Source organism: Centruroides vittatus, unplaced genomic scaffold, assembly GCF_030686945.1.
Source record: "Centruroides vittatus isolate TY-2023 unplaced genomic scaffold, ASM3068694v2 contig_2787, whole genome shotgun sequence".
Taxonomy (NCBI): Eukaryota; Metazoa; Arthropoda; class Arachnida; order Scorpiones; family Buthidae; genus Centruroides; species Centruroides vittatus.
The window spans coordinates 42,420-186,598 of record NW_027121767.1 but is presented as its reverse complement, the minus strand read 5'-3'; the positions used below and the strand labels follow the sequence as shown (position 1 = coordinate 186,598).

The following is a 144,179-nucleotide window of genomic DNA, read 5'->3' as shown; positions in this document are numbered from 1 at the left end:
AACCCACTGAATATCACCACTGAGTCTATCATCAATTACGATCTGCCTGTATGGGCTTTGATTTCAGTCTCCAATTTAGACAAAATTCAATCTGCGCTTAATAAATCTTATTTTTTGTCAATAAACTTTGTAATCTTCCTATGTTCAGAATAGTAACGTTGCTCGCACATCTCTTCGGATCGACGCAGTCATTATTTTGATGCCATGTTTTATACTTATCTTAACGGTATTTTAAATTCAGGTTATATGTTTATTCATGTACCATCTTTCAACTCACGGAATCATTTATACACTCTCCGTTTTACTCCCCAACTCGTAAATCCTTTATTAATATTATTCGTTCTCTCTCCGTTAGGATTATAGATCATAAATTACTTCAGAACTTTTTTTACTTTTAAAAAAATCGTAAAATATCCAGCAACAAGTTGCATAATGCTATATGCCCGGCTGTCAGTGGCATAGCGTGAGTATCAGCCTCCCGGGGCGGAGGAAAAGTTCGCCCCCCTCTTAAAGTACGGGGAACCCCTACAAGTCAGTACAGACAGTGTTGTCAGTCGCTGCAATGAGCAAGATGTTGTCATTATACAGTATATTAATTTAAAGAAAGGGGATTCCCCAGTTTGTCACAGAATAAGTAATGAAAAATTCCGTGTTCATTTCAATCCGTCCGAATCGTAGGTGCGATAAAAATATGAAATGAAGTGGTTTAAATTTTTACAAGGTATTATTATTATTTATTGTGAAAAAATGCCGCCCCCACTACGCTACGCCACTGCCGGCTGTTATGATATTTTATTGTATAAAAAAACTTTTATAGTACTAATTATAATCAAAAGACAAAAGGTTTAATTGAGGGTGGAGATTATGGTTTCTCAAACGAGATTCCGGATCCCGGTTGTTTTTTTAACTCGGGAAATCCCGCAAATTTCTTAAAAATTCACTTTTTTCTTATTTTACGTTAAGGTTGAGGAAATTTTGCAAATAGAAAGTATAATTAACACATAAACTGTCAGAATACATTTGTATTTATTAATTTCAAACCTACTTATTAGTTTTTTTTTTAATTTTTGCTCGTTATGGCACGTCACAAATGGTCAATAATCAATACGTAGCTTATTTGTGGCAGGACTCTCAAAATTCTTTACCAGTAATATCTGGAATAATTGTGCTTACGCTGTCTTAATTTTTAACCATGCCCAGTAGCTTCAATGACTGCGTAACGCCAAGTTGTGCAAATTGGGCAAGGATACAAACGAGTACGAAGTCAGCGAGTATGAAGTTTTTTTTTTTCATAAACCTGATTATTAAAGACAAACGAACTGCCGAATTATTGGGCTATGATGTTTCTATTAAAGTAGTCGAGGTAGACAAATCAAGAATACTAGGGAACAAAAGAAGTACTACAATCTCAAAAACGAACTAGAAATCTTTCAGGATACAGGTGAAAAACACATAATATTTGTCTTCTCTTAAATGCATTAAACACGATTCCAATCGCATCAATTGAATCGGAAAAGGCATTCTCGGTAGCAAGGCTTTTCACTACTAAAATAAGAATTAGATTGAGTGATCGGAGTATTGACCATCTTTGCTTTTTAAAATCTTATAATACGAAATATTGTAAATTTTTATATTTTATTTAAAAAATCAAAAATTACCTTCTAAGTTAGAAGTTTGATCTAAATTCATTTTTCTTTAAATTTTCAACTCAATTCAAAGTCATTTTTTGTTGTTGTATGCAGTTTCCAGCAAACTTTAATAAATTTTTTCTATTTGTGAAAATTTTTACGTAATTCAAAGGTAATTTTTAATATATATCTTACACAGCATTATTAATATGATTTTGGAGGTTTTTTTTTTTTTTTTTTGTAACTCTTTCCGCCCAGCGGGCACTAAGAGGGCCTCTTATAGCAAGCCCATTATGGGTTCGGCCAGGCCCACAATGAGGCGGCCGGGTGGTGAGGGACGGGGACCGACATATCCGGACGGACCACCCCCCGAAAAATTCCTGGGGATTTCTCGACCCGTCCGGATTCGATCCCGGGTCCCCCAGGGCGGCAGGCTGCTAACCTTGACCGCTCGGCCATCCGGCCAATTCGATGCTGCTACTGCCCCTCAACCCTCAAAACATACAGAATGACATAGCAGCTAGAATTTGACGACTCTACGAGCATTTACAAGAAAATGATCATTTGACAATGGACGAAGAAATTGACTGCAATGAACTAAAGGATCTGAGTTCTTTTCTGAATGTGCCTATAAATGAGGGTAAATTGTATGAGGATTACTGTTTACTAAGAGAAATTCTTGAAGTTGTGGCAAGCAAAACAAAGAGAGTAGACTTGCATTGGGTCAATTTTTTGAAAAACGTGTGGGTGAATCTGTCAAAAAAATAAAAAAAAAATTTGTTGCATTCACTCTATCGATCCCTATCGCAAATGCCGCTGCGGAACGTGTTTTCAGCGTAATAAACGAACTTTGGTCAAAAAGTCGTAATCGAATGAATGGAACACATGTAAAATCTGAAATACAAGTGTGCACAAATTTCAAATATTCCTGTAAAAAATTTTATGATTTTATCGTCTCCAATCAAAAGGCATTGCAAGCTGCTGCAGTGTAAAAAATATTAGATTTTCATTGTTTTTTTATTTCACCTCCCGAACAGTGATCTCGAATGCAGCAGCCTACCTGGCGAAAAATTCAAAGTACGAAAACAATATACAGTAGAACCTCGATTATCCGGATTGTTCAAAATAAACAAAAATTGTACGAATTTGCTAATTTGCACTTTGCGAATTGCGACACTATTTATGTACTGTACATACGTGATGGAATGCATGGAACAAAATTTTGAAAAGACCATTAGTAAATTCCAGTAACAGTAGAAAGTGGTATAGGAGACAGTGCGGAAGCAATAGCACAAATTTCAATATGTGACGAAGATGTAACCGAGTGGTTAAATTGCGATGCGAACGATCCTGGATTCCAAATTTTGAATGATGAGGAAATAATTAAAGAAATATCTGCCTCAGATGAACAAGATCGAGAAGACGAAGAAGAGATTTGCGAAGTAAGAGATATTGGTCCTACACATTCTGAAGCTTTTCAGTGCTTAGATGTCGCCATGAAGTGGTTTGAGAGCTAAGAAGAGTGTAACTCAGGACATCTTAAAAGTATTCGCGATTTAGCAGCTTCAAAAAGAACAGCTAGCTTTAAACAAAATTCGTTAATTGAATTTCTTAATAAAAAATAATTTAATATTGAAGTTATATGTAAATCTAGACAAATAAAAATTATTCATACTATATGCATTGTCAATTATTACTTTTTCGATTATCCGGATTTTTCCGGACTATCTTCATCCCCAATTAGTCCGGATAATAGAGGTTCTACTGTATATTAAATCCAAGCTATTTTAAACCCCATAACCTAAATGTTCTAAACCCCACAGTTAATTAGTAGCAGTCGGATGGCCGAGCGGTCAAGGTTAACAGCCTGTCGTTCCGGGAGACCCGAGATCGAATCCGGACGGGTCGAAAAATCCCCAGGAATTTTTCGGGGGGTGATCCGTCCGGATATGTCGGTCCCCGTCCCTCACCACCCGGCCGCCCAATTGTGGGCCTGGCTGAATCCATAATGGGCTTGCTATAAGAGGCCCTCTCAGTGCCCACTGGGCGGAGAGAGTTACAAAAAAAAAAAAACCCCACAGTTAGTTTATTTATTTTGTAAAAATCGTTTTTATGGATTCCGAAAAGATATTTTGCAATTTATTTTACATAAACAATAAATTAATTTACATTATTAACTGTCCCCCGGATTATAGGTTTAAATAGATTGGGTTTGATACACATGGTTTTCGTACTTTTGAATTTCCCGCCAGGTTGGGTGCTGCATTCGAGAGTAGTACTGGATTTCTGACCCATTGAGTTGGCAACCTGATATGACACGACTCTCCCTCACTCCAACGATCTTTAGCTACCGAAATTTAATCCATGTATATGTTACAGTCAAAATCCGTTTTTAGTTAGAACGCGTTTTAACTAGTTGAAACTAGTTTATACTGGACGTCTTTGTTAAAACCCGTTTTGTCTAGTTAAAACTAGTTTTAACTCAAATTCATTTTTGACTAGCAGTAAATTCTAGTTTTAACTAGACAAAACGGGTTTTACCTAGTTAATTTACTGCTGTACATATTTTGATTTTAGATAAAACTAGTTTTAACTTTTAACATTAGTTAAAACTAATTTTAGCTACATAAATATGTTTGGGAGAAATAAATAAAGTTATGTGTAGTGATTTGGGGGAAGATGCCTAACATTTTGCTTATGAAGGAAATTACGAGGTCTGTTCAAAAAATACGCGGACTGACGTCATAAAACAAAATGTACGTACTTTATGTAGAAGTTACATGTCTGGGTTCCCTTCAAAGTACTCTCCTTCCCAACGCACACACTTATCCCAACGGTGTTTGCACTTGTTGAAACAGTCCTGGTACGCTTCTTTTGTAATGTTCTTCAACGCCTTCGTCGCATTTGCCTTAATCTCGGGAATCCTCTGAAATCTTCTTCCTTTCAAGGGCCTTTTGAGTTTGGGAACTAGAAAAAGTCACAAGGAGCACGATCAAGTGAGTGGGGATGGGGGAGAACAGTGATCGAGTGTTTGGCCAAAAACTCACGAGTTCTGAGGGCTGAATGGACTGGAGCATTGTCGTGATGGAGAAACCAGTTGCCCACTCCTTCACATTTCTGGCCTTTTGCGACGGATGGCGTCCCTCAAACATTTCAGAACATCAATGTAGTAAGTCTTGTTCACTGTGGAGCCTTGGGGAGGTACTCGTGATGAACAACACCCTTAACATCAAAGAAAACTGTCAACATCACCTTGACATTGGATCGAACTTGGCGAGCTTTTTTGAGTCTGGGGGACGTTTCACCCACCCACTTCGACGATTGGACCTTTGTTTCAATGTCACTAGGACGATTAGACCTTCGTTTCCAAGTTTAACACAAATTTCACAGCAAGTCGTTGCTCCTTTATGTCATTCATTCTGAAATCCGACAAACGAAAAAATCGCACTTCACTAAAAACCGCGTAGCAAATCAACAAATAACTGTAATCGGGAAACGGCTTTATTCACCAGATCTGTACAAACCTAGCGACACCAATCGGATTCCCCTGGAACCAACTGGAGCCGCGCAATTCAAACAGTCCGCATATTTTTTGAACAGACCTCGTATAGCGATAATTTGGGTTTTGGAGGCCTCTAACAAAAATATCATATTCTTGAGCATGTTTTTCAAATAAAACTTTGGAGTGTATGAAAAATAATTGTATATTGTGTTTGCAATGACGCCTTTTTTACTGTCTGGCATTTTAGGCATCTCACCCTAAGTATCCGGGTGAGATCCCAAATGACATTAGGGTAAGATAACAAATATAATTGCATAAAATTAATTTTCGAATATCTTAACCAAATTTAATTTATTGCATATGTAGCGCAAAGTACTTCATAGTAAGTATAACAGCGCAGTATAAGTATTGTTATGTTTCCGCCCGTTCTAACGTGCTCTATAGCTAGCTGAAAGCTCATTTCAGTCCAAAAACCTTTTTGAAAAGTCCTTATATAATTTCTATGCATATCCTGCAATAAAACGAGAAAACAAAAATTTATTTAAAATAGGCATATTGGAATTCAATTAACAAAAAATAGACATGTTACCCCAAGAAAAATGTGGCATCTTTTCCATTTGTCAGGGTAAGATGCCTAGTGGAGTCACGTGTTCTAGCATGTCTGATCGGGATCGGCGGTAACTCACGATGGAAACTTTAGAACCTTGACTATATCACACATTAACCGTTTTTCGCAATTTTTAATAAATTCTATTTTAACTTTTAGTTTTAAAATGATTCTAGAAACATTTCACAACAAAAACTTCGTTCTTATCTTGCTTTTATTCTTCTCAGATGTAGAAAATGAGGTAACGGTAACAAACTACAGCTTTCCGCACTCAATATTGGCCCAACGATTCATCATACAAACACATAACAAAATCTGATGTCACCATTTGAAAATATAAAAAAGTAGGCATCTTTTCCACTTACCATCTTACCCCGAATCACTCTATATGTTGCAGTCAAAACCAATTTTTAGTTAAGATGCGTTTTAACTACTTGAAACTAGTTTATACTGGGTGTCTTTGTTAAAACTAGAATTTACTGTTAGTCAAAAATGAATTTGAGTTAAAACTAGTTTTAACTAGACAAAATGGGTTTTAACAAAGACATCCAGTATAAACTAGTTTCAACTAGTTAAAACGCGTTCTAACTAAAAACGGGTTTTGACTGTAACATATATACAAGTTATGCCAAATTTCGTTTCTTAATCTTTACCCCATCCTGAGATATTAAACAAAACAGCGCCCACACAATCAGTTTTTTTGAGTTAAGTGGTGTCAAAAACATCATGATTCAAAAATCCTGGTTAAATGTAGCACACATTACAGCTGGGAATGTAACCCGTGTTACGTTATAACAGCCAGTAAAGTAACATGTAAAAATTTCAGTTGATTACAATACTTTGCTGTTTTATGTCATAACAGCCAGAAAAGTAAAATGTTTTTTACACCACAGTATTTTAGAGTAATTTTTCTTATTTCTTAATTATTTGTATCTATTGTTTTACATGTTTATCCATTGATCTTTTAATGGGTAATGGCACATTAATTGATTATTCTGCGGGCAGTGATCAAATGTTCTTGTGAACCTCTACTGCAAGGCAATTTAAATTTTAAAAAATTAAAAATTTATATAAAACTGATGTCAAATTATTGAAAATTATAATGAATGTTACAAGGGCTTATCATTTAATTCATGGAAACATTTCCACTTTTCTTTTGCAAATGAATATCCAAGAAAATAGGCAGCACGTTTTCTGAACACTTTGTGACTTTCCATACATGCTGATCAGTTCCTATTGGTCTCAATTTTGTTTTCTGTTTTGTATTACACATTGCATTTTGCATTGAAATACGTTTTGAAACAAGAGCCATGTTGAAAGACAAGGCACTTATTTCCATTCAAGGCAACAAAATGTATATTTGCGCATTTTGTGTTCTGAGCAACAATGAATAAGGAAGCATATTTTGATTTTACTATTCACGAAAAGTAAGTCAAAATATGCTTCTGTAGTGTTTTTCCATCACGATAATGCCAGACCTTACCGTATTGCCAATATTGTGCAGTATTATAACCAGAGGTCTTATCTCATCCTCATATTTGCAGAACTACAGATCCATGCGATTTCTTTCTGTTGCTGTGACTGAAAATTTTGAATGGTAAGTGCTTTGTATCTGACATGGAGTATACAGACCCATGGCAACTCTGACATCTGCCTAAAAAATAATTTCAGTAAGCATGTAATTTGTGGATATGATGATGTCAGAGATACCTACTAGTCAAGCATGATAAATCCTCAGATAACAATAGGAAAAAAGTAATATTATTGAAGAAATTAAATGATCAACTCTTGTAGATAAAGAGCAGCTAAATTACACACTTATATTTTTGAAACATCTAACATAATTTTTTTTTAAGAATATCTTTTTCCATGCTAATTGGAACATATAGGATGGCCCAAAACTCAGTTAATCATTGCAAAGACTAATTTGCAGCCTTCTTATATATTTTTGTTGTTTCCATCAGTTTTGTAAAAGAATAACTCACTGCTCTAAACTCTGTTTACAACTAGGATTCAAAAATGTATTTGGAACATACGAAACATGGTTAACTAACTTTTTGTTCATCCTGTACCTTAGAAATTACTGTTTCTGTTAGTATAAAATTTACTGTCTAGTAATAAAATTTACTTTAACCACAATTATGAAAGAAATGTTTTAAATTATCTCATTGTCAGAAATTATTTCTCTATGTAAATTATTAGTTTTTAGACATAGAAGCCTAAACATACTTTGTGTGAAATGCTGAATATAATATATTAATCAAAGTATTTTTGAAATTATGTACACTTATCATTAAAAAAACACCTCTCTCAGCATTTTATAATTGGATACTGAAAAATTGTAATTCAAGAGATTAACAGACATTTAATATTAAATAGTACTCATTTATTTTTTAAATTCTGTTTAGAAATTATTGGAAAAACAAATTCAGAGCAAAAATAAAAAACCTCCAAATTACATTTTAGAGGCAAGAAGAATATTTAACAATAAAATTTTTGAGTGTATTTAAACTTTAATTGTTAGTAATATATAAGTAAATACATTGTAAAATTTTAATTTATGAAGAAAGTTATCCTAGAATAACTATTTTAAGCCAGAAGTTCAAACATATCACTATATAAATATTATAAAATAATTACAAAATAGTATCATCACTTCACATTTTTCATATGAAAGTAGAACAAACTCTGTAGCATATATCTGCTCAAACAAAAAATAAAAATGGATGAAAATTTTATAGGCCAAGATGGATAGCCAAAAATTCAATGCATAAAGTGACCAAAAGTCAGTTAACAACTGCAAAAACTAAATTACAGTTAAATACTTAAATCACAACATGATTTTTAAAGTGATTTAAAAATCATGTTTCTACCAATTTTTATAAAAAAAAAGCTGTTCTAAATTCATTTTATGATTTTCATTGCTACAAGTATACTTGGGACAATACATAGTTAACTAATTTTTGGGTCACTCTATACATAAAATGGTCCCTAGAATTAACTTCTTGCTGCATTTAGTAAAATTGCTTAAGAATATCATTTAAAAATACTTAATATAATGCCAATCTTTGTCTTCTATATGCAGATTAATCAATCAATATTTCTATAAAAGCTTCATTCTTTGACATTACTTTAATATTATCAAATAAAAGGAATCAAAAGATATATCGACTTAATTGGGATTAATGTTAAATTCAAAATTTCAGAAATTTTTCAAATAACATTTCGTATAAGGGAAAACTTAATTTTTCGACAAAAACCAGACTGACCTTAACTAATATAAATAAAAATATTCAGTTATTATGATTTAAACTGCATTTACTATTTTTCTTGAATATGACAATATAAAAAGAAGGTATATATATTTACGTATATAATTATTAAAATGCAAAATAATTCTTTTCATGCAAAATTATAACTCCTTATTGAAAGACAAATGTAATAAGAATATTTAAAAATTTGATTATATACACATCAGTTTCACCTTCGTATTGAGACTCTGAACAATTGGTAAAGCTTCATCTAAAATTATCATTGAAGACCTTATCCTCATGGTTTCTAGCAAGGGACAGGATTTTAAAAGCCACTGTAAACCTTCGATTGTTAGATTGCAATCCACAATAGTTATATCTTGAAGTTTAGACAAATTATTCTTTGAAGTTATTTTAAATAAAACGCTATCGGTAAAATGCGGCACATATATCAGAAAAAGCATTTTTACATTAGGACAATTAGAAATTAACGCAATTAGTAGATTTGCAGACGGTCCCGTGTTTGTCATGCATTCGAGATGTAAAGTTTGTAAATCATATAAATTATTATTATATGGTGTAAATTTACAAATTTCCATCTCAAATATCACCTTTAAATTTACAAGATTATGACAAAGAGATATGATCATTCCAAAATCTACATTTTTAAAAAATATAATTCCTAATGACCTGAGTTGTCTTCCCAAAGTTTGAATTAAAAAATGATAGCCTTTCTGGAAATCTCCCGGTGGTATAACATCTGCCCATTGTATAATAATAGTATGGAGCTGTTTCATTTGAGAGATGGCCATAACCGCATCGTTATTATTAACTATAAGATCCATTTCAGCTACATCCGGACAAGTAAGTGCGGCTATCTTGATAGCACGGAGACTCGCCGGTGACCTATCCGGTTCGAGAAAAGAATTTCCGAGTATAATTCTACGAAGTTTATATTTGTGGCATAAAGTTCCGTTATCTAATTCCCGACCATGCAATAATTCCAATGCTTCGGCTATATTGTTTTCCAAGCATAATAACTGTGGAGTATATTGTAAAAGAGCTGCAATCATGTCTACTGGGATGGTATGTTGAGAACCTTCGAAAATCGAAACGTGTTGCAAGTTACTAACAGAAGACATCTGCAATTCTGAACATTGAGGAAACAAACTTTTCAAATCACCAACTCTAGGAAAAAAGCGTAATTCCAACCATTTTAAATGCACGGCAAACTTCAAAACGTCGATATCAATGGGTATATCCAAATACAAATGTTCGATATTTGGAGATAATCGCAACAAATTTTCGACCGCTTCGCTTCTCAGTAATTTTGCTCTCTCGGACTTAATGCATTGCACTCGACAAAATATTAATTTAATCAGTCGGTAACCGCAGGTACCAAGGCAATTTAGAATGGAAACGAATTCTTCTGTACGAATGCGCACGTCGCACAATTCAAAATTTTTAACCCGTCCACTTTTAAGCAAAGGGCAGAGTTCCTGGTGCATCAATTCCCCTCTGGACGTCACCTTCACCACGACAGATATCAATTCTTCGACGAGCTGACTAGGAAAACAAGAGAAGGGATTAATTTGGCTATAAAGCCTCGAATATAGCCAATTGTAGTTTATCAACAGATTTGCAACTCCGACGATGCATTTTTTCTTTAAGCTTTCGGTCGGCATGACTCAAGTAACTGAATTAAGTCCAAGAGACAAAATGGAAACAGTTCATCACAACTTGATTTGTATAGAATTGAGATGAATAATGAATATTCATTTAATGCACAGAAAATCTTTTCAATTTGCATTTTTCGGTTGTGGACGATAACCGATACGATCGTGAATGATTGCTTTTTTGCTTGCATTGCTAGGGGATGTACCAAAAGCTTCGGTATTTGGAGAATCGCATATTTTGGAGGAATTCTTTTTCTCTTCTAATTCTTTTTTGATGGCTTCGTATTCGTGCATGTCATCTAATTTTAAATCGATCCTCGTAGGATTACGTCGAAACATTTTGATACTTTCAACCAATTTAAAGTTAGAAAAATAAATTTAAATTTTACACTCAGCCGACCTTACCACATACACTTCCTCCGAAAATTAAAATTTCATCGTCACACCACGTAACACGATGCCCTCTAGTAATCAATAATATATCAATTAATTTATACTTTATCCAATTTATAAACTGGAATAATTAACTTATTTATATAGTTTTAATTATAAACTTTATTTTATAAATATTTAACTTAGAAGTAGCTTCCTTTCTAAATTTATTTATTAAGTTTTTTTTTTAATTTCAAAAAGCAAAATTTCTTACAAGGTGGCGCTTTAGTCTGGAGTAGCGACGTTTGTCTTGCGTATCGTGAAGACGGTTGTTTTTAACTAATTTTTTTTTTATTGAATATTAATTTTATATAAATAATGGATGACGAAGCCGAAACTTACAAGTTATGGAGAATTAGGAAAACTATCATGCAGGTAATTGAATATTTAAACTATTAAAATTCGAAACAATAATATGCACAGAGGTGATGGTAGCCGCTACACGTGGATGACGTATTTATTAAATACTCAATTTCAGTTTCTAAAGAAAATAAGTTAATCGTGTAGATTACCCCAAAGAGGATGTTTTCATCTTGCAAAAGGCTCGCAATTGTACAGGAATTATTCAAGATTCATTATATATTTCAGCATTTTTTGTCCTCATCAGATTATTTAAATAAGTGGAAATACAGTGATACATTATACTTAAATAACAAATAAATACACCACTATACAATTTCTGAATGATATAAAAATATTTTGACTAATAATTTCAATATTATTAATGCATATTAGTTTAGAAGTCAGATTATTTTTGCTTTTAGTCAGCACTTATTTATGTAGTAATAGTTGTGGCATTCTGTTCATCAAAAGGGGTGTCCCCACTCAGTTTGTTTTTTATGTCGATTCTAATTGGCTTGTGCATTCTTTGGGACCAATAGTGGCTCAGTCCATTTCATTTGCTCGCCAGACTTCTCACCTAATCATACATGAGTTTTTCTCACTGAGCAACTGCACGTTTAGTGTACCAGCATGTTTCAGCCAAAAGATAGCTTTATTGAAAATTATCATTATTGTTTTTATTATGGGAGAAGGTCAATCATTCTAATATATAAAACATTGATGTATACCAGTATTTGGAAGTTCAAAAATCAAATTTACGTTTCAATTGGTGTGATGACAGTTTTATGAATTTATTAATTATATTGTTAATATATATGTGAGGAAAATTATTGAGCAGTTAATCATTATGTTTTATTACAGGAATGAAATAAGATATGTTTTTCAGAAGCAATAAAACTGAATTGTGTATTTTCAATAAATTTGTGTAGATTCTCTGTTGATATTGTTGAAGAGCTTAGGATACATTCTACAATTTGTGAATAAGTCTTAAATTTGTGTTTTATACCATTTGTTTCTAAATATTGTAAACTGAGGATGGTGTGAAATGGTCAAAATGTTTATGAATAAAGTGTAATATTAATCAGCAGTACTTGCAGATTATAAAAAAAGAAGGGGCACAAGCCATAAAAAAGGACATTGTACATACATTATATACTGTATATTTTATGTAATGTATGTACAATGACCTTTTGTACTGTATATATATATATGCACACAAACATACACATACATACAGTTATCCATTGATTAATGCACTTAATTAATTCCTCCATGTTACCACATACAGTATATCAAAATTGAATTAATAAAATACAATGGTACCTCAGTACTCAACTGAACGATCACCACCCACCGGAACAAATTTTTGGTTAATAACAAACATTTTTATTATAATTTTTTGTCAGTAAAAAAGTCTTCTTTGATAAAAATAAGTAACTAATTTAAAAATAAAATGAAACCTTAGAGCTTTCTTAAGGATTAAGAAGAGGCAACCTGATGACAAAGTGGGAGAACATGTCCCAAATGCCCCAATGTACAGGCAAACCTAGTAGTAATCATTTTCTGAACTCAAAACTTTTTAACAAAATAAACCTGCTATTAGTTTTTGTTATTTAATTTAAATTTAGTTGAAAAGTATAACTTTACAGTGTACTGTACATTTTAAAATGAAAACAAATACTTCTCTTCACATGTTTTATTATCATTAAACTCATACAAAAAAAATCATATTTAAAAAAAAAAACTGGAAATGAAATCATTTTCAAGAGTTTAGGTTAAAACGGTTAGAAATTTATTTAGAAAATATTCATTTTCTTTTTAGTTATGCCATGACAGAGGTTACTTAGTTACTCAGGATGAATTGGATCAAACTTTGGATCAGTTTAAGCTACAGTTTGGTGATAAACCCAGGTATTTGATTAAAGTTATTTTTGCATTATTTTATAATTTAATGACATTAAATATTTTTACACACACATATATTGAGAAAAATAATCTATTTTGAAATATTATTATAATAATTTTGTTGCTTGTTTCATCATTTCATATCCAACTGTTGATCTTTAGTGATCAGAATTTAATTAGTTTCAAATTTAATTCAATTAATTAATTAATTAGAAGATTTCTATCGATGAATTCATATTATAAGAATGATGATTCTTATTGATTCTTATAAGAATTCTTATTGATGTCAATATGAATAAATTATTTGAGATGATGAACAAGGGGCATGATTATGTTGCAAAAGTAGAAAAAGTCTATAAATGAAATTTTTGTATACTGTATAAAATATGAATTATTTAAGGTTATCAGTTTTTGTTTTTATTTGTTTCATTTGTTTTGGTTTTTAATTTTTATGGAAGGCCATGCTAATCTTTATGAAATGAACACAAAATATGCATCTGATGTTTTCAAAGATTCAATATGTTATTTAAAAATTAATTATATTTTACATTATTTTTTTGTGTTTTACCATGTATACTTTTATTTTATTCACTGTTGTTAAATCATGTTTTACCCATTCATTAATAACTGTAAAAGATTAAACATGTGCAATAAAACTAACAATAATATAATAGGTCATAGTGAAATTCATCCTTTTTTACAGCAAGAATTTCATCTTTTTGCATTAGAGTCAACATCGAATGCCATCAAAGAAACACAGATTTTTATATTCCAGGTGTACTGGTTAATAATGCGGATTTTGTTCAATAGCTGGCATTCAGAGGTGTAGCTACTGTGGAGCAGTTGGAGCAAACTGCTTCAGGTGCATGAATTCCAAGAGCACCGAGTTAGAAAGGGCAAAATAAAAACTTTTAAAAACGGTTGTAAAAAAATTTTTGGATTTAATAATTAATCAATTAACTATTAGATTTGAATTCATTCAACAATTATGTACACTTCTTAAGTGCTTCTCATTCACATATTTTGTCACATCATCTGCATGGGCGTAGCCAAGAAGGGGCATGGGTGGGCACAGCCCCCCCAGTTACGCTGGTGCCTCTCCCCAGAAAATTACAGTGTGGCCCCCCCAGTTAATCTGGTGCTCCTCCCAGAAAATTACAGCCTCTACAGGCCCCTCCCATAAAAAAATCCTGGCTACACAAATGATCATCTGATAAAAATATTCTGGAAGGATCAGAATTGTTACATACTCTCACCTAAATGTCAAATTTCCAGTAAAACACCCAAATTCAACATTTGAACATTTTCGGCCACTCATTAATCTGCTTTCATCGGGGAAAGTCAAATGAAAATAACTGTTCTATTTATAGAATGTTGCCACGTTGTACATGTAATTTTTTAAAATCAGTTTCGAACATTGGCTGTGACATATACTAAGAAATGTATATTTCCTTTAAGAGTCTAAATAATACTTCCATGCAGTTGGTATGGGAATGTATCCTCCGTGTTGATGCATGCTCCTCTTATGTCAGTTCTGTAGATTTCTGTGGCCTCTAATGTTCTTATGTGTTGTCTGTCAAAGACCCTGTGTATTAGGATAGCCTCCTCCTATAAGGAGGAAATTCCCGGCTCAGTGGCATACTGGGCCAGGGCCGTGTTGATGTTTCCTTTTGCCATGTCATACCTGTGATCTCATAACTGGGTTTGTAATGATCTGTATGTGGAACCAATGTAGGTTAGTGTCCTGTTGAACCTGTTATCCTGTAGCGGAATGCAGTAAACTCCAGGTGCTCTATCGTCCTCAGTTTCATCCTTTGCATTAGATAAAAGGTGGAACATGGTGGATTTCCTTTTGTACGCTATGCGTATGTTTAAATCCTTGGCCATCCTCTTGTATATGTGATGGAGGGATGGTGATTCGTAACTTAGGACTACCTGTTTCTCTTCTCTGTTGTTAACGTTGCTATTGGTGTTGATTGACCTGGCCTGATATGTGGACGTTATATTGTTGATAAACATGAGTGGATGTATCCATGGTTGGATGCAATATGTTTCAATTGTTCTAGCTCATTGTTAGTATCTGAGAGCTGCGTACAATGTGAGTGGGCTCTAGCCACAAGTGCACAGAAAGCAGGTGCTTTATATGACCAAGGGTCAGCAGAGTTGGCCAGTATTCAATAATAACAAATATGGATTAACACTAAAATTGGATCAAGAAGCCACACAGACATTAATTTCTTGGATGTCAAGATTCATGTAACGGATAATAAGTTCAACACCACAGTGTACCGCAAACCCACTTACATCCCTCTGTTCATACTGGCCAACTCTGGCTGACCCTGCTGAAGACCCTGTGTATTAGGGTAGCCTCCCCCCTTATGGGAGGAGGCTACCCTAATACACAGGGTCTTTGACAGACAACACATAAGAACATTAGAGGCCACAGAAGTCTACAGGGCTGACATAAGAGGAGCGTGCATCAACACAGAGGATACATTCCTGTACCAACTGCATGGAAGTATTATTTAGACTCTTAAAAGAAATATACATTGCTTAATATGTGTTACAGCCAATGTTCAAAACTGATTTTAAAAATTTTTTAAAATTACGGGAACAACACAGCAACATTCTATAAATAGAACAGTTATTTTTGTTTGACTTTTTCTGATGAAGGATGATTAACGGGAGAGAGTATATATTGGGTTGTTTGGAAAGTAATTTTGTTTTTTCCATAGAAAAATAATCGCAATATTCTTATAATAAATATTTTATTGAATTATGTATTGATTGTTTTGGTCAAATACCTGTTGTCATTGTTTCTGATAATAGCATGATTTCACATTCATAAAAATTTTGATCGTCGTTTACAAAAAACTGATCCAAGTGATTTTTGACATTGTCATTTCAAGTAAATGTCTTACAGTTAAAAAAAATTTGTAAAGACTGGAACAAGTAATAATCTGAGTGTCCTGATCTGGCGAATATGGTTGGTGTGATAACACGTCAGAAACTGTTATAGCTTAGACCTATCTAAGTTATAACAGTTTCTGACGAATTACCAAACTTGTGTGAAATTTGGCATTATTATGGTAAAACACTACACTTTGTTTGTTGATCAATTCTGGCCTTTTTTGTTTGATGATATTACTCAATTTGTTTACTCGATGGCAGTACACTTTTGAATCAATTGTTAAATTGTCTGGTAAAAGCTCAAAAAAAAAAATTTTTTTTAAATCCAACCATAGAGAGCATCTCTCTTTAATAACATGTGGAACCCATATATTGAGCTTTGAAACAAAACCAATTTGTTTTAAGTAATAATAAACAGTCTAATTTAACAGATTTTACGTGTTGTTATATGGCAGATTGCTTCAATCAGTACCTTTATTTTGTTTTCATTGGCTTCAAATGGCCATCCAGAATGTGGTGTATCTTTGATATCAAAATTGCCAGAATGCAATTTTGTAAACCAGTTTTGGCACTGTCTTTCTCTCAACACATCTTCTCCAAACATGTACCACAATTTTTTCTTGTTTGAACAGCATTTTGATTTTTTAGTTATAAAAAAGCAAAATATGCTGAAAATGATGCTTTCGATTTTCCATATTTGATGGGTCACCAAAAAAAAAAACAATTCTACAGAATCAAACAAAATTTTTTACAAATAAGCTTTAAAATGTCAGCTGTCAAATTATATAATGAAAATGTGGTTTAAAATCAAATTGGCTGATAAAAATACATCTAGTAATAAAAAAACGATATTACTTTTCGAACAACCCAACATTTACAGTAGAGCATCGTTTATCTGAATCAATTAGGGACTGGGGTTTTTCAGATAACTGATTTTTTTGGATAACCAATTATGTACAAAAAAATATATTAACCTATCCGATGTTGACATTTTTCTTCACTGCGTCAATTTTAAGCCTAACGAAAATTTTTATAATAATAATCAAGACTATCGTATTGTTAAAAATTATTTCTTTATTTTGTACAAACAAAATATATATATATATATATATATTTATATATATATATATATATATATCTGTAGGGTTTAGAATCGTTTAGGCGAGCGATTTCCGCCCTGGTTCATTATAACAAACTTTCATAACGGAAAAGCCGTTAGGATCGGCCGTTAGAAACGACCGTTAGAAGAACCATTGAGTTTCAAGTCGACGACAGACGGACGATTGGCTGGCGGGAAATGACCGTTGGCGGCCGTTGTGGAAACATTCAAATTTGATTGGCGGACGATTCGAACGTTGGGACTATTTAAGCAGTAGTTTCGGCGGGAACGGGAGCTGGTATCATGAGTTCGTATCGGGATTGACTGAGTTAGGATCGGGAAGGTCGGAGAAGATCAGATCGGATCGGATTAGGATCGTTGTTACTGAGGTGCTAACTGTCTCTCTCGTTGGACGCTACGGAAATCTGGGGAAAGGAAGCTCTAGTGGTTTAGTACAAACTTGTTCCTGACTCGGAGGTTTTGTTAATTACAAGTCTGTTTGATCGTAAGGAGTTCTTTTGACGAATTTGTACGGGAATAGTCGGTTGTCGTTGGATTAGTGTTTGTGCACATTTAATTGTGACTCTAATTTGTATTATTTTGTACATTTATAGTGTAAATATAAACTTTGTGTTTCGTCAAACCGACTGAGTGGTTATTTTGAACCTTACTATTTCGTTCCAGTTTATTTTGTGGTTTTTACAATTGGCATATCCTTCTGACACTTTGCCTGGTTTTGGACCTCAACTGCTTTGATTTAAAATGTGTTTTTATACTTGGTAAAAGAAATTATTTCTATATGCAAAGTTGCTGAACTAGTTTTAATTCACATTGCAGCCTCAAGTAGCTTTTCTGACATTATTGCATGATGTTTCATCTTTTTTAACTTTACTGGCAACAACAATGACAGCAGAATGAAGTTCTTCAAAACTGATTTAAGAAACGGCATGTCACAACACCATCCTAGCTCTGGCTACTATATGAATGAAAAACAATAGCTTGTCAATTTGATCTGAAGAAAGTTATTGACTGATTTGCAAATGAAAAAGCGAGAAAACAATTTTGAACTTTTTTGTGTACTATTATGTATTTGTTATGAAACTAAACTTGCATACATTTTGTCAATACACTTTATGTAATATGTAGTAAATGTTATTAGGTACTTAAAGAATTACATTTTGTTTTATTATTTTTGTATTTATTAAATTCAATATGTTATTGATGAAATTCTTTGAATCTGAAATAAATTGTTGTTAACAAAGGTTTTAAATCAAAATAATTAGATATATATTTTTAAATTAAATTTTCAAAATAAATTTCACGAGACCTCTTCTGAGAAACAAGGGGGTGTACTGATTTACTTGCACCAGAGCACTGCTGGCATTACAGATATGTTGATTTGATGCCATTTTTTTGAATTGACAACAAGCTTTAAAACTTTATATGTCAAATTTTTTGAAGGTATTAACATTATAGATATTTTTATGATTAAATATGTCAAATTTAGTCCTGAAAAAAGAGCATTTGCAGGAAGTTTTAATTCATTTCTTTATTTTGAAGAAAAGTGCTGCTGAAAGTTATCGTATACTTTGGGAAGCTTATGATAAACATGCTCCATCTCAAGATACTGCAAGGTGAAATTGCTTCAGAAAAAAGACAGCTTGCATTTGGTGGGATCAGGAAAGTGTGGTGTATTATGAGCTTCTAAAACCAGGTGAAACCATTAATACTGATCATTACCAACAACCAATAATCAATTTGAACCATGCTTTGATCATGAAATAACCAGAATGGACCAGAACAGTGATTCTCAAAGTGGGGGTCATGAAAAATATTTAGGGGGTCGCTGGAAAATTGATGCCAGATCAATTTTTTCAAATATTTTATAAATTTACTATGGATTCATGTTTAGAAATAATAAAAATAAAAAATATATAAAATAAATTGCATATATAAATAATAAAAACAATACAGTGGTACCTTGTATAACGTACTTAATTCGTTCCAGGTGCACGTCCATTATACGAAACGCATTTTCCTGTAGAAATACATGTTAAAACATCTAATTCGTTCCACAGCATAAAATAACCGTACTGTATCATAAAAAAAATGAACATGGGGTGTGTTCTTTTATTCCTCCACGATTTTTTTTTCGTGGCTATTTTGAATGTTCTTTCAACAAATAATCCATTTTATGGTTAAATTTTACAATTGGGATTCTTCTTTTGCCTTTTAAAGCTCATATTTTAGAATTATAGATTCCTCCATCACGATACTATCGATAGCGCGGGCGCCACCATCTTTCTTTTTTTCACCGTTGTTCCTAAATGCCTACAAACAACAGCGCACTCTCATAGTAGCAGAGATGCAGAGCGACCGCTATTAAAGAATGCACCCATGGAGCAGTCACCAATTATGCCGGAAAGTCCATTGTTTGCAGCCAGTCCATTGCTCGAGTCGCGTAATGGCCAAACAGAAAGTCCGTTGTTCGCAGCGTACGTTATATGAGGTACCACTGTATAAGTATTTAAATACGAGCCTAAGTATAATATTCATAAATTTGTGTGCTATTGGGGAATCTTTGAGTTCCACTCTCTGTCTAAACTATGATAGAACAACGTTGGCATTTGGAACGGTGTTCGCTAGCAGCATTGCATCTGTAGGCAAGTCGAGTTAGAAATACAGTAGAGCGTTGATTATTCGAAAACCAGAAGTATTTCAGTCGGCAAATTCGAATTTCTGCAAGTGCTGTGGCGCTGCAATATTTGGCTATGTCTTGGGATACTCCGATATTATTTTAGTTGATATGCGTTTTTAGCTGGCAGCACTGGCGTGACCATGAGAGGGTAATTAAAGACGCGCCAATATTTGAACTAGACTTTTTTCCCATCATGAGCGGTAAGTTTTGCTTGTTTTTCTGAGGACTGTGTTATGCTGAATCGGAATGTTTTGAGACTAGATTAACTTCTGAAATATAATTTTTTTTATATATATATATTTTTCAATATATTTATTTTGTTTGTGAAAAATAAAAAAATAATTTAAAAAAAAAATTTGTTAGTCTTAACATTGACAAAAATTCAAAGCAAAGCGACACGCAATAGAGAGAAATTCAACATGGGATAGATTAATTAAAGAAAAGAAATTAACTCTTCGTGAATTTAAATTAACCCCTTCCCTCTGGGATGTTTTTCTAGACACTCATTCTTCGGGGGTCAAATTTTTAAGTTCAGAAGGGGGTCATGGACCAAAAAGTTTGAGAAACATTAGACCAGAAGACACAGCAAAGTAATTTTGCTTCATGATAATGCACCTTCACACACTGAAACCTGTTAAAGACACATTAAAAGATCTTGACTGGGAAGTATTAACCCACTTGCCATACTCACCAAACCTTGCTCCTGATTTCAACTTGTTCAGGTCGATGGCACGTACACTTTCTGAGCAGCAGTGTATGTTTCAAAACATACGAAGAAGTGGAAAAATGGGTTTCTGAATGGTGTGCCTCCAAACAAAAAAGTTCTGTTGTGATGGCATCCACAAATTACCTGAAAGATAAGGGAAATGTGTAGCTAGTGATGGACATTACTTTGAATAAAGCACTTTTAATGTTTCTTTTGAAATTATCATGTTTTCTTTGATTAAAAAATTCACATTATTAGCCAGCACACCTGGTGGAATTAAATTAGTTTATTCATGTCAAAGGCTCAAAAGGATTTAAATATAAAAAAAATTTATTGATAAAATATTTTGTGTTAAAATCTGTTATTATTACCAACTTAAATTCTGCAAATTAAATATATAATTGAATATGATTATGATTAATTATAATTAATTTTAGTGAAAGAAAACCTGCCCGAGCCGATTTGATTGTTTTGGTTGCTCACAATGATGATCCTACAGGTAAAAATTTTACAGCTTATAACAGAAAATAACACAGTTTTTCTAATATTAAATATACTTATTTTTTATTGCAGATCAGATGTTTGTATTTTTCCCAGAAGAGTCTAAAATTGGAATTAAAGTTATTAAGACTTACTGTCAAAGAATGCAAGAAGAAAATATATCTCGGGCTATTATTGTTGTGCAACAGGGAATGACACCATCTGCAAAACAGGTATTACATCTTACTGATATATTTCTACTATTGAGAGGCATCACCTTGAGTAGTAAATAGCAACTTGAGGCAATGTAAGCCAGAACCTATAGAGATTAGTACTAACCCTTACAAAAAGCAAGACAGAATTATTGAGAGTATTTGGAAATGACAAAACTTAACATTTTTTCAAAATATTTTATGAATTCTTTAAACTCTTTACAGACTGCTTTGCATAACAAATAATAAACTATACAAAGAACCTTTTTACTCTGCAGCCATTTTTATTGCTAATTCAAACGTTTTCGGTCATCTTTAATGACCTTTTTCAAGAAAAACAAAATCAAATGCTGCCTGATTTGCACTAACGATAAATTCATTATGGAATGCTTTTAAAATATTTTTAGTATGCAATATCATATCAATAGATTTAAAATAAAGTAAATACAAACGATAAATGATAACATAACATAACCACATAAATAATAAATTAACTAAATAACCATAAAATACATGTGTCTATTAACCACATTGCACATGTGAGGATACTTAGCCGGGGGTAGGAAGTTTGGAAGAAAATTTCCTATTACTTAATCAGCGACGCAGTCGGTAAGATTTGGTTGTCTAAAAAGGATGGCTTTAAATAAAAATGAGAGTGCGGAGATAAATGCTCATAAGATCACTTCTCTCCTGTCAGGACTGATACCAGGTTATCAAATTTGGAGTACGTGGATAACCACACGTCTAATTTTAACTCAACATTTGAGTGGTAACATCTACTTATCATAGGAGGGATTTACGTTGAGCAGGTGTGCATAGGAGTGATAAAAACATGAGATCGTTTTTCGAAACAATTAACAACAAATTTAATATAATCAAAATAAATGGGAATTACAATAAGCTGATATACAACTATGATTAATGTGAGCCTGCAGGTTTTGAGGGCATAAATTCGAGAGTTAAAGAGAGTTAAAGTTTCAGGACCCGCAAGTTCGATAGGAAGTCATTGCAATCAGATCAGAAAGAGAAAACAGAAGTCACAGTCATCACGAGTCAGCAAATTAGTCATCGAACATTGAATAATAGACTGGCTCAAGGCCAACAACGATGGTATAAAAACCTGATAGACTCTGGAAAGGGTGCGATCATCCAGGAAGGTCTGAATCCAGTGTCTTCAGTCCCGGACATAAGACTGATTCCAGCTTCCATAGTCCAGGAGGTCGTCGCATACGGTCATCGGACCACATATTGAGGTATATTGACTTTGTAAACTCTCTCCCACTAGAAGTTAGGCACGTGACCGCTTTATTGGTTAGAGCGCGATTAGCGATAGGGATATTTTATCTGCATTTTAGCAGTAATTATCTGTATACCTTTATTTTATGTGTATCTTATTGTATGTTCGCTTTTGCTAGTTAATAAACCTTTATTGTTATTTGTCAAACCCTGTCTCCTGTCAAAGTAAGGACACCTGTCGACTTACAAACGCCCCTCACCACTTGCTTTTTGCCCTCTTAGCCATCCAACGACAACGAGGTCGGGTTTTACCAACCCGTGCAGCTTAAGTGGTCAGCGAGGTTTTCCCCCGACCCTCTGCTTATCTCACACTAGTGTCAGGAATGGGGTGAAACCAACTTCCAGGCTTTCGACAGGTTTGGCTTAGACAGGTTTAGGCAGTCAAAGACAGGTTTTGGGACAATTTAGGAATCCCGTTCCCTACATATAATTCTAGGATAAGCTAAAGTAAAGGAAGATAGTATAGAAAAAGAATGGAAGGTGAAAATTCAAGAGCCATGCTTGGAGGACTAAGCAATTTGGTTCCTTTGCTGCCTGCATTCGCGGGACAGTCAGAGGGTCTTCGCATAAGTGAATTTTTCGAATCCTTAGAGGATATAGCCAAGTTAGCTGCTTGGACAAAAGCACAAATGCTGGCTGTAGCTAAGCTGAGACTGATAGGAATAGCTAGGGAGTTCGTTAGAAAGGATCGGCGTATTAAGGCAGTGGAAAACTATGATGAATTTAAGAAAATCCTAATTGAACGCTTTGACAAAGAACCTTTTCCGGTATGTCTGAGCAAATTTTACGCTTGTTTTCAGCGTCCAGATGAGGACGTTCAAACCTATGCAGTTAGATTACAAGCCCTCGCAGCTGAAATAGAAATAAAGCAAGAAGGCGTAGATACCGCTGAAACTGCTATTATCCAGCGCATACAGGCGAAGGAGTTGGATGAGCGATTAAAAGCGCAGTTTCTAAATGGGATAGATATCAGGATCCGGAAGTGTGTGATGAGCAGAGAAGCAAAAACATTCGACAAGGCCTTGAAGGCCGCCATAAGCGAAGAAACAATTGAAAGTCTAATGACACATCCTCGCGGGAGTATTTGAACTATTGGAGGGGAGCCAGAACCAGGGAAATCCTCCAAAGATAGAAGGAATGAGTTCACTGCCTCTTCGGAGGACTATCTAGAGAAGTTAGTGGAGGAGATTGACATTCTTTGAAGTAAAGTAGCAAATCTGCAGAGAAATTCGACTGCACAATGAGAAGAAGATCGAAACCAGCAAGAGAAAAGACGCTGGAAATTCCAAGCAAATCAGTGGATCCAACAGATTCGCCATGATGACAATTCAGATGACGAGGACAGGTGGAAAGGCGTCATTCGAACCGCAAAAACCCAAGCGAAGTGGGAACCTTCATTTTAGGGTATGTCAATAATGTACCAGTCAAATTTATCGTTAATTCTAACGTAAATGAGATGCTGTTATCTAAGGAAGTAGCCAATAGACTTATGACTAAAGTTCCAGTCCACTTCAGATCAAAAGGGAAGATAAAAGGGTTGAACGGAAAGGTAATCCAAACCATTGGTCTGGTAGTACCTACTTTCAAATTAAGGGGACACAAGTTCTCCATACCATGTAAGATCGTAAGACCCGAAATAGCATTACCATGTGAGGGTGTAATCGGAAAGGACCTCCTCCAGCAGGAAAATTTGATGCTCGACAGGGACAACGAACGAATTCTTTTGCCCAACGGAAAGGTAGTCCACTTTTGTTCATGGAAAAACTCCAAGAAGACAAGAGGTAGAACAAATTTGACCAACTGAGCAGACGAAACATCGGTACTCCGCTTCATGCAATCAGCACCTCAAAGCGGCCAGCACCAGTTAAATCACGCTCAAGTTACGGAAGCGAAAGTCAAGGAGCCAAAACAGATCCAAATAATACGTGCAACACCTCCTCCAGCGAATAGAAGACATGACCGAGGAAAGATAACTAAATCCGAAACCCGACGAATCAACATCGAGACCGGAGAAGTTGGGTCAGAAGATCTACAAAGCCACAATACTAAATCGGAACCAGAAACTTCTCCAGAGAGAGAATTTCAACCAAGTTTAGAAAAATTTATGCAAGTGCTTCAACTTTTAATGATTTACTTTGGTCTCCTCAGCGGACGAAGCCAGTCTGTGGAAGACAACACAGCACGAACAGCAAAAATAACTGAAAGGAACGCACAACGACGACAAAGTTATGTCCCACTTTTGATCCATCCCACGACGCCAATGCCGCAAGTTAAGCATCATTCTTTTGGGACTTGCCGCAAATCCAAAATTTGGGCAACGAAATTAGAAAAGCGCATGCTCTAGCATAGGCTTAGCTTCAGGATATTATCCACTTTTTATTTGTAAGAGAGAGTCATTATAACCAATTTTGTAACTTAGTTCTTTATTATTGTGTGATTATTCTGTGACTGGAAAACTCATGTGGAAGTGAATCTACACAAGGCAAGTCAACAATGCAAGTCCAGTATCCAACCCTGGGCAATTCAGCAGAAACCAGCCGTAGCGAGTTACCACCGAGTCAGTCCAAGTGATTGACGTAGGACATTTGAGGGATTGACATAGCAACCATCAACCCACAACAGACACCTCCGTCGCTACGAACTGTGACAGTAGATCAATGAACATTTCAAGAACACTCTGAGACGTGCTATCAGAAAAATTACAGATTTAGATGTTACGCGTTGAGTTGTTGAGATCGTCACGCGAAATGATGTCCATCCAAATTTTCATAATGTCATTGGGAATTTTTTTGTATTTTAGTTGTAAGAATAGGATATCTCTGTCGGTCTGGAGAGAGTGTAAAGCCAAATGTTAAAATTATACTGTCCAAAAGGACGTATAATTTTAAAGAAAACCGAGAGTAATGTGAGCCCGCAGGTTTTGAGGGCATAAATTTGAGAGTTAAAAGGGGGTTCAGGACCCGCAAGTTCGATAGGAAGTCATCGTAATCAGATCAGAAAGAGAAAACAGAAGTCACAGTCATCACGAGTCAGCAAATTAGTCATCGAACATTGAATAATAGACTGGCTCAATGCCAACAACAATGGTATAAAAACCTGATAGACTCTGGAAAGGGTGCGATCATCCAGGAAGGTCTGAATCCAGTGTCTCCAGTCCCAGACATAAGACTGATTCCAGCTTCCATAGTCCAGGAGGTCGTCGCATACGTGTCGCATACCACATATTGAGGTATATTGACTTTGTAAACTCTCTCCCACTAGAAGTTAGGCACGTGACCGCTTTATTGGTTAGAGCGCGATTAGCGATAGGGATATTTTATCTGCATTTTAGCAGTAATTATCTGTATACCTTTATTTTATGTGTATCTTATTGTATGTTCGCTTTTGCTAGTTAATAAACCTTTATTGTTATTTGTCAAACCCTGTCTCCTGTCAAAGTAAGGACGCCTGTCGACTTACTGACGCCCCTCACCACTCGCTTTTTGCCCTCTTAGCCATCCAACGACAACGAGGTCGAGTTTTACCAACCCGTGCAGCGTAAGTGGTCAGCGAGGTTTTACCCCTCTACATACTAGGCCGAGGTTTGTTTGGTGTATAACATATACACCAAACAAATCTAGGCCTAGTATGTAGAACTATCTTAGATTCTAAACCTAACTCGAGAATGAAGTTACTATGCGCATGAGAGAGGTTTACCTCGATCTACTTAAATTTATACTACCTCAGTAGTTCTAGTTCAAGGGTGGCAAACCTATGGCAAGCGTGCCCAAAGTGGCACGTAAGAGAAATCATCTGGCACGTAATGTATCATATGATTTCTGTCTTTTTCAGTCAGATTTTTTACATTTATTTGAATTAAAGCATATTCGTTTAATTTCTTTAAATATCATTAATTAACTTTTACAACAGACCTAGTTGTCGGACTTATTACTGCTTACATTATAAGGGCTAGCCCCTTTGTGTTTTACTCCAATCTGCCCCCGCTTATCAATCCTGTTTTTTAGTGGGCGGACATCTGTTTTTTACTGTACAACTGTTACTTTTCAGAGCATACTCTTCTCTGTCTACTACATGCTTATTTGTACTGCTCGCACCACTCTTTATTTTCAGGATTTCATCCAATTGGTCCCTGCGTATTGCTCTACTGTTCTCTGCTTTCCCCCCCTTTTTTCTCTTCCACCCCATTCCCTTCCCCCCATCCTTCTCTTACCCTCTCTATCACCCCCTTTCTTATTGGCAACACCCCTGGGTACGCCATTTCTTTCACACACTATCACTATTCGAAGTCTAAGACTTTGGCACGCATTAACATCTTTAAAGCTAAGTATGCTTACAATATGGCATGTGGACTGAAAAAGATTTGCCATCCCTGTTCTAGTTGATTACATATTCTTCATGTTGGGAGAGGATCTTGAGGAATCACACTTCACATGCACATAAAATCCTATTCCATTTCTATGTGGGCTGTTCTTCATATGATAAGCATGGTGAATTCAGGTCTAGTCATACCTCTGATAAATTGTGCTATGTGGCAAGTTCAGGTCATGGACAAACCTCCAATGAACTGCTAACTAGTATGGCACATTCCAGTGTCGACTTGATCTCCCAAGAACTGCTCATTTTAGGCAGGAAAATCCTTTCTTTTATAGAGATGGACAACTTTAGTAGACAGCCAAGTAACGTGTGCAAAAGCTGCATCTGAATCGGACCAGTCAGCCATCTAAGGGAGGTTCAACTTCCTTTTTCTTTCAAAAATGAAAGCATTATACATCTGTTGATAAAATTTTGTTGTAGTTAAAAATTATTATTCTAATTTTTACAATAAATTTGGCAATTTATTTCTGTTAATTATCGGCCCTAAATCTGCAATCTCACACACACATAACATGCTGCAAGTAGCGGCTATTATTATGTGGTTATGTTATGTTATAATTTATCGTTTGTATTTACTTTATTTTAAATCGATCAATATGAGATTGTGTACTAAAAATATTTTAAAAGCGTTCCATAACAAACTTATCATTAGTGCAAATCAGGCAGCATTTGATTTCGTTTTTCTTGAAAAAGGTCATTAAAGATGACTGAAAACATTTGAATTAGCAATAAAAATGGCTGCAGAGTAAAAAGGTTATTATATTTTATGAATATTTGAAAATAAGAGTACAAAAAATTATAAGCTATTTTATTACTTATCTGCAGTTATATGGAAGTGTTTAATTGTATTCATAAGCTTTGATATAGTATAAGGACTTTTTTAATCTCATTCCTTCACATTGTAATTATTTTAGTAGTACTGGCAACATGACTGCGTAGTATGCAGGAGTTGTGGTTCAAGTCCTGCTTTGGCCGATTTTTTTTTTCAGAACCTTCTAAGTTAATTATTAAATATATTAAGAGATGGCACCTAATACCCATTCTTAGGCCAAATTATTTGAAATTTAATTAGTAGTTAATAGCATTAATATAGTACAATTAATCCAGCAATTGTTTTGCTTTAATCCAAAAATTGGGCTTATAGATGTTTATAGTTGTATATATAGTTTTCCAATGTTTTAATGTACTGTACATTATAATGTTCTCTGTTAATAATTTAAGATAATTACAATAATTTAAAATGTTAGCATTCTTTTCATAAGATACTGAATTTTGATATAAATGTTAATTGAATATAATTATTTTTTAGGCATTATCTGATATGGCACCAAAATATATTCTTGAATACTTCTTGGAGTCAGAATTGTTAATAAATATTACGGAACACGAGGTAAATTTTTTATTTTTATTTACTTATTACATAAAATTGCAAGAAATTGGTTCCATTTTATAAACTATTTAAAGGAAACCTTTCTTTAGGAAGCCAAATTTATTTATTATAACAGAAGTTATTTTAACTTATTTTACACTGTCTTTAGGTTGAAATTGCAAATGTTTAAAATGTAACATTGGTTAGGAAGTTAATATAGATTGAATACTGATAGCAACAACTTTTGCAATTACAAGTTAAAGATGGTCTAAAATAGAACAAAAATGTTTCTATTATACAAGGTTCCTACCCAACTGGAAAGTCAGGGATTTTCATTAGTAGTCAGGAAATTTGTCAAAAATTATTCTTGCATTTATTCCTGCAATATTCATAATTACAAAAAACAGTTTTCTGCATGTTGTGTTTTTACAGGTCCTTTCTCTTCCAAATTTACTATAAACATTGATGATGTATTTATTAATGCAATCTATGTCTCATCTGTTATGTTCATAACCAAAACTTTGAAAAAAGCTTCAGTTTGTTATGAAATGTTTCTGACTTTACCCTTTGTACAGGAATATCTTCACAATATTCTTTTGTCTAGTTTTGGTCATTTTCAAATTTGGCTTTTTATTCCACTTTGTACTGTTGTCTCTACCTAAATACTACTGGCAATCATTGTACTCAATATCATTATTACGTTTCTGCTATCTGATAAACTTCTCTCAATGTCGTTGTAAAAGCCTTACTGTCCTTAAATTCTAATATTATTGTTAATTGTTTACTTGGACTTTACTTATTAATAGGAGTTTATACTAGTGTTTAAAGATTGGCACAGTAATGAGAGTTAGTTCAGGAAAGAACAAAATTTCTTTATTATATCACCTGTAGTAATAATTTCTGTACACATATTATACGTGTTTCGGGCTAGCATGCCCCTCATCAGCAGTATTAGTACCAAACACTAAAAAGTAACAATAACAAATAACAAACAAATAAGTTACTGTATAACTTGTTATTGTTACTTTTTAGTGTTTGATAGTAATGCTGCTGATGAGGGGCATGCTAGCCTGAAACACGTATAATATGTGTACAGAAATTATTACTACAGGTGATATAATAAAGAAATTTTGTTCTTTCCTGAACTAACTCTCATTACTGTGCCAATCTTTAAACACCAGTATAAAGTCCTATTAATAAGTAAAGCCCAAGTAGACAATTAACTAATTGAGTAATAATGAAAGTGACATTGAGAGAATATTAATGAATATTCTCTCAATGTCACTTTCATTATTACTCAATTCAACCTTTTCATCACTTCCAACCAACATCTTCACTTTTGAACATTCCATCATTGAAGATATCTATTTCATCATCATCTTTGTCAGATAATGCTTGTTTTAAAACTTCTGGTATTTCTTCTCCCCAAAGTTGCCTAGATATCGCTTATAATGTACTTATAGACCACACAAAAAAACCACAAAAAGTAGAACTAACTTGTAAAATAAAATTGCACATGAGCATGTCCACATTGTAAAAAGTACAACTGTCACCTAGGTTTGGCAATTGCACAATAGTAACAGGACTATGATAGGATGGTAAACATGACTTTGCATATACTTAGAAAAAGTATTGATGGAAGAATACTTAAAAGATGAAGAAGCATGAACCAACCTCTAAAAAGATAATAAAATAGTAAGAGTGTTGTACTTTTTTACAACAGCACAAGTGCCAAACGGTTAATTAAATCAAATAAGAGGATTGACGTGTCATTAATAAATATCATTTTATTTAATCAGGAAAGTATAATTATAGGGTTATCAGCAAGTCGTCATTTGATAGATTGTGATAGACATTATGAGAACAACTTCAGTTCAAATTTTTAAAATGTATAACCATTTGAAATTGACATTTTAATGTTCATTTTCTTCAAAAATACATAAAAATATGTTGTCTTTTGTTCTAATTTATCAGTTGGAAGATGGATTAGCAAAATGAACATTTTTATTTTTATTTAGAACTTATTTATTTTAAGAAAAGACAAAAACATAGTGCATACCTGTAAAAAGATGTGTGGTGTATAGTGAGGATGCTTTCAGAGAATGTGTGTGCCAGAAATAGTTTGCAAGATTTCATTCTAGAGACCTTTCTACCCAAGACACACCATGCTTGGACTATGATCATAAGAGATTGACATTGACAAAATGAAGGAGCACAAGAGATTGACACCAATCTACACTTCTTAACATAAGGATTGCAAGCAGTCTTCAAATATCAAAATAAATATGGGAAAACAATCTGTGTTAGCAGGTTGTTGTTGGCTGTGTTAGCAGGTTCAATGTTTGGGTTTTGTGCAGATTGATTGAAGCAACACTCTTAACTGCATTTCCATCTGCAATTCACTAAGAAAATGTGAGGAAAGAGATAATTTCCAATAATAGGCAATGAAAAATGGATCCTGTACAACAACACCAAGTGCAAACAACTGTGGGGTTAAATAGTGAACCACCAAAACCACTTCAAAGGCAGGACTTCACAAGACAGGATTGTTTTCAATTTGGTGGTACTGAAAGAGTGCTGTATTCTACAAGCTGCCTCCAATGAACAGAATGATTAATTTGGATGTGTATACTGACCAGCTGGACAAATTGAATACAACTGTTCGTGAAAAATGTCCAGAATTGGTAAACCACAAGGATATTGTCTTCCATCATCAGACCTCATTCATCTTTGTAAACATGACCAAACTTATTAGAGCTGCACTGGGAGAGATCAAATCCTCTATATTTGCCAGATATTGCATCCCTCTGATCATCATTTGTTTTTTTCTCATCAGAATTCATTAAATGGACAGTGCTTCTACTCATTATTGAATAAAGTTATTGCTTTCTCTGAAAAATTATCTTTCATTTACATGTTAAAAAAAACCACATGGACTAAATTGAATACAAAACTGATAAATATAGCAAATATGTTAAGATTTTATCATTGTTACTTTAGTATTCATTATACAAACTGAATAATAAATTTGAAATAATAATAATAATATAAAACTAAACATTATCACAATGCCAGGCTGCAATTGTTAATCATATTTTAATTTATTTAATTTAAAATATATGCTCTCCACCTCAAATTAGTAGTGTCTTGTCCCAGTACATCATATTTTTCCTTTAACAATAGAGTAGTGCCATTCATCTATCTAACACAATGTTTCCCAACCTTTTTTGTGCTATGCCCCACCTAAGCCTTTCTAAAATTTTTATGCCCCCAACATATATGTTGAATTCTTTTGGAAGGTCTGTCATAGTCGTATTCGTTGACATTTTTCTTGCACTTAATTGCCACACTGTTTTATTGTAACCACAATAAAACCCAATCCTTTCATCAAAGTCTTTTGCACTTTCCAGTCATTGCCAAACGTGACCTGGAACATCACAACTCGCATCTGCCTACCTCGAGGTCTGGGCAAAGAATGTCCTTTCTCCTCTTTCACCGGCCTCGGGGTCTTGTTCATCTCTTTGTTCTCAGTGGTTCCCAGAATTGTTAATCCCACCCCAAGGGAAAAGGATTATAAAGGGAACTTCTAGAAGGAAAGGAAACAAAGAACAAAGAAAATTAAAACTAACTTAAATCGATATTTATAATAAATATGGCGTACAGCGGCTATACGGTTAACTTAAACTCTGGACGAGTCCATTTTTGAATTGCCCCCTTAACAATCAAATTGCCCCTCTGTGGGGCGTTGGGAAACACTGATCTACCACTTTTCAGAGAGAAATTTTTAATTGAAATAATGTGACTTCAGTTTTAGAAAAGAAAAATATATTTCCTACTAGACTATACAATACATGAGTCCATTTCTATCGGTCCCTTCACATGCTTTCTTTGAGGTATTAACAAGTCTACAGGGGAACCGTCCTTTTATTTGAGGCTACTGTCCTCCAACAAATGTAAAAAAGTTAAAAGTTCTCTAGCGGTGGCTAGAATAGATAGCGGTAAGAAATATATTTTTCTTTTCTAAATATGTCTCGGCAATTTTTAATGTGACTTCAGGTTTGCATCAAAAGTTTGTATGTGGTTAATTGGGGTCTCCTGCCCCTAAGGTTTCCATATCTGGTCTCATCTTTCATGTATCTAACTTTGTTCTTAAGATTAAGGAAAGATGGATGGACCATAGTGGAAATTTATAACTTAGGTCTATGTTTTTTTCAAATTGCCCAATAAGAAATTTGTTAAATAAGCTCAAACACTTCAAAAAATAATGTTTACTTTTTTGGAGTAAAGTAGGAATTGATATCAATAGATAAAATATCTGAATGAAAAGTTTAAAATTTTATAATGAAATGATTTGATTAAGATTAAAATGAATTGTTCAAATCAGTACCTTTAATGATAACTAAAATATCTTTTCATTGTAAACCTATAAAAATAATTTTGATAAATAAACACATTAAGAATTAGATATTATTTTTGTTGTTTTTTAAACTATAAGGTTTGACTAAAATAAATTTAAGATGAACATTGCCAAGTGTCCGTGTATTTGAACCTTATAGAGTTTAAGAAACAACAAGAATTATTAGCATGGTTTCAAATACGTCCAATTAGATATTATTTTATATTCAAATTTGAAAATCTAAAATTTGACTTGTTTTTCTAGCTTGTTCCAGAGCATGTTGTAATGACACCTGAAGAAAAAGCAGAATTACTTGCCAGATAGTATCCTTTATAAATTATATGATAGAGGAATTCTAAAATTTTTAAAAACAATTTTACTGTAAATATATTTAGCAATAATCATAATGATGTAAAACAGAATTGTCAAATTGTATTTCACAGAATATTCATCGCAGATAATGTAGAAAAAATATACAGAACATTCTATATGTTGTTTGAATCCAAGTCACAAAATTCAAAATTTTTTCAAAAATAATATTTAATGTCACCAATTCCTTAACAATTTAAATTAACTTGAAATAAATTACCTTTAGATTTTGATAATTATATTGTAATTCATTAAATTCTGTTGCTAAAATAATCTAGTTTATTATAATTTAATTTTTTGAGTGTACATTTTGAGTTTCTTAACTTGATAGCAAATTAAAGGAAAACCAGTTGATGCGTATCCAAGATGGTGATCCAGTTGCGCGATACTTTGGACTAAAGAGAGGACAGGTATTGTCATATTTTATATATCTGAAAACTTTTAATATAATATAATATAATTAATGTATTTAATTTTTCATAGGTAGTAAAAATTATCAGACCTAGTGAAACTGCTGGAAGATACATATCCTATCGACTAGTAGTGTGAAATATAAGTAAATGCATGTAAAAAGTTTCATTCTATGTTACATAAATTCATAACATTAATATTCAAAATGTATTGTTTGAACTTGTAAAGGTCATTATTACAATAAATTAATTTTGTATTCATATAGATGTTTATTTTGTTTCTTTTACATTCATCCAATAATTTGAATGGCCTTACATATACAGTATATGTATGATTGAAATTTTCTCCATACATCAAATACATATATCCACATTCAGTAAAATATATTGAAACTCATCTTTCCTGTCCTTTTATTGTTTTAAAATTGCATGCAATTTGTTTATAACTGGATTTAGGTTATTTTGTATTGTTTATAATATATAAAACAAAATATAGAACATGGATGTAAACTAGCAACAAAAGGAGGTCATAGCCAAAATAGAATCTAATATAATCAACGGTTCTTCCAGTTGGTATTTATCATTAGCTAATTTTCATCATTAAGTAGTTGTAAAGTTTTCGGTTCATTGATTTTATATTGTCTCACCTAACCCAATCATGTGGCTGTGTCATTGTGTAGCTTCTATACTACAAGTTAATTTGCTTTTTAAAACTGTGTTACGCTTTTTGAACAGTGAACAAGGGTTTAAATATTTATAATGAGAGTTGCATAGTCAAGTACTGCTTTGAAGGCTGTAGTGAAAAGACCAATTCATCAAAATTTAGATTGTTATTTGGCTGTATAAAATACAAGTTTTGTATCTGTGATACACTTTTATATAAAATATCACCCAAAATTTCAGATTTTCTTAATAGTAAAAATTTATAAACATTTTAACAATAACGTTGCAAAGAAAAATTTTGAGTTTATATTTTAAAATGCTTCACATGAAGTCTTAACAACTTTATATAAATATAATAATGTTAATTGTACATAGAAGCCCAGGATTATTTCATTAATAATAACGTTAAATTTAGTCACGTTATACGGAAGAATGTTAAGTATGTATTTCAAATATAATTTGCACATTATATGAAATTTTCGCGAAGTTGCGTGACGAGTTCAATTCGAATTAGGTCGAGAGAAAGGATTTCCTATTATCTAGCTATAGTAGTGTTGAACTGCATAAATATCTAGTGGCCTAATGATACGTTTTATATGCATTATTCGAGTTGACTTTATAGAAATGCTGTAAATATATTAGAGATGATCTGTTTCGTGTCTAAAGTAAAAGCAGACGAAACGAAGAACAAGATAACGAAAACAATAGCCATTATAATTAACATAGTAGTATGCGTGACATGTTTACATTTAATTGTTAGAAAAAATTCTGTGATAAATAGCAATTTAGTAACACGTTCTATAAAGCAACTATCGTTTCGTTTTAATAAATATTCTATTTTTAAACGAATTTAATTGTTTGAGACTTGTTTTATTTTTGGTATTTTTGAACTTGTTTTTACAGATTAGGTCTGCATTTCGTAAAAATTGTTTTTGACTTTTGTAATAAGAAAATAACAGTTTTTAACTGTAATTTTCAAGTATATAATTTTATATATAAAATGATATTTTATTGGTTTTCTTTCACTCACAGAATACGAAATATTTCGAATTCTATGAGTCTAGTTCATTGTCTTATTTTGAAAACAATGTTGTTTCTGTTGAACTTCTTCAATAAAATTTTCTTATATTAAATGAATATTTCATATTTCACACTCTTCCACAAGAATAACTAAGCTCATTTATTATTCCATTATCCATATTGTTGAAAGGATAATTTATGATAAATTTACTTTACAGTATTGCTTCGAATTTTATAAAAATATTTTAAAGAAAATTAGATATGTGGAAGTAGGCCTATAGTTTAAAAGAATTTATTAAACTCAAATAATAATAGTAATAATGTACTGTACCAGATATTTAAAAAAGTATTAACAGGAAATATAAAATTTTCTTTACGTTTAGAATTTTTGAATAGTGACGAAGAATTCTCCGAATTTTAAGTTATAAATATATGATAGAATCGTACATTCAAAGAAATACAGTACTATATTTGTTATGTATAGTACAGTAAAAATATCTTTCATCCATTCATCATGGAGTTAACTGTCTTTTTAATCTACGACTCCGGGTTTAGTATGTTTTCTCTGGGTCAAGTGCTTTAATTATCAACAGAGCGAAATTTAAAATTCGTTTGAGTTTAGCATAACTCAACAGGCATTTGTGTTTCTTTGCCATTGGCGAATTACAAAATTACAATTTACGAGAAAACCATTTCGTAAATTTTTACAATTTTTCAAAAATTTTAAATTTATGCTAGATTTCTCCTTCAAATTTCCGTTTATTTTCCCAATATATAAATAAACGTTAAATAAATCAAATATATTTTGTTATATATTTATTTATTGATCTAATAAATAAACATTATGTTTATGTAGCTTATTTTATAAAGTGGAGAAATAAATCAAGTAAATAAATTATTTATATTATGAATAACACACAGGCTACTCCGGACAAGATTTAACCTTTTTTGGTAGACAGCTTCCGTTAATTTATTTCACCAACTGATTGTCAAGCTTAAGTGACCAATATTTTTTAACTTCGGAAAAATATTAATTACCTAAATATATTAATGACAGTTGAACCTGTAGACATCGATTATAAATATAAATTTTAAAAATCAGTAGATCTAACAGAATTTAGTTTCCACATTATAAAATTAGGAGGGAATCGACTTGGGATTCTCTAAAGCTTTATAGGCTACATCATTGTCAAAACTTCGATTTGAACTTCCATTAATGAACTTCATTGCCTTCTTGGTGCTCACAGTACGGAAAAAGTATCAAAAAGTCAAGCGATTGTCGATTGGATTTGAACATGAATACTTCAAACGATAGAAGAAATTCTCATTGTTATCAGATCGATTATCAAATTTCGATCTTAGGAACTAAAAGTTTGTAGTCTTTGGAAAGGATTGTTGGTGAGATTTATTTCTACAATTCATTCAATGCTATTATATAGTTAATACCGTATATAGCTTAATGTTAATTTTACTTTTCGTTTGTTTTTTCAATTTTTTATCGTGCAAAAGATAAAACCTGGTCTCGATTATCCTTTTAGACTTTTTTACTTTATAGATACAAACTATTGTTAGAACTTGTTAGCGATATACTGTTTAGTAAAGATAAGATGACAAGGTCAACTTTAAGTAGTCATTTGTGATAATAAAAGAACTTTGCTGTTGTTAAACCTTGATAGAGTTGATTAAATTATCTCAGAGACGGTGAAGACGTCAGCCTACTGTTCTGAAGATGACCAGGAATCTGGGCTAAAATTTTACAGGAAATTTTCCACGGCTGTCCATTCGGGATATGTCTGATGAGGTTCTTCACCACTAGTCACTTCCATTATGGATCTGGCCGAACCCAAAATGGTTAAGATTAAAAAAATCCTGTTAGTATCCGCAGGGCGGAAAGACTTAGATCTAATAGTCTATTCCTGAATTCACCAGACTTTCATATAGCCTAACTAAAAAATTGACTTTTGATATCAGTAAACATAGAAATTTATAGTTATTTTTATCTGTTTTTGTGTAATATGTTATCACATTTATCACCTAAATGATTGGTTTATAAGTAATTTTGCTTCTGTTTGTAGTCAAAACTTTAGATATCCAGTCCAAGAGATTAAAACTTAATATAAAAATTATATATACATATTATTTTTTATTTCTAATTTAACAAGCCTATATTATAAAGGTGAATCAATAAATAACCAGCCCGGACAGCCACCAGCCAAGCTGTTGCTTTTGGCTGGTTATTTATTGATCCACCTTTACACAAGAAGCGTAAGTCAGAACATGAAATCATGCAGATGAAAAAGGTATAAGTTGAGGGACAAAGTTCTATATGAAGGAAAAAATGGAAGAAAAATGCGTAAAAGGAAAGAAAATGAAATTTTTTATTAATAGAAATCAAATTCGGTTTTTCTTTTCGAACAAGTCTTTAATATACTTTTACGTTTTCATTATTTTTTATATATAAAAGAATAAGCATCAAAAAAAATGTTACACGTAACCAATCAGAGTCAGAATTTTATCTACGACACATGATCTATATTATGTAAGTCATATAATTCTAACAGAACTCTGGCAAACCGGAAGTGCCGCCATTATTTGAGTTTTTCTTCGTATATTTAATCGGGAGTTTCAGATACTGCACTTACAGCACATTTTTTATTTAAAAGTTTGTCGTAATCTGAATATGTTTTAACAATACATAAATACAGTAAAACTTTTCTAACTCGAAGCTCCAAGGGGCAGGAACAAGGTTAGCAGCCTGCCGCCCTGGGGGACCCGGGATCGAATCCGGACGGGTCGAAAAATCCCCAGGAATTTTTCGGGGGGGGTGGTCCGTCCGGATATGTCGGTCCCGTCCCTCACCACCCGGCCGCCCCATTGTGGGCCTGGCCGAACCCATAATGGGCTTGCTATAAGAGGCCCTCTTAGTGCCCACTGGGCGGAAAGAGTTACCAAAAAAAAAAAAAAGGGGGGGGGCAGGAAAAACACTTCGAGTTACAGATGATTCAAGTTAGAGAACAATAGAGTAAAAAATGCCGATTCTGAATAGATTTGTATTTTTATTTCTCTTGCATTACATAAAGAATCTTTGCAAGTTTGATAGTTTTTTCTTTTGTTTGTTTGTTTTAAATTGTCCGTGTATTGTCCTTTCAGCAAAATGTTCAACGTAACTAATGGAATTGAACAGTTTTGCAGGTACTCTACATCTTGTTGAGATAAGCGAGACCCCCTTGCTTTGGACAGGAACGTTATTTGAAAATTGGTGTTGAAGAGTAGATACAACTAACTGTATGAAAATTTCATGGAAATTCTACAATTAGGATCACTTTGTATAGAATAAATATTAAAATTCGAATCAGAGTAGTTGAAAGTAACATAAATCAGTGTCGGGGGACCATGAAAAACTTCGACTTGGAAAAAATTCGAGTTAAGAAATTCGTGTTAAAGATTTCAAATCCCTGTGCTATTCCATTAAGACTTTTCGTTTTCTTCGAGTTAACGTACAGATGGTAGAGTTGAAGTTTTACTGTATTGATTAAATACCTTTCTAATTAATTTCGTGTTTATAGTAATTGTTTAAGATGAAAATGATTACTGTTTCGGACGATAATAATGGCGGCGCATCTGATTTTGTTACAGTGGAATTCTATTTTACTTTCTGAAATTTATTTTTTTTAATTGTTTACATTCTATACTTTTCCAAAATATTCATCTTTCGTATAGCGAATCAACGCGATTAATTTTAAGTTACTTTTTGTTGAACTTGAAAAATTTCTTCTTAAGATTAATTAATTTTATAAATATCTCAAGAATTCGTACTCTTTTTTAGTCCGTTCTGACACCGAATCGATACAAAAGCTAGAACCATATTTGTAGCGTATGATCCGATATCATATCTATCGTCTAGAAAGTCTACACGTACAGGTACACTTTTCCATTTGAAACTAAAGCTCTGATTCTTCATATATGTATGGCTATATTAGTTTATACTTCGTATTTTGGATTAATTTCAAAAACTTGTTACAAATGTGGAGAAATGTTAATAAGTCGCCAGCTTATTTGCATAAATGTAAAATATTTATGCGAATAAATTCATTTAATTTAATGAGTTACATTTCTTAATATTAGTGTAATATTTTACTATTTTGTAACTATTCTCTTTTAGATTTATAGTTCCGATGGCTCATTACTCAGCTGCATCCATTAAGGGCGTGGCCAATTCCATTGTGAGCATAATAAAGGCCCTCTTAGTATTCACAGGGCAGAAAGAATTATAAACTAAAAGGAAAAAAAAATCAAAGGAAATTTTTGAATACCGTAGACTGGGGTTACTTTGGTATGGTTTTTGCACTTTTTGCACCCCTCTGTTTAAATGACTGTTACGAACCGTTTTGCATTGTATTAGTTAGATAAATATGATGTTATTTTCTTTAAATTCATCAATATTTTCACTCCCAGGTCAAGAGTTTAAAAATACTCTCACCTTTTTCTTGTCCTAAAGTTACCCTATAAGTACGAGTAACTTTAGGACAAAGTGTTTTCTCATTTTTTAACACTATAAAAGTAGGATTGTCACAATGTTAGGCATTCACAAATCTTTATTTATCAAAAATAGTCAATAAGTTAACGCAATTTATGCAAAATATAAATTTTTACAATATATATATATATATATAGACTATATATAGGCCTATATATATGCATATCAATCGCATTAGTGGCGAAAAAAAATTAAATCAAATTGTGCAGAATGTTCAGGATGCATAATTTACTGGTTTTTTTTACACAATGAATATCCCGGCGACCTTTCTTTTTGGGTGGCTCAATTATTTGCACTACATCTTCTACTGTATAGTCCAGGATGTTGTCCTTATTTGGCCATTTCCAAATAAGGACGAAATAAGCTCGCTGAGTGATGGATTTTGTGGTTGACGATGTTGGAGGGTACCCGCTTTCATTGGAAGGTACTCTGGCAGCAACATCTTTGGCGGTGATACTTTTCCCTGCCGGTACATTAACCTTCTTACGCCGTATAGTTTGGCGACGATGACTGTTTTTCTCTCTTTTTTGTTATTTGTTGGAGAAAGCACTCTCCAATACTTTGTGAAGATTATATCATATACCCATTATATCATAAACCTAAAAGAAAAAAAAAAAAAAAAAAAAAAAAAATAGACTTTTAGCTGAACAATAACATTCGGGGTAACTTTGGGACAGTCCAAAAGTTGCCCCTTATATGTAAGATTTTTCACTAAAGTATTTTTTATAACCAAATAATTATTTTTAAATATTATCAAACACTTGGTTAAAATAGATAATGATTATTTATTTATATTTACCTTTTTTTTCAATAGAAACTGCAGAGTTTTTTCAACGAATGATAGTTTCTGGAGAATGTGTTGATCAAATAAAGCATAATCTAACTAAAAATGCCTGCCTAAAAGGCGGGAAAACAAACAGAGCTTCTGGGTCTTGTCATTATGTGGCAGCACAGTAGGAGCATTAGAACCAATGACAACAATTTGTATATCATTGAAATGGCTGTGGCTAGAGTACCTAGATATCAGAGTAGCGACATAAGAGTCATCGCCGCCATGTTCTGTCGACTGTCATCACGTGGTCTATGGGTTTACACTAAGAAACCACATGATGACAGTCGACAGAACATGGCGGCGATGACTCGTATGTCGCTACTCTGATATCTAGGTACTCTAGCTGTAGCCAGTGCCGTACCTAGCCATTCCTGTGCCCTGTGCAAGAATTTGCATTTAGGCCCCTTAATTAATTAGATTTGGGAAAATAAAACAAATACATGCATTTTGGGCCCCCTTCCAAGTGGGCCCTGTGCGGGTGCACCTATTTCCCCTGCCTAGTTACGGCACAGCCTGTGGCATTGACTTTAAATTCATTGAAAACACTGATTGTCCTAAAGTTACCCTACTTGTCCACAAAGTAACCCCAGTCTACGGTAATTAAAAATTACATAATTTCTAAAGAATTTTATTTAAATGTGAGCAAATTTGAGGAAAAAAGAGCAGAATAAAAATCTTTTTGAACGACTTCTTTGATCCATATCAAGAAGTAAATAACCGTGAAAAATCAGACATTACACACGTACCGATCTCAACAATTCACGCATAGTTTTAAAAAGTTACAGCTTAATGATAATTATTAAAATTTATATTTATTAATATATTAATAATCATAATTAACTGAAAGTTAATAAAGCAAAATTATTACGATAAGTCGAATTAAAATTTTGCGTTCATAAAGTTACTCAGAGATTAGTGTACGTTCCGGAACGTATTCTGGAGTAGATCATTTTATGAACTCTGTTATCTTATTGTAGGAAGTGACAAGATGGCGAATGTTTATGTATAGTAGAAGTGTAGAGTTTCGAAGAAACGCCAGCGCAGATTTGGACAAGTTAAATATTCTTTAACAGCATGGACGATATCACGGGCAGTTTGATTATATGGGTATAGTTTTGCTTTGCTTTATTTATATCTCACGATAATTTAATTGACGATACTGATTCAATGGGTTAAGTCAAAGACTTGTGTTTATTTATAGGTTCGTTAGTTAATTTAATTTTCAAAGTTTTATAAGTAATCATTGTTGACTTTCACAAAACTTAAACGTTTAATTATCTTTATAAGGAATCAGACAAACAGAATTAGGTTTATGAAATTGATTAATTTCTTTAACATTTAAAGGAATTAATAATATAAATAATAATTCAAATTGCTTTTTATATTCATCAAAACACCAAAAATGATTTTTTTTCGTTGGCACTAAATACCTACATTAAAACAATTTAAACTGAAGAATGAAGCCTTACTAATTTATCTATTTATCTACTCAGAAACAGGTTTTTACTTTTTCACTGATTAATAAAAATGAATTGATTTTTTATCAGTCAGTCTACTCAAAAAATATAAATTTTAATTTTTGTGTGTTTTAATATACATGGGAGTATGGAAAAATAATATGTGGTAGTAAATTTTATAATATTTTATGTAATATGTAAATTACAACACTGAAAAAAATTTAAATTGCAGTTTGCATATTTTAAATGCCTATTTCATTGAACTTGTTTGAAGATAATGAATTTGTTATTTTAAAGTTCAGAAAAACTATTGAAGAAGAAAATTGGGTACTGAAAATTGTCAAAGTTAAAACCTAAACTAAAAAATTCCATCCTGAATGGGTTTGGTTGAATTATTAACATTTGCAGTTTGTTTGGGGGAAAAATCTATAGATATTTTGATTTTGTTTGATAAAATTCAAAAGTGATAAGATATTTTATTTTTGATACTATTTTGTAATTTTTTTATTTAAAATTTATATTTACACAATGGATTTAATGTATTATATATGTTTTATTTTCTGTATTATATACAGTATTATGTAGAAGGTAGCAGTTAGTAAAGTTATTATTGTCTGATAACATCAAAAACATTTATATTAAGTGTTGGTCTGCCTTCTATTTCAGAAGAATAAATTAAGAAAGGATTTATAATAAGCTTATTACAATTATTATAAAAAATAAATTGTTATAACAGTTATTGATATTTTATGAATAATAGTCAAAATGATTTTGAATATGACAACAGGTCTTCCGTGTTATCTTTTCTTGATACTGTATATAACTGTAAAAACAATTTAAATAATTGAATATAAAAACTTGTATTCACATTAATAAAAACTTGTATTTAAATAATTAATAAGCATACATTATTGTTGTTTTTCACTAATTTAAGTTTCAAACCATATGATCTAACTCTTCTAATATTAACTTAGAATTTGAACTGATTTTAATAACTGGTATCCTTTTTAATCCACAAGTTTTCGAACTGATAGTATGCTAGTATTTGAAGTCTATGAACAAAAATATTTCTTATGGCTGCAAGATTTAAAATAATAATAATTATTCATTTATTACATTTTTACGCACGTAAAATAAATAGTTTGAGATATTAATGGCTAAAATTAAAGTTGCGATAGTGATAGAGTAGTAATTAATGGAAAATATTTTAGTAATATAGTAATTATAACTTAGATATGCATGTATGAATAACATATACATTTAATGGGTGATTGTTTAGTTATTACCTTCCAATGTTTAGCAATAATATATTATTAAACAGAAATAAATTATTTTCTATTATTGAATACTAGTTGTAACCAGCAAAAATATTTACTGTAAAAGATGTCAAATTACAAATATATAGGGCTAATACAGAAGCAAATCAATTTTTTACCTAAAGTTTATTAATATAAGACAAAATTTTTTGGTATACAGTGGGTGATCGGTCGACGCACAAATTGGATAACGAACACTTTCATGAAAGATTTTTACGTTCAGACAATGAACACATGTTCGGATAATGAACACCTCACAGAACAAACACAAGAAGAAGCAATGTAAAATAATGAATACTGATTAGTCTTCCCTTGTCTTCAGGCAACAATTTGGAACAAGTGCAGGAGATGTTGACATCGACGCTTAATCTGATATATACTGATTGTATAGTATTCCTCCGAACTTTGAAACTCTCCCTTGTAATTCCAGCCTTTTATTTTTCTGACAGAAACAATTCTTTTATAGTATTCGCGAGACTGTTGGGTGGGCATTTGTTAAGTTTCATGTAGGATTTATTTTCGAAAGGAGAGTATAATAGCAAAGGTAGAGAGTGGGCAGAAGATGTTGGATGTCGCTGGGCAGTATGGCTTGAACAGGTCTACAGTAGACTGCTATCTTTCTTAAATAAGATACAGTATAATCAAGAAGATTCAAGCAGCTAAAGAAATAAAAAAATTACATGTTCCCGGGAAATAAAGAACATTAAAGAGCTCATAATGGAACCTGAAACGGATCTGATGACAGAAGAACACCAAGAAACTCTGCGAGATATGTTTTCTTCTGAAAAGGAGGATTAATGCCAATATCTGCTATTAAACATCTTTTGAAGTTGGAGGATGTCAGAACAACAGTCTTAGATTGGCATCCAAATCAGGTTGAGGTTAATAAGCTTAGGGATCTCTACAATTACAATGCTATTGTTACTTTTGAAAAATCCTAAAGAAGAGAGAAAAGCAATTGACATTAGACACATTCTTTAATCCCACAAACAAAAAAAACATGACTAATAAAAATGCAAGAATGTGTATATATGTATTTTTATTATTACATATAAATAAACATAGTAAGAAAATATATATATATTTTTATTTTTTGGGGTCTCCAGAATGAATTAATCAAATTCCCATAAAAACCTATGTAAATTGATAATTGGTTAATGAACAATTCGGATATCGGACAAAGTCTTAGAATGGATTATGTTCATTAACCGATCACCCATTGTACTATATTTTTGTGGGTGAATGTTTTTGTATTTCGTAGGGATAGGTTCAATATCTGGAATGGCAGGGAGGAGTGCCAGTAAGGCAAGAATATCGAGCATATTTTTGATTCTAATTATTTTAAATTAAATTAAACAGTAAAATAAATGCAATAGGGCTAAACTACACTAAATATGCTTCAAAATGATGTATAAGATGAAAATGTAATTCGTGTATCCTAAATGTATTGTAAATGTATCTTAACAAATTTGAAATAAATTTCACCTGAGTGTATTCTCTGTACAGTAGAATCCCAATTACCTGAGGTAATGTGGACTGATGCCATCTTGGATAACTAAAAACCTGGATAAGATGAATGCCCATGGCCATTTCACATTAAAAATTACAAATATAAAAGTTCTGTATACTAGCCTACTTTTAAACATCTTTTTATACTATATCGAATTTAAATGATAAAAAGTAACAGAAAAAAATTACTTTGTAATACATTATCATTTTAAACTTTTTTTATGAATTACAGTATAAAAAAAGTAATGTATTTATTTTTAGACTTGGCTCAGATAATCAGGGTTCTGCCATATATAGATTTATATAGATAATATATAATATTACTGAAAACAGGATTTAAATTGATTGAAAACTGTTTTTGAAATAAATTATAATTTAGTTTCTTGAAATGAATTTTTGTATGTGTTTTGTCAGAGGTTGTTCAAAAATTTAAAACATTTAAAGCAACTGACTGTTATTACTAAAATCAATATTTAATAGTAAATACTAACTTCTGCACATATACTACATAGTGCAAAAATTGCCACTTGGCAATATTTTTATTAAAATGGCAATAAAAAATAATAATTGTGATAAAAATTAGTCTATTTATTTTGACATTCAGAGTGAAATTGAATCACAACGCACACTTCAGAAAAAACAGCAGAATGTCCAGCTCCTGTCTGATGGTAGTATCATACACCACACACCTAGCAATGTCAGGACGTCACTCAGCAAGTTTGGACAGAAAAGCAGGAAGTGACATTGAGAACCATGCAATGCCACCAGTATTTCTAGATGGGGTAATTTTTTGGGGTGACATTTCTTTTTCACTTTGATCTTTATTCAGTAGAATAAAGTGTAAAAATTTAGACATGACAGAACCTATGAAATACTGTTTGAGCATTGAGATCAAATGTGTTATTAATTAACAAATTTTTCAAAAATGATTCCTATTTCTAACTGGCAGCTTAACTTTCTAAGTAACATGTTACTTTTGTTTTTCAGACTTCAAACTGATAAGGCTACTAGCACTTGCATTAATTAGTAAGTAAAACTGGTGGCAATAAATAATTTGAAGTGGCGAAAAAGTTTAAAACTGGCAAAATGGTTAGCAATTTTTTAAAATTTTCCAGAGCAACCCCTGCATACATATTCATATAATTGGAAACTTTAATAGTATGAGTCTCCCTGATGAAGTGCCTGACTATTTGAAATTTGTGTGTGTAACTTTAAGTTACAATGCAGTTCTAATTTGTAAAATTTGTATTAATTTTGAATTTAATTGTTCATTCTATTGAAAATTTATCATCCATAATTTTTTTACTTTTCTATATTTTATCATCATCATCTGTATTTTAAATACATTAGGTAGATACAGGAGAGACATTAAAATAAAATAATTATTTAAAATTTTTTAAATAGTTCATTTTTTAATAACAAAATTTACAAGATACAAACAATACTCAAAACTATCTGTTGTATTGTAGTAACAGTAAAATAATGATGGAATCAACCATCTAGTTAAGATTAATAGACTATCTATCTGTAAGAGTATAAAGTCCTTTGATGGTTGTAAAACTTTTGAAATTGTTAATTAACAAATTTATAGAGAGAAAAAAATTTTGTTAAAATTTGCTTGATATTGTAAGAAATATATATATCAAGCAACTTTTTAACAGTTTTTTTCAGTGTAATTAAGTTTTATATATATAAATAGTTTATATAGTAGGTCCCCCTATAAGATGATAGATACATTCCGTGTTATATGAATTCGTGTTGTATGAGTCACTTAAATACACGAGCCAATCACAGCCCAGCACTTGTGCAGTTTAGGGGCTACGGCTGTTTGAAAGGTATTCTTCCATAAAATTAATCGATTCTAGACTAATTTGACTTAACATTTCCAAATCACGTATAATTTTTTGGGAATAATCCATGTAAACTATGCTATAAACAAAAAATTGTAGGATTACTTGCCGAGTGTGCACCGTCCGATGATGCCATTGCTTAAGCTTGTTTTCGTCACAGTGCGGCTCATCGAACGGCGGGTGCATGTTTCCTGATCAGCAAATTTTTCGCAGAAAAATAACTTAACTTTGGAGACATCATTAATAAAAATATAATTTTTATGGTCGTTGAATAATAATTGTTTTTTAGTAGGTCCAGTGCTCGTTTAAACTCAATGGTTTGTACAATGTTTGCTATTGGTCCAGATTCAACTAATCCTGTCATGACACAAGTCAGTGATGACGTTTTACCGTGTTATACGAGTCTCTTTTAGTGTGTTATACAAACACAATCACAATTTTTTTGCTATGTTATATGAACCCATGTTATAGGGGGATCTACTGTATTACAAAATGAAAATTATACTGTCAAATAGAAAATAGAAATGCTGTTGGAATAAATTAGATTAAATTGTAGTTAATACATATATGATTGGAATTATTAGTTTTATTTTTATACAGGGTTCCTAATACACCTGGAAAGTTAGGGATTTTCATTAGTGTTTGAAAAATTGAATCATGGAAAGTCAGGGAATTTGTTAAAAATTGTCAAAAATTCAGGAAATTTGTTTCCTTGGTTGCCTCTGGTACAATGCAACTTATGAAAAGGTAGTGCAGAATATTTTCAGGATCCAAAATTTCACTCAAACATACACAAAATATACAAGCATACAAAAATATCAATTGTTATTTTTAAACTTTAAAATACTTCTGGATTTTAAAACTGCTGTATGCAGTATTGTAAGTTTGAGAAAAATCTAATACTTTTAATAATCTAATGTTGATAAAAATTTTTTGAAGTATTTTAACTCCATCTCTTACAATTTTCACTTTCAATTTGAGGGCAGGTGTTAATGAACTGATGAAAAAAATGATAAAGAACCAAAAATGATAAATAACTTAATATTAATCCAAATGGCATTATTTATTATTTTAATAATTTTGATCACATAAAACAATTTTCTGATTTTTGAAACATTTTTCCTAGTTTATTAATATTTTTTAGTTTATACTTTTGTACATGGATTATACAGAATTTTTTAATAATAATTAATGGCTTTTTTCTTTTTTTCAAAGCACGAAGTTTTACAGTTATGAGTTAATAACAGGATAAATTATTATTTAATAAAACATTTTAGTTTTATGTAGAAAAGACATGCTATAATTCTGTCTTTCTTATTTTATTTTTAATTTTACTAATTCATCGATTATAAAAAATATATAACTGTTAATTAGAAAAAATAACCAGCTAAAAAGTTGGAGATGGAATTTAAAACAAAAATTCGAGTAGGAACCCTGTTTACAGTTAAGATTTCAAGTAACTTTATGAGTGAAATGTATTGGGTTTTTTGGAAAGTAATTTCGTTTTTTCCATAGAAAAATAAACGCAATATTCTTATAATAAATATTTTATTGAATTATGTATTGATTGTTTTGGTCAAATACCTGTTGTCATTGTTTCTGATAGTAGCATGATTTCACATTCATAAAAATTTTGATCGTCGTTTACAAAAAACTGATCCAAGTGATTTTTGACATTGTCATTTCAAGTAAATGTCTTACAGTTAAAAAAAATTTGTAAAGACTGGAACAAGTAATAATCTGAGTGTCCTGATCTGGCGAATATGGTTGGTGTGATAACACGTCAGAAACTGTTATAGCTTAGACCTATCTAAGTTATAACAGTTTCTGACGAATTACCAAACTTGTGTGAAATTTGGCATTATTATGGTAAAACACTACACTTTGTTTGTTGATCAATTCTGGCCTTTTTTGTTTGATGATATTACTCAATTTGTTTACTCGATGGCAGTACACTTTTGAATCAATTGTTAAATTGTCTGGTAAAAGCTCAAAAAAAAAAATTTTTTTTTAAAATCCAACCATAGAGAGCATCTCTCTTTAATAACATGTGGAACCCATATATTGAGCTTTGAAACAAAACCAATTTGTTTTAAGTAATAATAAACAGTCTAATTTAACAGATTTTACGTGTTGTTATATGGCAGATTGCTTCAATCAGTACCTTTATTTTGTTTTCATTGGCTTCAAATGGCCATCCAGAATGTGGTGTATCTTTGATATCAAAATTGCCAGAATGCAATTTTGTAAACCAGTTTTGGCACTGTCTTTCTCTCAACACATCTTCTCCAAACATGTACCAAAATTTTTTTTTGTTTGAGCAGCATTTTGATTTTTTAGTTATAAAAAAGCAAAATATGCTGAAAATGATGCTTTCGATTTTCCATATTTGATGGGTCACCGAAAAAAAAAACAATTCTACAGAATCAAACAAAATTTTTTACAAATAAGCTTTAAAATGTCAGCTGTCGAAGTATATAATGAAAATGTGGTTTAAAATAAAATTGGCTGGTAAAAATACGTCAAATTCCTCTAGTAATAAAAAACGAAATTACTTTTCGAACAACCCAATATATATGAGAATGATTAAACAACTTACTACGACTCCTTACGTATGTGCAGCCTAATTTTTATTACTTCCAAACGTTTTTGGTCATGTTAAATGACCTTCCCAAAGAAAAGAAAAGAAAAACAAAACAAACTAAAAACAAACGGTTACAGCAACTGTAAAAATCAAACACTTAGTACAAAATCAAAAACGAACAAGAGTTTCGAATTTTTGAAATATATTCCGTTGCGGCTTATGTACGTCATCTTTACCTTGCAACTGGAATAATACAAAGCATAAACTTAAAGGAAATTAAAATACCAAATGATGATACAGAAAATTATAAATGCGAATGTATGATAATACATGCATACTATCTTTCTAAAATAACATGGTTTAAATTAGGCTAGAGGACCATGCTGCCGATACTTTTGTAGATTCTCAAAAATTGATTGAGAGGCCTTTATGGTTCGCTTTACAAATTTGCCAAACTTCCACGTAGTGTCAGTGTTTACGGTCACGAACTACTTGCAGTAGACTTGCTGTAACCATTTGTTTTTAGTTTGTTTTGTTTTTCTTTTCTTGAGGAAGGTCATTTAACATGACCAAAAACATTTGGAAGTAATAAAAATTGGGCTTCACGTTCATAAGGTGTTGTAGTAAATTGTTTAATCATGAATATTATGCAGTCTCGAAAGAATATATGAGAATGTTAATGTCTGTTTTTCATATATATGATTTAATAGTTAGATGATGATAATTTTCTATAGGCTAGATAATAGTCTGTACAAAATTGTCATTTCTGTGTTGGTATATACAAGTTACTTTTAATCTTGTCTATATTTGCGTTAAATATTAATACAATTAAGAAGGTTTACATTTAAGTCAATAATGCAATTAAGTGAATAAAATTATTAATTTATGTTAAATTTGTTATTTTTATTTATAAAATTTTTGAAAAAATAATCTCTGGGTGAGCATGTGAAATTAAGGAATATAAGACATCATTGAATGTGTCTTACATTTGAGTAAATACAGTAGTTAAACTTCAGATCATTCATTTTCATATACAGTGGGTGATTGGTTAACGAACAAATTCGATAACGAACACTTTCGCAAAAGATTTTTATGATTGGACAAGGAACACATGTTCAGCTAACGAACACTTCACTGAACAAACATAACAAAGCGACAAAAATAGCGAATACCAATTGATTTTCCCTTGTCTCCAGGTAATAATTTGAAACTTTTTGGAGCGTGGGAGATGTCAACATTGACGCTCAACCCGATATATACTGATCAGATAGTATTCCATGAACTTTGAAATACTCCCTTGTAATTCTAGCCTTTTATTTTTCTGACAGAAACAATTCTTTTATAGTATTTGCGAGACTGTCAGGCAGGCACTCATTAAGTTTTGCATCGGTTTTTATTTTCGAAAGGTGAGAGTATAATAGCAAAGGTAGAGAGTGGGCAGAAGATGTCTAATGTAACAGTGTGATGATATTATGTAGCAAATGCATGTTCTAGTCAATAATCAGAAGAAAAGTTTTTGTTCTTTCACTTTTTTATACTTTATGAATTTATTGTTTAGTTTCTCTTGTACTATACACTATAATCAATTTGAGCTTGTTATGAATTGTACTTGATATTTTACCAAAATTGTTTTTTAAATAAAAACTCTAAATATTGAATGTTTTATTCAAAACTATTGCCTTGAAACATTGTTGATAAAATAAACTTGAATATTTGAGCAGTTTTTACTTATTATAGTTGTTTAATTATAATATACAGTTTTAAGTATTGGGCAGATATTTCAGAATAATATGATAAAGAATATAATTTTCTTTCTTGTGATGGTAAAAAATATGATTTTAATTTGTACTTGATTGCCTTTTGTTGTCATAATTGTTATGAGTAAGCATACAATTGCTTGAGAGAATGAATTGTACAGGAACATAATTAAGATGAATATACAGGCTTTTATTGATTCCTGAGGAATCAGTAAAAGCCTGTATATCCATTGATTCATTCTCTCAAGCAATTGCATGCTTAATCATATAATTTTAATGTACAGTAGAGCGTCGTTTATTCCGAAAGTTGATCAACTGAAACATCGGTTAACTGATAGCTTTCCAGTCAGACTTCATGCTGAATCGAATGTTTTTGATACTAGATTAACTTTTAAAGTATAATTTTTTTTTTGTTTTTATATTTTTCAATATATTTATATTGTTTGTACAAAATAAAGAAATAATTTTTAACGATACAATAGCCATGATTGTTGTTATAAAAATTTTCATTAGGCTTAAAATTGATGAAAATTAATGCAAAGCGACATGCAATGGAGAAAAATTTCAACATGGGATAGGTTAATATATTTTTTCGTACATAATCAGTTATCCGAAAAATAAGTTATCCGGACAACTTTAGTCCTCAATTGATTTGGATAAATGACACTCTACTGTATTTATTTAATAAAAGTAAAAAAAAATTGTCATTTTATCTGCTAGTTGTTTGATATTAAATTTCTATGAAAAATAAAAGATATACATTTATATATGTTGTGTGTGATGATATAAATAGCTTCACTAGTGCAAATAAGTTGGGATTAATTATTAATTCCAACTTATTTGCACTAGTGAAGCTTTTTAATTAATTTTTTTCTTTATTTTAGTGCAGAAGTGTATTATTAGGATAGTCCAAGCAAAATGATATGAATCAGTTAGTTAATTTTTTTTTAGCATGAGCCTGTTAGATTGAAGTGCTGCAGGCATTGATAAAAAGCTGAATAAATATAAACATGACATAAAATGAACAAGTTAATGATGAACAAAATATGTGTATGGTGTAGGTATGTCAGTTCTGTATTGATGACTGAATAATATAACCCAGCATTGTTAGAGAATTCTGGTCATTGGATGTTTTCATTAATGTGAAGGATTTTCAGAAGAATAAAAAATTATACATTTTCAAGCATAATGATTGCTTTTAGAAAGTGAAAATATGTAAGATATTTTATTTTTACAAGATTGGTGAGATAAACTTATGAAAAATTATGCACTATTAAAAAAATATTTATTTATTTATTTCCCATAATGAGATAGAATGATTCTATCTACTGTTTTTATCTGAATAATAATTTGCCTTATATTTTGATTAGTTGTTTGTCAATCAGGACTAATCAAGATTTGCAATATAACAAAATTTGTGATGAATATTGGAAATTCAACAATGTAAAGAATCTTTCTTAAATAAAAAAGAAAATTTAAAACATGTTAAAAAATTATATTATGCAAATTTTTTGTTTATAATATTTCATAATGCTAGCAGATTTTTTTGTAAGTAATGTCAAATTCTTAGTCAATATATGTTACAATTAAATATATATATATATATATGATGATGATGATGATGATGATGATAAGTGCAGAGCCCGAATGGTTAGGAGTTGAAAGTTGAAATTTGGTACACAGTTAGGGTATGTCACGAGAACATACACTAAGAAGGGATTTCGAAATTCCCCTCCACTGGGGAGAGGGAGAGGATTAAGGCTTACCCTGAAGAACTCAGCTTCTATTGTACTATTTTAGATGCAATTGTTTGTTTTTAACTGTGTTTTAGTAGGGTACCACATTTAGTAAGGTACCACGTGGTGACGAAAGAAGTGTATTCCTTAACAATGGAAGTGTTAATAAAAAGTGGCATGCTAGATTTACAGGTGCAGATACACTATTTTGCGTTTTTGTGGGAAATTGAACATATTTATAGACCCATCTAAAAATTCTCTAATTAGTCTGGAAATAGGGGGACCTAATTCTTTGCATTTTGTGAAAACGGGTAAGATTGGCTAAGAAGACAGTTAAAAACAAAAAATTGCATCTAAAATAGTACAGTAGAAGCTGAGTTCTTCAAGGTAAGCCTTAATCCTCTCCCCTGTGGAGGGGAATTTTGAAAAATCCCTTCTTAATGTACATTCTCATGATGTACCCTAATACTACGTTCGCACACAATCCTCGACTAACTTCGATCTCGATTTACCTACAATCTGGATTGTGATTGTCGCTATTCAAACGTCGTGCCGTTCGCACAGGTAATTCGCTTGAGAATAACCCGGCTATTGTAAGCGATGATAAAACTGGCATAACTACTCGGTAAGTCACAAACACCAACACACAAAATGGAAGTTTTGATTAGAAATAAATACTTTATCTTGCCATATATCTAATAATAGACAGATGTCATCGTCTCTCCAAACATCTTTTTTATTTCTTTGCCGATAGCCCGACATGTGTTCTGTAGCCATGTTGTATTTTCTCACGCGCGTGGGATTGTGGGATCTCTCTTATGACTGGATCTAGTTTCAAGAACTCTCTCCAGTCAATCGCGATTGAACGTCGTTTCAGTCGAGATTGAAACGGTCAAGGGTGTTCGCACCAAGGCATAGTCGCTGACCTTGGTCACAATCTAGATTGAAATGCTCGGTGCGAACGGGGTATAACTGTGTACCAAATTTTAACTTTCAACTCCTAACCATTTGGGCTCTGCGCTTATCATCATCATCAACCCATCTCAATTATATATATAGATGTGCACATTTATACACAGAATCATTATCATTATACACAATTATTATATATATAACAATTACAATAATAAAATTTCATACAGATTTGATATATATTTAATTGTAACATTCTCAATAATATGATTATACTGAATTTCCCAAAAACAATAACCCTTGTTAAAAGTAGACAAATAAAGACTTCCACACTCAAATCACAATCTGAGTCTTTATATGCTATGTTAATATGTATAAGTATGTTAATATATTGCCAATGTTGTTTAATTGCTTTTATCATATAATTTTAATTAATATAAAATTAATATATGTACTAAATAATTTTGATAATTATAGATAAGTGTAAAATTCCTTGATTTTAAAAAATAATTATTAAAACTATTGAAATAATTAATCATTTTAATGATATTCTTAAGTGTAAAAAAGTATATAAGATGTTTGAAAGAAATCTGAATAGAATTTTAGAAATGAATTAATTTAAGGTAATTTTTAAATTTCAGTTGAAGACGTTTAAAGTGAAAGCTCCACATGAAACAGTTGAAGAACTTTCAAATGGTGTGGCCATAGCAGAAGTCTTGGCTCAGATGTAAGTAAATTTACTCTTTTTTTAAACTGTTTAAAAACTGTATCTATAAGATTTAACATTTCATGTTAAATTTTGTAGATATTTTCAAACAGTTAGTTAGTTTGAATGTACCATTAACAAAAATTTTATACTCAAAATATTTTACATTTATTTTAATATTTTTCTTGCAAAAGGTCTTAATCTAAAAGTTTTTTAAAATTAATTTTAACATAATTATAGAGTCCATCTTTTTTATAGTTAACAAGTCCATCTTTTTTTTTTATTTTTTAAAGCTATTTCTTGATTAAATCACTTTTTCATGGGAGAAGAAAACTTTTTAGTGAAAAATTTCAGAAAAAAATTATTACAAATAAATTGTGGTTAAAGACTTTTCGGAAACACATTGTCTTTTGTTTATACAATATTTTTAAGTTTTGAATGATCAATATTTAAGTGTAACAATTTTTTAGAGTGAATTTTCAAGAATTTTGAATAAATTGGAATTCATTCAAAATTGTTAAAATCAGATTAATGTTTTAGTTATTATAAAATTAAGGAATAAATGTAATACTTCTAAAATAAGATTGAAAATATTATTGATTTTTTATAAGAAGATAAAATAATTAAGAATTGCATTTTATAGGATTTATAAGAACTGAGGGCTTTCTTCCATAAAAGATTAATTTTAAGTTACTTTCTTTCTTCATATATTCTTTGATTTTATATTTTCCAGATATAAAATAGATAATTTTTAAAGAATATTGGCTTTTTTAAAAAATTATTAGATATGTGTTCTCAGATTTGTTTTATTTTCTGTAGAAGAGTATTAATAGAAATAAATTGAATATACAATTTAGTTACTCTTACTATAATTTATACATATACAATCATCTCAACATCTGATATATTAGTAATAAGCCAAACAACTACTGGATTACATTGAGCTACTTTACCACGATTAATCTTGGTAAAGTAGTCTGATGTAATCCAGCAATTGTTTGGCTTATTATTATTAAAAATTTAATAATTAATTCAAATATCTTAAAAACATGTTTTTAAAATTTTGTAATGTGTTTTATTTTATTGATGATGGTTAATTTAAAGATATTGAAAAGTAATCTAAGTATGGATCCAGATAATTAAATTTTAAATCTTAATAAACAGACATCTTAAAAGTATAGCTAAGAATTTCTAATGTGGTTTTTATAACATTGAACAACAATGAAAAATTTTTTAACCTGAAGCCAGGTGAACCTCATACATTTGAATCTAGTCTGGTGTTAGATTTTGTCTAGTATCTGCAGATAGTGAAACATAGTACCTGCATGATGATCATTGTTTTGCAAGTGAAGTAATGTAAATTTGACAACACGCATCTGTTTGAAGCAAATATATCCTGTTCATGTACCCATAGTTGCAAATGACATATGATGGAAAGTTTGCACATGTGTAACTACAGGACTATGAGTTATTCAACATCATTCAAGTGCAGCGTTTCTGCAGCATTTTAAATCATGTAGTGTTCTGTTTGTCATGTCACAATACCAGCACGGCTCCATTTTCTAATTCTACAACTTGATGATGTCCAATAGAATGAGGATGAAAACATTTGATTAAGGAAATTTTTGCTGGCTTTTATGTAGGTTGATTTAGAAAAGGTTAAACACTACCTGATGTTTGCATTCAAATTTTAAATGCATTATCTAAGTTGGATGGTTTTCATTCTAAAGCATTTTAAATATCTGGCATAAAACAAAAAGACAAAAAATACCTGTCTTCTGATAACATGGAAGGCTTGGAAAATCAGACAGATAATTGAGACTCTAGAGTTAAATGTATTGATAATGTGATGTTATATCTACTATATAAAGCTGAAAAAATGGCCATTTTCTTTCTTTTTGTCACAGTATGCCAAAAATGGCCACTAGGGGTGCTTCTGGCTATTATTTAAATTAATTTAAATTAACAATATAAATTATTTTATATTTTTACAGTATAATCTTCTCTATATTATTATTTTTATTTATAATTTAGTATGCCTTAGTGATGCCTGGTATCAGGCCATTTGACTTGTGTATATATATTTTATATATAAACATAAAGACATTTTTGATTAAGTTAATCAAAATGTCATGCAGCTATTTTATTAAAACTTCAAATAAAAAGTTACTCAAATTGTAATAATTATTTTGTCCAAACAATTGCAAAATAATAATAAATATCTCATTAACTAGTTAACCATACTGAATTTAACTTTGGATTTTTCTTTTCTGATTTGCATTACAAATTGTAAATTACCAAATGAAAAATATCCAAATATAAACATCCCACAAACCCGATACATTATAATAAAGCTACACCAACAGCCAATTTAATATCGGGCTAAGTGACAAATTAATTAGTAATTCAAAATTATTATCACCGTTATTTAGCCTGATATTATATGGCTGTTGGTGTAGCTTTATTTGAAAAATATTCTGATCTCAGTTTTATTTTATGAAAGATACAAGTAAATTAATTTAATTGACATTGTTTTAAAAATAAGTTTCCATCTGTATCAAATTATTTTTATCAATTATTAATACATTGTATTTAATATTTAATTTCATTAATTATTTCAGTGCACCTGACTATTTTCATCCTGCTTGGATATCCAAAATAAAAACGGATACAGGAAGCAATTGGAGATTAAAGGTTAGATCCTACAAAAAATAAAGAGCTTGATTCCTTATTTCTCTCATTAAATAATCCATTTCCTTAAGTTTATTTATATCTTAATATTAAAAAATTTTACTGTGCTAATTAAAGTACAAAAATTTACGGTAAGATAAATTAAGATAAAGATAAAAGTTAAGATAAGATATTTTTAAAGTTTAATTTTTTTCAAGATAATTGAGATAAAACAAAGATTGAAATAAAATAATAAAGTTTACAGAAATACATTTTTTGCATCATTATATGATAAAAACTTTTCAATGAGGAAATAATTTATAAAAGTTATATAACTTACAAAATTAAGTTTAAAGTGAAACTAAAAATTGATATTTTTTTTTAAGATTCGTACATAATATTTTTTTTTGTACACAGAACCTGCTGTTAACCACACCTACTGTCTCATAATTTGATGTGTATTAATCTTGTTTTTACTTATAGAAAGTGAATTATTTATATGTATATATATATACATATAAATAATTCTATATATATATATAGAGAGACTTATAGAGAGAATTCATTATACCAAACTTTATTGAAAGTTTGGTATAATGAAGTCTCTCTCTAATAGTTACATACCAATAATAATGCATATTAAAATGAATTCATGTCATGTTTTAGTCTTACTAAATATAGTAAGATGAAATATAATCGAATTAACAAATTCTGAATTAACTAAATTAAAAATTAGATTATTAGTTTATTTTTATCTAATATATTTAAACTCATATTTTATTCAGCTATGAAAGATTTATTTGTTGTTTATTATTAAAATGAATCTGCTGGGAAATTATTCAAAGTGGTTTAATTCTTTATATGAAAACTAATAAATGTTTTTATGTAGTTTTACAAAATATTTTTTTGTATTGCAAAGAATATGTAAATAATAATAATAAAAAACTTAAAGTTAATATAAATAAGAGTATAAAATTTGTTAATAAATCTTTAAAAATTTAATATTTATAATAATAATACATTTATTAAAAATTTTTAAATAATAATTTTTTTTCAAAAAATCCAGTATGAAATATATAACTTAGTGTACATACCATTGCATTATCAATTATGATAGCATGATTGGTAATGCAACTGGATGGTAAGTAGGAGTTGTGGTTTGAGTGCCACTCCAGATTAATGTTTTCTAGAAGAAAACATTAATCTAGAGTGGTAATAATAATCTAAATTAATTAATTATCAAATTTAATACAAGACGACAACTTAAATGCCTATCTTTAGTTTAAGTTACACAGCATTTATATATTTAATTACCTAAAATGTAGCTTGTCATTTGATTAGTAATATAATTCAGGCTTGGTTTCTTTATATGATTGAAACTATATTGTCTTCACTATTTCACTTATTAACTGACACACACTGACATGAAATATTTCAGAAGCAGACTTCATATAAAAAACAAAGTGGTACAGTTAAAAGGACATCAGCTGCATTATCAAAACAAATCCAAAGTTAAAAAATTTTAATATTTTATGCCTTTTAAGGTGGCAAAGTTCAACTGTCAATACTCATAAAATGGACAGTCAATGAATTTATCTTTATTTGTCTATTTTTTAAAAGTTTATAACTATTAATTCACAACAAAATTTAATTTTGGTATCTTGTCATCAAATATTCATTAAATTTTTAATCAGTTACATTTGTTTAATCAATATATATAAAACTGATATTATTTATAAATTATTATATAAAAAATTATCATGAACTGTAGAAAAGATGTGGAAAGCTTGACAAAGTAAAGTGAAATGCTGAAGTTTAATAACTAAAGGTGATCAGTGGCAGAGTCCTTATTACTCAAATATTTAAGTTAAAATTTCAATTTAAAAATAAGTAAAGATTACTTTAATTAAAGTTTCACATTAAGTTTTTCTTCTTTAAGTTCACAAGCTAATAAATTTACATAGTTATAATAAAATAAAATCATTTAAAGAAGCATTTTTTGTAGCATTGTATGTTTAATAGCTTTTGTATGAATTAGTTTATATCATAACTTTACAAACTGATTTTAAAGTTTACTGATTTAAAAAAGTGATGTAAGTGATTTTTCTAAATGTTAAATCAGTTTGTGGTTGTGTTAATTATATATTAGTATTCTTGTTTTGTTAAATCTAAAATTTTTTTTATAATGAATTTTCTTATTTAATTAGGTTAGCAATTTGAAGAAAATTTTGAAAGGTGTACTGGATTATTATAGTGAGGTAAGTAAAGCTTTGATATGTTAATTTCATCATATAAAATTTAAAGATTTGCTTTCCAAGCTGGAATTTCCAATTAAACCATTTAATATAATGGAATTATTTCATATATTTAGATAGTTGAAATATTGCTTTTACTGAAGAAACTTCATATTTGTTAGAATTTATAATTTTAGTTTCATGATTTTTTATAATAGAAAGCTAGTAACAAAATTGTTTTAAAATGATGAAAAATTATGATAAATTATATCATAATTTATCAAATTATGATAAGAAGAATAAACAAATTATTATAAGAACAAATTATTATAAGAAGAATAAAAGCTGTTACTAATTAATGGATTTAAATTCATGGTTGTGTTAAAATTCAGTGCAATATTCTTTTGAATTGAATTAGTATAATTTAGCAATTTTCAGTGAATTTAAATAATAATAAAGAAAACACACAACTTCTGCTAATCTCAGAAATATCAGATATGATATTATTAATTTTAGACAATATGTTTTTTTCTTAGATAAATTATAACAAAGTATGCTTATTTAATGCCTCTTTCTCATGTTTGAGTATTTCTAATATTTATTATTACATTTTAAAATTTATCATTACAAACTATGTTATTGACAAAAGTATAATACAGTAAAACTTTTCAAACTGAAACATCTGTAACTCAAATAATTCTTTAACTTGAAAGAAGAAAATGAAGCATTTGGTAGGTCTTAGTGGAATAGCATAGGACTTAACATCTCCAACTTAAATTTCCTTAACTTACATTTTTTCCAAGTTGTAGATTTTCATGGTTCCCTGATGCTGATTTACATTACTTTCAACTTCTGTGACTCAGATTTTAATATTTATTCTTTCCAAACTATCCTAACTATCAGATCCTAACTATCAGATTGTTAATTCTGAGGCTTTGTTGGTTGTATCTACTGTCTAACATCCATTTTTTTGCAGATGATGTTCCATTCCAAAGTGAAAAGACCTCTTGCTTATTTCAACAAGATGTACATGCAAAATTGTTCAATTCCATTAGTTACAATAATAAAATAAATAACTTACTGGAATATAAAAAATGAAAACAAAACACCTTGGTATTTCCAGCAACAAAGTAAATTTAATAAAATAAAAACGTTTTCAACGTTATGATGTTATTGCTGGCATTCTATTTTTGTTCTAATTCATTTTAAAGAAGCATTCTATTTTATGTTCCATTTTCAATTTAAAGAGACTAACTGAAGAGGACTATTAAAAATAGTCGAAAACGTTTTTATTTTATTAAATTTACTTTGTTGCTGGAAATACCAAGGTGTTTTGTTTTCATCCATTAGTTACATTGAACATTTTGATGAAAGGTGTTATGCAGGCTGTATAAAATAAAAAAAACTCAAAGATTTGTGATATGATGCAAGAGAGGTAAAAATACAAATTATGCAGAATCAGCATTTTTCATTCTGTTTTCTATCTTGAATTGTCTGTAACTCAAATTTTGTTTTTCCCTTGGAGCTTTGAGTTAGAGAAGTTTTACTGTAATGATAAATATTCTCATGATAAAATCCAGCTTATGTAAGAACAATGATGTTAAAAAAATTAAAGTACAGGTCATACACAAATATATATTTCTAAGTAGAAAATATAGTTGTATTTCAAGTTCATATGATGAATGATCTCATTTTACAGATAACATATTTCATTCTCATTAAGTTTTTTTTTACATTTTCACTTTACAATATGATTTTGTTTTATATTGGAGTTACATGCTGGCAAGTACTGTGAGAACAAAATTTTACATAAATTTTTGCATCTTTCCCAGTAGTTTCACATGATTGTCTAAACAGTTTTTTTTAACTATTTTACAATTAACAGAAAATGCTAAAATGTATTTAAAATATTTTACTTACAGTTTTATTATAATAAATAACATTTTAGTCACATGTTTCTGAATATACAGAGCAAAACCATTTTATATGAGATAAAGAAGATGAAATATATAAAAAAACAATTTCAATTTTAATAAACAAATATTTCACTTTTTATCTCTCACAAAATGGTTTTTATATATTACATTCAATTTTAATTAAAGTTTTTAGTTAATTTGTTTTTATGTTTTGCTCTGTTAAGTTTTATAGAAATGATTAGAGAGGTTGTGGCCGATGTTTTCAATGCAAAAATGTGTACGTCAGATGTTCAGCGCCACCTTCCTGTAAGCCTAGAAGTTTGACAATGGCATTTAGAATGTCCGTGGAATCATGCTTGATGTTCCAAATGCCATTGTCAAACTTCTAGGCTTACAGAAAGGGGTGCTGAATATCTGACGTACATGTTTTCATATTGGAAACTTCAGCTGTAACCTCTCTATTGTTGTGGGTTGTTTGTTTAAATTATTACATATAAACAGTAAATATAAACAATTATGGTTTAACCTGGAAGAAAAGTGACCAAGTTTTTTTTATTGTAAATGAACTAGGTATTACACTCTAGAAAAAATGATTTTATATCTAATTTTTATTTAAAAACTTGCGTAATTATGTGTGTGAAAGAAAAGCACTTTGAAAGAATATAACTATGTCAAATGTGAGAAACTTGCTCTTCAAAATAAAGATGTTTAATACTTAAAATAGAATACAGTGTAATACTCTGTAATTATGATAGTGCACAGTTGTTTTATTCTAATTAAAACTGTTCATTCAGTTTCCAAATTTGAGTTATTACAAGTTTTAATTGAATTAACTCAAATTATCAGTATTAATAATGAAAAAACATTTTTTTTTAACGTTAAGAGAGTTTGATGTTAATAAACAATGGTGCAGAAAATATTTATCAAGTAAAAATTAATTATGAACAAACAACTCTAGTAAAACCTGATACATTATATAACTAAAGCCAACCACTGCCGTAACAATTTGATATTATAACCATTATTTAGCCCAATAAAATATGGCAGTGGTTAGCTTTACAGTGGTGCCTCATATAATGTACTTAATCCGTTGCAGGTGCACGTCCGTTAAGTGAAACGTCCGTTATACGAAACGCATTTTCCCATAGAAATACATGTTAAAACATCTAATTCGTTTCGCAGCATAAAATAACTGTACTGTATCATTAAAAAATAAACATGGAATGCGTTTTTTTATTCCTCCACGCAACTCTGCGTGAGCGACATCCGTTTAAAAATTCCTGTGGAATGCATCCCTAAATTCCGGTGGGAGTGCACGCTGTCGAACGGCAAAAATGGCCGCTTGTAGCAGTAGTTTACGGTGGAAAGCAACATGGCATCCTCCATAGCTCAGATAGTTTCGATTCTGGGTCCATTATGTGGTTTTATGAATGAGAATTTAGAAGTTGTGAAAGTGCGAGTTAGCGCACGTGGGGATGTAAGCGTCTTTACGATTTTTTTTTTTGTGGCTATTTTGAATGTTCTTTCAACAAATAATCCATTTTATGGTTAAATTTTACAATTGGGACCCTTCTTTTGCCTTTTAAAGCTCATATTTTAGAATTATAGATTCCTCCATCACAATACTATCGATAGTGCGGGTGCTGCCATCTTTCTCTCTTTCACCGTCGTTCCTAAATGCCTACAAACAGCCGTGCACTCCTGTAGTAGCAGAGACGCAGAGCGACCGCTATTAAAGAATGCACCCATGGAGCAGTCACCAATTATGCCAGAAAGTCCGTTGTTCGCAGCGTCCGTTATTCGAGGCGTACGTTATACGAGGCACCACTGTAGTTAAATTAATTATGTTTATACATATAAGAACAATTAATAGCATTAAAATGAAAAATTTACCAACATATCCAGTTTTAAAAGAAAACATTTTAATGTATTCTCTTATCTTTTTCACAATACCACAGAAGTAAGTCTTTCAGCTTGAAGGTAAACTTCATTAAATGACAAATAATAGATTATTTAAAAAATTCACACAAAGTTAAAATTGATTAAATACCAACCTTTTATTTGAGGATTCAGTACTTTTTACATTAAAACAATGATAAAAATTTCTCATAATAACTATTATGTCTTTTAGCCTTAATAACTGCTTCCAGCCTTCTGTGGTATTGTGAAAAAGGATGAGAAAAGACTCGAAAAATTAATTTTTTGTAAATAGTCTTAAACTTCAAATGAAGAGGATCCTGGGTTACATCGTCATTATGCAAATAATGTTTTATTCTATGCAAATTTTAAAGCATTTCAAGTTTAAGAGATCTGACATACACTCTCAGTAATAATAATGATAGTAATAATAAACAATTCTTTGTTTCTTTGTTTAAACATATGATATCTAAGTCATTTGGTACATTCCTTCCTTGCATAGATTGTAAATTATTTATAATATATATAATAATTTATATGAAATGCTTGAAAATTTATTATACATTTGTATACATGATTAAAAATTGTGTATGTATGTGATATTTTTCTGTAGGTGTTGGGTCAACAAATAACAGGCTTCCGCATGCCAGATGTAAATGCTGTTGCAGAATTAAGTGACCCTAAGGATTTGGGACGTTTATTACAATTAATTCTAGGTTGTGCAGTTAATTGCGATAAAAAACAAGGTATTCTTCTTGAAATAATATTAACAAAATGATTTACTAAAGAAATAATATAAAAATAAAACTAACTTCAAAAACTTTTTATTCCATAATTTTAATTCAATATAAATACTTTTTAACTGTACTTAAATATTAGTTTTTCTAGTTAGAATTTATATCTTAATAATAATAATATTAAACATCTGTACTTGATTATATGATTTACAAAAGAATTATATTAAAGATTTATAAAAGAAATATAAGAAATTACATTAAAATTAAACATTAATACAATTATTATCATAAAAGGCAGATTTGTAGTTTTTAATGCAAAGATAGGTAAAATTGTGTCCAGGGAATTGAAAAACCCAGAAAAAATTTCATTGTTTGATAAATCAGCATATTCAATAACCCAGAACCACTTTGGTCCTGATGATGCCATGTTAACGGAATTTCACTGTTTTTGTTTTTAAAATGAAAATATGCTTGTTTTATTGATATCTTTGGATTAAAATTAAGACATTTTTATTACAGAATATATTGAAACTATAATGGGATTGGAAGAAAGTGTTCAGCATGTTGTAATGAATGCTATTCAGGAGGTAATTCGTACTATTCTAATTTAGTTCTAAATTCTAATTCTATTCTAATTTAATTTGCTGCTGTTACTGATTGTATTTTTATGAACATTGTTACTAATTAAAACTGACTACTAAAATTGTAAAAATAGACTATCAATGTGAATTGAAAATTGATTATACCCCATACTACTTAAAGTATAAAAAGGATTTAAAAATAAGTTTCACATTTTAGATTTAATTTAATTTTAATATTAATTAATATTGTGTAATCTAATTGTTTTTCAGTTAATGACAAAAGAAATTCCCAGTACTTACTCAGCTGAATCTATTGCTGATCTCAATGAACATTTAAAACGAGTATTAGAAGAGTTACAGATAGCCACAGAAGCTAAACAGCAAATTACTCAGAGATGTCATGAGTTAGACATGCAGGTATTGTAAATTTTTGCATTTATATCTTAATACTAGCAGGTAAACCCAGCATTGCGTGGGCAAAAAATAAGAACAAACATTACAATTATTAGCTTATTTCATACTTCTAACTCCTCTATTGTATTATATTATAGTATTTGATTTATATAACTACAAAAATTATCTTATGTAAGGGTTTATCATACCAAGTGACCAATCTAACACGTTTTGAAATTTCTTTAAATTGTGTACAGTAGAGGAATAAAGAATTTTTAATTTAAAATCACTTTTAAAATTATATTCTTTTCTGTAAGAATTATATCTAGTTTATTATTTTTTAAATTTTTTGCCAATTGATTGAGCTACATGTAGAGCCAGCAAATCAAATGTAGACAGAAATTAATTGATATATAGAAATCAAATCGATATTTTAGGGTGAGATGTATGACATTATCTAAGTTAGAAGTATATGAATGTAACTTTCGAGTTTGTAGCAATTAGTCGAACAGGCTAAATTATAATTTTTCCTCTTTTGGCTAATTCTTGAGTAACCTGAAGACTTATGTTGATATGTTTACTATGTTTATGAAAAACCACGTTTTTCAACAATTGTATTGCATTTTGTTTATCATAGTAAACACAGGAAGGATTCTTTGCATATTTTCCAAAATCCATTTGCACTAAGTCTTTTTAAGTAAGTTATTTTACATGAAACTTCTGCTAGAGCTGAACACTCTGCTTCCATAGTCAACAATACACAGTCTATTTCTTTGACTTCCAATTAATCAGACTGCCTGCTAACATTAGAATGCTACTCATACATGACTTTCTGTCATCTACATCATCATCCCAATCTGAATCCATGTAGGCTTTAAGATCTTCGTTGTGCTTCATGTGTTAGTCCATAGTGAGTAGTACCTTTCAGATATCTGAAAACATACTTTGCAATCATCTAATGTGTGTTGCTGGGATCAGCACAGAATGAGTGAATGTGCTTGCATCAAAAGCAATTTGTGGATGTGTCATGTCTGCCAGATAGATTAGACTTCCGATTAACTCTCCATAAGGCCAATTTTTCATGTCTTGTCCTACCCATTTCCTTTAAAATTTTTATATTTGATTCTATCTATGTACTGACAATTTTCTCATTGTAAGTTAAATCTCTTCACCTATTCATTACTTTAATTTGTTTGCATCAGATGGATGCTACCAGTTAGTCCTTCTCTGTATTTCAATGCCTAAAATGTTACTTATAAACCCTAGGTCTACTATTTTAAATGTTGACTTTAGTTTTGATTTAATGATCTCCAGTTTTTTAATCTTCTTCACTGCCAATATTAAATTATCTATGTCAGTAATGAGTTTTATTCAATTTTCTTCTTTTCCAAATACATAAATGATGGATCAGCTGCTGTACTGCCCTCCTTTGATACTTGTGATAAAGCGATCTAGCTTCTTGTAACATTCTTTTTCAGACTGTTTTAATCCATATAAAGATTTCAATAGTTTCCAGACTTTATCTTCTTGTTTGTTCTGAATGAACATCTCAGGTTGCTCCATGTTTATTTCATCCTATAAATCATCTTGCATGCAAGCAGAAGTTATGTCCATCTGATGTACGTGCTTTTCTTCATTTACAGAGGCTGCTAATAACGTTGTTATTTCACATATAGTGACTGGAGCAAAAACATCATCAGAGTCTATATCTCTTTCTCAGGTATAACCGTGAGCTACAAGTCATGTGTTTTTACTTTTCTACGTCAACCTGTTAGTTGGTTTTTGTTTTAAATACCCAGCAATTTTTAATACTTTCTTATTGTTTGGTCTGGGTATTAAGATCCATATGTTATTCTCACGTAGGCTTTCATGTTCCTTTTTCATGGTGGTTAGTCACAGTGCTCTAGCATCTTGATTTAATGCTTCAGATACATGTTTGGGGTCTGGAATTTTGCCTTTAATTACTTCATAAACTTTTCTCAGTCTTCTGGGTTTACCTATTGTTTCAATTTTTGGATGATCTCATTTTCATTTGTTCATGTGATTCTCCTGAATTTCTCATTGATTTTCTTCTAGATATTCATCCAAGTTAGATTCATTGTCAGACTCTTCATCTAGCTTTGTACAGTTCTCACTGTTTGTTGTCTGATTTAGTGTTCATCTCCATTGTACACACACCATTTGGTGTTGTAGCAGCAAAATCTGGTTCAGTGGGAATACTCTTCAGAGAAGTCCTTCTTGTGTGGATTATTTCAATTAATCTCATGTCATGTTCTATGATGACAGTCATACTTCCTGATCTTTTGACTCATTTGAGTATCCAACCCACATGTACTCATCACCTTTTGGCTGAAATTTTCTTCGTTTCCAAGTCTTATCCAGCAACAGCTTTTTTCTGATGATTTTAAAGAAACCAATGTAAGATTTATGCTTAAACCACAGCACATTCTGTGTTTTTTCATTGAAGGCTTTTGTTACACTGTTATTTCATAGAAATGTGGCTGTATTGATTGCTTCTGCCCATAGTGACTGAGGAAGACCTGCTTGCAACATTATGCACCTTTCTATTTTGACAAGGGTCTGATTTGCTCATTTTGCCACATTATTTTGTTTTGGGTGTACTCGACACTTAGTTGTCATACTATTCCTTCTTCAAGGAATTTGTTAAATTTTCTCTATTATTATTTGTATGTAGCTTTTTAATTTGTTTGTTTCTCGACCTTTTGTTTATAAGATTTGAACACTTGGAGAATATCTGAGTGATGTTTCAGCATTACAGTTTTCATGTAACATGTACTGTACATTCATCAATAGATGTTGCAAAGTATTTTGCACCTCCTAATAATATGGTATTAACCTATTCCCTGGTATTTCCATGGTATTCCTGACATATCTTGGGTCGCAACATGATGACCTTGACTGGTGGACCCGAGATACCTCATTTCAGCATCGGAACGTTTTTGAAACTAGATGTCGCTAGTTATTATAATTTTTATATCAAAACTACCAAAACATAATTTTTTATTTATTTTTACATTTATTAATATATCTATTTTGTTTGTACAAAATAAAAAAAATAATTTTGATGATACAATAGCCATGATTATTTTTTTCAAAAATGTGTGACTTTCGTTAGGCATCAACAAAAATTCAACATGGCATGACATACAATGGAGAAAAATTTTAATGTGGTGTAGGTTAAATTAACAGACTACACATATCTACGATTACTACGCACCTGGAAAGTTAGGGAATTTCATTAGTGTTCAGAAAAGTCTGAATTTGTTTCAATGCTTACCTTGTTGATTTTGTTTGCTGACAGTATGGCTGACCAAGTGTAGCTGTCTGCAGGCAGCAAGAAATACAGTAGAGCATCATTTATCTGAAAGCTGATCAACCGAAAGCTTTCCAGTCGGACTGTGTCGTGCTGAATCGAACGTTTTTGATACTAGATTAACTTCTAAAGTATAATTTTTTTTGTTTTTGTATTTTTCAATATATTTATTTTGTTTGTACAAAATAAAGAAATAATTTTTAACGATACAATAGCCACGATTATTATTATAAAAATTTTTGTTAGGCTTAAAATCAACAAAAATTCAACGTGAAGTTGACACGCAATGGAGAAAAATTTGAACATGGGATAGGTTAATATCTTTTTTCGTACATAATCGGTTATCTGAAAAATAAGTTATCTGAACAACCCCAGTCCCCAATTGATTCAGATGAACAACGCTCTACTGTATTGTGGTACAATGCAACTTATATAAAAAGTGCAGAATATTTTCAGGATCCCAAATTTCACCCAAACATACACAAAATTTTCTCAAAATTATAGCACACAAAATATACAAGCATACAATTGTTATTTTAAAATTTAAAAATACTTCTGGATTTCAAAACTGCTGTATTAATATGCAATATTGTAAGTTTGAGAGAAAAATCTAATACTCTTAAAATTCTAATGTTGATAAGTCTTTTTTTAAATATTTTAACTCTATCTCTTACAATTTTCACTTTCAGTTTGAAGGCAGGTGTTAATGAACTGATGAAGAAAAAAAATAAAGAACCAAAAATGATAAATAAGTAATACCACTTGGATTAATATTATCATTTTAATAATTTTAATCACATAGCAAAACAATTTCTGATTTTTGAAACTTTTTTCCTAGTTTTTTAATATTTTATAAAGTTTGGAAAATTTATTAAGGGACAAATTTAATAAATTTATTAAGGGATAAATTTATACTTTTGTGCATGGATTATACAGAAATTTTTAATAATAATTAATGGCTTTTTTTCTTTTTTTCAAAGCCATGAAGTTTTACAGTTATGAGTTAATAAGAGGAAAAATTATTATTTAATAAAACATTTTAGTTTTATGTAGAGAAGACATGCTATAATGATCAATGGGATGATTTTCACACTAAATACTGTGTAATAAAATGGAGAAAACACTTGAGCAGGATTACAACCTGCTATGGTCCCAATCAATTATGCTCAAGAGCTGTAAAAATCAGAAACTCGTTTTTTTTATATGGGAATCTCTTCTTACTACCACCTTGGATACATGCAACACTTCTACCCTCAACCTGTCCAGTGTATGGGTCACGCTGTACAAGCGATTAAGCAACTATTAGCATCCTTCAGTATACATATAGCGTGAGCCTGGATCCATGCATGCGCTGCTTCGCATATCTCAGAGCTTACTGCTCATTCAATTTCAAACACATTTGAATATTTGTTACATGTTCTTAATGGTTTTGACAAGAGTTTTAATTTAAATTTTAAGTGTTCTGTTCCTCATTGGATTATTTCCATTTATTTTTAGTAAATTTCCATATTCGCCTGATGACGACAATGACTAGGTTCGTCGAAAGTGCTTGTGATAAGAAAACATACATATAATGCCAATCTCAGTGTTTTCTCCATTTTATTAGACATGCTATAATTCTGTCTTTCTTATTTTATTTTTGATTTTACTAATTCATTGGTTATAAAAAATATATAACTGTTATTTAGAAAAAATAACCACTTATAAAGTTGGGGAAATGATAGTGTATAAGCATAGTAAGTCAAGTGATGTTTTATTTTGTTAATGTGCTGTACTGTAAGGCAGTGTTTCTCAAACTTTTTGGTCCATGACCCCCTTTTTGCACTTAAAAATTTCAAAGAACTCCTGAAGAATGGATATGTGTAGGAAAACATCCTGGAGGGGGGTTAATTTAAATTGAGAAAGAGTTAATTTTTTTTGTTTAATCAATCTATCCCATGTTGAAATTTTTCTCCATTGCATGTTGCTTCGCATTGAATTTTTGTCAATGTTAAGCCTAACGAAATTTAAAAAAATAATAATAATCGTGGTTACTGTATCATTAAAAATTATTTCTTGCATAAAAATTGTGCGTAATAACTGTAGATATATGTAATCTGTTAATTTAACTTACCCCACATTGAAATTTTTCTCTGTTGTGTGTCATGCCATGTTGAATTTTTGTCAATGTTAAACGTGATGAAAGTTACATTTTTGAAAAAAATAATTGTGGCTATTGTATCATTGAAATTTTTTTTATTTTGTAAAACAACATAAATATATTTAAAAATATAAAAACAAAAAATTATATTTTGGAAGTTAATCTAGTCTCAAAAAACATTCTGATTCAGCACGATACACAGTCCTCAGAAAAACAAGCTAAACTTACCACTCATGATGGGAATAAAGCCTCATCCAAATACTGGTGCATCCTTAAGTACCCTCTCATGGTTGTTCCACTGCTGCCAGCTATAACACGCATATCAACAAAAATAATATTGGAGTAGCCCAAGACATAGTCAAGTATTGCAGCGCCACAGCACTAGCGGAAATTTGAATTTGCTGACTGAAACGTTTTCGGTTGATTGGTATTCTGATAATTGACGCTTGCTGTACTTCTAACTTGACTTTTCAACAGACGCAGCACTGCTAGTGAACACTGTTCCAAATGACAACTTTGTTCTATCATAGTTTAGGCAGAGAGGAAGCTTGGGGGATTCCTCAATAGCGCACAAATTTTTGAATGTTATATTGAGGCTCGTATTAAAATATTTATATTGTTTTTATTATTTATATGTGCAATTTATTTAAGTAAAAATTATTTTATATATTTTTTATTTCTACTCTTTCTAAACAAGAATCCATAGTAAATTTATAAAATATTTGAAAAAAAAATTGATCTGGCATCAATTTTTCTGTGACCCCCCCAAATATTTTCATTACTCCCACTTTGAGAATCAGTGCTGTAAGGGATGTGAGAGTCAGGGAATTTGTACAAAGTTGATCAGGGAAAGTCATGGAATTTAAAACAAAAATTTGAGTAGGAACCCTGTATATCGGAATGCAACTTCTCTCTCTCCAAAATCTCTTTCAGTGATGCAACTTCTTGAATGATTGAATATGTATTTTGGATCTAAAGCATATTTCATAGTTGAATTCTTTTGCATTCATTGAAAAGTTCATATTTACAACCAGTTATTCCTTTTTCATTTTTGTTTGGTCATTGTTTAATGTTTGTGTGTGCATATGTCTTGTGCCATTTTAATAGATTTTTGTCAGTGGTTTTTGTTGAAATCATTGCTTGATCTCTTACTTCATTGACAATATATAGGTGAATGCATTTTGTTGCTGTTAATATCATAGTACCATCTTTACAATTGACAATCACATAATCACATAATTCTCCTTAAACACAGCTATATATCCCTTGTCAGTGACACTTGATACCAATAAAAGGTTGTGGTACAATTCTGGTAGATACAATAAATTTTGTAATTTCACAGAATTTATTGTTTGTTGATTTACTTTTAAATTAAGACTCACATCACCTATACCAACTGTTTGCACAAAACCTATGTGGCAGTATATACTTTAGACTATTTGATTTGATCTAGGGTTAAAAATTTATATTGGTCATTACACATCTTGTCACACTACTAACTAGATACCACTTTTTTTTTATCCATTTGTGAATTCTATGTTGCATGCAATTATAGTAAGGATACTGCTAATAATTTTTATGTCTGTGTGTTTTATTTGTGATTTACAGTTTCTACTGATATGGCCATTTTTACTGCAGTTGCAGCACCTTCCATCAAATCTTTGACCTCTGAATCTTGTACTACTATCCCTTGAATTTATTCATTACTGCTTTCTGTTGTCAGAATTTCCCTTTGAAAACAATGCATTATTTCTCTTGTTTTCATTTAGCTTTGTAATGAATTCCCTCTGTCTCGCTTCCTTTTCTTTAAATTTTACTTTAAGGTTTTTGCACAATGGTATGTCATAAGATTACTATAGGGCTATACTAAAATTTTTATATTTATCTGGTAATGATCCAAGAAGGATAATCAATAATATCTTCTGAGATTTCTATTCCCACTTTCTTTAGTTGATCATCATCAGTATTGAATTCTTTTATGTATAGCATAATTTTCATATTCTGCCCTTTTTCCATTTGTAATAACTTTGTACAGTACAATGTTGCCTTTCTAACAGGCATAATGAATGGAATATTGCCTTAAGTTGGTCACATGTTTCCTTGGACATTTTGGCATTTTTCACAAGGTTTAACTGTCCAATACTACAGCTTAGATTTATTAGTGCCAATGCCTTTGTATCTTGCTTGATCCACTTTAGGCTTTTTTATGGATTTATTTCAGTACTGTCAATTTATTGCCAGAGATCATTATTATAAACAAGAACACTTTTCATGTGTATTTTCCAAAGTTCATAATTGTCCTTGTTAAACTTCTCACTATTTGAGAATTCACTAGGACTCACGATACTGTAGTAGACAATGGATCTGTTTACTTATTTTTTATACTTTTTTTTTTAACTCTTTCTGCCCTGTGGGCACTAAGAAGGCCTCTTTTTAGCAAACCCATTATGGGTTTGGCCAGGCCCACAATGGGGTCACCGAGTGGTGAGGGAGGGGGGTCGACATATCCAGATGGACCACCTCCCAAAAAATTCCTGGGGATTTTTCGACCTGTCCGGATTCAATCTCAGATCCCCAGAGCGGTACGCTGCCACCTTGACTGCTTGGCCATCTAGCTGTCTATTTCTTATACTAGATGTTCTTCCCTGGTAAGCAATTCTGGGCTCATAACCTGTCAGATAATAGCAAATAAACAAATCTTCTAGGTCTAAATATTTTAATTGTGTACACTGAAATATAGTCACAGGTAATACAAAGGAAAACTGAACACAAGGAGACAACACAATACACAGATGTAGTGGATGAGAGTAACATGTAACAAAGAGAATGAAAAACACATAATCTTAAAATAAAATAAACAACCATTCAAACTTCAGCAAAAATTCTTTAATCTTAAGAACGTTTTCAAATGCATTAAGTGTCCATCTTCAGTTACTTCTTTAAATCAAATATGAAATTCGAACAAATATTAAATTCAAACAAATATTACGTAAATTAATGGTACGATTACAATAAATAAATAAATAAAAATAAAATAAAATAAACAGGATTATCGTAATTTACAAAATTATGCCAATATTTCATAAACAAATAAGAATAAAATAAAAATAAAAATAAAACAAAAAAACAAAAAATAAAAATAAAACAAAAAAACAAAAAATAAAAATAAAACAAAAAAATAAAAACGAAACAAAAAATCAACATGAGGTTTAAATCAATCACGGATTATCGCAGTATTTTTTTACAATTACTCTCATCTGTCAGTTAAAGACCTCTAAGGGCTAGAAAGCCCAACAACATAAAACAAGACCAACATCAGCTCTAGGATTATCGTACTTCTATGATTAGTCCAAATCATCGCTCAAAGATTTCCAAGCCGTGGAAAGCCCATCAGCGTCCCTATAATTAATGCATTGCGTACTTCTCTGCGCTCTGTGGATTTCCAATTTTTCAAAAAACTTTATTGCGTGTTTCGATTTAGTAGACCTGATGATAGAGGCTTGGTCCCAAAAGACCGTGATGCCCTGCTGCTTAGCATAATTGGCCAGGACCGTACTATCAACCGATTTTTCCACCGACCGCTTGTGTTCATTAATCCTCTTTTTTAAATTTCTCAATGTTGCCCCTATATACTAATTTAGAATTGAACCTATGATCCCTTAATGGTATCGAATAAATTCCTGTTAGGGAGTTACGCTCATACTTCATCTTATCATTCCTTAAAAGCTTGTATATAGTCGGATTGCGTCGATAAATAGTTTGCAAATTCCTACTCCTGGAAATCCTCTTAACCAATGGCTTAAGAAAAGGAATGTAATCGAGGATCACTTTTTCTCTTGGTTGGTTTCTATTCCTCCCATGTGTTCGGTTATGGTCCTTCTTGATGAGAGCATCTATTTTTTTTGTTCTGTAGCCATGTTGCAAAGCCGTTGTTCGGATGTATTGTAGTTCTTTAATTGTATCCAAACATCTGTGCAGTGTGTGTGTGTGCTCTCTGTATCCACGAGCGAAATACTGCCATCTTGATATGCCCAGGGTCTGTGGAGTTCCTAGGGATAACGATTGGGAATGATGTCGATTTGCGATAGACATTCGTGTGGATTTCCCCTCCTACACATGTTATAGTGAGATCCAAGAAATTAACACTGTTATAACTTTGCTGATCCAACTCTAGAGTTAAACCATAGGGGTTTTGATTCATGAAATCTATAAACTTTTTGATGTTGTGATTGTCCTTCCACAGATAAAGATGTTGTCCACGTATCTCACGTATAATAAAATTCATGCTCTACTATCGGGAGAATACTGCTTTCTAGATTGTGGAGTACCAATTCGCAGAGTATATAAGACATAGGGCTACCCATCGGTACTTCTTGCCCCTGTAGAAAAAAAATACTGCGATAATCTGTAATTGATTTAAACCTCATGTTGATTTTTTTGTTTTGTTTTTATTTTTGTTTTTTTGTTTTATTTTTATTTTATTCTTATTTGTTTATGAAATATTGGCATAATTTTGTAAATTACGATAATCCTGTTTATTTTATTTTATTTTATTTATTTATTATTTATTTATTTATTGTAATCGTACCGTTAATTTACATAATATTTGTTCGAATTTCATATTTAATTTAAAGAAGTAACTGAAGATGGACGCTTAATGCGTTTGAAAACGTTCTTAAGATTAAAGAATTTTTGCTGAAGTTTGAATGGTTGTTTATTTTATTTTAAGATATTGTCTCTTCAGTAAGCAAGTATAGTTTTATTTAAACACATAATGCCATCTAGTACAAAATATGTCCCCAGCATACAGAAATTACATTTTTACTTTCTTTCGTGCTCGAAAAAAAAGTTGTCTTATAAAAGCTGTCATTTTTGCTTTAATTTAAAATAGGTTTTTCTATTCAATATAGTTATCTCATGAGTGTTTCAGGAAAAGAAAGGTGTTTTTGACTTTTTTTATGATAATATAATCTTGATGACATAAGTTTAAATTTTGTTAAATACATAGTTTAGAAAAATATTTTCTTGAATGCACTAATAATGCTAAATTTAGTTTGCAGTTTATTTCAGTTTCAAACCTGTTTTATCTTATAATATGTTCAGTACAGACTGACCACATTTTTTTTAATAGTTTCATATTCTGTAATAAATCATTAATTACACATATAAAAGCAATAAAACCTTACATTGTACACAGATACAGAAATTAATATACTCATAATTTTCTACTTTCCATCTTGTATTTGTATATTGTTCATAAATTAGCTAACATTTCTGATGCTTTCATTAAATTCTTTTCTAATAGGTTGCTATATTGCAAGAAGAAAAGGCTAGTTTACTTGCAGAAAATGACAAATTATTAGAAAGATTAAACCATATTGAAAGTTTAGAAGACCCAAGGTAAAAATTTCACAACTTTTAAAACATCAATAAATATAATTTCTTGTATTTTCCTTATTCAAAAGTATCATTATTTAGAATTATTACATGAATTTAAATTTTAAAATGTAGTCAGATTATTTAATTAATGTACTATTAAAATTATAACAGCACTTTAACAGGAAAAAGATTTCAACAGATGCAACATAAATTAGAAGTAATGCAAGATGAATTATATAAGTTAGAAACAGGTATGTAAATTGAATGTATATTGAACATACAAAACATGATTTATACCATATGTATCACTTTGAATATGTTAGAATTAGATTTTAATTGTTGGTTAAAATAAAATTGATATTCAACATGTGAAATTATATACTTAATTTCAAACTTCTAGCTAATCCATAAAGCTGATAGATTCAATTCAAAATTTCAAGCAGACAAATAGGAACTGTTTTGTTTTTAACATTTGTAGAAAGTGTAAAAAAAGGCATACTAGTGAAGTTTGTATCTAAATTTTAATTTATTGTAATTAGCTTTTACATATTAATGGGCCACTGTTACAATTTTGTAGTTTCCACTGAATAATTTTTTTATCAAGTTGTATGATGTGATTATAGTAATTATTTTACATATACAGTATCAAGTTTTTCATTCTTTCTTTTGTAGCATTTTGAAGTTTTCATAACAATTATATAACTGTTTTGTTACTTGATCATTTACTTTTACAATTGCATCAGACTCTATATATATTTAATATAAAATACCTTGTTTTTGTTTAACTTATTATATTATTGTTGAATCTATCGTTGTAATCACTGGGACTTGCTTATATTGATAACATTAATCAGTGTTAGTAAATAAGATTACAATTAGTGAAAATTCTGGTTTTGTTGACTGTTGACATTAAAACGACATATTAAGACAACTAATGTATAAATTATAGATATATTATAATTATTAATTACTAGTAATTCATGCATAAAATTACATAGTTATAATTGAAGTAAGGAATTCCAGCAATTTAAACTGTTATGCTTTTAGCTAATAATTAACATTTAAAGCAAGACATAACAGTTGTGTTATCAGTCACAAATTGCAATGGTTACTGATGCAATATAACAAGTTAAAATACTTATTCACCTGTAAATAATGATAACTAAAATGGAAATCTAATTAAGAAATATTTTGTGTATTTTAACAGAATTAGCATATCTTAAAACATAACATTAAATGACTGATGACAATACCTGTGATTATAATAAGCAGATTTTATTATATTATGTTGTTATTTTCTATAAAAGAGACTTTACTTTTGTTCAAATTATAAAAAAATAAAGTTTTATTATAGCTCCTCTTCAAATCTGATTTTATTTTCCTCTCTAAGTTGAATCACTCAATAACTTACAACATACATTACAAAGAAATTTTAATCTAATCTGAAAATCAGTACAGCGTAAACTAATTAATTCTTGAGTTGATAAATTCAAAAGTTCAACAATTTTGGCAAATACAAAAAAAATAATAATTTTAGATCTAACTTAGATTTAACTTAGATTTAACTTAGATTTAACTTCTTAATTAAAATGTGACTACTGTCAATTTAACTTTATCAGTAAACATATCAGATCATGAATATGGACATCAATAATTTGCTTGCACTTTCAACACTATGAATGTTGTCTTCATGCTCTGTAGTTCAAAGTAGAATATACACAGATACAAAAACTTTTCAGTGTCTTACAATGTCAAAAGTATTAGCAAGTTTTTGTTATTAAAGACAATATAACACCAACGGACAGTTGTCTTTTCTTAGGACATTAGTGATTTTAATAAATAATAATTGGATATATAAACTTTAAACAGATGATTTATATATATATTATCTATAGGAAAAAGATCCATAAATAAAAGATGTTTTAATTTTATGATATTGAACATGTGTTATTTAGTAATATAAAAATATATTACTGAAAAATATTAGCTTAGTTGCATCTTAGATTAAGTATATTTTCTTTTATAAGTATATTCAAACAACTTGAATAATTCAGTAAATTAAATAAATATTGCCAGATTATATTTGTGCTATAATATGGTTAATTATTATTATTGAATTAGAATTAGTTGAAGAGTAAGCAATCTAACCACCTACTTTTCAGCCAAATTACTTTATTTAATCATTAATTAGATATACTAGAGTTCAAATGTAATCCAGTGGTAGTTATTTGGTTTATTAAATATATTTTTCCTATTTGAAATTGGGTTTTTCCTTTTTTAGTATGTTTATTAATAGTTAATTTAATTATATACTTTGTTATTTTAATTTTCTTTTATAGCAAGAGATGAATATAAAATGAAATCAGAATTACAAGAGAAAGAAATACTTGAACTTAGTCAAAAGGTTAGTATATTTATTAAGAACAATAAAATTTTAATTTTATAAAGCCACTTATTTCTAACTATTTTTTATTCAGAATGATGATTTGCAAAAACTAGCTGAAGAAGCTCGAATTTTGAAAGATGAATTAGATGTACTAAGGCATACATCTGATAAAGTTGTAAGTGTGCCGCATATTGAAAAATAAAAAAATATTTATAATTTAAAAATAACTAAACTTTATTAATAAAATTATTTAATACATGTATGGAACTTAAAAGTATATTTTCAATATTATAATTTTTATTTCAGGAAAAATATGAAACAACAATTGAGTCTTTCAAGAAAAAATTAGGTAAGAAGAGTTTGAAAATTTAAGTTTATTATTGTAGATGATATGACGAATTTAGTCTCTGTAATCCAAATTATTCTTGGTAGACCAATCTCACAGCAATCTTATTGGCAAATTGAATTTGTTTTGTAAAGACTACGTCATATGCATTTCGGGCTGGTCTAATATTTTCCAGTCCCTCTTCAGTGCTAAAACAATAACAAAGAACGTAAAATGTTTAACTAAAACACGACATAGATGTATAGTTACACCAAAACTACAAACTTCGAAGAAAAACTTACAATAAACGTTGGTGGTAATTACAATGATATTGCCATGGGTAGGGATAGTTAACCTTGCACACATTTACAGGTATCCTAAAATTACAATTATCTTTTTTGTACATAACAAATATAAGGCTAATCCAAGTAATATTTTAAACAACACTTATACTTACAAGTTTAAGAAACTGTTTCCACACACGTGTATAATAAACATGCTAAAAACATCCAATTATTAAAAAAAATTTTTTGACAAACAATTGTATAGATATTTCCAAAGTACCATAAATTTTCGACATTATTAGCATCAGTATACTACAATCAACACTTCACAACAGTAATCAAGTGATGACGTCTTAATACTTATCAATTTATTTTATCCCAGCGCCATCTATCAGATTATACCAGCTATAATTTATTTCCATCCCTTTTGACTGATTAATTAAATTATTATTATTTTGTTTTCTAATTTCTATATGTTCCTTAAATTTCCTTTTATACATGTCTTTTTCAATATGTAAAATTTTTACATTGTTTCTATTAATATTACAATTATTACTATTAATAAAATAAAATAATCAACCATTCCAACTTCAGCAAAAATTCTTTAATCCTAAGAACGTTTTCAAACGCATTAAGCGTCCATCTTCAGTTACATCTTTAAATTAAATATGAAATTCGAACAAATATTACGTAAATTAACGGTACGATTACAATAAATAAATAAATACATAAAAAATAAAAATAAAATAAAATAAACAGGATTATCGTAATTTACAAAATTATGTCAATATTTCACCAACAAATAAAAATAAAATAAAAATAAAACAAAAAATAAAAACGAAACAAAAAACCAACGTGCGGTTTAAACCAATCACGGATTATCGCAGTATTTCTTTACAAATGCCTTCATCCGTCATTAAAGATTTAAAACAATATCAGCTCTAGGATTTATCGTACTTCTATGTTTAGCCCAAATCATCGCACAAAGATTTCCAAGCTGTGGAAAGCCCATCAGCGTCCCTATAATTAATGCATTGCGTACTTCTCTGCGCTCTGTGGATTTCCAATTTTTCGAAAAACTTTATTGCGTGTCTCGATCTAGTAGCCCTGATGATAGAGGCTTGGTCCCAAAAGACCGTGATGCCTTGCTGCTTAGCATAACTGGCCAGGACGGTACTATCAACTGATTTTTCCACCGATCGCTTGTGTTCATTAATCCTCTTTTTTAAATTTCTCAAAGTTGCCCCTATATATACTAATTTAGAATCGAACCTATGATCCCTTAATGGTATCGAATAAATTCCTGTTAGTGAGTTACGCTCATACTTCATCTTATCATTCCTTAAAAGCTTGTATATGGTCGGATTACGTCGATAAATAACCTGCAAATTCCTACTCTTGGAAATCCTTTTAACTAACGGCTTAAGAAAAGGAATGTAATCGAGGATCACTTTCTCTCTTGGTTGGTTTCTACTCCTCCCACGCGTTCGGTTATGGTCTTTCTTGATGAGAGCATCTATTTTTTCTGTTCTGTAGCCATGTTGCAAAGCCGTTGTTCGGATGTATTGTAGCTCTTTAATTGTATCTAAAACATTGGTGCAGTGTGTGTGCGCTCTCTGTATCCACGAGCGAAATACTGCCATCTTGATATGCCCCAGGTCTGCGGAGTTCCTAGGGATAACGATTGGGACTGATGTCGGTTTCTGATAGACATTCGTGTGGATTTCCCCTCCTACACATGTTATAGTGAGATCCAAGAAATTAACACTGTTATAACTTTGCTGATCCAACTCTAGAGTTAAACCATAGGGGTTTTGATTCATTAAACCTATAAACTTTTTGATGTTGCGATTGTCCTTCCACACGATAAAGATGTCGTCCACGTATCTCACGTATAATAAAATATCATCCCCTACTATCGGGAGAATACTGCTTTCTAGCTTGCGGAGTACCAATTCGCAGAGTATATAAGACATAGGGCTACCCATCGGTACTCCTCGCCCCTGTATATAAGTTTTGTCCTCGAAGCCAAAGAAAGATGTGTGACATATCAAGTCCGCTAATTCCAAGATCTGGGTGTGGTACTTTGCAGCGTTCTTAATATTGGCAAAAAAAATTTGAGAAATTTAAAAAAGAGGATTAATGAACACAAGCGATCGGTGGAAAAATCAGTTGATAGTACCGTCCTGGCCAGTTATGCTAAGCAGCAAGGCATCACGGTCTTTTGGGACCAAGCCTCTATCATCAGGGCTACTAGATCGAGACACGCAATAAAGTTTTTCGAAAAATTGGAAATCCACAGAGCGCAGAGAAGTACGCAATGCATTAATTATAGGGACGCTGATGGGCTTTCCACAGCTTGGAAATCTTTGTGCGATGATTTGGGCTAAACATAGAAGTACGATAAATCCTAGAGCTGATATTGTTTTAAATCTTTAATGACGGATGAAGGCATTTGTAAAGAAATACTGCGATAATCCGTGATTGGTTTAAACCGCACGTTGGTTTTTTGTTTCGTTTTTATTTTTTGTTTTATTTTTATTTTATTTTTATTTGTTGATGAAATATTGACATAATTTTGTAAATTACGATAATCCTGTTTATTTTATTTTATTTTTATTTTTTATGTATTTATTTATTTATTGTAATCGTACCGTTAATTTATGTAATATTTGTTCGAATTTCATATTTAATTTAAAGATGTAACTGAAGATGGACGCTTAATGCGTTTGAAAACGTTCTTAGGATTAAAGAATTTTTGCTGAAGTTGGAATGGTTGATTATTTTATTTTATTAATAGTAATAATTGTAATATTAATAGAAACAATGTAAAAATTTTACATATTGAAAAAGACATGTATAAAAGGAAATTTAAGGAACATATAGAAATTAGAAAACAAAATAATAATAATTTAATTAATCAGTCGAAAGGGATGGAAATAAATTATAGCTGGTATAATCTGATAGATGGCGCTGGGATAAAATAAATTGATAAGTATTAAGACGTCATCACTTGATTACTGTTGTGAAGTGTTGATTGTAGTATACTGATGCTAATAATGTCGAAAATTTATGGTACTTTGGAAATATCTATACAATTGTTTGTCAAAAAATTTTTTTTAATAATTGGATGTTTTTAGCATGTTTATTATACACGTGTGTGGAAACAGTTTCTTAAACTTGTAAGTATAAGTGTTGTTTAAAATATTACTTGGATTAGCCTTATATTTGTTATGTACAAAAAAGATAATTGTAATTTTAGGATACCTGTAAATGTGTGCAAGGTTAACTATCCCTACCCATGGCAATATCATTGTAATTACCACCAACGTTTATTGTAAGTTTTTCTTCGAAGTTTGTAGTTTTGGTGTAACTATACATCTATGTCGTGTTTTAGTTAAACATTTTACGTTCTTTGTTATTGTTTTAGCACTGAAGAGGGACTGGAAAATATTAGACCAGCCCGAAATGCATATGACGTAGTCTTTACAAAACAAATTCAATTTGCCAATAAGATTGCTGTGAGATTGGTCTACCAAGAATAATTTGGATTACAGAGACTAAATTCGTCATATCATCTACATATACAGCAAACCATTTATTTATATATTTATTATTGTAATAATTATTTTTATTTATTGTAATAATATGAAGCTATAATTCTAAAATAGATGTAAATTTTATTTATTAAATGATAAACATTTTTGTTCAGAAATGAATTGAGTTTATTTTTTCTGAATATTTTTTGTTGCAGATGAATGTTTTGTACTTGACCTTCTGTTATTTGAATTGCTTTCAGAGAAAATTACATGATTGGCATATTTTCATATATTGTTCTATTAATTAGTGCTGAACATCTGGTATCTTTTTGTATCCAAGTGTTACATATAAAGCTTATTTCCAGGTAATGGGGTAACTGTGTACCCATATCTATGGATACCCACTTAAAAGATTGCTCATTCATGATTTTTCATGTAGTACACACAAAATGATTAAATTATAGAAAATGTTTGCTAATCTGTTATTTTGTTTTTAGTTGAATGTTCTTTCAAATGAATTATCAATATATTCATTTTCAATTTTTAAAACATCAGTTATGAAAACATTTTTTTTAATTGATTAACAGTTAAATAAGAACAAATTATTATTCTAGTTAATTAATAATTAGAACAAAATGTTTTTTAGAATTACTTAATTATTTAAATTTAAAATAAAATAATTTAATCTGTTATTAACTGAAGCTGTAAAACTGTATGACTTCCATAAGGAGAAAAATAGCATTTATAATTTGTTATTCATTAATAAATCTTTTACAAAAGTATTATCTTTATAAATTTTTATTAAAATTGTTCCGTAATAAATTTCCCTAATTTTAAAAAGTTTTAAACTAAAAAAAATTAATTGGAAACTTATTTGTTATATGAATGGCATATTTTCAATATTGCTTCTATTAATTTAATTAGTGCTAAATGTCTGAAACCTGGATTTGTACTTAAGTATTAGGTATAAAGCTATTACTTAGAAAAATTATGAACTTTATAGTTTAAATTACAATTTAGTGATACATAAATATCATTTTTCTCAAATTCTAACATTAAACATATATTGAATATTGATTGTCTCAAATACTCAAAAACTCTAAATACCTATAGAACTTAATTACCTTATATAATTTATTTAATATTTTATTATTAATTTGTTTTATTTATTCCAATATGTTAATAAAGTAAAACAAAACATAAAAACAATTTACTAAATTTTAAGAAATGAAACTTCAAACTTTTCATTTTGTCATTGAATTTTAAAATATTTTTTTTTTAGTTACTCTTATCAGAACTATAATAGATTAACTAATACTGTATTTGTCCTCATTCTCATCTATTGCAAATTTTTATGTAAGAAAACAGAAATTCAAAAATATTCAGGATTTAGTCTGTTTCTTTTCTTGTCACAAATTAAACCAGAAGTGCTGAAGAAGCACTGTCTATATGCAGTGGTAGATACAAGGGGACCATTGACACAAAAAAAAAATTTATTTGTTTGAACTTTTATACGTTGTATTTAAAAACATTTACCTCAGCAAATATGATTTACCGGATCATCTGCAATACAATCATTGCATACTTGTTAATAAAAGGTAATTATTAATTATTCAAATATTTTTAACTTTTGAGTTATTTTCCCTTTGAATACTTCTGGATCCCCCATTGTGACTGTACTTATGGAGTGATATAGAAGGTATTTGTAATATTCGAATTTATTTTTATCAACATGTAATAATTGAAATTTTGAATCTTGGATGTTTCCTAGTATTCCCATTACTTGCAGATAGTATTTGCCCATCTCTATTACAATTATTTATCATTTTTTTTCACTTTGTTTTAATTTTTAGACCAATTCATTAACACCCATCCTCAAATTGAGGGTGTGGGGGTTGCAAGAGAGAGAACTATTTCTAAAAATGTTTTTATTCATATTAGATTATTTAGAGCTCCCTCAAATTTATATGTTATCCTAACCAATACGTCATTTATAAAATGCAATGTTTTAATAAAAATTTAAATATGACTATTAATATATTATATTAGGAGTTTGGGCCAAATTCCATTTTGTATGTTTTGCAACACACACTTCCATTTTATAGTAATTTTTCAATTAATATCAATTTAAAAATATTATTATTATATGTTTTTAATAAAAATGTAAAGTTAATATTAAGGAAAAATTTTAAAAGTTAGTCATGAAATTTTGTTTTTAAAAAGTATCTGCAACCATAAGTGTCTGCATTAATTGTCTGAACATAAAAAATGTGATGATAATTTATTCTGGTGTAAGTTTGAGTGATTTTAAGATATGATCTTTAATGTAAAAAAACAAGAAATTTTATTGCTTGTGTAAAATTAAAAATTAGATTACTATGCAAGTTTATGGAAGGTTTTTAAAAGATTGTTTGAAGTTAGTCTCTAGTTACAGCAACAAAAAAATCAGCGATTGGCACTTGTATAGTAGAAATGTAAATAATATATAAGTAATTTTCAGTTAATATTTTAAAAAGATATATTTTCATACAGTATGTATAAATCTTACAAAGGGAGTTTACAAGTTGTCCTAAGAGATTTCACTAATGTTTTGTGGATCAAGGCTTATCCACAAAACGTTACTGAACAAAGGGAGAAAGCACGCTTCTGAATGTTTTCAAGAAATTTGAAGTTAAAAATCCTGAGTAAGTTATCAGTAACTTTTGCAGAACCTTTCGTTAAAGTCTATGTGGTTAGACAGCAGCGTATTCTTTACTCTTATTTATATCTCTGGTTCATGTCTCAATGAATGAACAACTTTTTCTAAATTAATGCAATTTTTTATATAAAGTTATTGAAAATTACATGGGTTTATACGTTTTGTCTATTTATTTTCTATTAAAAATGTTCATTTTTTCTTCCTTGAAAATTTTGTTTTCAGAATTGCTCTCTGTTAAAAATTAAAGTTTGTTTTACATTTTGGAATATAAAAATATTAAGAATAATTCAACATTTTAAACAATTAAGTTCAAAAAATTATTAATTAAAATGAACTGTAATATCACAACAAATTGTTATATGTGACAGTAAATAATTTTTATAAACAATATGAAATCAAAGAGGTGACATTAATTTAAAACAAGTATATTTCTTTTTTCACAGCTAATAAAAGTAGCAGGAAGTAAAAATGAAATTATAACATAAGAATAATAAAGACATAAACTATAAAATAAGATTCAAGTTTAAAAAACTAAGCCATGCTGCCACCAAACCACACAGTCTTTGATAAAAGGTTCTGCAAAACTTACTCATAAATTGCTGGTAATTTTTTAACTTTGATTTTCTTGAAAATATTTGAGAAGCATGCTTTCTTTCTTTGTTCAATAAAAGTTCCTATCAAGGCTTACCCATGCAAGCAATATTATTGAAATCACTGAAGACCACATCCTAACCTCCTCTTGTTAGCTCCAAATTTTACTTAACTTTGCCTTATTTTTGTGTTAATAAATTACTGTTTTATATTTGACATGAATCGAGAATTTATTTAAGTTGGTTATTACACATTAAGAACATATCTTTTGGAATTTTGAATGTATTTCTATGTTGGGCAAATTTTTGTTTATGCATGCTTAAATCACATCAACAGATTAAATCAGCATTTCATAAATTTTATATAATGCATTAACTTATAATAGTTAATCAATTTTCCTATTTTTATTATCTGCTCTTCCAATTTAAAGAATAGTGTCCATCTATGATTAAATCAGAAGAAAAAAATCATAAGTTAATTCAGTTTTTTCTGACTTTTCAAAAATATGCATGACTTTGAACATGAAAGTTTTTCAAGCACATTCACTATCCTGGTATTTTCAAACTTTATTTGGAGTATAATTTATTATTTTTTATACATATTTTAAAATGCTTTCTTTTAAATTAAATAAAAAATTTTAAAAGATTTTATATTTTTTAATTTAATTTCAAAGCAGATTTCTTCACTGGACATTTTCCATATGTTTCTCCTCAATTGAACTAGATACTCTTTTGTTTACTTTTGCCATATTTTGAATGTAAGAGTGGACCTCGGAAAATGTTTGTAATGATTTTGAATCATAAACAAACTTAAGCTGATTCACTTTCTCAAATTTAAATCAAATCAACATTTAGTTGGTTTTGTTCATATTATGTTGCTTAAGCTGAAGTCATCATTTAAGCTGGTTTAATAAATGAATAATATGAAGAGTCTATAAGACTTCTTTAATACAAGAAGTTGGATTTTTAATATGAAATATCTATTTATGTGTAATTAGATTAATGAGAAGGGGAAAAAAATACTTGATATACTTTGTATTAATTTTAATGCTTAGATATTCAGATTGGTGTAAACAAAATTTCATATGACATTTAAAGTTTATAATTGTTTGATTTCAGAGGATTTGAGTGATCTTAAACGTCAGGTAAAACTTCTGGAAGACAAAAATACATCTTATGTACAACAGAACATGGAATTAGAAGAGGTTAATAGAGAGAAATTTTATAATAATTTGAAATAAATACATTTCTAAACAAATAAAAAGAACACTTTTCTTAATACAGGAGGTCAAAAGAGCTGGAATGCTGAAATCTCAGATTGACATGTACAAAAAACAACTTCAAGAACTTCATTCAAAATTTTCTGAAGAAAGTAGGAAAGCTGATAAAGCAGATTTTGAAAATAAGAGACTTTCAGAAAAACTTGTATCTATACAACAAGAAAAGGATGTTAGTATTTAAATTTTATGAATAGTTTTTTTATCCAGATAAGTTAGTTGGTTCTAAATATAAACATTGTTTTAAATTTTCAGAGATTGATTGCTGAGAGGGATTCATTGAAAGAAACAATTGAAGATCTTCGATGTACACAATTTAAAAATGGTAAAATAATATTTAATTATTAGGAAAATTATTTGTTAAATTATAAATTTGATAAATTTAATATTCTAAGATTTTTTAATTATTTTTTATTGCATGTTTGTTGTATTGTTTATTTATTTATTTTAATATCAGAATAATAAACAGAAAAAAGTAGATTTAGATTAAAATAACATCTTTTAGCATTGAGTATTAGTAATTTATATATTAAATTCCTTAGTAATACAGTTAAGTAAATAATTTTTATTTATAAAAATATAAGTAAAATTACTTTGTATGAGGTTATTTCCAAACTTAAAAGCTTTTCTATTGCATACTCATTAACCCATTATTGGATGTTTAAAGAATATCTTGAAGTTTACTTGAACTGTAATAATAATATAAGTTATATTACAAATAATTGAAAAAATTACTACTAGTATATTGGTAGTTACTAATTGGTATTTGTAATGTTAGAATTTTTTACTCTTTCTGTTCTATTGGTTCTAAGAATTCCTTTTTTAATACCCATTGTGGATTCAGCCAAGCTCACAATTGGGGTGGTTAGATGTGATGGACAGGACTAAATATAATTAGGAAGGATTGCTCATGGCAAATGGAAATTTCCAATTGCCAGGATTTAGTCCTGGGCACAATTCTTTCAGACTGGAGTGACAGTATTAAAAATTCTTTAAAGTATGTGTTAAAGTTCTTTTGATTATCTTTGCAAATCTTTTATGTGAAGATAATCAAAAATGTTCCAATTCTAAAATCTGTTGACCTGATGAAGTTCCAGGAAGAAGTACCAAAAATGTTAGTTTTTATATGAGGACAAGGACTTACTGGAGTGTTATTTTAGATGGTACTTAAAGAATTTTTAATCCTAGGTTCTCAGAGTGGTACGATGGCACCTTAATTGGCTTGGTCGTAATATTTAGCTGTAAGATACTTTCAAAAACTTTATGCCCTTTTATTTTACTTTTTCATAATAATTGAGCTGAGTGAGTACAGCTCATTTCTTTATACTCAAATATCATTGGTTTTATATAAATTTCTCTGAATCTGTTTGATCTTGAACAAATTTGGTATGGACATCAGATCCAGATCAGTAAATACTATAAACTATTTGAAATTCTGATCAGATCATGTTTTTCATATTGTTGAGGAATATCACATTAAAACTCTGCCATAGATTTAGGCTAGAATTTTGGATGCTTACAAAGTATACACAGCAGTTATGTTTAAAGTGTAAACAAATATACATTACTCAATTTTAGCTTGTCATTCAATGAGTTTTAAACAGTTTATTGTGACAATTGAGTCTAAATTCCAGCTTAACAGATCTATATTCATTTGTATATTTGTAAACATTGCTGGCTGACAGCATTCAACTAGCTCAAAAGCTGTTATATACAAATTGAATTGAATCATTCTGAAGCAGAGTTTCAAAGGTTGCATTTCCAAAATCAGTCACTAAATCAGATATCTTTACTTCTATTTTGAAACACACTAAATAAACTCTAGATTTAAGTATAAATCTTGTTTGGTTCGATTTGCAGATGTTGAAAACAATGAATGCAATTCTGGTTAATAATTATTTTGAAATAAGTCACTGTGGAATATAGACAGCAGAAATATGTGATAATAGAATCCCTCTATAATCAGTTTTTACAGCAAATTTGAAAAAAGTTTTCCTTCCATGAAGGAAAAAAAAAATCAACAGAATTGTTCTTAGAATTTTAAATATTGCATAACCCCATGAACTTGGTAAGATGCTAGTTGTGATGGAATTATTACGTATACACAGTGTCTTTACAAGTAAGTTCAAGGAAGACTTCAAAAAAATGTCTTTAAAAACTAGATTCTTATTTGGGAATGACTATCATGTAACATTATATTAATAAGAAATTGAGATGGTATGCATAATACATTTTAAAATATAATGATATGATTCAATTTTCTATTTTTGTATATTGTAGAAAGTGAAATGCATGGTGATAAAAATGGAAAACCATCTAGTTTATTATCAGAAGCAGAACTTTTAGAATCTGTTCCTCCAGAAATTAAGTAAATATTAAAATATATATATATTTATTTATTTAATGCATATTTTATTCTCTTCTAATGAATAAAATCTAATTTTCTAGAGAGAAATTAATTCGTCTTCAACATGAAAATAAAATTTTAAAACTTAAATTGGATAGCAATGATGATCAGCAAGTTGCAGTTTTACAAAGTATGTTGGATGACTCAAGACTGAGGCAAAGTGAATTGGAAACAGAAAACAGGTACATCTGTATTTTATAATAAAATTATATTTGTTCATTTTTTTTAATTTGTTATTTATTTACAATATTTAATAAAAATTTTAATATTCAATTATTAAAATAGATTAGCAAATCAGAAGATTTTAGAATATCAGAGTCAAATTCAAGATTTACAAGAATCTCATTCAGCAGTTAGTAGCCAAGAAGGGACAGAACTGCGACACAAATTGAATAACACAATTAGAAAATTGAAAGAAACAGAAATGGAATTACAAAAGAAAAATATCACTATTGAAACATTACAAAATCAAATTGATAGTGCAGGTAAAAGTTTTTAAAAAAATATTCAAATTTTGATATAACTTGTTATAACCATTTATAAAATTTTACATTTCAGTTCAAAAAACTCATCAGCTTCAAGAATCTCTCAATAAAAAAGAAGAAGAAATGAGAGCAATGGAAGAACGTTACAGAAAATACTTGGAAAAAGCCAAAAATGTACAATTACAATTGTAGTTTGAAAAAAAAAAAGTGTGAAAAATTTTTCAAATTTTATTTTTGTTGTAGGTAATTAAGACTTTGGATCCAAAAAAAAATACAACTAGTGGTTCTGAAGTGATTGCATTAAAGAATCAATTGTTAGAAAAAGAGAAAATTATAGCAAATCTAGAGGTGAGAAATTAATTGCAAATAACTAAATTATAATCAATAAATCCACAAACCTGACTATTAATGCCAATGATTTTCCAAAAATATCTATCATATTTTGGCCTGATAATACAGCAGATTCTTTGGCATAAATTATAATCATTTACTATATTGGTATATATACTTAAATTTATTTAGAATAGTTAATATTGTGCACTTAACAATAATTTGAATCCAAATTACTTTTAACTGTGCATTAATACATCCAATTTTATAATAAACATGAAAAGATGCAACTTGAGTACTTCAAATTGCATATAAATTATTATATTTTAATACATATTCAAAAATAATAGGAAGAAATTTTTTCTGCTTCTTCTCCCTTCTGATCTCCTGCATTTTCTAAAAACATTTGTAACATTCTTTATGCAAAGAGATACTTGGGTATGTGACAACACTTCATCCAAACTTCCATCTAATTTGTGCTCCAAAGGACTCACCTTTTCCAATTGAGGAGAGTCTCCTTCCATTTTGTAATAGATTTTATAGACTTTTTTATTTTCATAATCGGAAGAGCTGTCTGTAATGCTTTTCTAAGAAATTTTTTTATGTAAAAGTTAATATCCTGAAATATTCTCTGGAATAGCAGATTAACTTTTAATTTTGACAATAAATTAAAAAGTTTATTCTCTTAAGTTTATTTTATTCTTATTTAGAAAGAAGCAGAAATGGCAAGAACAATGAGAGAAATGGAGGAAAGATTAATAACCACTGCATTCTATAATTTGGTATGATAAATGTCTATTTTCAGTGGTTTTTTCTTCTGCAATTTACATTCCATTATAGCAAATAAACAAATAATATAAATGTAAAATAGCATATATACAATAGTATGTAATTCATCACACAAACAACGTTTAAAATCTAGTAATGCATGTCTATACAAAAGCTAATGTTTTCAACCCCATCAGGGTCTTCATTAGGCAAAGTTCATATGAGAATCCAAATACAAGTGGAACGGAACAAAAAACTGAAGCGAATGTTATTTAAATTCAAAATCATAAAATTAAAATAGAGAATGGAACATTATGCTCGTATTGAGATGATGATTGAGCATGTGTAATGTCCAGCTTGCGTTAGCTTTTGTATAGACATGCATTACTGGATTTTAAAGGTTGCTTCTGTGATGAAGTACATTTCATCCAGTATTTGTTAAGAAGTTCAGTTGTTATAATAGTACGTAAGTTGAAATCACATATTAAGATAAGATAAAATAATATTCAACAATATTTAAAGAAAGCAAACATTGCTTTAATGTGAAATGTTAGAGAAAAAGATAAAAGTCATGCATTTATATTTTTAATTCTCATTAATCTAGGGAGCTAACAAACAAAGAAAAGCAGCTGAAGAACGACTAATGCAAAATACCTCAAGTCAGACCTTCTTATCAAGACAAAGGCAAGCTACGTCTAGACGATTAAATTTACCTGGTGTTGCCACTAGGTAAGAAATGCTAATAAACATATTGCAAAAATTAAATGTCCTGTTCAATTTGTATAAATGCTGTATAAATGTTAGTTGTATGCATTTTTGACATTAAAACTTTTCTTTGAAAAATGAATGAATTAAAAGTGATCTTGTATGAATATCTTTCTTTAGAGTTATTGTATAAGAGTTCTTTTTTTGATTTTTCATGAAATTTAATATTGACTTTTTTGTACATATGTTGTAAAACTGAGATAAAAAATAATCCTAGAGTTTGATTGTAGTTAATTGTGTATCGTTTTCCAAAACATCTCAATTTGATCATTAAGTTTAATACAGTTTAAGGATGTTCTTTATTTATTATTAATTTTCAGTTGACAAGATAGCAGTTGTTTTTAATTAAGTGCATTCTCATTTACCATATATTAATGTATTGCTTTTTTGTTTCAGTGAATTCTTGGACTACTAACTTGCATGCTGACATCAGCAGTCATTTTATGTGAAGTGTTTAAATGCCTGTGCATGCCATTAAATTCTTCCTAATCATTCTTTGGTTGTCAGTAAATATTTTGTTGTATGACTGTTTATAAATTATTTTTCATTTGTTCCAAAAATTATAGAAAATAATTTAAGCAAAATTAACAAATTTGCTTATGCTTAATTTTTTTCTTTTTTTCTGTATTTAAATGTGTCATGCAAGTGCAAGTCCTAGTAAACATATCATAGTCCCTAGTTTTTGTTATAGGATAGCACATTTGCATGGATGATAATTTTTAGCATTTAATTACATTTTTGTACATACATTGATAGCAAACTTGTGTTATGAGGTTGACAAAATGCAAAATTTGCAGTTCTTACCGGGATTTTTAATTTATATACATGATATTTAATGTATAAGGCGGCAGTGTGCGCTGACTAACGACACAAATGGGACCAAATAAAAACTATGTGATTTGTTTTTTATATGTTAAAAATAAAAGGTGACTGTGAGGTATATATTTGATACTAATGGAGTATGTAGATAAATATTTTAAATTTATTTTGCCTACAATCTGTATCTACAGTTAGATATTAAGTAAAAAAAGTTTTTCATGATGATGGTAACAAAATTTTTTCTTTGTCGAATTAGAATCTGGAACCGTTATCGATGAATTTTCCGCAGTCTTCCTTTGAAGAAGCTGTAAATAGTTTAAGGGGGAGTACAGAATATTTTGTATACTAATTGTGGGTATACGTCATTTTTTCCCGCTTATAACGCTTGTAAAATATGTTTATGCCCTGTATGTATATACAGCATATTTTATTTCTGTGGTGTATACTTTGTTTATAAATCATTGTAACAAAGTCTCAATAAAATGAAGCATAGGTTACTTTTTATGATCTTTTGAAATTTTTTTTAACAGTAAAATAAACATTATTTACGACGGTATACATGCACTTTTTGTACTTACAACATTATATAATACTTTAATCATGATATAAATAACTACAATATGTAAATATGAATATTAATCATTACAGTAACATATAACACAAAAATGGGTTATCCACAAGTTACTTAACGGTGGTGGGTGGGTATGCAGATAATCTTTATAAGGGAGTGGGAAGGTTCACAAAAATGTTATTAGATACTAGTCTCTACCTGGGTTACAGAATGATTCATTTTTTGTTTCTGAAGTGTTGCATAATGAACCATACTGTTTCTGTACGTTCTACATGTAATTAATAAAATGCAGCGTTCATTACCCAGTGCTGTGTATTATTTCTTACACTTTAGGAACTATCCATAAATGACGTCCATACTGGAGAGGGGTTGGTCGAGGCTGTGCATTACGTAATTTTGGGGTGGATGTGCGTTACGGAGCCTTACAACGGGGTGGGATGATAGTTGAATAGTAGTGTTAAGTAATTTATGGACATTCCCCTTTAAATAGAAAGTCCGTTTAAATGAATGAAAAATGTAATTATTCAATTTATACTAATGACAAAATCTGCAGTGTCGAGCTGCTAATGATGGAAATTTTTTAAAATAAATTGTTTAACTTACAAATTGCGTTCTCTATGTAACTCGGAATCGTTGAAAGGTTTAATACGTGAGTTTATATAAAATATCGATCATTTAAATACTTAAAAACCAATATTTTAGTTGGAAAAAATATTAAAAAATGGCAAACTTGCCGTAAAAATGAAGATTTGACAACTGTGAACGTTAATTTTGCAGACGACAAAAATTCTCGTCCGGAACGCGCGCGCGTGAATTAATTTTTAATTAAAAATCCTTAAAGAAAAGATTTTTTAAAATTGTAAAAGTATGTTATGATTAAGAAAGAAAATCCGTACGATAGTTAATTCGAGATACTTTTTTTCTCCCGACTTAATTTTTACCTTCAGTTGTTATTAAAAACGAGTTTTGCCAGAGGACGCTGACATCATAGCAGACGATCATCCGATAGTACGTCATTGATGACGGACCAATGGTAGAAGAGATTGGCGCTGGCAGAATGTTCGTCTGCTGAGAAACAGTGTCAAGATGACAATTGTAGAAAACGGTTCGTCTTTAGGCGTTAGTGACGAAATAAACAATTGTAATGTGGTAGTGACGTTATTGAATGGTAAAAAACACGAAGAATATAACAAAACAAGAAGAAAAAGTAAAACTAGAATCAAATGTTGGAGTTGGGTTATTGTATTTGCAGCTTTTGTTTCGTTTTCCATCAAAGCTGGATTGCTTTATACGTTTAGTATATATTATGTTCAATTTCTGTTAACTTTTCAAGAATCTAGGTCTCATACTGCTTGGATCGGTTCATTGTTCACCTGTCTTTTGCAGTTAACAGGTATGTACATCATTCGTGTATTGTTACGTATTTATGTTTACGTACCACTGTGCATTGTTACGTTGTATCAGTTATTGTTTTAGTAATAAAACATGTAAAAAATTTGCATACATGATATGTAGATTTAAAACATGAATGTTTTCATTAAATGCCCATAAAACCAATGTTCAAATTGTTTAGGAATTCATTTTTAAAACAAACATTATATAAAATAATTAGTGACATGTTTAAATATTGCATTGTTAGAATAGAAAAATTCAAAAATATTTTCAGAACAATTAAAGTCAGCTTTGTATATTATTTAGATAATACAATAGGAACATGACATATTGAAATTAAGAAATGGAAATTAAAAAATAAAATTATTGCTTTCTATATTTTATAGTTGCTTCATTAGATTGTTTTTTTTTTTTTTGAATTAAACGTTTAAATAATAGGAAAGTAATATTTAGATTGTTTTAAGTGTAATTAATATAAAGGTGTCCCCATAAGTCTACAACTATCGAAGTTATACTGTCTTTGTTTATTCTTTTACAGGTGAAGTGTGATGCCAAGTAAAGAGGAATGAATTCAAGTTATATTGATGGTGAAAACTTGCAATCAGCAAGAAGTTGCCACAGAGTTTAACAGGCTGCATTCAGAATGCTGTGTGTTATTGATAGTTAGTCTGAATGGTAAACTCTTTGGAAACTTCACAGATTGCAAGTTTCCACCATCAAAATAACTTGAATTCATTCCTTCTTACTCAGCACCATGTTTTACCTGTAAAAGAACAGAGATCAACAAAACTCCTATTGTACTGGACCACTTTGGTCCAGTCTGATTTCCAGTCAATTGAAAACAATTTATTAAAAATTATTAGTTCAATGGGTTGCATATTACAGTTTAGGATGTTATAAATTTGTACACTAATCTTTTCTATAAAAATTGTGTTAATTAATATTGGCTCACTAGATAATATTTACCACCACCACCACCACCACCTGTATTAGTGAAAAAAGGAGAAAGAGGTAGATAAAAGATTGAGGAATCCTTAGAGGGTCGACTGTGAAAAAAGTTTGGGAACCCCAGTTTTACATATATAGTATATATAATGTAAGAAATTCAAATTTCCAGAGTATTTCTTGTTAAGTAGAAGCATTATAGATGTTTTTATCTTTAAGGAAGAGTTAATATTTAATGTTTTTTTTAATTGCACAAATAATGAAATTATTAGGATAATCTTTTGAAGAACAAAGGAAATAGAACTAAAATTTGAAAATGTTTTAAATATCAATGAAATAAAAACAGATGTTTATATTAGAAAAAAAGCAATCAGATAGGAATGAAACCTCTGTCTAATAAAACATAATATAATGGTATGTTTCCACAATCAATAATATGTTTTTTAATTGATGTCTTCCTTGAAAGTTAACTTTCCTACAAACATTATTGTGCTTTACAGAAAGCAATCCTGAAGTGTTTTCCTGTAATTATTAAGTGGTTGATTTTATTAGTAAACAAATAACACTACAATTGTAAATAAAAATATTTTGAATATTTAAAGTGTTATATAAGAGTTTTTATTTGATTTTCAGTTTGTCTAACATTTTTTTCTATCTATGTTGGACAATTTTTGTGTCTTATTTTGAATGTACGCATGGAATAAGCATATTAGATTTTTTTTAATTTGTAGTATCAGTTATCCACAGTATTTTTGTTTTTGAATGAAATACAAGAAAAATTTGTTTATTTAATATTTTGGATAAGATTAAAAGTGAGTAATAAAATTATTACTGCCTAAAAAGTTAAAGGATGTCATTTAGTATAATGAATATAATATCTTGATTGTTATAACTATAATGATGATAAGAGCAGGCAGATAAGCAAATAATAATTGCTAAGACATTATTTAATCTCTTTATTTTCAAATGTATTTAATTTTGCCCAGAAAATTACCTTTTTTAAATTAAAGTAATATATTTAAATTTGATATGATATGATTTCTGAATTAAATTTTATCATCAATGCCATGGTTTTCTATATCTTTTCACATTTTTTTATATTTGAATTTTCAAATGATTATGTAATTGTGTACTTCCTAAAGAAAAAATATCAGAAAATTAGCAGATACTATAGGCAAATTGGTAACAGTAATATGAATAATGTATACAGTATTTAATGAATGTTTATTGTGTGTATATCTTAATATTTGTTTGCTGTTATCCTGTTTTGACTCTACATGAATGCTTTTTTTTTACTTTAAAATATATTTAAAGAAGTTTCAAAAAACTTTTTCTTCTAAATTATACACAATGCTTTTATCATTTAAAGCACTTATTATTCAAGTTATTAATTGTAATAACCTAATATAAATTCTTGATTATTTTTTTCAGTTAGATGTTAAAGAAATATTTAGAACAAAAAACTATATTTATAAATAACTCTAAAGACACCTAAATCCAGTAAAGAATACAAGTTTATGAAATGAACTAATGTTTTTGACATTTACTTTCTAATATCAGAGAGACTTGTTCTCCGATATCTAACATCTTGTTTAAAGGTGACCTGAGGATCACCTTTAAACAAGATAAGAAATGATAGTTAATTTAATAAACTTGTGTTCTTTACTAGATTTAGGTATCTTCAGAGTTATTTATACATTGTTCAGGGTGGTTATAATTAAAGTTGCCTTACTCAGACCTATCTAGAGCCTGTTCTCATGAACATATTTTGATGAAACTTGATGTATATGTTATATGCACCATGGAAAAAAGGAAAATACAAAAAAAAATTTAGTTTGAATTTTTACCACTAGGTGAAAAAATGGCTCATTAAGAACAAGAAAAACCATAATGGAAACATGCAAAAGATTTTTATTCACAACATTTGTTCAATGTGCAATCCATTTGCATCAATCACACATTCAAAACACCTTACAATGCTATAAGACGTTTTGAACACGTGATTGATGCAAATGGGTTGCACATTGAACAAATGTGAATAAAAATCTTTTGCATGTTTCCATTATGGTTTTTCTTGTTCTTAATCAGCCATTTTTTACCTAGAGGTAAAAATTCGAACTAAATTTTTTTTGCATTTTCCTTTTCCCCATGGTGCATATAACATATATACCAAGTTTCATCAAAATACGTTCACAAGAATGGGTAGACAGGTCTGAATAGGGCAACTTTAATTATAACTACCCTGTACATCCCATTATTGCAGTAATTTATATTATCTAAACAAAAACATTGAGGTGTAAAAAAAATTGAGCCAAGTAAAAAGTGTGGACAATTTTGATCAGAGTCAGTTTTTTCTTGGGAGCTTTTTTTTTTTGGTAAAAATAAGTTTGGTGCTTTGAAGTGAAAACATTAATCAAGTAAAAATACAAGTAAAAATCTTAAATTCCTAACTTATTTTTACCAAAGAAAAACACCCAAGAACAAAATTTGACTGTTATCCAAATTGTCACAAATTTTTACTTGATGCAATTTTTTACATCTCGGATGTTTTTGTTTGAATATCAATTGTTTGGTTATGTTTATTATATTAAGACTTAAGATGATGACATATTGTACAGTTTTGTTGACACTCTGATGCAACAGCTGTCAACCCAATGATTTCAATATGCCATTTGTAAAATTGTCATAAAAAGTTTTCGTTTACATAACTTTAAGCTTTTGTTATTCTGGATAACATTTTGAATGAAAATCATTTGTTTCAGTGCAATTTTATCCTTACAAGTGTAAAATTAAGTTATATGAGCAATTATTTATTGTGACACAGTCACAGTGCCAGGCTGCAATTTTTAATCATAATTTTAATTAATTTAATTTAAAATATATGCTCTCAACCTCAAATTATAAAAGGTGTTCAAATGAAAGTGATTCGAGGTGTGTATCCATGAGATGTGTAGGGACAGAAATGAGACAGATACATAGATAGAAAAAACAATATTTAAATGAGTGAAATGCATACAAAGTTTGTTAAAAGAAATCACCCATGGCATTTAGGCAGGCATCCCATTGCTTAGGAAGGTTACGAATTCCGTCTGTAAAGAACGATGTTGGTTGATCATGGAACCAGTTCAGAACTGCAGCCTTTACACCATCGTCAGAGTGAAATCGTTGACCCATTAGACTTTTCTTCAGCGGTCCAAAGATGTGATAGTTGCAAGGCGACAGATCTGGACTGTAAGCTGGATGTTCCAGGACTTTCCACTTTTTACAGGCCAGTGCCTCGACACACACCTTGGCGACATGTGGCTTTGCATTGTTGTGCAGAATGATGACACCTGACGATAGCATATGAGGACATTTGCTTTTGATAGCCTTAAGCAGCTTATCAAGTGTTTGGGTGTACCGTTGGGCATTGATGGAGATGTTCGGCTCCTTAAACTCCAGTAATAGGGGTCCCTGCATGTCAAAAAATGCCGTCAACATCACCTTTCCAGCTGACTGCTGAGTTTTGAATTTTTTGGGCCTAGGTGAGCCAGGATGTTTCCATTGCATGCTGATGGACTTCCCTTTTGGTTGGAAGTGGTGACACCAGGTTTCATCCCCTGCCACTATGTGCTGCAGAAAGGTGTCACCGTCATTCCTGTAGTGCAACAAATGCTGTAAACTCAGGCCCATTCGCTGTTTCTTGTGGTGTTCAGACAGCATGTGGGGTACCCATTGGCAACAAAGTTTTCAATACTTCAGAATGTTGGTGACAATATTGTGAACAGTTCCGATGGAAACATTTAACTCATTTGTGACGTCACGAATGTTTCGACGTCAATTTCCCTTGATTGCAGTGTCAATGTTTGTAATCAGCTTCTCTGTCACAACTTTGTGCACCTGACCAGGCCACGGCAAATCCCTTGTCTCGTGTCAACCGTTGCTAAACATTCTTGCCCACCTCGTCACCATGGACTTCAACACACATGTGTCACCGTACACAGCCAGTATTCTGCGATGAATATCCACAGGCTTACACCCTTCCAGTGTTAAAAACTTAATTACAGCTCGCTGATCCGTTTTGGATGCAGTTGCACACACACCACATTTTTAAATGAATGCCACGTCCTTATGAATGAAGTTATCACAAATCTGGTTGTGCACACATATGCGTGGTACATAAACCTTCACTGTTGTGTTTGTTTCACGAAAACACATTGAAAACTGTTTGCATGCGATGCTTCAAATCACTTTCATTTGAACATGCCTCGTAGTAGTGTCTTGGCCCCGTACATCATACTTTTCCTTTAACAATAGAGTAGTGCTGGTCATCTATCTAACTTCTTTCAGGAAAAAATTTTTTAATTGAAATAACATGACTTCTGGTTTGCATCAGAAGTTCATGTATAGTTAATTGGGGCCACCTGTCACTAATGTTTTCATATCTGGTCTCATCTTTCATGTATCTAACTCCATTCCCAAAATTAAGGAAAGATGGACAGATGGACGACAATGGAAATGAATAGGTCTAAAATTTTTTCAAATTGCAGCCCAAAAGTAAAATAGTTCTATGGAGAATCCCTGTGAACTTTGACCTATCAACCTGAAAGTTTTTCCATCATGTCACTGATAACTAGAAAAGCTTAAGTTTAAAATCTGAGCTTTCTAGATGCAGTAGTCTTTCCCTAGGAGTGTTTGCAATATGATTTGAACAGAGAAGAGTAAAAAAATACAGCTTTTTTAGCAATTTTTGGACTTTTCAATTGCTTATATTTTGGCAACCCCTTTATAGAAAAACCTGAAATTTTGCACACTATCTAAGGAAACAAATATCTTTTGAACAAGATATTCAGACTTACTATAAGTGTGTGGAGGGTGAACAAATTGTCCCTTGAATATCAACAATGCTGATTCTTCTATATAGTCAGTGACTTTTTACTTGGTATGGTGTCACTGCTATGACTCTTGAATTATAGCCAAACATAAGTAAAAGATATTGCTTTTATGTTAGTTAAGCTAATTTTTAATTAAATTATCTTAATTTGTTTAATTTTAGCATAAAAACTGTTTCAAAAGTATTTTACTATAAAATAGAGTATTGGATTATGGATTATTGTAAGTTTAGTAAATATATATATATTATTTATTAGGTTTTAAAAAATAAATATTTTCTGTAGAAATTTATATAATTTTCTTTGTGTGTTAAAAAGAAAACAAAAGATTATTTTTTTTTTACAAACTTTATAGGGCCATTTTCTGGCTTAATGATAAAAGCCTTTGGATGTAGAATCACTATCATGTTAGGTGGATTAGGAACTGCATTTGGATATATTATTAGTTCATTTGCTATCAATGTTAATTATTTACTTTTTTCTCTTGGAATATTAACAGGTAAGCATTTTATTATTCAAAATAATTCAGTATATGTTTATCCATATTTTTATATGTCAGTGTAAAAACCAGCAATGAAGAATATAAGAATAAATAAATCAGTGTAATATGAAAATTACACTGGTTTAAATAAATGTATACTTGCTTACTGGAGACTACAAAATCAATAAAATAAAAAAACCATTCAATCATCCAGCACCAGTTACTTTCTTTAAATCGAATGCGAAATTCGAACAAACATTACATAAACTAAATTTTAAATAAACGGTTATACACTGGTTTATTTATTCGGGGAATATGTAAATGATAGCAAATTAAAATACAATTATAGATTCTTTCAAAATGTACAAATATACACAGTGATCTCTCATTTAAGCGACTCTCTGTTATGAGATGTTTTTTCACTGGTCCTGACTGAAGCCTATAAGAGATATTGTTTAAAGTCTTTCATTTGAATGACACACACAATTCTACACCACCTGAAATTGTTTCCGACTAATGTATCAATATTTTTCGGAAGTTGTATAGATTACTCCCTATGGAATTTTGGGACTTCGAGTATATATCTGAACTCGGGACTGAGACAAGTTCAACGATACCCTACTTTTTGACTGGAGATCAAAAATAAAAAAGTTATCATATTTACGATTTCTTGCTGTTCACAATGCATTCTATGCCATTTTAGAGTTTTCCACTAGGTGGCGCTGCTTATAGTTCAGTATACGTTTTGATTTTTTTTCTTTTGTTCAAGAACTACCATGAATCAATAACTAGTGATGTTAAACACTGGGTGGCCTGCTGGCGGCTCCTCTCTGGGAGGAGTCCGTTGGGAGCACGAACAGTCGAATGCCACCTAGTAGAAAACTCAAAATTGGCATAGAATGCATTGTGAAAGGCAAGAAATCATAAATATCATAACTTTCTTATTTTTCGTCTCTGGTCCAAAAGTAAGGTATCATTGAACTCGTCTCAGTCCCGAGTTCAGATATATACTCAGTCCCAAAATTCCACAGGGAGTAATCTATACAACAGTCTATTTTTCCCTCACTTTATTAACATGATTGACAATCACAAGAACAGAGTGGGATCACTTTGTCATAGGTCAAACAGGTGCCCAGGAAGATAAAAAAGCAGAGAGGATTATTGTACTGGACATAATATCTGTTTTTAGAAAGAGAATGGTTGCTGGCTATACATTTAGATAAAACAAGTGGTAATGTTATAACTCTAGTGACCGTTGTCATTATCACAGACTATTGTTGCATTCCTTAAAGTTGTTGCCAGGTATGTATTGACTAATAACTTTGGTATGAATTTTGTATCAGGCCACGATTATTTATATGCTTTTTTTTCAAATTTTGACAAATTAACCTTCCCTGACATGTATTTGATCTAACTATGTAAAGTAAACTTTGGATGGCCAATGAAATTTCCAAAATCCCCTTACTTCCAGTTTCTGCCCTATGGAGATTTTAATGTAAAGAAAACACAGTACTATACTTTGGCCCCGCAGGCCCACTTTTGCAGCAAAACTTGGATATGCACATTAATTTCTAGGTGACTGTGTACCAGATTTTAACTTTGTATTTTGAAAGGGTTACAGTTATATTTTTAACATTTTTCATTCAAATTGGTCAATCTCTCTTTTGTACAATTCTCTCACTTATACAAGTTTTATCATTGGTCCCTTTATAGTTGTATAACTGGGAGGTCACTGAATGGTGTGTATGTGTACATATAACTATACAAATGTAATATGATTAAAAATATAACTATGTAAAATATAATAAAATATATATATTATTAAATATATTTGTGAGAGAATCAATAATTATATTAATATTTTCAAAACATTTGTATAGTATGAAAGACCATACAAAGAAACTACAAAAATGTAATATGTTTTGAACATTTTTATTAATTACATTAAAATTTAATTTGTCAAAAACTATAGAATCAAAAATGAACTTTTAGATTTTTACATTATATACCATTGTGAGAGACAGAGGTTGCAGTTTAATATAAGTTAAGGCCATGCTTGTATGCAATTGCCATCTGTTTTCTTCCTCCATCATGAGTAGCAAGGTAGGACTGAACTTTTTATTGCAGTGTCAGAGAAAGTTAATAGATAAGAAATGATACATCTGGTACAGCAGGCTATATCAAATTCATTCCTAGAAATCAGAATATCAATCAGAAAGGTATGTTGAAATTCTCAGCCATCTAAATAAAGTATAATGGAAACAACCTGATTAAGAACTGAGTCTTTCACTATAATGATGCTTAAATATTTCTGTACTGTATGATGGGTATGATTATTAAGTACGCAATTACATCAATTATATTACCAGTCTTAATTAAACATCACTGGCTTTTCTAATCACCTTATGTCTCTGATCTAGCAGTGATACTTTTATCAGTTTAAAATAAAAGAGAAGCTAAAGGGTTGTAAGTTCTAATCATAAACAGAGTATAAGCTACAAAAATCTTAGATAAAGCAATCTTGGAGGCATTTTCTATGACAAATGTAGAAGTGTATAGTTAGGTATAGTTATGTATGCAGAAGTGTATAGTTAGGTATAGTTATAGTTATTCTTATAAATGCAGCTCACTTGAAGGTAATGTGTTATAAGAGTTGTTATTTGTGTGATAAAATCTGTTTCAAAAGTTTGGGTTTATTTTTGAGTCTAACATATGCAGTAAAACCTTGTTATTTTGTTGTGGAGCTGTCCATAAATTACAAATGGAGCTGTCCATAAATTCCTGCATTTTTCTTGAAATTTTTACTCTCCTTTTCCAAGTTTCTGTAACTTCCTGCCCTTTTGGACATCCAGCAATACTCAACCTCCTTAAAACTTTTACCACTTTATTAACTATAGATACCATAAGTAGAAACAATGGAATTACATCCAAATTGTTTTAAGATATATAAAATTGTAACTTATCTAGTAAGTTATAACAATGCTTTCTGTAATACTGTACCTCAATTGCAAAATTAAAGCATTATCTTTGGAAGTGTAGGAAATAGAGCAGAACATTTTGCACAGGTTATCTCTTTCATATGACCATCTTTTGTGGCCATGCTTAAATTGTTAAAAAAAATTAATCTTTTCATATTTTTTTTATAAAATTTGGTTTATATTTGTTTAGTTAAAGTTTACATTTTTGACCGGATGCCCATCAAGGAGGAGGATGTGTTCCAAGAGACAGATCAAGAAAGGTCATTGGTCAAATGGATCCTTTTATCTGAAACTTTATCTTTGGATCAGAGACCCAAAAATAAAGTTCCAAATAGAAGGATCCATCTATCTTGATCAGTCCATCTCTGTTGCTTTACATCAAATTTTTCTTGGCAAACTGCCTTTCATCATTTGCTCATTGTCTGCTATTGCTAACCCCTTCCTCGGATGTTCCAGCTATTTCTCTGACAGTCCCTTAGGTCTGATTATCATCACACCAGACTTAATAGATCTTATTTTCATCAGATAACATAATTTTTTTAATCTTGAACTCATGATGAAATTCATGGTAATTCTTGTTGAAATGCTTAAGTTTCTTTTGTGCATTACTTTTAGGTCTTGCTTTGAGTGTAATTTGGTTACATTTTCATTGTTTTCATAAGTACACACCAACTGACAGTTTTTTAAATTGCATAAATTACTAAATAATGACTTGTACATTAATGCATTTGTAAATGAACAGGTGAAATTATATAAGTTAATGTCATAATTTTTTTTCAAAAATTATGATAAACTGTGATTCAAAAAAAAGTTCAGATAGTTTGAAGTCATGCCTTTTTTGGTCCCTTGTGTTTTGAAATAACGAAGTTTTACTGTATATAAAAATAAATGTACATTACTGTATTACTGACATATATAGAGCGTCCACTTACACATCCATCCATGGATAAGAGAGATCTTTCCAGCATTATTATATTGTATTGTGAACTGTAGTGGACACAAATACACTAGTTATTATGTTGCCATGACTTGCACATATTCTGCTGATATTTGCATGATGCAATATGTTGATAAATTTACAGTATGATGAGCCACAACTACTACTTCAATACATTTTGTGGACTAACAAGGAAATCTACTTTTTCCAGAATAGAGTGGTACAATATACAGTAGTGCGTCGATTATCTGAATACCAATCAACCGAAACATTGGTTAACCTAAAGCATTCCAGTCGGCAAATTCAAATTTCTATCTGTGTTGTGGTGCTGCAGCACCCCCCCTGCCAAACTAAACTGTAGACTTACTTACTTTAATGTACTACTTTATGTAAGGTATGTATTTGTAAGAAGTGTGATACAAAATATATACAGTACAGTTTTGTGTTTAATATATTTTTTTGTAAATGATCATTTATCTGAAAAATCAGTTATTCAAACAACCCAAGTCTTGAACTGTTTCGGATAATTGATACTCTACTGTACTTGCATCACTAGATAAAGTGTTTCCATAATGCACACAACATAGTGACTCCAAGTTAACCTAAACATGTGTTGTGGAATTTGGCATAAGCAGCTTCTTGGTCCCATATTCATTCTTGGCATTCTGAATAGTGACTGATACCTGAACATTCTGACAGTGGACAAATGGCTTGATGACTTGCCATTGGCTCAACTACAACAGGTTTGGTACCAACATGACAGCAAGTCATCTCATTTCTAGACAGTTATGCATCAATGACTCACAGAACACTTTAAAACTGCTGGATATGACAACGTGGTCTGTTCCATGGCTACCATGTTCCCCAGACATGAACCCTCTGGAGTTTTGCCTGTGGGGGTATGAGATCACCTGAATGCAACAGTATACGTTGCATAACTAGAAGCACTGCATGATGTTGGCAAACTGGAGAGATGCATACAAGAGGCCAGTGAAATGATGAACCAGAAATGTGTCATCCATAATGTCATACTGAACTGAGTGCATCTTTCTATTGCTGCTGAAGGCAGTCATTTTGAACATGTTCTGTACCAAATTAAAGCACACTATTTTGTATCAATTTTTGAAATGTCATCCTTTACAATCAGTGATTATTTGTATGTTATATCATCATAAATTGACTTCCTTCAGTTGTTTTAGTGCTGGAACAATTCACTACATGCATACACTTGTGCAATGTTGGAAAAAACCTCTTTTGCTTCTGGATAGATATATAAGTGGTCACCCTATATATGAAAACTTTTGTTATTTAAAATGATTTTTGTCTTTTTCAGCAATCTTTTTAAATTTTGTCTACACTGGATTTGCAATTGCACTTGCTGTACATTGTAAGAAGTTTCACAGTTTGGCAACAGGAATAGCATTTTCAGGAATTGGATTTGGTATTTTTGTATTCTCACCTCTTCTAGAACTTGCAGTAGATTATTATGGATGGAGGGGATCCATGTTTATTCAAGCAGGTATGGCTCTTAACTTCTGTGTCTGTGGTGCTTTTGTTTCAAGCAAAGAACTACCAAACTGTAGGGAAACATGTGTGTCACAAAATCAAAAAGATATGCCTACAAAGAATTTTAAGAATAGCAATGTGAATAAAGGAAATGTCAGTTTTAATGGACATTCTAAATATTCTAAATTTATATCACTTTTTACAGATTGCACATTTATATGCTTTATTTTATCAAACTCTATATGGGTTATGGGTACTTCTACAATATTTGTGACTTATAAAGATTTAGCAAATCTTTTTGGCTACGGTGATAAATTTTCTATAATAATATCATCGATGGGAATTGCAGATATAATTGGAAGACTTACTGTAGGAGTTGTCTTGTCCAAATGCAAAAACTATGTGATTACATATTCAGCAATAATACTCTTTTTTTCTGGGTTGGCATTGTGTCTTCACATTACTATTTCATCTTTTGAAATGTTTCTTGGACTTGCTATTATGTTTTCTTTTTTCTATGCTAAACAGTGTGTTATTTGTGTTGTGGCTCCAGCTACAATGTATGGGGCTGAAAATCTTACATTAACTTTTGGAGTTCTTTTATTTTTTGGTGGTTGTACAACATTATTTGGTCCACCTCTAGGAGGTAAGTACTTTCTAAATAATAACTATAATTAATCTTTAATTTATTATTAGTCAAATGTAAAATTTTAATAATAAACCTTGATTCTATACTAAATAATAATAAATAAATAAATAAATAATTATTAAAATTTTATTTAACAGAGCAAATATTTCTCATTTTATTTAGCTATATTTTATTATACATTAAACCAATAAAATAATTTTCTGTAAAGACAATTGACTTGCTTGCTACATGCACGTAAAAGTAAATTCCCAATTAGTCCAAAACATCAAATCAAGTTAAAAACTACATCATAACTTTTTTTAATGCTCTTTTAAATTTTACTAATTAGTAAATTGATATTGTCTGTAAATTATATTTTACAATTAAAAATTATTTTAATAAATTTTAAACAAATTTTATCTTCAGGATGGCTTATTGATATGACACAAGATTGTTCAGCAATTCTGTGGTTCACAAGTTCAACAAATTTTATTGCTGCTGTTTTGATGAGTTTTGTCATACTACTACAAAAGAAACAGAATAATAATGACATATGTGAAATGTTATAGTATTATTTTATATATATATATATATATATATATATATATATCAATGATATGATATGATAGAAGTAACAATACATTCCCTTTTAAAATTTTATATTAAAATATTAAAATAAAGTCTTCAAAATGAAGATTATATTTGACTAACCAAAAGTTAGTATGGCCATATTAGTATAACCATATTATGGAATGTTTTATATGATGATGATGATAACTTTTTATTAGATTGGTAGATATTATCATCGTATAAAATATGTTAAAATCACAATTTTGTTTGCTTATCAGCTATTCAATCTTATTATGAAATTATATTTTGTCTATATATTTTTTTTATGCATTAAAACTGAAGTAACATTTTTTTTTTTTAAGTATAAAATTAGGGATATGCCAAAAATACCAGCATTGGTTTATTAGTTTTCTCCTTTTTAACTTCTGTACATCACCTGTCATTTTCCTTAGTTAATCTTATATGATTGATCAATTTATTTTTCCAACATCCTTAACACATTAAATTTAAGAAAAAAATTTTTTCCTGATTTTGTTTCAATAATATAGGCAATTTTTTTAAATATAAAGATCAGTATATAGACTATTCTTTATTGAACAGATCAGTTTTAAATTACATTGAAAGTGAGAATTATAAATTAGTAAGTCATTGTTGAGTATCCAAATAAAGTTTCATATATGTAATAAATTAAGAGAATTTAACTAACTAGTCTTGTGATTCAAAGTAGCATATTAAGAATTATCAATATTTATATCATCATTCAAATTCATAAAGAAATAAAATTGCATCAAGAGTATTTGGAACAGTTATCTATTTTCAAAAAGGTGATTTTTATAAAAATATCCAGAACAACTTTCAAATTTATGAGATAATTTATTCAAAAGTGAATATTTATTAATTTGAAGACACTAGAATTTTACGGGTTAATTACAGTTATTTATTGGAATAGTATTCAATGTTTTCAAATTATTAAACCTGAGAAATTTTATATCTCAGATTAAAATATCTTAACATATATTGTTGAAAAGAATTATTTTTTTCAATCATTTCACAATGTAAAGTTTAATATAATTTAATATACCATTATATTATAATTGAAATTAATTGTACTATATTGATGATTTATGATTTCTTTATTTAATAAAAAATTCCATTGCAAAAGTTCTTATTTTCAAGTTGCTTTTTATGACTAATTATTGTTAAATTTATAACTTTAAAGCTTAGCTTTTTTATAATACTATAGGTATTTGAAAAACTTAAGGTTTATATGAATTAAATGTGTCTGAAAATGAATGTCAAGCAATGGTTAAAATGATTAACAGATGTTTACAAAAATACCAGCATTGGTTTATTAGTTTTCTCCTTTTTAACTTCTGTACATCACCTGTCATTTTCCTTAGTCAATCTTATATGATTGATCAATTTATTTTTCCAACATCCTTAACACATTAAATTTAAGAAAAAAATTTTTTCCTGATTTTGTTTCAATAATATAGTTTGTAATATTTACATCATCTCTTGATTTGGTAATATAGGATTACATGTAGATTCAAAGGTTTCATTTTTACTTACTTCTATAATATCTATATATATGTTTGTCAAAACTTTCTTATCTCCATTCAGTAATGGCACTAAAATTTTCATTCTAGGAGGCAGAGTTGGAGAGGGTGTTATCTGCATATTTTATTATCAAACAAACTTACTTTTAAAATTTGGCACTATTTTTAATAAGGTATATAAGCAGATAAATGTTTAGTGAGAACATATAATTACTTGGAAAACAATCAATTCATATTTAAAGAAACTAATGGTCATTATGAGTAGACTTGAATAAATTATTTCAGGGTGAGTGGTTGGTCAGCATCCATCCTAGTGTTAAATAAAAGTGAAGTTCTTCTAAACATTTTCTATAATACAAAGTGCAAATGATAAAATTATTTAGCCATTTACACAGAATTCTATTGTTTGTAATGTCTATATTTATTGTACAATATATTCTGCAGGTTCTGTAATTAGTTATTAATATAACATTTTACTAGACAGAAATTTTAAAAATTTTTTAAACGAAGTATTGGTTGAACTGTTTTTCTTGTTTTTTACACAGATATACTGGAATTCAATTACTGTATTTTAATTTAATTTTAAAATTATTCTTTTAATTCTTCTGTTATGAATTAAAGTAACCAATAAGTGCTTAAAGCATTAAAACTATATTGTTTTTAATTATTAAAATATTATTTATAAATTAATAAAACTTCATCATTTAACTAGTGATGATACTAACAAATCAAGTTTTTAACATTAAATAGCATTTTTGTTTTTTTTTTTTTTGTTTTGTTTGCTGTAGGAAAATTTCTTACAAGATATTCACAACAGAATTATGAAGATTATGAATAACTTCTTAAATCCTTAATTAGTGCAAGTCATAGGAGTGGTTAGGTTTTGGTGTTTAACCCTCTGTTACAGAATAATTAAAAGCTTTAAAATTAAAAAAACAGAAATATGCTTTGTACTCGTTCAGCTCCTCCTTAGTGTAACAAGGATGTGAATAAGTAAGCAATGAGGATATACATTAGAGTAACAAAATATTTTAGTATTGTGTTACTCTATCGTGTATCATTGTTTACCCATTCAGTTCATTGTTCACTTCACTTGTCCTGCTCTATCCTATTGTGTAACGATACAATACATTAATATTCTATTCTAAGACTTCTGTTGTAAAAACTAATAAACTACGTTATGATATGTTTTTTAAAATGCTACCCTTTTAAAAATCTTGCACATGGGCTTGGTTTCCTATTCTTTCTGGATATAACTGGCATGCTTTCAGAGTTAATTATACACTTGAACATACATAATTTATATTATTTATTACTTAATAACTGTAATAAGGTAATATTCGGACTGCCAAAAAAAGATCATTCCTCTGGCAACATGCAACATTCTAATTGTAATCTATCTATCTTCTATATAAATAAAAATGTAAATGTTCGTTTGTTCAAAATCTAAAATCTCCGAAAGTTCATCACCGATTGCTTTGAAATTTTGACACAATGTTCCATTTGAATACGCGCGTTTTTTTATATTCCTACTATTATATAGATGTCAGACGAAATTCCACCGCGGAGGATAGGGACAGGATTAATGCTTACTCTGAATAACTTTGCTTCTATTATACTGTTTTAGATGCGGTTTTTGATTGCGTTTAAATAGGGTATGTCACGAGAATGTATGTACACTAAGAAGGAATTTTTCGAAATTCCACCGCGGGGAGAGGGAAACTATTAAGGCTTATCCTAAAGAACTCAGCTTCTACAGTACTGTTTTAAATGCATTTTTTTAATTTTTAACCGCGTTTTAGTAGGGTACCACGTGGGGATGAAAGAAGTGTATTTCTTAATGAAAGTGTTAAGAAAAAGCAACATGCAAGATTTACAGGTGCAGATGCGGTTTATTGTGTTTTTGCGGGAAATCGAACATATTTTTAGACCATCTAAAAATTCTCTGATTAGTCTGGTAATTCTTGCATTCTGTAAAATCGGTTAAGATTGGCTATAATGTAATAATCTTAATATTCGCTATCGTTACTTTTTGCCCGAGCAAGGACGAGCTTATCTGCTAGTAATTAATATACAGTGGAACCTCGCTTAACGAGCATAATTCGTTCCAGAATCGTACTCGTTAAGCGAAACATTTCCCATAGAAATTAATGTAAAATACGGTAATGCGTTCCACGCCGAAAATATACTCAAATATTTTACGTATAACGTTTATTCAAAGAAAATTATGTAATATACATTGTTAAGAAGCGTGAATAATCATTCGTCTTTTTTTCTAGCGCGGAATGAACCAACCTGGAATGCGAATTCGACTTACAGAAAACAAAAAAAGTCCCACTGATAATATGTCTGATAAACAGGCCAAACGATATGCCAAATTCTTGGGCTATGTAAACACTATAATTAAATATTAGAAATTAATTAATTTGACTAGAGGTAAGCAGTTATACTTCCATCTCGTATTTAATGTAGTAATAATAAACAAATAATTTTTAATTTAGACATTTCTAAAATTTAATTTGGAATTGCTCATTAAATTTAATACGAGATGGCAGCATAACTCCCTTCCTCTAGTCAAATTAATTTATTTCTAATATTTAATTATAGCCTTTACATAGTCCAAGAATTTGACATATCATTGGCCTGTTTATTGTATAACGGGCTATGGTTGTTGATGTTTATAAGTAATATGTGTGAACACAAGTTTGAAAAAATGTGTGATTACAAGCGACACTAAGATGCTAGCGGAACGAGTGCTAAACACGGACTGATGGAGCATGCGTACAATCCGGGACGTCCCCTCTGGTCTCTCGTTACGCGGAACATCGCTCGTTAAGCGAGTCATTTTTAACAGTTTGCTTTGTTCGTTAAGCGAGGTTCCACTGTACTTTAATTCATTCATTTATTTAAGGTATATAAAATGATTCTAATAATAATTATCTATTGTCTGGTGGGTATGTGTAAGAATTCTTATAAATTGACGTCATTGCATATTTAATATATGAAATTTCACTTATATTCATAAATCTATTGTATTTATTGATAATACAATATTTCTTTGTGAATTTAAGGATAATTTATAAAATCAAGTTTTTATTTTTGAATTTAATACAAAAATTTGCTGTTTATTTTACCGTATTTTACGGACTATAAGACGCACCTTAATTTTTAAGCAATTTTTTTTTAAAAAAATACCTATAAGACGCACCTGAATTTTGGAGGCAATTTTTCGAAGAAAAAAGTGCGTCTTATAGTCCGTAAAATACGGTATATCGTTTATAATAGTAATATTTTTTCGGTTTAGATGAAATATTACTATTATATATTTACTTTGTGTTTTAAAATCATTTCAGATATTTATATTTTGTTTTAAAAATATAAATATTCAGTGTATTAAGGCTGATTGTGACCTCTGGTTATTCAGGTGATCTCCAGCAGATGGCGTTATAAATTTAATGCTTTTATTAGAAAAATCATTAAATTTTTAACGCCATCTGTTGGAGATCGTGTGCATAACCAAAGAAGTTACAACTAACTTAAGAGAACATTTATGATTTAACGCTATATTAATTTTATATTAAAAAATTATATTTTTATTGTTTCTGTGATTTATGTTATTTTTACACAAGTTTTTAGAAACGGAATAATATATAAAATATCAAAATATAATTATATGCAAATCTTAGTTATTATACGTCAGTTTTGTTACTTTACAATTTTACTATTATTATTATTATACAATATTATGCCACTGTATACGTTCACGATAATCATTAATTATTTACAATCATATAATAAGATTTAAACAAAATAAGTATTTTCTGTGGAATACATAAAATTATTTTTAAAAATACATAATGTACAGTACATATCGTAGTTTAGAGGATAAAATATCGAGTGCTCAATTTTTGAACCAAATTTTAAAATATTTCTTTTGCGAATATTCTCCAGAAAGGTAATTTGATGTAAAATGAAATGTTTAATATCCTCGATTAAATGTAAGAAAGTTAAACAACGAATTTATAAACATCTCGATATGGCTCGAATAAGTTTAACATATATTTGTATATGTAAACTGTAATCTGTGTAAACTATATTTTTTGCATAAGAATAAATTTATTAGAAAAATGAATTTCGATGTATTATATTTCATTTAATTCAGATTGAAACAAGAATATCAATTAAATTACCTAATACGTATAATTTTTTTCCTAATGGTATTTCGATTATCATATAACTAAGACAAATAAGATATTTTCTTATTTGTCAATAATTTCATGAAACGATTTCAGAAATAGAAGAAAATGACAAAAGTAAGAAATTAATACAGTCAAACCTCTGTTTTCGAACAACTTGGTTCACGAACAAAATTTTGAACTGATATTTGCCCAGATTGTCGAACAATCTACTCTTTAAGAGTCGGCCACAGATTACAGAGAAAGAGACTACGACGACAAATTTATTCAGAGTGTAGAAGTGTACATGTCCAGCTTCGCACACCATAACTGGGCGGATAACGACAGATAATTAGTACATGTGTTTCCAGAACAAATTTTTATATATACAGTTGTATTATTTACAAGGTTCGTAGCACAGTGTTATAATACAATACTCATAAAACCACGTTAATTGACATTCACGTAATATAAGTGGCATCCAGAATTCGTGTGTAATTATGCTTAAGTTAAATATATATATATATATATATATATATATATATATACAGAAATCAGGTTGCCAATTTTCGGGGTCAGTTTGTTTGGTAGTGTGCAAGATTTTCTATAAAAAGCGGTTGCCGAAATACAAGCAGAGTGCAAAAATCACCAAAAAAGCTGTATTTTCTTTTTCTTCATCCAGCAATGCAGACACTCAAAGAGAAACTACCGGGTCTAGAAAGCTGAAATTTTAAATTTAAGCCTTTCTCGTTATCAGTGAGGTGCTGGCGAAACTTCTGGACCGATAGGTCAGTCTTATGTCTTGATGTAATACAATTGAAGAGTTCCTTTGTAGAAGGTGCTAACTCTTTCTATATTTTGAGATAATTGTATTCGAAAGTGTGCTTAAATCTCTAAATCGGAAATGCGTGTTTATGATTTTGTTTTCTATTCCATGTCATTAGCACACACTAGCTACTAGAAACCGAAAATCTAACGCTACAAACTATCATTGTCTTCAGTAATGACAAGAATATGTAACATACTACCAGATAATTGTGGGCTAGTACCATATAACTGTAAAGAGTATGCTATTGAAATTGGCAAATTGGCCTTGTGTTAGGATAGCCCACAGGTCAGTGATTGTAAGGCATTGTGATTATTTCATAACTTTGCACGTGATATTATTCAAAACTATTATTTTTAATGGAGTGTACAAAGTAACAGTGAAACGATAGGACTGACGTTTACAATACGAATTTTGAACAAACTCGTTAATAAGAATCACTAGTTTTTGATATCAAAAGTAAATATTTTTTTTTAAACAAATGACATTGTCAATTTCCTCATCAACGTCAACATTTAGTACTTCTGCCTGCCGGGGTTACTGAATAGAAATAATATGCATGTTTTTCGTTAGGATAATGCATCAGAGAAACGAGATTCCACATTACTGTTAATATTTTCTTTGAAACACTAGCCTCTTATCACTTTTGGGAGAAATATGTTTATCTTTCAGTAGTTCAAAGTTATGAAATAATCAGTTGTATTTGTAAATTTTCACTTTTCTTGCAACTGTTTTGCAATTCATGTAGGGACAAGAACATCTTGCAGATTTGGACATTTCCTCCATTCAGTGTCTCAGACAATGCACGGCGGGATTGCCTTTCTTATACATAACTGCAAAAATACGATTAACAAAAATATTTTAGTAATAAAAATCAGTGCAGACAAATTACGAACACATGTAGAAATAGTCACCATCGCTTCTTCTGCTTAAGTTTTATGGATTTCATGAGGTTGATTTGCTTCTGATGATTAGTCTTCCATAAACCAGAAATTGTGAAATATTCTGTTCTTCTGTAAAAACCAGCATTTTCGTGGCCAATTGCATAACTCTCTGGTAGTCTGCAGGATAAGTCTTTTTAGTGAATGTTGAAGTGTATGTCTTTCCAGCATTTCTTCTCCTTTTGGCTTTCGCACTTTTCCAATTCTCTACGTTTTGTTTTTGTTTTCGTTTTTTTTTTTTTTTTACTTTGTTGGATTCTGCTTTTGGGGCGTTATTTCAGGACTTCTAGCCTCATTTACAGAAAACTGTAAAATGAATCGAAAAAATTTCAAGAAAGTGCTAAGCCAAATGTCAATTTAGCTTCATAGTTCATAAAGACGTAACATTTCTCTTCCATATTCAATGCAAAATTATGAGTTTAGATGTGAATAAAATTACGAAGGTTTGAACAATCAACTTCGAATACAACAAAATTAAAAATTAGATGAATGGTTCTTAACCAGTGTTCCGCAAACCTACCTCGAGTGTTCCACGAAAGAAAAGATTTTAAAGTTTTTATTCAAATTTATTCGTAGATAATTTTGTTTATTTTATTCAATATATTAAAGTTTATTAGTTTATTGCTTTATTGTTTCCAGAAAATAGTAAACATGGAATTACTTATCAATTTTTGAATGTATTGATGCTAGTGATCCGTGTAATCAAAAGTATATGAATATATGAATGGTGTTCCGCGGCCTCAGAAAGGTTGGGAACCATTGAATTAGATATTGTTGGATAGCACCGAGGCAGGAAGAAATTTAGAGAGCAAAGAACATGCTAACAAACAAGGTAACCGGGTAATATTAAAACTACACGTTCTTACCTCTTCATCATAACTGCTGCTATCTGACTTGTTTTCGGCCCAATCAGAATATGCTAAGCTATTGTCAGCACTAATATCACTCTCGTTCTTGTCAAAGAAAAATACGAATTTGTGTTTGATTACGTCGACTGACATTACCTGAGGCAGCCATCTTGGCTGAGGGTTTGCACTATATATGAGAGAACTTTCTAAACAGGTTTCTCAAGCGTAAAAAGAACATCGATTCAGCCCAATATGGAGAGAGATTCAAAAAATCGCGATGTCCGAACAAAGATTTCAGGCTTAGCACTTTATTTCGAAATTTCATATTTTTGAACACAATGAGGATTAGCACTTTATTTCAGGGAGGCCTCCAATTATTAAACAAAAAATGATTTATATGCAAATAAAAATTCGATGTAAAAATTGCGCCAAGTAAAAATTTATGACAACTTACACCAGTGTTGTCCAACCAAAATAGTTGACTGCCGGATGGCCGAGACGGAAAAGGTAAAAACCTACACTCTGGATCGCACATATTTACATACCTACTACAGCATATAAAGCTGAAAAAATGGGCAGTCTCTTTCTGTCACGGTATACCAAAAACGGCCACTAGGTATTATTTAAATTAACAATATAAATTATTTTATGTGATACTATAGATTACCACCTATGGAATTTCGGGTCTTTGAGTATATATCTGAACTCAGGAGACCGAGACGAGTTCAACGATACCCTACTTTTGGACCGGAGACGAAAAATAATAAAGTTATCATACTTTTTTCCAGCGATCGTGCGATGATAGAGAGTCGCGTCGCTCTCTCCGCTAAGTCGGCTTCGCTATCGCGATCGGGAGTCGCATCGCTTGCCGTTAAAATTGCCTTTAGTAGACGTTTTCCCCATTTTTTACTTTGTTCAAGAACTACCGTGAATCAATAACTAGTGACGTTTAGCACATGGCGGCCTGCCGACGGCTCCCCTCCGGGAGGTCAGTAGGGAGCACGAACAATGGGAACGGCCGCCTAGTTCGCTGCCATAAGTAACATTAACCGAAACGGCGATCGCGCGATGATCGGAAGTCGCGTCGCTCTCTCCGCTCTCGTATCGCGTGTTTAACCCTACTGGAGATGACCGTAGTCCGACGTCATGGTTTGCAGACTTTTCCGTAAGGCCGCGACTCCACTAGCCGTAAAAGAGCCGTAAAACCCCTCGCCGTAAAAGCTTTTAATCACGTGACCATGATATTTTACGCCTGAGCAGGTCGTAAAACCAACGTAAAAGCGAGTTGAGCAGTGTTCAACTTTCGAAGCGAATACGACCGTAAACCGGTACCATCCACCAATCAGAAGTCAGTCAAATCTAGGTCATCGTGACACGGTACGAAAATGGCGGAAAACGAGCTTTTGTGTACGTTCTCTCGTGGCTACTCTAGAAGATCTGGAAAGATTTATCGAAAACATCCGAAAGTATTCGTGTATCTACGACAAGAGGTATCCCGATTATAATAATGGATGCCTAAAACATGCGATATGAACCGCCAAAGGAAAATCCTTCAATTTAGAGGAGTATATAATAAAAAAGCTAAGCTTATAAGTGCTGTATATTATCTTAATAATATAATAATAAAAGTCAATATATGAAAGTAAAGATATTACTTTTACTACATTTGTAATTACAGTACAGAAAAAACTCGTAGAATATAATTATTGTCTTTATATCGATATATCACGTATACACCGTAATAGTACCGTCGCCGTAAAAAGCTTCGCTAGCCGGACCTCCACCGCAATCCGAGCGCAAACGCAAATAGGTCACGTGATTAAAAGCTTTTACGGCGAGGGGTTTTACGGTTGTTTTACGGCTGTTTTACGGCTAGTGGAGTCGCGGCCTAAGATGGCAGTACTAGCAACTATGGTGCCATCTTCATGAGAGCATTAAAAATGTATGGTAACTTAAAAAGTATGATAATTTTTTTTTTTATTTTTCGTCTCCGGTCCAAAAATAGGGTACCGTTGAACTCGTCTCGGTCCCCTGAGTTTAAATATATAATCAAAGTCCTGAAATTCCATAGGTGGTAATCTATAGTACACCCTTATTTTATATTTTTACAATATAATATTCAGTATAGTATTACTGTATTTTTATTTCTAATAGGAATTTATTATTGATATAAATTTATTATTTATATTACGGAATGACACCACTGCTGCCAGAACACCCACTGGAGGCGGGCCGAGCTAATAGTTTATAACAAAACACAAAATACTGTACAATTGTATTGTAATGTGAAATTTGCTTTTCAATTTTTTCACTAAATTTTTTAATAAGAACAGCAATTTTTGATGTTGTACAACATGGTTTTTTAAGTTTTCATCGGTCAATCTATTACTACTTTTACATTTAACAATCTTCAATTTTGAAAAAAAGTTCACAAACAGGTGATTCCCATTGCAGCTGTAATGCTCATCGCCACGGTTTCAAGAATTTTAAATGTCAATTGATGTTTTTGGTCCAATTGATAACAAACGACCGCGTTGATTATTTGATAGCATATTATATAGATGAATGAAGAAGATAAGGCCAATTGCTAAAGTTATAGTCATTATAATATTTTGAAATTTTTCCACTTCTAAATGATTAGATATTTTAATTTTAATCGACGAAGGACATTTCTTTTCCGTTTCGAGACACTGAAAATATATGTTACATTAAACGTTATTAACATGAAAATTATTTCAATGAAAATTGAATGATACCCCAAAAATTTAGACGAATGTAAATATGGAAAGAATCCGTTAGATCCCGGAATCAAGTGGAAAAAATCAAATGCAAAATATATCAATAGAAAAAATTCGATACAATTGAAATAAAAATGTTTGAGTGATTTACTCGGAAAAATAAATGAAGATTGATACATGCACTGACAAGGCCTAAATGGTTCGTAACCGAAAATTAAAGCAGTGTTCAAACAAGGACTGAGAAAGCATTTCAGGCAAAATTCATTTGATGAGGATCCTCCATCCATGTCCACCTTTAAAATATTTGAAATAGAATAATTTAGTTTATTAAAATTATTCTAATTATATAAATCGTATTTTTTGATAAATTAAAAATTTCAATCTACTTAAAAATTAATTACCATACCGATGGACACAAAGAATAAAGAACATATATTATTACATATGGAATTAATGACTGTTATGGTAGAACTACGTAGTTGAAAGCTTTTATTTCAGGCTGTGATGTTAGATAATACTATAAGATAGTCTTGGGTTTTGTCGATTTATTTAAGCAATAAAGCGATTATCCACAAAATATTAAAATACGTCAGAAATAATTTTCCAATATTTGAAATGACATTGATGTTTAAAATTATAAGGGATCTTTAAAAGCGGAACTGTATGATACCAGAAATCAGCGTAATCTTAAGAAAAGCATTTGAAGAAGCTTTGAATCTTTCGACGTCAGTGTTTCACATATGCTTTACTTAAATTCCTTTCTATGATTACAACGAGGGGAGACGATGCACGTAGTAATTCTTGTATGAGATGATAAAGCAACGAGTAAACAAGATATTAAAGGGCATTTGAAATAAATTTATAATATTTGAAAGACGATTTAATCTGAAGTGAACAGAGTGTTCAGAATTAGGCGGGCAGTCCCAAACTTTAATAAACGATCCCGATTTTCAAACTGTTTGAAATGTCTTTTGAACTGTTTTCTAACATCAAAAATAATCAATTTTCGTCGTAGAAATCGTAAGTGAAATGTGAATTGTTTGTTGTTATACCGAAAAAATTGTAGTATCCAATTGTGTGAATCATTTATAAAAGAGAATTGGTGTTTGCTAATTATCTCAAAAGAATTGACGGTTAAAACAAACAAAGCTGCATTCGATATCATAATTATTCATTGTCGCCGTTGCTTAGATCATTTTGGGCGCGTTACCTGGAAAAGTCGCTTTAACAGGACTAGTAAGAGTGCCAATGATGTGGTCTTTTTCAAATGAAACAGGCAATGTCATTGGTTTGCTTCTCCTGTTGTATTAAAGCCGCTTTGCCAGGCAACGTGCTTTTTCTAAACATTAGTATATGGATAAGTAAAAAGTTTATTGGCTGTTCGTAGCAACTGTCATGAATGACGTCGAATAGATAGAAACCGATGCCAACGAGAAAAACAGGCCAGGGCGCGTTTGTTTATCACATGACCAAATTATTGCTAGATGCCGCCGTTTGAACTGTGTTTCTATTGAAACAGAAAGACGTCTTACAGATATTTTAAATTTTTACAAATGTAAAAAACTGGAGTTTTAATACCGGATGACTTAAACGACTGATAATTTTTGATGAGTATTTTATTCGAATTACTATAAATAATTGGTACAATTATATCTCAGAATGAGTCGGTCGACTTAACCAGAGCTTTAGACTATACTCACAGAAGTAAAAATGTCAAAGAAGCATTCCTCTACATGTACGAGTATGATTCCATTAACTATTTGCTTGTACAAAGGGTCAACAATTCTGGAGTGTGGCAAATCCCTTATTTAGAGTTATTATCTTACTAAATATGAGAAAATTTTTGATAAAAAAAATGTGTTGAAATTTTATTAAAAATTTCATTAGAACCTATTAGCGTAATAGGCTAATAGATTCTGTTTTGTATATAACAGAGGAAAAGTATGGCGGTCGGTCAAAAAATGATTCCCAAGATCAAGGTTTTTATATTTTTGGACTGAGGGCATCTTGAGATGTCGAGAATTGCAAAAAACATTCGGGTGTTTTTCTGTTTGTGTGTGGGGGGCACGATTTTGTTCACTCTCTTTGAAGCTTAATATCCCCCGTGCTTTTTGTCGAATATTTCTGAAGTTTTGAAAAAAAAGGTTTGTTTATTACAAAGATTGGTGCTATTAAATTTTGATGGTTAAATGTCGACGGGGTTCGGAGATAAAGATGGTCGTTTATCATATGTCGAGTGGGATCGGACTTAATGACATTAATTTTCCTTCTTATTAGCATTTACAATTTTTTTATATATAAAACCCATTCCTATTTTCAAAATTAAACTTTTTGTCATTTTATAATAATTAAAAATATAAAAAGTTTTCAAAATAAAACATCATAACAGATGGCTCCTTACGCAGTTCTAAACGTTGCCGGGAAAGTTAAGCAACTTTTTGTAGAATTTTTGTATAGAGACTCTGTACACAAATATTTGCACAAATAAAAATCGCACATAAAAAGAGCGCATAAAAACAGGTTTGACTGTACTTAATTTATCATAATATAAAAAAATTATATATATATAATTTGCAAATGGCCATTTCACTCTTTCTTTTAAAATTATGGATTAATAACAAATTTTTATTTTGTCATCCATAGAAAATCATGTTAAAAATAAAAAAAAACGACAACATTGCTGATATTTCTGATTATGATCAGCAAAAATGATTAGGCGACAACGATACTTTGTAAAAAGAAAATGCCCTGGTTTAACTAAAATTAATATTAACAGTACTTTTAATTGTGCTTGTTCGTTAACGAAAAAGAATAGTATAACCTACTCTTGTGAACGTCTGGTACCTAATCCTATATTTTGCAAAGTTTTTTGTTTGGTATAGCACGGATTCGCATAACACAATACTTTTTTGGGACGTAACTACCGTGTTGTACGAGAGATACCTGTATATCAGGAATCACGGTAGTGACTCTCCGCTAAGTAAAATAGTCATTGACTATTTTACAGAAACAGAGTTGCCGATTTTTGGGGGTCGATTTCTCCGCCCCAAAACACCTGAAATAATTCTGAATATCTGATTCGAAAGATAATTGTTTTCTTACATAGTGTGCAAAATTTCAAGAGTTTCTATAAAGCGGCTGCCGAAATATAAGCAATCGAAGAGTGCAACAATCACAAAGAAAACTGTATTTTTGTCTTTTTCTTCATCGGCACTGCAGACGGTTGCAGTGAAAAAAACTACTGGATCTAGAAAGTTCAAATTTCAAACTTAAGCCTTTCTAGTTATCAGTGAGATGCTGGCCAAACTTTCGGGTCGATTGGTCAAAGTTCACGGAGTTTCCCATAGAGCTAATTCAGTTTTACGGCTTAATTTTATGCATGTAAAGATATAATCGCGAAACAAATGAATTTTATTTAAAATGTTAGTCGAAATAATAACAACTCAAATACTAGCCCAAAAAGTGAACTTTTCTTCAATTCTTTTGTGTTTTTTTTTCCTAATAATTTTATTCGGAAATGTTTTTTTTAATATAAAAATAAACTGAGAGGGTTTGATTAAAAATATTTGAATTTAATTGTTCTTTATAAATATATAAAATAAATAAATATATGATGAATTTGAAGGTCTGGAAGTGGATTAATACACGTAAGGCACCTCTGGAAAATTAAAGAAATAGAATTAGAAAATATATTTACAAGTTTATAAATAGAGAAAAATTAGTAGAAAGTAACCTACCTGCACTTTCATCAAACACTACTGGTGACTGGTAATTTTGTTGTCCCGATGTTTGAGACAAGAAGCTTTGTTGTTGGGTTGACGTTTGAGGCAAAAATCCCTGTTGTTGAGCCGTAATTTGAGGCAAGAATCCTTGCTGTTGAGGCAGAAAGCTTAACTGTTGTTCAAAAGGCTGTGACGGGTAATCTTTTTGCAATGACGATACTTTAGATTGCTGTATTGGAGAATATGCTCCTCTTTTTAAACACGTCTATAAAATATATTAGTTTATTAATTTTTCTTAAAATTTTAAACTGTTAACAGTTAATTTTAGAAATAAAATTACCTCGAACACGCGAGGAAGAGAAGAATCTCTATCACGTCTCATGCGGTAAGCCAAACAGCAACGAAACATAAAATTTTCCTAAAAATAATAATTATTATTATTTTATGGACATCATAATATAATATTTATTTTATAATATTTTATATAAAATACCTTTTCGTTAGCTTCCTTACAGACGAATTTAGACATTTCTTTAGTGCTTCCGACGTGTCTTCTCAAAGGACGAGCGCATGCATCGAAGTAATTAAATAACTACAGGAAAAATTTTTTAAATGTATTTTATTTATAAAAAATATTATATTCCGTTAAATTAATAATATATTAACCTTAGATTTTCCATTTTCAGTCATACATTTTCTTATGTCATCCTGATGTTTTGATGCTGCAAGTAATTAGTTTGATAAGAAAAACTAAAGTCTCATGTAATTTCAAGTAAATTTCTATATTACGTTTTCATTTTAAATATTATTACTAAGTTAAAATGTAGATTCTTATATAAGGAAGCTTTAAACTAAGAATAAAACTTACCACAATATTTATCGACAATGTCGAATGCATCTAAACTCACTCCGTCTTGTACGAACAAAAAAGCGATGAAGAAAATTAATAGAAATTTCATTTTCTTTGCTTTCACTTTCTGTTATCATCGACAACACTAAATTGTGTATATATAGAGATAGAAAATATATGTGGGAAGAGAATCGCCTACTCTCTTCAACTGTAACAAGGTAACAAACTCCCATTGATGTAACGCTGATAACCTATTTTTTTTAATTACCATCGAAACTTTATTCGACGAAATAATTTAAAATTAATCATATTTTTAATAATATTTAGTTTAATTTTTTTATTATATTTTAATAATATGGTTATATGCTAACTTATTTGTGGTTTTTACGGTTAGAACCGCGCGTATTATATTATAACGTTAATTATACAGGTCATTGGGTCAGGCGATACATTAAAGACTAGTTCAATGTCTTCTGATAATTAGTTTAAACGTAACTTTGCTCTCTTTTTAAATTTAAATGATGTAAAAGAGAAGAAACAACTGAATAAATTTTTATTTATTTTCTTAATTAATTATTACAATTTTTAAGCCTTTTCTTTATCAAAAATCATCTGGAATTTGCTGAGTGAAGAAAAGTCTTCTTTATTATCAAATTGCTGAGGCATTCCTATAAATATATTTATAGGATATACGCATATAATATATATATAAAGAATTGTATCAATTATTATTACAGATAAAGACATATTTTTTTAAATTTTAAAGTTACTTACATCACAAATTGAATGAATATTGTTCAATTTAGCAAGTTCATCAAAGCAATTTTCGAATTCTTTCCCTTCCTGTTAATTTTAAATTAAATTCTTATTAATATAAGTTGCAAATTTTTGTATTATTTTAGCTTTTAAATGTCATGAATTAATCTTATAGAATTTAAGGCTAATTTTTAAAGGATGAAACATATTGTAATAATTAGAATAATTGTTAGAATGTATTCCTATGACCTAAATCTATGACCTGAAGTTTATTTATATTTAATCAAAGATTAAGAGTCAGTTATGCAAATTATGAAGTAGATTTTTTACCTTTGTATCTATATTATCGCATATGTATGCATGAAATTGGTCTTCGTCCAATGTGTTTTTAAAAACACCGAAACAGTTCTTGGCTATAGCATAAATGACCTGAAAAACAATTATACGCATAAAATTTTACTAAATTACTTAAATTTTATGAGATTTTTTTAGCATTTAATTATATTATAACAGGACACTGTCAAAAGGCAACCAACAACATAATTTAGGTACGGTCTCACCTTTACTGACCCCTCAAAAACCCTTCATTACAAATTTTATTATTTAAAAAATATAAATATTTTTAACTTAATCTGTTTTGACATACAGAAGACCTCAAAAAAGATAAGTGGTCGGGCATCTTTACTTCCAAACAACCCTTACCTCACTTTGTTCTCCGAAACATTCGCGAAGTTCATGTATAGACTTTTCTCCCACTCCTGTTTAAATATAATGAATTTCATCACGACACAAATATATTTATAAAAAAATATATTATATTTACATGTAATTTACTTACTGCAATACTTTCTAGTCAGTGTCGATGTTCCTAACACAGGATATAATACTGAGAAGTACATGCAGAAGGTAGTTACGATTCTCATTGTTGTCGCTTCGGGTATTGGAATGGTAAATGAAGAATATTTCCTTTACTTCTTTATGTCTATACAGCGATTATTTATTCAATATTGTTGTTTAAAACAAAGAAACCATTACGATTTCTACATTAAATCAAAATATCCTCGTTTTTCCTCCTTTTGTTTATATACTAAATGCCTTATATAATATTTTTTGTATGGCTTTACATAACTATTTTAGATTTTTTCCTGTTTGATAAAAATTAAAGATTACTTTTGCATATTAGGAATTTTTGGGCATGATTGATACATTATGCCCATACATTTACTTTATTATATGTATTCCTGTATTATAAGTTTATAACATGTAATATTACGTGTATCATATATTATAGTTTTAATGTATTATCTTATAATATAATCGAGATGGGTTGATAATAATAATAATAAGTGCAGAGCCCAAACAGTTAGGAGTTGAAAGTCGAAACTTGGTACACGCCATAAGAATGCACACTAAGAAGGAATTTTTGGAAATCCCCCGCGAGGGAGTGGGAGAGGGTTAAGGATTATCTTGAAGAACTCGGCTTCTACTGTACTATTTTAGATGTGGTTTTTGCGTTTTTGTGAGAAATCGAACATATTTTTAGACCCATCTAATTTTCTAATTAGCCTCGAAAGAGTCTAATTCTTGCATCCGGTGAAAACGGGTAAGATCGTCTATATAACTATAAAGGTTATCTTACGTCAGGCTTTATTAGAGTCCGAATGAACAATCTAACACATTTAAAAAATTTTTTTATTCCTCTACTGTACACAATTTAGAGAATTTTAAAAATGTATTAGATTCGGCAGTCGGTGTAATAAATATAATATAGTAGAAGTGTTAGAAGTAAAAAATAATCTAATAATCTTAATCTTTGTTGTTATTTTCTGCCGGGCTCATCTGCTAGTATTCTTAATATGGCTGTTAGACAAAATCAAAATCGAACGAAAATAATTTAATTTTAAATAATTCGCTAAAAAATTATATAATTATGTCGTGCGATAACCATCATTTTTTTGATTTAATTTATGATAAACTTTAGTTATAATAATTTTGAAAAAAGAGATAAATAATCACCAATTTAGTCCTTTAGATTAAAAAAATCGAAAATATTAATAAATATGTCATAGATATTATTTTTAAATCAAACAATTAGATTCAATTTAAATTTAAATTTAAAACAGTAAAAAAATTAAAATTTTAAACTTCAATAATAAATTTAGAAAACCTTTTTTATTTATTCGAATTTTTTTAACGTAGACTTCTTATTTTATTGTTATTTAAAAAGTCATATTTTTCTTTAAAATACAAAATATAAATAATTTGAAGAACATAATTTAGTGTTGGAGAGTCTTTCCTTTTATAACAAATTTCGAAGGTCGTGTGCAAATAAGCGTTCACTTTATGCAATGTTTTAAATTATTTACCTCATTTTCTCTCATGTACTGAATGTAAAATAAATATCAGAACAATTAATATCAATTTTATTGAATATTTAGCAATTTTTTTAAAGATTTCTTATAGTTACATTAATATTAGTTACCTTTTAAACTTTGCGCAATCATCATCTTTATCCTCATCATTAGTAACCAACCATTCAGACTTCGCTGAGTCGTAAGTTATTGTTAATATTTTAAGTTTTTATTTTTATTTATTATCTAATTTGGCTGCAATTTTCAAATTGCAAACCTTATATACTATGTAAGATTGTTGAGTTCTTATAATCCGCATCATTCTTTTGTCTTTTAATTATATTTTTCGAGGATTGTTTTTCTTTTATGCTATTTATAATGCCTAATATTAAAATCTTAATCTTTCAACAATAATAATTCCTTGAATTATGAGCATATATATATGCTCATAATTCAAGGAATTATTATAATATATATATATATATAATAAATATCAAGAATTCTAGAATTTTACTTTGTAAGCATTAGAAATCTGTCAAGGTTACAGATTTATTTGATGTATACAACTCAAAAAATGAATCTTTATATACAGTGAAACTTGTTAACCGGAATCGCATGGTTCCTAATATTTTCTTTTCCGGTTTGGCAAGTTTTCGTTTTGAACAGGTTTATTTTAACTTAAAAAGTCGCTCCGTTTCGAGGAATTTTTCCTACTTAGGCAGGTTATCATTTTATTCAGGTCCCTTTTTGGACAGGTTTTGTACGGTGTAGATGATTAACTAATTATAACTTTGAAATGTCATTAGAGAGATTTTTCTTATTTAACCCAGTGGGAGTTATTAATATTACTATCTATTTTCTATAGTCTGTGGATTCTTTATATTCTACTGCAAGTAGGATGTAGCTTACTTCATATTTTTTAGACTTATCTATATTATGGCCATTTAAATGAGTTATATCAGTGAACACATCTATTTTTGTCCTTTAAATTATGGAACACTAAATCAGGTTTATTTGCTAGAATAATTTTATCAGTTTGTATTGGCAGGTCATATTAGAGCCTATGGTGTTGTTTTCAATAGTTGTTTAGATTCGTAGTCCTAATATGGAGTTTTATTTTCCGTATCAATTAGATTATATTTCTGGGCTATTGCTTGGTGAATTATGTTTACTGTTATATAGACTAAATTTGAACATCAGATATTAATTAAATAGTCTATTACAGCGTTTTTCAATCTTTTAAGCCCAAAGACCAGTGAAATGTCTGCAAAAGTTCTCCGGACCAAGCTATGTAGGCTTAACTTTTTTCAACCTTTGTGGGTATTACGAACATTTCATACTTACTGTGCCATTTTTAACAAATTAAATCTAAAAGCCCGTTTTGGATACATATAGAAATATATTTAAGTAAATTGGAAGTAAACTATAAAAAGTAAATCATCATACAGAATTTCAATCTTTACCAATATAAGTCTGCCTGAGGACCACTTGTCATCGCGGACCATAGATTAATTTAGCTTTCCTACTACACTTTTTGTTTCTTGCAGCCACTTGATCTTCGATAGCATATATGAAGCCTTCAGTTTATCCAAAAAGGAATCCATCTCGAAGCTAATGATGCATCTTTATCAGCATTTGAGAAAGAATGGGGGAAATCTTCCATGACGAGGCTTCTATGTAGTTACTTTATCATTAATTAATGTGAACGATAGCTGACAGTTTGTCTATTTTTGCTAGGGTCAAAGGATGTTTCTGATCACATTGAACTATTGCATTATGAAGTTTAGATATTTCAGATTTGGCGATAAAGAACTCTTATTACAGTATTATTACCCGTATTCTTAAAAATAAATTTATTATATTCGAATTTATATTATATATGTTGTATACTGTGACCGGGGATCGGCACCAGATCGGTGATGCCTATGTCAGGACTGACATCACTGTATCCCTTAAGGCTGATACAGAAGTCTTGTTGGCTGCGGTTTCGATTTTGCGCGAGCGGTCGCGTATGTAAACACTAGGAGTCCGGTATGGAGACAGGCCGAGAGACGACTCGCCCGAAAGAGGTGCGCAGTCAAACTTATTTATAAAGGAAAAACGCCATTTATTTTTATCTTATTTACACGTATACATAGAACAACAGAGAGTTCTCTTTAGCTTCAAAGAGCGGCTTAAATCGGACAAAGCTATTTGGCGTAACATGATTGTGTATTTAAGTTAACGAGTTCCTAGCCGAGAGAGAGCTTACAATATTGATTGAAGCGTTGATTGTCGATGTTGTAGATCGAAGATTGCAGATGGCGGGATCATCCTGGATCGTGGAGAGAATTCGAGTTCGTGATGTCGGAGAACGGCAGAAACAGACAGGAACAGCGGTCGAGGTATCGCTGGCAGGGTGGACGAAAGGATCAGCGATAGAGTACTCACATAAAAAGGAGGTGGATCGGCGAACTCCCGGACTTCCGACGACCGGATTCAATCCTTTTATATCGGGGTCTTCCCCCTTTGGTTTCGATGCCCTCTTTTTAGCCACGTTACTAATTTCGACCAATTGTGAATATTTGTTGTTAGTTCCTGGTGACACATTCGACGAGTCCCCTGGGAAAGGAAGTGACTCCGGGGAGAGAGATACGATCATTCTCCGGTAATTAAATTGAAAAAAAAATTTGTTTCGCTGAGTTTTGAACTAATTTAACACTCGAAAGACGAAAAATTTTCTCTCAAAAATTTCGTCAAATCCGGTCTCTCACAGTACTAACTATTGCCATATACAGTATACTGCATTAAATCGATAATGGATAAACATATCTAGCATTCTTCTTTGAAGCATACGAAAAATGCGGTTGAGTTCGTAGCCATGCAAAAGAAAAATCAAAAATTAATTGGATTCAACGGTTTTCGGTCGCTGGCAGAAATCATGGGGAAAAGAAATGTGCCATGTTCAGATGATATAGCTAATCGGAAGATCGCATTTGCATTCTTTCTAGGGTTCCCAGAGCAAAAAGCTCAAACTCTCCATCATCTCAGCAAAGTGAATATTACTATATTAATTAATGACTTGAAACCGTGTCGTGCTTGATTCTTGTTAACTACGAAACACAATATAGTGCTTTGACGATCACTTGGCCAAGTGATCGTCAAAGCACTATATTGTGTTTCGTAGTTAATTATTATATTAATTATAATGTCTACATGGCATTTACAAAAACTTAGAAAAATTTTGTTTCTAGTTACTATTAAAAGTATAAAAAGTAAAAATTTCAATATTAATATTTTATATTATTTTGGACAACAACAAATGCAGTGAATTAATATAATCATGAATATTATTTAATTCACAATTCATTAATATGATAAATCATATAAGTATAAAAGTAACATAAAGAAAAACGTTTTTCTATTTGATACTCTCTCCATAAGTTAATATTTTGGCATATTTTATGTTTTGGAGAAAATTAATTTTAATATTCGTTCAAAACACGTACAATATTATAGAGTAGTTGCATTTTTATGAAGAAACAGCATTAAAATTTTTAGTGAAATACAAGAGGCCCAAAAGTCCGTTAATTAACGTAGCTATCTTTTAACATCTGCATATTCATAATTACATATATAACTGGCATATTATTATTTTATTATTACTCAATTAACAACACCTATCTAAAGGATGACGAAATTTCTAGTCTTGAAGCACTCTGTATTTTCTTTCCAAACATCCAGAAATAAATGTAACCACCAATGTAATTAATATATTTAAATAATTAATTTAATTTACCGTGTAGTATTTATAACAGTATCTACATCAGGAGTTCTCAGTAGATTTGATTTTCAGACCCCTTTCTATAATAATACAAAATAAAAATAAATTACAAATACCTTGAATAAAAGTATTAATAGGAATCAATATTTTTGTGGTTAAAAATAAATCAAAAATCAAATTTTGTGCTTCATATTAATAAAATTTAAAGATAACATACAGTATAATAATAATTGATATATTTTTATTATATTTATTTTTATCAATTATTGTTGTATTTTTAAACAGTAGAGAGTCGTTTATCCTAACCCCGGTTATCCGAATCATCGCTTATCCGAACGCTTTCCAGTCGGACTGTGTCTTGCTGAATCGAACTTTTTTTGATACTAGATTTACTTCTAAAGTATAATTTTTTTGTTTTTATATTTTTCAATATATTTATTTTGTTTGTACAAAATAAAGAAATCATTTTTAACGAACAATAGCCTCGATTATTATTATAAAAATTTTCGTAGGCTTAAAATCGACGAAAATTCAACACGAAGCGACACGCAACGGAGAAAAATTTCAACATCGGATAGGTTAATATATTTTTCGGACACAATCGGTTATCCGAACAAATCACTTATCCGAACAACCCCAGTCCCCAATTGATTCGAATAAACGACTCTCTACTGTAATAAAAACAAATTTGTCCACCGACATTCGAATGACTCTTAGTAATTCATCGATCCTCCAAATAAATCGATTGGCTCTTTGAGATCCTAGCAACCGTATGGAAAATCCCAACCTACATCATACAATTATGAAAAGTGCTTGAGAAATTAAAAATTAGTAAAGGTTTGTTTCTACATAATTATTTTCTAAAATTATTATTTTAATCGATTGAAGATATAGCAGAAAATTTCGGACGAGAAATGTCACTTTTTAAAAATTTTTTTCCGCTCTGTGAGCATAAAGAAGGCCTTTTTTTCGCAAAACCGCCCACCAGTGTCCGAGTGCATAAAATCACTGAACACTGATAGCTAGCTAGTCGTGGATTTGCGCCTCGTCATTGGGCTGGCCACGTGGAGTTTTCAGAGTTTTCTTCTCGTCAATAATACTTAAATAGGGGCCAGTTTCCGATAGAAAATCCTCCCGGGAGACATTCCCCTGCAGATCGTCTACGTATCTTTTTGCCATAATCAAGGCTCACAATGAAGAGGCTCGACATATCCGGACAGACCAACCCCCGAAAAATCTTGGAGTTTTCGACCCATACGGATTCGATCCTGATTGCTCTAGAGCTGCCATCTTAACCGCTCAGCTATCTGCCCCAGTAAAAGAAGTGACCGAAATTTCGTTCCTGAAATTCGAATCCGAGCGCCCAGTCTTTTGGCCATTAGGCCTTCAAAATTTTAAGGCAGTAAAAAGTTTCAAATTAGAGTAGTAGAGTTTTATTGGAATTTACTTTATATACATGAAAGTATTTTTTATCGTTTTTTGCATGTTTCTACGCAAAATTGTTATCCATAGAATAATTTTTTGCAGGTGCAGTAGTATTACTGTAAGTATGACATATTCGTTCTTTCTGCATCACTCCACTTAATTCGATCATCGAAGAGAATACAGAATACAAGGCACTTCCCACCTATAAATATTTATATTAGTTAATCATGGCGTTTGTATATTTTCTAGACCTGGCATGACCAACAAGTCGATTGCGATCGACCGGTAGATTGCAGCATCAATTTTGGTCGATTGAGGATACTATGACCTTTTAAAACACGATAAATATTTGTAATTTTCAGGGAAATATAAATTCCAAATTTTCCACTATAAAATTTTAAAACTGTCGCTTTGGGTTATAAGTACTGTGCTGAATTCTGTGTGGTCGTGTATTTGGGACTATGTGAAAAGAACACAGTGCAGAACAGGTAGCCTATACGAGGAAATGGAACGCGGTGTTTGGTCGTATCTACATTATGTTGTTATTTTATAAATTAAAATGCTTTTTAATAAATTTTATAAATATAAATTGTTTTTTGTGCTCTAAACAATTTCAGTTACGTGCAAAAAAGTGTACTAAAGCGAAACTCATGATTTGTACTGAACGAGGAATGAAAATAAAATTTGTTTTTCATATGGAAAAAGATAAATGCTGCTGTTTATTTTATGCTTTGGAGTCTTTACCAAAAACAGTTTATCTCGAGAGTCAATTAGTATATAATAAATTATGCTTTGTAGCATAATGTTGAAAAAAGTAAATCAATAAACTTTATGTAAAAGAATAAAAATGTGGTAGTATAATCATCTGTAGGCCTACATTTAAAAGTCGATCACAACACACTAAATTGGCCAAGCCTGAAATAGACAATTGACATTTAGATTACTCACCCTCATCATAAAATCTCTTTTAACATACAAGAAATCTGCCATAGATAATCCGATGGGAATTCCTTTGAATCTTTTCATAAATCCAATAATCTATAAAAATCCAATAGTATAGTATTTCCTAGAGTAAGAACGGAGCCGATTTGCTAGATTTTGAACATGTATCACTCCATCGTAGCTTTGTTGCTTAGCTACGACTACAATGATCAATTAATTAAAAGAACAGAACACCAACTTTAAAAATTCTAGAACAGTTAAACATGTAAAACATGTCATGTGCCATTTCACATGGCGTATTTGCCTTTTCTAGACGTTAGTGTAACGTTATTTTTAATTTTTGACGCGAATTCGTCTTTAAAATCGGTCCGGTATAGAGGAGTCTGTACAAAAACTCGAGCAATCAAACAAATTGCATGATTTGTCAGGCTTATATCTCGTAAACAATAAATAATTTAAGTTTTGTTGAATAGAAGGCTTATAACCGTATCTAAAATGATGGGTAGTGGTAGCAGAGTCGATGGATTATCTGGTCTCTGAATACAAGCGTCTAGATCAACGTTTCTCAACCTGGAGGTCGCGGTGATATTAAAGGGGGGTCGCGAAACAATAATGAAATCATTCTATGAGAAAAAATCATTTATTATAAACTTATAAACATTTTACTTACAATAAGTACACATGTAACGAAAAGAAATTAATGTGATGGTTGCATTTGTTTACATTTATAATTACAGTCAAAATTCAATTAGTAATAGTAGGCTTACTGTTATTTTTCCTTTGGATGTGGGTCGGGAAATATTAATTTGATTTATATTTACTATTTGGGGGTCGCGGAGCTAAGAACGTTGAGAATCGCTAATCTAGATGCAGTACTAACATTGGCTGAGACCTAATGTAGCGCCTCTAGCGAAATATATCGAGCGAATTCTTAACCAATAAGACGAACTAACATAAAAACTTAGGAAAGAAGCTATTAGTCAAACTGCTGTCTATAAAACTTAATTTTTAACACTTGGGAATTATATTAAAGTAAAATGTTTCGATATAAAAATGTTTTTTTTCCATAAATTAAAAATTTTTAATATGATTTTATCCTAATTTCATTTTTATTGAATTAATGATAAATTGATTAAAAAAATAGTTTTTCTGTAAATTCATAATTATAAATTTATTTTAATAGATGACAAAAAAATATTTAATGTATCATAACAAATTTAAATTAATTTGAAAATGTGACTATTTAATGCTGAAAATACTACATTATTACTAAATATTACTAAATAAATTAAATTTGTTTTATAATAAATATATTTTATAAAACAATCGGTACAATAACACAATATAGTAATCAATACAATTTAATAATCTCAGCCTACAGGTTAATCAGCAATTCGCTTTTCTGACATACATCCAACAGAAAATGTTAAAATCAAGGGAAATGCAAGTATAAAAAAAAGCAATAAACTGAAGGAAATTAACATTGTTTCAATGAGCTGAGCTGGAACAAAAAATTTATATATATATATAAAATAATATAAAATAGTATAGAATAACAAAAACTACAAGCAAAAGATTACTGTACAATTGTGCATTCCAACCTTTTTTGGTCATGTGATAATAGCGAGGTTGAGACCGAAGTTTTAAACGCGAAAACGTGAACGTCGGACGTTCACGTTTTCGCGTTTAAAACTTCGGCCTCAACCTCACTAATAATGAAGTATATGTAAGAATTCATAACATACTTCACGGAAAGAAATCAAAGTTGCATATTTTATGAAGTAAAATATTGTAAGTTTGAAATATTAGAGAGGTTGAGGCGCACGTATTCAGCCCAAAACGTGAACGGCGGACGGGCGAGCGCCGCCATCTGGCAATTCTAGAAGGTTGATAATGGCGTTTGCTATGTCTAGAATGGCGAGTGGACGATCGGCTTAAACTTCTTTATTTTTTGTGTTTTCTGGTTAAAATTATGACCTACTTTATTAAAATTATGATTATTTAAGTATTTACGAATAATATTGTAAAGAAACAGACGATTTTAATCCAGAAATTATTTAATTATTCAATTTTTTTGTAAATGATGCGAAGTGTCTATAAAATTTACATATATTTGTTTTCATAATAGCTTATCTTAAGGTAAGTTTGTTTTTCTACGGCATCTTCTACCATCAACAGCGTAATCTATCTATATATATAATCGAGACGAGTTGATAATAATAATAATAATAATAATCTGCGCAGAGCCCAAACGGTTAGGAGTTGAAAGTTGAAATTTGGTACACAGTTAGGGTACGTCACGAGGACGCACACTAAGAAGGGATTTTTCAAAATACCTCCCCATGGGGGAGAGGAACAGGATTAAGTCTTAACACTTCCATCAACAATAGAAGTGTTAAGTAACAATGGAAGTGTCAAGTAACAATGGAAGTGTGAAGTAATAATGGAAATGTTAAGTAACAATGGAAGTGTCAACAATGGAAGTGTTACGTAACAATGGAGAACAAGAGAAAGCGACGTGCAAGATTTACCGGCGCTGGAGAAAAATAAAAAAGAAAGAAAGAAAAAGAGTAATATGTTAGAACATATTCGATTTTCAAATTTAAACAGATTAGTTCGGTTTTTCTCGACCTTTCTTCTTTAGAACATTCGATAAAAATCGAAGGATATAATCAGAACACACGTCGTGAAAATCGAACAATATTAGAACATTCGATTTTCAAATTCGACCTTTCTTTAGAAAAACTTAGTTCGTTGATGAAATTACTCATTTTTTGTGACTATAATGTAATAATCTTAATCTTCGCTATCGTTACTTTTGCCCGAGCAACGCCGGGCCTACCTGCTAGTACGTTTATAAATTTTCTAAAAATTAATTTTCCGAGCTGCTTTCGAATTTACATAAGCCACTACTTCCGTCGACAAAAATATGAGGTAGACCTATCGTCCGATCGTACGGTAGGAGAAACGACGCTAATTAAAAATAATTATTTAGTGTCATTAAACATCCTATGCTTTTAAACAGTTTAATTTGTTCATTTATCTTTGCTGGTAACCTTCAATGTTAAATATATCCGCCATTTATTCAAGAAATTTCTCGTGAGTCAATGCGCGACGTTCACTGAGTCACGTGATGTTGTGAACGAGCGCCGCAAGGTCTTTTACTTGGACTTAAAACGTCAAATGTGTACTTCTGCTTGCCGTATAAGTTCAACGTTTGTACTTGCGCCTCCACCTCTCTATTTATTTTTAAGTTTAATGATTGATGATGAATTTTCTTTCGACTAAGAAACCGGCTCCGTTCTTAACCGGGACTGTAATAATTTATAATTTAATACAGCCAAACCTCCGAATAACGGTCATTTTTTAGTTCTCTTTAGAGGCCTCTGTTCAAAAGTTTGACTGTACTATTAAAAAATATATATATAATAAAAATACCTTGAATCTAAAATAGGGATGCAAACGGCTAGACGAAAATCGTCCGATCGATATAAAATTATCGTAAATCTAGAAAAGAATGTGTTACATAGTGTTATTTCTGATTTTATTGTTTTTATATTAATATAATATTACTTATTTTTATAAATATTTAAAAATTAAAATCGCTTAAAAATATATATATAATAATATTTATCGACGTAATAAGAAAAACCTTATTATAACCTTTTAAGATTCAAAATTTTGTACATTTTACCATATTTTTTAACTTGATATCTTAAAATCCAAAGAAACTTTCTGTTAATGCATACCTAAATAAAGACTTGAGAGGAATTTTAGTTTAAGAACCTGAAAGGCATACCAAAGAATCAAGTAAGAGGAAAACAGTCCATGTTTACAAAGCCCTGTTTAAACTTCCTTTAGGGACTGACAATTTTTCTTTAAAATTTTGTCCCCTCCCCCTCTCGTCTTAGTTTGTTCAAGTTTCCGTAACCCGCTCCCCTCTTCGACGGCCAACAAAACTGGACTCCTCTTATGATTTTATGAATGGACAGATACCATAAGTAGAGACGAAACATACAAGAAACTTTGAAATAAATATAGTAAAAGGCATAAACAGTATAAAATTTAACTAGGGCAAACCGTCAAACGTGAAACCGTCGTATTGCGGTAGAATTAAGGCTGGAGAAAGAAACAATCCTTGTACTTGTTAGATACAGAAGAGGAGACGGCCGGATGGCCGAGCGGTCAAGGTGGCAGCCTACCGCTTTGGGGGACCCGGGATCGAATCCGAACGGGTCGAATAATCCCCAGGAATTTTTCGGGGGGTGGTCCGTTCGGATATGTCGGGCCCCGTCCCTCACCACCCGGTCGCCCCATTGTGGGCCTGGCCGAACCCATAATGGGCCTTCTAAAAGAGGCCCTCTTAGTGCCCACAGGGCGGAAAGACTTAAAAAAAAAGATACAGAAGAGGCTATCCATGTTCCTGACGGTCGCGGACAGGCGAACTTGCCGCCAGAAAAGAGGCTATCCATCCTCATACCTGCCGACATAGAGAAGCGATTCATCGATTGCTTTGTTTTTGGATCGCTAAGTTCCCCCTCTCTTTTAAATGCCGTTAGGCGCGCCCAATCGCGTCAGGAAGCACATACGTTGTCACTTTGACTCCATTGTATATCGAAAACGAAGTTATGGATCTCTAATTTTTACAATTAGATGGACCCTCATTACATTTTTGGATTCCTCATCACAATTAGTGGAAAATAAAAAGTTTAATCAAAATTGATAGATCAAATTTTGAGAACAAATACAATTCTGTAAGCCACATAGAAGAGGCGTTGCTAATTATTTACATTTAAGATTATTTATGATATAAAGGGTAGCCTAAAACTCAGTTAATCGTGATATGCTTTAAAATTACTTTAAAAAAGTTAAAAATCGTTGTAAAATAACCAGATTTAATCGTTCTTATAATAAAAATATACCTCGGCTAACTGACTTTTGGGCCACCACATTTTTGATTTCAAAATTCAGATAAAATATTATAAATAAAATTCTCACCATGGAATTCATCGCAGATAATGCCCAAGACACGAATATAATTCCGATGGCTAAAGCGAAACCTATAATTCCTATCATTATCCGTAATTCAAGATCCATGTTAACGAATATTGCACCATAAGTGAAAAAACAAGTGGCATATAGATAATGAAAATAAATCATACAAATTAGGATATTAAATGTATCATTAAAAGTAAGAAACATTTCTCTTAATTCCATGTGTTTTTCTAACACAAGTTTTAATTGTTTTTCCAAATTTTCCACCTTTTGCGATAATTGATATAGATCACTGGAGAGATTCAATGATCTTTTTGCAACGAAGGTAAATGCCAAAAGACACAAGAAGAGAACAGAAATCGTTTGACCTCCAGCGTATAAAAAATATATCGCATGGATCAGAGAGCATGAAAAAGCCTCTAAATCACTCCCATTTAAGTTCTTTATCACTGAATAAAATACAATACCCGGCATTAAACTCAGTACTAATAACAGGAAGAACAGAATGACGAAGCATGCCAATATATACATTTGCATATCTGTTACTAATTTCCATTCTCCCTCATAACTACTGATCATAAAATGCATTCTGAGGGACTTTCTTCTAAGAATGCTGAATTGTACGGCAAAATATAAAGCCACGATTAATAAAGCACATGAAGCGGGAAGCGAATAATCATTGTATATGCAAATGACTCGCACGCAATAAAACTCAGGATTGACAATTTGTACGATGAAGAAAATAACCATAAACCACAGATATATTTCAATGAAACTTCTATAGATTTTGAATAAAAAAGGTGAAATTGTCTCATTCTCTTTATTTTTGAAGCAAATGCATGGTAAGAAAACATCGATGCCAAATACTCTTGTGGTAACTGCTACAGGAAAGAATTGATATCCCATACAAGTTTCTGTAGGACTTGATTTACTACCTTTATCTTGCATAATTGAAGAGAATAAAGTTAAACGAAACTTCTTTTTTCTTATGCTTTTAGAACTTATGTATTAGCTCTCTTGTTTAAAAAGTCACACTCAACTCGAGAGGTTTTCTTTCAGTTAAAGAAGTTAGGGATATGTATTTCGAGCTTTACTGCCCCTCTTCAGTACCTACTCTTATTAAACAATTAAAGTAACTCACCCTGGCTCTAAATCCATGTCTAATAACAATAAGTGGATTAACGCAAAACTATAATTAATTTGATCTTCTCTGGCTTCTAAAGCAATTTAGATAATCGGACTGATGATATATTTGAAGAGGAACTCAGGCATATCAATCATATGTGTAATGACAAATGTAAGGACTTCATTGCATTAACCTTCAATTTTGATACGTCTGCATGAAGGCAGACGTGTGTAAACATTGTCACTATGGAAATTGGTCAACAGAAGTTAAAAATAAACTTAATCCATATATTCACTCTTTCTAGAATATTTCTAAGTACTTAGATAGACGTAAAATTGAAATTTTTATTAATAAATTCTGAGATAGTAATTAAAACGTAAAATATTTTTATCGATTTTCTTAAAATTAATTCTAGCAACGTTTAAAACTATATTTAAATGTCCTTTTAACTTATATACTGTAAATTTTTCAAGTATTTTTAGTTTTACAAATATTTGGATTGTTAATAAAGCGCTTTGCATATTCATGAAGATTTGAAATGGTAACAGAAAAGTTATGAATTTTTTTTCACTTCTTGTTGCTTCTTTTAAATAAAATTCTGACTTAATATATATTATATTTTCACTAGTTTTTTCTCTATAATCTGTACTCACTTTTTTGTTTTTTTTTCTAAATGGTTTGATTTTATTCTTATATTATCTAGAGCAGTTTTCTTCAGAATATAATAAAAAGAAAATTGATATATATATATATATATATATATATATATATATATATGTGAATGTCGTATTGAAAAGTGAAATAAGAAAGATAAAGTTTTCCTATTTAGTTATTTTTTATTTATTTTTTTATTTCTTCCTACATACAACTTTGTTAGTACAGAAGAAATAAATGCAAATATGCTACTTACACCCCAGTATTTACTTCTTTTATTCCAAAGCAATTCTAAGAAACTATCAATGCTTGGAATTTTAAAAATAATTAAGAAAAATAGTAGGCTTAATAGTAGGCTTTGAAAATTTAAATATTTTTGCAAAAGATATGCAAAATCTTTACGACAAGTTGTGGGTGTTTTAGTTTTAGTTTAGTTTTAGCATCGACATTGGATCGATTTATCGACATGTTTCTTATTTTATTTTCTGTTAAAAATTAATGAGTTTTTATGTTTAATTGTGAAGTTTGAATGTTAATAAAGTTATGATTTACATTTACTGTATTATATAAAAAATAAAGCAATAATAAAAAATCAATTTATTATAGATAATTTAACAAATATAAATTATTATTAAAAAAAATGGAGGTCACAAAAAATTATGAAATATTTGGTGGGCCGCGAGTATAAAAAGGTTAAGTACCACTGATCTAGAGGAGGCGTTCTCCTATAGATAATATACGAATATGGGAAACCAACCCCTATCTATATTTAAGCAGGGCTGTGGAGTCGGAGTCTTAAAAAATCCCCCGACTCCGACTCCTTTTTACTTTCCCAACTTGTTATGTATATAAAAAAGTATTTAAATCGTGTCACATTTGACTCTCCGAGTTTTTTGCAAATCTATACGTTTGGAGATCCTGTAAACCAAAAAAAAAAAAAAATGTCAAATAAAGGGAAAAATTCGCGCGTCCACGCGCGTATGTTGGCGTCTAATTTGTTTAATTTCTTTATTCTGTTCTGAACTATTAAACAATATCTCAGAATGAGTAAAGTTTAAGAAACGAAATTTGGCACAGTAGCGTGTGTATAAAGGGCATTAATGCTATTAAATTTTTAAAATTCTTTATTAAAGGTCGACAGGGTAGAGACATAGAAGGGGTCATGTGTCATATCTCCAGTGTGGTCAGACTTAATGAATATTTTACTCGTTATTAGCATTCACAATCTTATAATATGATCGAGATGGGTTAATAATAATAATACTGTAATGATAATAATGATAAGCTCAGAGTTCAAAAGGTTAAAAGTTGAAATTTGGTACACAGTTAGCGGCAGTACATCCAAACTTGACGGCAATACTGCAATACTACACTATCCAGACATTATCCAAAATACATTGATTGTCACAGCATTGCCACCAACTGAGTTTCAGTAAAGCGTTTATTTTCCGCTCTTAAAATTATTAAATATGATTTAAGATCTTCAGTGAAGGCTGACTTAATAGAAGTGATTTTTTTTTGTAAGGAGTAATTCAATTTATAACAGAGATGAAAAATAATAAATTAATCAACATGGCAAAATAAGCAACTTCTTTTTACCAGTCTAAATGTTATATTTCTCATATTAAAATTGCCTTACTGTCCTTATTTCTAATTGTATTATTGTAATTGTCTACTCGGACCTTACTTATTAGTAGGACTTTATTACAGGTAAACTAAATAAAAAATATTATTTCTGATTGTATGACTAAATATCTGCATCCATAATTTTCCAATATAATAAGTCCTGTTAATTGATAAGTGTACTAGTATACAAAGATAAATTTAAGTTTAAAATACCTTATTCTTTAAACATTTATTCAAATTTTCGATTGAAATCATATCGCGGTTCTCAAGGACATTTGTAGATTTAGGATTTAAACTAAAATTCTGAGAATTGCGAGTGGGCTAATAACAAGATTAAATATTAAATTCAAATATTGAGAAAATAACAAAAGCTGATTATAGTATCCTATTTTAAATATATCCTATTATAAAATTTTATATCCTAGTATAATTGTAAATTATCTGATCATCTTGATTGGCCCCTTGACTTCCTGTTCGAATGCTAGGAAAGTTGAGCAAGAGTCCTGCCAGGTTTTTGTTTTTTTTTTTTTTTTACTTTTGGGTTTAGAGGGCCTCAAAAGGTCGAGATTTGCAAACAACCCGGAGGGTAAAATTTGACACTGTTATGTATTACAATACTTTCCCGTGTTATGTTATAACAGACAAGAAAGCAAAAGAATGAGATTATGCTTTTAAAAAAGATAGAATCAAGGTAAGATTTGCTCTTAATGACTTTCGTGGAATGAAAACGTATCGCAGATAAAAAAAAAAATATCTTGACTTTTTATTCTAATAAGATAATATGGAGGTACAGTAGAGAGTCGAAAATCGGCACCCTTGTAATCGGAATCGCCCGATAATCGGCACGATTTTCAGTCGGACTGTGTCGTGCTGAATCGAACGTTTTTGATACTAAATTTACTTCTAAAGTATAATTTTCATGTTTTTATATTCTTCAATATATTTATTTTGTTTGTACAAAATAAAGAAATAATTTTTAACGATACGATAGCCTCGATTATTATTATAAAAATTTTCGTTAGGCTTAAAATCGACGAAAATTCAACGCGAAGCGACATGCAACGGAGAAAAATTCAACAGGAAGCGACACGCAACGGAGAAAAATTTGAACATCGGACAGGTTAATATATTTATTCGTACATAATGGGTAATCGGAACAAATCCCTAATCTGAACAACCCCAGTCCCCAATTGATGCCGATTTCCGACTCTCTACTGTATTGATTTCTTGATCACCTTTTATATTCTTATTCATTAATGTGATATTACATACTAAAGAGAAATTATAATATTAAATCAGAAATCGCGTGTAAATAAATAAAGGATATTAGTATTCCTTACAAATTAATCTTTATTTTCTTTTCAAATATGTAAATAAAAGTAAAAAAGCTAAAAAATATAAAAAGAATGAAAAAAGAATTATTTTCCGAAAGTCGGGAAATAAAATTGGAAATTCATTTCCTTTGAAGTGTAATAAATCTGCGAGTGTAGAGCTACGAGAAGAACTCGAACCAATTATGAATTTGGGCACTAATTGTCGTCAAAAGCCACATCAATATATGAATAAAATCAGAAAAACAAATAAAAACGCTGTCAAATTTAGAAAAGTAAACTAAAGAAAGGTAATTCAGTTTATCAGTTTCTTATCAGTCTTTTACATAAAAGACTAAATTTTAGTGTTTTTCTACTTTGAGGTCTTGAATAAATGGTTCTTCTTCCTTCCTCTATCTTTCCAAACTGAAGGGATTTTTATCTAAAGGGATTCACAAGTTTGTTCAAATAACCAATCAGTTGATTCGCTAAAATCATATTCATTAAAAAGTTTTTTTTATACTTATCTTATCTTCATCTATCTTTGTAAGAACACGCCTAAACAATAAATACATATTTAAAAATAACAAAAACTAACTTTACTCTAAAACATTATGTCTTCCATATGTCTTCCATAAATGATACACGGTACACTTTCTGCATTTAGCTTATAGAAGAGTTAGAGGGATCATCTCGTTATGCAGATTGCAGTTAATATAAGTATTAAAACAAATTGACAAAATACTTGTTTTATAAAATTATTATTACAATACTGTACAGTAGAACCTCGCTTAACAAGCAAAATAATTGTGAAAATGAATCGCTTAACGAGCGAACGTTTCACATAACGAGTGGCCAGGAGAGGGGAAGTCCCGGATTGTGCGCTCCATCAGTCCGTGTTTAGCACTTGTTCAGCTAGCATCTTAGTGTCGCTTGTTATCACACATTTTCCCAAACTTGTATTTACACATATTACAGATATTGGCCTATACTGTATAACAGCCGGGAAAGTAATAATGACGACGATTCTGATTATTTTTAAAAAAATACAAAATAAAACGATTTTTAAAAATTAATTAAACATTAAAATTTGACACACCTACTGAATATATAAGTTTACATTTATTGACTTGTTTGATGATGGCATTGGTGTTTGGTAAGCATATATGAATAAAAATAGTATAAACATCAACAACCATAGCCCGTTATATAATAAACACGCCAAATTCTTGGGCTACGTAAAGGCTATAATTACATATTAGAAATTAATTCATTTGACTAGAGAAAGGCAGTTATGCTTCCATCTCGTATTAAATTTAATGACCGATTCCAAATTAAATTCTAAAAATGTCTAAATTAAAAATTAATTATTCATAATTACTAAATTTAATACGAGATGGAAACATAACTGCCTACCTCTAGTCAAATTAATTCATTAATGTTTATTGTATTGTTTTCTTTGAATAAACGTTATACATAAAATATTTGAGTATTTTTTTGGCGTAAAACGCATTATCGTATTTTATATTAATTTATATGGAAAAAATTGTTTCGCTTAACGAGTGTTTCGCATTAGGAGTAAGATTCTGGAACGAATTATACTCGTTAAGCGAGGTTCCACTGTAAATAAATCAATTATCAAGAGAGGCACAAGTGCACGTGTAATACAGATATATTAAAATTCAGTCCAATATTTAAACGTTAAAGATTGGAACAAGCATCATTGCAGAGTGATAAAACATTTTATTGTGTAATTACGTTCTTGTAAGATAATATTAATTATATTTAATGATATAATTTTATTGATATAAATAAATGAAACGAGTACTTAGATAAAAAAAACTTTTACATAATTTTTAAATTTCAAAATAAAGCAAGTCCTGTTAACACACGAAAATTTCGGGCAGCCTTCAATTTAAAAGACAAATACGGAAATTAATACAAAATTAAATAGATCAAGGAAATTGGGTCAAGTGCTATATAGAAAATAGAAGAAAAAAGTTAAAAAAAAGAAAGGGAAATTCCTTAAAATATTTAAATTAAACTATTCTTAAATAAAGCAATGTTTATATATATAAAACTTGTTGAGATTATTAAAGAATAAATAAAATGTTTATTGCTTCTCTTGTATTGTTTATAGAAATTAAAAGATAGCAAATTAGCACAGTTTTAGAACTC

At 30.3% G+C, this 144,179-nt stretch overlaps 6 protein-coding genes across 9 annotated transcripts; 3 read left to right on the top strand and 3 right to left on the bottom strand.

Moving 5' to 3' along the window:
- Window positions 1-8,101: 8,101 nt before the first annotated feature.
- LOC136972078 (uncharacterized) lies at window positions 8,102-10,819 on the bottom strand. Its single transcript, XM_067266625.1, has one exon. It carries the CDS (start codon window positions 10,671-10,673, stop codon window positions 9,201-9,203), a length of 1,473 nt encoding a protein of 490 aa, XP_067122726.1. The 5' UTR covers window positions 10,674-10,819; the 3' UTR covers window positions 8,102-9,200.
- Window positions 10,820-11,323: 504 nt separating this feature from the next.
- Window positions 11,324-33,923, top strand: Polr2E (DNA-directed RNA polymerases I, II, and III subunit Rpb5). The gene is made up of 8 exons (XM_067266654.1): window positions 11,324-11,471; window positions 13,261-13,349; window positions 21,194-21,255; window positions 21,330-21,469; window positions 28,428-28,508; window positions 33,148-33,206; window positions 33,584-33,662; window positions 33,736-33,923. The coding sequence occupies exons 1-8, from the start codon at window positions 11,415-11,417 to the stop codon at window positions 33,799-33,801; spliced, it is 633 nt and encodes a 210-aa protein (XP_067122755.1). The 5' UTR covers window positions 11,324-11,414; the 3' UTR covers window positions 33,802-33,923.
- Window positions 33,924-41,665: 7,742 nt separating this feature from the next.
- hook (hook microtubule tethering protein) lies at window positions 41,666-93,019 on the top strand. Of its 3 annotated transcripts, XR_010880279.1 has the most exons (24): window positions 41,666-41,821; window positions 54,477-54,562; window positions 57,163-57,235; window positions 59,419-59,469; window positions 63,892-64,024; window positions 64,535-64,602; window positions 64,867-65,013; window positions 75,769-75,863; window positions 76,014-76,093; window positions 78,182-78,246; window positions 78,320-78,403; window positions 78,535-78,577; window positions 86,784-86,869; window positions 86,949-87,113; window positions 87,197-87,266; window positions 89,222-89,309; window positions 89,390-89,530; window positions 89,634-89,833; window positions 89,907-90,007; window positions 90,077-90,181; window positions 90,874-90,945; window positions 91,536-91,660; window positions 92,093-92,216; window positions 92,772-93,019. XR_010880279.1 is itself a non-coding variant. In XM_067266621.1 (23 exons), exons 1-23 carry the CDS (start codon window positions 41,789-41,791, stop codon window positions 92,791-92,793), a joined length of 2,133 nt encoding a protein of 710 aa, XP_067122722.1. In that variant the 5' UTR covers window positions 41,666-41,788; the 3' UTR covers window positions 92,794-93,019. The 3 variants fall into 3 exon arrangements, 2 of the variants coding, with proteins under 2 accessions (XP_067122722.1, XP_067122723.1); XM_067266621.1 differs by lacking the exon at window positions 92,093-92,216; XM_067266622.1 differs by having other exon boundaries at window positions 92,093-93,019.
- A 1,025-nt stretch (window positions 93,020-94,044) lies between these two features.
- On the top strand, window positions 94,045-107,717 carry LOC136972077 (monocarboxylate transporter 12-like). 2 transcript variants are annotated; one of them, XM_067266624.1, is made up of 5 exons: window positions 94,045-94,479; window positions 100,650-100,793; window positions 106,024-106,209; window positions 106,402-106,842; window positions 107,251-107,717. In XM_067266624.1, exons 1-5 carry the CDS (start codon window positions 94,173-94,175, stop codon window positions 107,391-107,393), a joined length of 1,221 nt encoding a protein of 406 aa, XP_067122725.1. In that variant the 5' UTR covers window positions 94,045-94,172; the 3' UTR covers window positions 107,394-107,717. The 2 variants fall into 2 exon arrangements, with proteins under 2 accessions (XP_067122725.1, XP_067122724.1); XM_067266623.1 differs by having other exon boundaries at window positions 106,024-106,842.
- A 14,376-nt stretch (window positions 107,718-122,093) lies between these two features.
- Window positions 122,094-122,947, bottom strand: LOC136972094 (uncharacterized). Its single transcript, XM_067266652.1, has 5 exons — window positions 122,870-122,947; window positions 122,697-122,795; window positions 122,544-122,621; window positions 122,219-122,468; window positions 122,094-122,139 (listed from the first exon to the last, which is right to left on the bottom strand). The coding sequence occupies exons 1-5, from the start codon at window positions 122,891-122,893 to the stop codon at window positions 122,120-122,122; spliced, it is 471 nt and encodes a 156-aa protein (XP_067122753.1). The 5' UTR covers window positions 122,894-122,947; the 3' UTR covers window positions 122,094-122,119.
- A 520-nt stretch (window positions 122,948-123,467) lies between these two features.
- LOC136972093 (uncharacterized) lies at window positions 123,468-124,793 on the bottom strand. Its single transcript, XM_067266651.1, has 5 exons — window positions 124,648-124,793; window positions 124,512-124,567; window positions 124,140-124,238; window positions 123,828-123,896; window positions 123,468-123,721 (listed from the first exon to the last, which is right to left on the bottom strand). The coding sequence occupies exons 1-5, from the start codon at window positions 124,730-124,732 to the stop codon at window positions 123,662-123,664; spliced, it is 369 nt and encodes a 122-aa protein (XP_067122752.1). The 5' UTR covers window positions 124,733-124,793; the 3' UTR covers window positions 123,468-123,661.
- Between the last annotated feature and the right edge of the window lie 19,386 nt (window positions 124,794-144,179).

What these genes read in the sequence shown, in the direction of transcription:
- LOC136972078 (XM_067266625.1), bottom strand. Translation starts at nt 10,673, where the DNA reads ATGCCGACCGAAAGCTTAAAGAAAAAATGCATCGTCGGAGTTGCAAAT.
- Polr2E (XM_067266654.1), top strand. Translation starts at nt 11,415, where the DNA reads ATGGATGACGAAGCCGAAACTTACAAGTTATGGAGAATTAGGAAAACT. An exon ending in GCAGAATTACTTGCCAGATA is followed by an intron (nt 33,207 to 33,583) that starts GTATCCTTTATA and finishes TTAACTTGATAG; the next exon opens with CAAATTAAAGGAAAACCAGT. An exon ending in TTGGACTAAAGAGAGGACAG is followed by an intron (nt 33,663 to 33,735) that starts GTATTGTCATAT and finishes AATTTTTCATAG; the next exon opens with GTAGTAAAAATTATCAGACC.
- hook (XM_067266621.1), top strand. Translation starts at nt 41,789, where the DNA reads ATGGACGATATCACGGGCAGTTTGATTATATGG. An exon ending in GTCATGAGTTAGACATGCAG is followed by an intron (nt 65,014 to 75,768) that starts GTATTGTAAATT and finishes CTTTTCTAATAG; the next exon opens with GTTGCTATATTGCAAGAAGA. An exon ending in GAATTGGAAACAGAAAACAG is followed by an intron (nt 89,531 to 89,633) that starts GTACATCTGTAT and finishes TTATTAAAATAG; the next exon opens with ATTAGCAAATCAGAAGATTT.
- LOC136972077 (XM_067266623.1), top strand. Translation starts at nt 94,173, where the DNA reads ATGACAATTGTAGAAAACGGTTCGTCTTTAGGCGTTAGTGACGAAATA. An exon ending in CTGTCTTTTGCAGTTAACAG is followed by an intron (nt 94,480 to 100,649) that starts GTATGTACATCA and finishes CAAACTTTATAG; the next exon opens with GGCCATTTTCTGGCTTAATG. An exon ending in ATTTGGTCCACCTCTAGGAG is followed by an intron (nt 106,843 to 107,250) that starts GTAAGTACTTTC and finishes TTTTATCTTCAG; the next exon opens with GATGGCTTATTGATATGACA.
- LOC136972094 (XM_067266652.1), bottom strand. Translation starts at nt 122,893, where the DNA reads ATGACTGAAAATGGAAAATCTAAG. An exon ending in CTGAAAATGGAAAATCTAAG is followed by an intron (nt 122,796 to 122,869) that starts GTTAATATATTA and finishes TTTTTCCTGTAG; the next exon opens with TTATTTAATTACTTCGATGC. An exon ending in CTCTTCCTCGCGTGTTCGAG is followed by an intron (nt 122,469 to 122,543) that starts GTAATTTTATTT and finishes TATATTTTATAG; the next exon opens with ACGTGTTTAAAAAGAGGAGC.
- LOC136972093 (XM_067266651.1), bottom strand. Translation starts at nt 124,732, where the DNA reads ATGAGAATCGTAACTACCTTCTGCATGTACTTCTCAGTATTATATCCT. An exon ending in GCGATAATATAGATACAAAG is followed by an intron (nt 123,897 to 124,139) that starts GTAAAAAATCTA and finishes TAAAATTAACAG; the next exon opens with GAAGGGAAAGAATTCGAAAA. An exon ending in ATATTCATTCAATTTGTGAT is followed by an intron (nt 123,722 to 123,827) that starts GTAAGTAACTTT and finishes ATATATTTATAG; the next exon opens with GAATGCCTCAGCAATTTGAT.